At 41.2% G+C, this 136,969-nt stretch overlaps 2 protein-coding genes and 1 long non-coding RNA gene across 3 annotated transcripts; 2 read left to right on the plus strand and 1 right to left on the minus strand.

Moving 5' to 3' along the window:
* The first annotated feature begins 13,370 nt into the window (after positions 1 to 13,370).
* LOC110165729 (histone deacetylase 7-like) lies at positions 13,371 to 81,336 on the plus strand. The gene is given in 25 exon segments (XM_055160556.1): positions 13,371 to 13,591; positions 30,233 to 30,404; positions 30,759 to 30,822; positions 31,264 to 31,354; positions 32,382 to 32,449; positions 34,014 to 34,130; positions 35,510 to 35,595; positions 37,197 to 37,332; positions 38,039 to 38,189; positions 38,191 to 38,299; positions 38,775 to 38,984; positions 40,804 to 40,945; positions 41,871 to 42,004; positions 46,722 to 46,842; positions 51,010 to 51,059; positions 52,092 to 52,199; positions 53,514 to 53,569; positions 55,901 to 55,988; positions 57,673 to 57,792; positions 65,257 to 65,354; positions 72,938 to 73,056; positions 73,976 to 74,109; positions 74,361 to 74,445; positions 75,666 to 75,813; positions 77,337 to 81,336. Coding segments are annotated over 24 exon segments (2,595 nt in total). The 5' UTR covers positions 13,371 to 13,591; positions 30,233 to 30,275; the 3' UTR covers positions 77,368 to 81,336.
* A 5,895-nt stretch (positions 81,337 to 87,231) lies between these two features.
* Positions 87,232 to 87,625, plus strand: LOC129411079 (uncharacterized). The gene is made up of 3 exons (XR_008633143.1): positions 87,232 to 87,306; positions 87,353 to 87,428; positions 87,519 to 87,625. It is a non-coding gene; the product is annotated as an uncharacterized LOC129411079 (long non-coding RNA).
* Positions 87,626 to 95,934: 8,309 nt separating this feature from the next.
* Positions 95,935 to 104,210, minus strand: LOC110165710 (twist-related protein 2-like). Its single transcript, XM_020930896.2, has 2 exons — positions 103,819 to 104,210; positions 95,935 to 96,928 (listed from the first exon to the last, which is right to left on the minus strand). The coding sequence occupies exons 1-2, from the start codon at positions 104,060 to 104,062 to the stop codon at positions 96,618 to 96,620; spliced, it is 555 nt and encodes a 184-aa protein (XP_020786555.1). The 5' UTR covers positions 104,063 to 104,210; the 3' UTR covers positions 95,935 to 96,617.
* Positions 104,211 to 136,969: the final 32,759 nt, after the last annotated feature.

Below are 136,969 nucleotides of genomic sequence, written 5' to 3' on the forward strand. Positions count from 1 at the left end.
CATGGCCTGAGGATCAAAGTTGGGAACTTTGGTTTGTGAGGCAGGACATTAACTCTCCTGTTTAACTCTGTGCTGCCCAAATCCAGCAGGTAAGAAGTTGATTTTTATTTGTACACTTTTGGTTAAGCAGGAAGTCCCAGAGATTCAGAGTCGTGTTTACATCACACTTGAGAGAAATGGTCAAATAAAAGTCAAGAGAGTCTGAACTGAAACATCGTGACACAACAACAGTGAAACAGTTTCTACAGCTCACTCATGTCTCATGCATCATGTTGCTTTATGTGTGGAAGTCCACCAGAGGGCAGTGTCCCCCCTCTCTGGCCTTGATTGACCCCGTGACCTTTTCATTTCTACTTTCAGACTACTTTCAGACTACTTACTTACTAAACAAGAACTAAACCAGAACAAACAAGAACTAAACAAGAACTAAACCAGGACAAAACAACAACTAAACCAGAACTAAACAAGAACTAAGCCAGGACTAAACAACTACTAAACCAGAACTAAACAAGAACTAAACCAGAACTAAACAAGAACTAAACCAGAACAAACAAGAACTAAACAAGAACTAAACCAGAACAAACAAAAACTAAACAAGAACTAAACCAGGACTAAACCAGGACTAAACAACAACTAAACCAGAACTAAACAACAACTAAACCAGAACAAACAAGAACTAAACCAGAACTAAACAAGAACTAAACAAGAACTAAACCAGGACTAAACAAGAACTAAACTAGAACAAACAAGAACCAAACCAGAATAAACCAGAACTAAACAAGGAACAAACAAGAATTAAACCAGGACTAAACAACAACTAAACCAGAACTAAACAAGAACTAAACCAGGACTAAACAACAACTAAACCAGAACTAAACAAGAACTAAACCAGAACTAAACCAGGACTAAACCAAAACAAACCAAGTCAGGACCAATAATGTAGAGAATTTTTTTTTTTTTTTAATGGCATAATTAGCGTTAAAACAATTTTTTGCAATAATTCTGATGCTCCAGGGGTGCCTCTCCACAGATCTGACCTGTAAATTGGTCATCCACGTAACGCAATAGCATCTCCACAGAGCCAAGCAGGTGATGGACACCAGAAATGTTCCACAGTGGGCCAAAGTAAGTAAAATACATAAGTACTTATAAAGTAAGTAAGTCTCTACTACCCACCTATGACCAAAGACTAAACCAGAACTGAACCAGGACTGAATCAGGACTAAACCAGAATTGAACCAGGATTAAACCAGGACTAAACCAGTACTTAACCAGGACTAAATGAGCCTAAACCAGGACCATAGAAGAAGGACTGAACCAGGACTGAACCAAGTCTGAAGCAGGTCTGAAGCCGGTGTAGCCCGGGCCTGCAGCAGGTCTGTGAGCCTCTCTATCTGTCCACATGTGTCCTGCTGGAGTCTGCTCTCTCCAGATTTTCTCCTCTTTTCTCTGGACGTGAGATAAGTTTGTGATGCTCGTCTGTGAGTTCGCTGTCGTGGTTTTTATCAGACAGATCCAGGGCTCAGGCAGTTACCCAGCAGCCCTGAGCCAACAGCTCCCCCACAGATAACAGCTCACGCAAGCAGAGCACGAGCCACCATCCAGAAGCACAACTCTGACCTGACTGACCCGACTCACACCACCATCCAGAGGCACAGCTCTGACCCGACTGACCCGACTCACATCATCACACCTCTGCTGAATGTGCACTTCAAATGACACTGTTCTTTGAATTCTGTTCTAATGTCATTTTCTCATCACACACACATACACATACACACAAACACACACACGCACACACACACACACACACACGCACAACACACACACACACACACACACGCACACACACACACACACACACGCACGTGCACACACGCACACACCTGGAGTTTTTGTGTTTGTTTCATTCACATGTTTGACTCACAAACCTGCACATTTACACTGAGTTTTTCTTTCAAACTGAAAACGCTCTGTTCCACCTTGTGATGTCATGTGGTAATTAGGGGTGTGCAAAAATATCAAAATATTGATACATTGTTTATTGTGATGACAGTATTGATATCATGGGCTGCTGTATCGATATATCGGCGAGAGTATTTTTTTGGTGTGTTTGACTAAATTATTTAGTTACTCTACAGTTTTGTTGTTTGTTTAAGGAAACTCGTTTATGCGACACATCGGAGGCAGAACCAAGTCATTGTTTTGCAAGTCTCAAGTACGTCTCAAGTTTTTGACCTCAAGTCCAAGACAAGTCCCAAGTCAAATACAGGCAAGTCCAAGTCAAGTCCAAGTCGTCTGCTTTGAGCTTCAAGTCATTTATATGCATTTTAAAGTAAATTATTATTAAAAAGTCCAAGTATATTTATAACTGAGTATTTATATAAGAAATGCTTTTTTTTTTCTTTTTTCTCTTAGATCTTAGTGTGAATCATTACAGTAAAAACAGAAATAATTCAGATTTAAAAGTGCTAAATAACTGTTATTTTGTCATGAAGGATCAGGTTCTCTGTAGTTCTTTGTTTTACTGCATATTACAAACTGAAGTGGGAGGGATGTTCTAATTTGTTCTTATAAAATTAAGCACCACATTTTTCAGTTGTAAAGAGAAAAATATTTTCTAAAAAAACATATTTTTTTAGGAGAAGCATCACGGCTCTCAAGTCACAGGCCTCAAGTCCAAGTTAAGTCCCAAGTCCTAAAAATCTCAAGTCGGACTCGAGTCCCAGTCACGACTCACAAGTTCCACCTCTGCAACACGTAAATAAAGAAAACCCAAAGGAAACTTGTTTATGTAACACATTTGATATTTTCAAAGTTTTGGTGATTAAAGTGTTTGTGTTTCATATGAACTTTGCTCAAGATGTGGTTTAACAAAGACTTTTAGTGTCACTCACATGATTTAGACTTTATTCTTATTGAAACGTATCAAATCGATTTGAAATATATTTGAAATATATTTGAAATTTGAAATAAATAGTAACTTCTTAATGATGCCCAGCTCTAGTGGTAATACAGGAAGTGCTCCCATATATTGTTAATTATCTCCATACACACCACACATCTTCACATTTGTATCATCAGCGTGGTTTTGCCAGTCTCTATTGAACTCAAGGGAAAAGGAGCTTCATGACATCACAAGGTGGAACAGAGCATTTGGAGTTTTGGACATGCAGACAGAATAATAATAAACAATTAAACTCAAACCTGTGTGAAATAAAACTCAAGTCCAGGTCTGATTTTAAGGAGGGCACAGGCGTGGTTCAAAACTCACAGGAGTCCATTTTGTGAAGAACGTTCTGTACTTTGACAGAGTCCTGTGGAACTCCTGCTGGAGGTAAATAGAAATAATAATAATAATAATAATAATAATAATAATAATAATAATAATACAAACAAATGTCAGAATGATCACATCCACTTTCACACAATTTGAACTACAATCACTAAAGTACAATTACACCAGGACTGAGGTCAGAACCAGACCTGGACTATACAGAGACTTAACCACTAGACCTAGTCTAGACCAGGACTAAATCAGGACTCACGAGTCCAGAAATAAACCAGAATTAAACTGGGACTAACCCCGAACTAGATTAGTTTTGGTCAGTTGTGATTCCCACAGTAAACCAGACCAGGAATAGATCTGATATTTGGTTTGTTTTAACATTCTGGTGTTGTTTCTTTATTGATTCTTTGCAGTGACAACACAGTGGGGGTGCTCTACATGTATCTATGGTGGAATGTTCAGCATGTCCTTGGTGACACAATGTAAAACAGGCTGATGTGTTGTCAGAAAGAGCACGTGTTCAGGAGGCTGTGATCAGGACGAGCTCGTCATCTGAGAGGGACGTGGTTCACAGCACAGACCCACTCACCTGCGGTTCAGAGAAATCAGTTCTTTGTCAAACAGCTCAGATTATAACAAAGCCTCAGACAGAGCAGTGCCTACAGTTAGCATCACTGACATCAACTGCAAAATCTATGACTTAATACTGAATCAAGTTGGAAGTGTTTGTGTCATGACTGCACATAATAATATACACAATAATCCTGTATCTCCATGGAGACCAGAGGCTGCTCCTCCACCTGAAAAGTTCCTGAGTGCATCTTTAAATCCAGGCATATGTGCAGCGCTGGGGTCTCTTAGGGACATCTTCTGAGGTGCAGGACTTTGGTTTTGGGTGCGGCTTGAATCTTGGAGCAGATAAGGAGCAGGTCTCGCCCGGGTCTCAGGGTGGTCCCAGGACTCTGAGGGTATTTTGGTCTGACGCGGGCGGGACCGTCTCTGTCACTGATACTGGTTTAGTTCTGGGTTAGTCCTGATAAACTCACTCTTTTGTTTGGTGTTTGTTATTGGGTGAAGGTCTGCACAGTTATGAACACTGAAACTCACACTGGAATTTAAACTGCTGCAAAAATCAACTACTAATTATTTAGATATTATAATGTCCTTTTTGAGAACTAAATATCCCCGTGTGTCAGATGCCCTCCCCGTGTCTTATCATGTGTATTCATTTAAAGTTTACATTTGGGTTTGGCTCCTGGACGAGTTCAAAATGTGAGCTGAATATGATTTTTATTTGTTTTATATGAATAATTCTCATCACCAACGCTCAAAGTTCGTCTAGTTTAGTTCTTTGACAAATACAATATTTATATTTGTCTTTCGCTAACTCTTGTCTTTCTCTCTCCTCCACTCCCTCTCCCCTCATTCCTCTCCTCCCCCCGTCTTTCTTTCGTCATGCCCCCTCTCTCCCCTACATGTTTCTCTCTCTCCTCCCTCTCCTCCACTTTCCCTTTCTCCCTCTTTCCCTGTCTTTCCTTCCTCTCTCTTCTCCTCTCAACTCTCTATCTCTCCCCCTCTCCCCCACTCTCTGTCTCTCCTCTCTCTCCTCCCTCTCTCTCTTTTCCTCTCAACCCCCCCTCCCTCTCTCCCCCTTTCACCCCTTCTCTCTCTTGCTCTCTCTCTCTCTCTCTCTCCTCCTCTCGCTCTCTCGTCTCTTTCTCCCCCTTTCACTCCTTCTCTCTCTCTCCTCCCTCTCTTTCTCTCTCCTTCTCCTCTCCCTCTCTCTCTCCCCCTTTCACTCCTTCTCTCTCTCCTCCCTCTCTCCCTACTCCCTCTTTCTGTCCTCCTCTCCTCTTTCCTCCTTTCACTCCTTCTCTTTCTCTCTCTCTCCCTCTCTCCTCCCACTCTCCCCCTTTCACTCCTTCTCTCTCTCTCTCTCTCTCTCTCTCCCTCCTCCTCTCCCTCTCTCTGTCTCTCCCTCCTCTCCCTCCTCCTCTCACTCTCTCCTCTTCTCTCCCTCTATCCTCTCTCTGCCTCCTCCTCCTCTCTCTCCTCCTCTCTCTGTCTCTCTCCCTCCTCCCTCTGTCCATCAGTCTGAAGTCTTTATTTGGAGGAAGTCTTGGTGGAAACTCTGTGAGACAAACATTTCCTCAGTTTCCTCCAGGAACAGAATCAAACCTTCAAGTTTCCCTCTTTTCACTGCACACTCAGGTCGGTCCTGTAAAACTACGAAACACTGAAACTCGTCCTGATGTGAAACAAACGACCTGCGCCATGACCCACAGTCTGTCCGTAAAATCAAGACGAGTGATAATCAAGTCCACAAACGTGTGCTTCCTGTTTATGTGGAATTAAAATAATATGTTTTATTTTTATGCTTATTATGTCAGTATACAGCCTCCTCTTTCCCTCCTGTGCTCTTTTATAATCTCTACACCACCAGTGTTAACGACTCTAGTGGACACTTTTATCCACACTAGAGAGTGTTGTTTTTAACACTATAAGAGTTAAGTAAATAGGTCAATGTAAAATACTTTATAGATTGAAAAGTCAATGTAAGACTAAAAAGAGTGAATGGATTAAACACGGTCCGAGTGTTCGAGGCTCAGAAATATTCTGACCTCTGCTCCACAGATGTTGACCTTCAGTTTGTCTGAGGTGCTCATATTCTCTTGAAGTTCGGTGTGTTTGCTTGTGGAGTGGCTCAGCTCGTGTGTCTCCACAGAAGGTCGACAGCAGACTCGGCTCTGGGGCTTGAGGTGAACGTTCAGGAAACCACAGTGTTTAGTGTGACATTTAGAACAGAGCTCTGACTCCTACACTGTCTCTGTGTGCAGCTCTCACCGCTCTGTGTGCGGGGGAAACGCCACGGCAACAGGGAGGCCACTAAAGAGGCCCTGTGGAACTTTCCTGGTGCTTGTCTCCATGGAGATGTTACGTTCCACATATGACATAAACCTTCATGATCTTTCATATGTTCAGTTACCAAAATTGTCCGGGTCGTCTGTGCACAGATCTGACTTGTAACTTAGTGACATCACCTGCTTGTCTACATGGAGATAGATGCCTTAATCACACTGGGGGTGTTCTACATGTATCTCTATGGTGGAATGTTCAACAGTGCACATTTGCAAAAACAGCCAAAAAAGTTTTAAGACCGTTTAAACTGAAAAAAAAAAAATAAATAAATGGAGTGGATTTAAAGAGCACATCATCAGGAGCCTGTGATCGTCTGAGTGTTCGTCTGTTTTCAACTGGTTTGGTAATGCAAGTTTGAGACTGTGATGTGATTTAAGAGGGACTTGTTTAACAGCACAAATCCTCACTTGTTGCAGTTCCAACTAAATCAGCTCTTTGTGATCAGACTGTGCTCAAATAAAGCTCAGATGAAAGTCTAATAGAGCTACTGACTGTGCAGTGCCTTCAGTTAGCATCGCAGCCCCAGAGAACCGACACGACCTCAGTTGTGAAGTTTCAGTTGCAGAACATTCCAGGCAAAGCAATAACATGTCCATGGAGACAAGCAGGTGGCCGACACTCCCCCGGGAAAAAGCTCCACACACTTTACACTTTGACTCACATTTTCAGATGTAATCACAGATAAATATTGTGCGTGAGAGGAACAGGCTGACAGGCATTCACAGTGTATGCAGAAACATCACATGAGTAAGAGTTGCGCATCCTCTTCCCACTGTGAGTCTAAAGTCAGGCTTTGTCCTTTAAATTACATTGACTTTGTTACATCCCAACAGTTCTTTTTTAATTCACTCTTAAATTACTCTTACTCAAGTCACTGTATACCATTCCTTTGTCTTCTACTTGAGTAATACCTGAAAGTCTTAAATCAGACCGATTCTACAAAATGGACTTTTCAGATCTTTTAACCATGTCATAGTAGTTTCTTCTCACTGATCTTCTGAAGTTGTATTTGCAGTGATTCGTGCATGTTTGAGGAATCTTTAATCACTTATTTTCAAGACGCCATTTTGTTGCTCTACCTTTGTTTTCAGCTCCACTGGTACAATGTGACGTACACACTTCCTTCTCCAGTGTCTTAATCTGTGATCCGTGGAGGATTGGACAGTCTTGCGTCGTCATTTTGGTCCTTTAAAATAACTTAGTGTGATGCAGCTCTCCATAGGACGGCCCACAGTCAAATTAGTTTTAGATCAATACTGTGATTTGTGCTCATGTGCAGGTGAAGTGGTGTCATAGATTGTAAGTACAGAGCAAACACAAGCACAATCTGTGTGTTTTAGAGTCTTACATGAGTCCAGTTTTTGCCTCTTCTGCAGGTTCAAACACTTGGGCTGAGTGGAGAGCTTGTTTCACACAGACTGTTGTGCGGAGGAGACCTGCCTGTGTCTGAGTCTTGGGGCATTTCTGAGTAAAACCGCAGAGTTTCACAGCTGAACAGGGGACACCTGCTGCGGCCGACCTACTTCAAAACATACACTACTATAGAACTGCTGCAATACATGTAATATACCTCCCCGACCACCTACACTCACACGACACCTCATATTAGGCAATGTGAGTGAAGAGTCTTGCCTGAGGACACAATGGCACAACGACTACACCATGTACCCAAAACCAACAATCATCATTGAAATAACTTGACACTGAGAAAAACAACAATAAATTAAAAAAATTACTGAAAATTGTCCAACAAAAATCAAACATTGTTTTTCACCTGTGGTTCAACAGAATTATTAGAAAAAACAAACTGGCCTGGACAAAAATTATGGTACCTAAACTTTATATTTTGTTGCACAAGTTTTGAGGCAAACTCGGCAAACAAATGATTTCTGTAACTGTCAATGAGACTTCTGCTCTGGTCAACAGGTATTTTGACCCATTTCTTGTGCGCAAAATGCGCTAGTTGTCTCAGGTTTGAAGAGTTCCTTCTCCAGAAGCATGTTTCAGCTCATTTCACAGATGTTCAGTAGAATTGAGATCTGGACTCACAGAAGAACACTCCAGAACAGTCCAATGTTTTGTTCTTAGTCATTCTTGTGTGTTTTAGCTGTGTATGTTTTGGGTCATTATCCTGTTGGAAAACCCATGACCTACGACTGAGACTGAGCTTTCTGACACTAGGCAACACATTTCATTCCAAAATACCTTGATAGTTTTGAGACTTTGTTGTACCTTGCACAGATTCAAGACACCCTGTGTCAGATGCAGCAAAACAGCCCCAGATCAAAACCAAACCTCCTCCGTGCTTCACAGTAGGGACAGTGTTCTTTTCTTGGTCTGCTTCATTTTTGTGTCTGTGAACATAGAGCTGATGTGTCTTACCAAATAGAGACACACCTAAGTTTAACATGTCCCTATTGTCCAGTTATTTACAATTTTTTCAAGGGGAACCATTATTTTTGTCCAGGCCAGTTTCATTAGTTTGTTTTTCTTAATAATTCTGTTGAACAACAATTAAAAAACAGTGTCTGATTTTCATTGATTATTATTCAGAAAATGTTTATTTATTATTGCTTTTCTCAGTTTTAAGTTAATTCAGTGACCATTTCTGGTTTTTCTTTCATTACCAGAAGGGTACCAACTATTTTGTCCATGTCTGTATGAATGAGCATAGGTAATGCACTAGGAGTGGTTGCACTTGACACCCACCTCCCCTTTCTCTGTAACTGCTGTGTCAGACTCCTCATTTTGGTCATAAAATGTTGGTCTGGATCCACTCTAAACGGTCCTGGGGGTTTTATTTTGATATTTTGTCTGTAAATCAAGATATGAACATATCAGTGTGAGCAGGAAGTAGGGTTACCTTCAACAGTCTTGCTTCTGATTGGTTCTTTGGTTTTGCTCTCAGATTTCCAAATGGTCCCTGGTGGCAGATTAGTTGCTATGACTGCTGACCGCGATGAGCTTCATCTGGTTGGAGCTGAACACTGTGAGTGATGTCCACTTTGTTATACAGTCTGGACTCTAAACTGTAGAGAGAATTGGGATCCCACTGCTCCTGATATTCCCAGCGGTCTCCTGTCCAAACCCTGAGGCCCAGTCCAATCTCCAAATTTACATTTTTATCAAAGACATTAGAGAAAGTTGTGTACAATCAACTCCAGTCTTATCTTGACTTTATATACCTCACTTATGCCCACAGTACTCCCCTTTAATCAAAATATATGAGTTAAAATTACTCAAAAAGAAGAACATGTTACTTGACACAGTTAAGTTTTAATTAAGGATAATTCGTAAAACTTTTAGTCTACACAACTTCTTCTATTTAATTACTTTGAACGTTCGGGTTTACAGTGTGGCATTGGGAAGAAATTTCAGTCTGGTTTAAAATCTTTTAATGTCCTGCTTTTAGCTGTTGATTGTGGTAAAGCTGCAGTTCTTGTTCTTGTACTTTTAGATGTCACAGCAGTTTTAGATCCGGTGGAGCAGGGCTTTTCTCACGTCTGGAGCAGTGTGAGGGCATCGGAGGCAGCCAAACCGCCCTGGCTAATAGAAAGATGGAGAGTTACTGGGCCCCTTAGAACTTAGTGCAGTGTCCACGTAAAACAATTTTAAAAAACATGATTGGTGTGATTTTTGATTCTTTGTTCAACTTTGCTAAACAAATTGGAGGTGTTGAAGGCGAGCTATCTCCACCCGAGACCCTTATCTTTTAAACCCAAGCTTCCCTTTTATTTAGAGGTTTTTATTACATCGAGGTTGGACTCTCAGCTCTCTTTCTGTAGGCCTAGATCAACGTTGTCTTCGGCGCCTGCAGGAGTCCAAAATGCTGCAACTGGCCGACTGACAGTCACAGAGAACATGTAAACTCCACACAGACCCACAGGACCCAGGAACTGAACCAGGGACCTTGTGGTGTGAGGTAGTATGTTTCAACATGGATTTGTTTTCTTTTTCATCCTGTCGCATAGAGCTGTGCTTCTCCAACTGTACTACATGTACTACTCTGTACTACATGTACTACTCTGTGTTACTACATGTACTACTCTGTGTTACCACATGTACTACTCTGTACTACTACATGTACTACTCTGTGTTACATGTACTACTTTGTGCTACTACATGTATTACTCTGTGGTACCCGTACTTCTCTGTGGTACATGTATTACTCTGTAGTACATGCATTCCTCTGTAGTACATGTATTTCTCTGTAGTACGTGTATTACTCTGTAGTACATGTATTTTTCTGTAGTACGTGTATTTTTCTGTAGTACATGTACTCCTCTGTTGTACGTGTATTTTTCTGTAGTACATGTACTCCTCTGTAGTACATGTATTTTTCTGTAGTACCTGTATTTTTCTGTAGTACGTGTATTTTTCTGTAGTACGTGTATTACTCGTCATAAGTTCCAGTGAAAGGTCCAGACCACATCTGTACTTCTGTGTTCGACCTGGTTTACACCTGCTGGTTCTAGGAAGGTCAAGTATTCTTAGTGTTTTGCTCAGTGACACAAAAGCAGCATGTTTTCAGGTCTGGAGGTTTGAACCGGTTTCCCTCCCGTCTGTGACTCATATTTGCTGCCCCCTCCCCTCGGGGTCAGGCAATGTGGAGCTCTGGGAAAGTGACTGTAACACCCGAGTACAGCTGTGTGAGGCGGTGTACCTCTGTGTAGTCGTTGTTGTAATAGTCGTAGTAATAGTAGTAGTATTTGTGTAGTTCTGGTTTGTGGTATTGACAGGTGCTTCTTGTCTTCTGCGTCTCTGAAAAATTTCAAAAGCGAAAAACAGCGAGGGAAGAGGCGGAGACGGAGAGATAGAGAGATTAGAGAGAGAAGGGATGAGAGACAGAGCTAGAAAAAAGAGAAAGGAGATAGAAGTAAGGATGAAGGAGGAGACACACACACACATACACCAGTGTACGCAGACACTGGGGGCGAGGTGGGTTAAGTGTCTTGCCCAAGGACACAACAGCAGCGTTCATCTGTGAGAGCTGGAATCGAACCACCAACCTGTGGCTCAGTGGATCTGAGCACTCAAGCCAATGATGTTTTTATGGTGAGACCCGAGAGAAGAGAGAAAAGAGAGCAGAGAAAGAGAGGAAGAGAGACGGGGGAGAGAGTGAAAAGAGTAAAAACAGAAAAGGAGAGAGAGACAGAAGAAAGGATCAGAGGAAGACATGAGAGAGAGAGAGAGGGGTGGAGAGAGAGGGGGTGTGGGTGTGGAAAAAGCAGAGGAAGGGGTGCAGGCTTTAACACTTCTTCCTTCCTTTAGTAAATATACAAAAAGTGGAATTAAGACAAATATATTAAAATTAAATTGTATTATTAAAATACAACATTCAAACTGTGTGGACATATGACTGTTGGAAAGTTTCTCTAACGTCATCACCATCATCATCATCATCATCATCATCACCATCACCATGTGAGGGGATCATCTCTGTGTTCTCAGGTGTTCTCCTTAAATTGGTTCATTGTTCCAGAATGAGACACAGTCAGGAGGATTGAACACAGAGTGAGAGTGACATGACGTGTACATGATGGCGGCGCTGGGCAGGGTCCTGTCAGGAAACACAGAGACGGCTCTCCGTACATGACCTGGTCCATTCATTTGTGTCCTTTATAACATCCAGTTAACCAGTTTATCTTTTTGTGTTTTGAAATAGACTCTTAATGGGGGCACTAGGTTCCTCTGCCTAAATAGTGCTGGGAAAAAAGGGAGTGTAAAAACTTTTTAAGGCAAGCACAGGAGCTCGTCAGAGATGTTGATCATCATAAAAATTGTTCTTGTTAGGTTGTTAACTTCACGTGAATTTAACACAAAAATGTCCCTGGTGTCCATTACAGACAACATGTTACAAATTATAATGAGCAGAATCTAAATGTTCATGTGTTCATTTACCTCCAAAGAGATAGAAAATCACTATATACATATATATGTATATAGGAGGAGGATAAGGCAGGAGTTTCCGTGCGGGCTGGTATCTGGTGTAAGACATGTAAATGCAGAATTGTGTGGCAGTGTGGTCAGAAGTATTGTGTGTGTGTGGTGTTGTGATGTGGGCACAGTGTGGCAGGTGGAGAGTGCTGCACATGCATCATCACTGCAGAGTCTGGAGATACTTCAGCAGAGCGTGACCTGCAGCACACATCAGCTCTGAGCACAACTCCAGCCCAGATCTAACACAGGCCTTGGAAATGTGCAGGAGAAGTTCAGTCCTTAGTTTAAAGTTTTCTCAGCACAAACATCTCCAAAACCTGACGGCTTTGCACACGTCACACTCAAACTGTTTTCATTTTGTGCAGGACTATAATGACTTTGTACATTTTCAGCTCCTCTGCTTCAGGTTGGACCCATCATGATTTGTGAGCGGACAAAAGCCCACAGTGCCAGCAGAGGGCGCACGGCCTCAACATGTACGTGTCTATAAAAGTCAAGCGCTTCAAATCAGACTTTCAACAATAACTGCAAACTTGAGATGTATTTTAGTCATTTGAACTTCTAAACCTGAACTCTGATTGTCTTGTTTCTTTCTTAAAGGCTCAAAATTATATTAAATTCTTTTCTGATCTAAGATATAATGATATATGTAGTTTCACATCACAAACAGACCTAGAGTTGTGTTTTGTCACAAACTGCAGATTTCGGCTCAGTTCTTTTCTCAAACAGAAAACACTCATGAAAAAACTTGTCATGTCATAATACAGGAAGTGCTCCACTGTGTTTTTAAACTCAACACACCTTCACTAGAATCATTTGGATCATTTCAGTCCTGGAATTGGAAATCTCTACTGAACTAAAGGTAAAAGGATAATAAAGAGTTACTCAAACATGTGTGAATGAAACAACTCCAGGTCTGTAACATTGTAACATGGCTTAAAGCTCAAAAGAGGACATTTTGTATAATATTGGACCTTTAATATTTTTACATTTTTATTTTGAGTTCCATTTATTTTTTTGCTTCAACAGAAACCCTTGACAAAATAATCAGAAAAAGCCTGAAACTTTGAGAGAACAAATCAAAGTCTGAACTATATTTGAATCTGATGGTCTTGTTTTTTACAGTGCAACTTTCGGTCCGCTGCACAACTTTCTTTTTCACTTTTGTTTGAGCTTTACTTCCTGTCTTTGTCTCTCTCTCTCGCTCTCTCTCTCTCTCTGCTCCCCCTTTTTCTCTCTCTCTTTCTCACACTCCCCTCTCTCTCTGTCTCTCTGTCTGTCTCTTAAAGTAGCACACTGCAGGAGTAGACGAGCAGTGAGAGTGAGAGTGTGTGTTTGACTCTGAGCCTCTCGGTGTGTCTCTGTCTCTGCTCCTTTGTCAAAATAAACCCGGATATTTAAAGGTTTTCTCACCATTTTGGACACAGACTTTCACTCAAAAAGGTAAGAGGAACTGTTAATGTTTTTGGAAAAATAGTTCAGAGCATTACTGATTATGGTTTGTGTGGAAATAGTAGGATGTTTTTGTTCAAAGTTCACTTTTCAGACATGTCATGGAGCATTTATATTTGAGAGAAAACTGAAATCAAGACGTGTATTTGAGAACAGGAGTTGTGAGGACAGTGGGTTGTGTATGGGACTCACACTGCAGCTTTTTGTTGTTGCATATCACATCTGAGCACACACCGGACACTGGACAGTTATCGTGTTGTTGTCTTATTGTGCTGTTGTGTGTGTTATGGGACCTGGTTTGCACTGTTTGGATGTTGCTGCAGGTCTGATGACTCTGTTTGTACATAGTGTTTGCCATAATCGTGGTGCTGAGCTGCCCTGGGGCACACTGACTGTGCATGTGGCTGTACCTGTATGATCTTTGACGTGAGACCTTTTCACATGAGTATAAATATGTGAGGGGTTGTCATGTCTCTGGAGTGTGCGCTTTAGTTTGTCTGTGTGAGAAAGGCTCACAGGAGTCAGGACTTCAAATATAAACTGAAAATTAAAAACATTCAGTTGAAGCACATGTGGTGGAAATGACTGAAATCTGTGCTCACAGTTACAAATCTATTCATCAAATAGCTCAGCTGATTCACCTATAATCACCTCAGTGTTGAAATGAAGATGAATGAATCAAATTCAAGCTCTACTGCTACTGCTGACCCGGAGGGAAAATGTTTTTGTTACAGACAAACAGCTGACCTGCACAAAGAACCCTGATGACACTCTTTACTGATCAATGTTCTACTGTTGTTTCCTCGTCACAAACACACACACATGTTTAAAACACAAACCCTGCAAACAGAAAACACTCACATGTAATATTACAGGAAGTGCTCCACTCTGTTTTCAAACTCCATACACCTTCATTAGGATCATGTGAATCATTTCAGACCTGGCATTAATCTCTGCTGAACTAAAAGGAAAAGAGCTGTTCACTGAAAAACTACCACTACATGACATCACAAGGTGGAACAGACCCTTCTGAGCTTTGGAGATGTACACAGACTAATAATAAAGAGTTAATCAAACATGTGTGAATGAAACAAAACACAACTCCAGGTCTGTTTTTGACGAGGGAACATTAGAACATTAGGAACGTTCAGATGGTTGGTATAAATAAAATGATAATGTGATAATATTTGCCTTATTCTCATTTTCAAGCACAGTTTTCTGTATTTTAGCTAAACAAATGACAACATACTCCCCTTTTACTTGTCAGAGATCAAACTGTGGTCTAAAATAGGGACACCAGCATGTCTTGTGTAAAACTGGGACAAATCAGTGGTTTTGTATAAATCTGCTGGGACAGAGGACAGAGGACACAGGGCTCAGCGCTGGGACTGTCCCGGGTTAGAGATGTCTGGTCACACTAGACTTGTGAAGAAACTCACCTTTCTGCTCTGGAAAAGTTGAACATTTTCTCCTTCAGTTTTGTCTTTACCATGAGTTTGTCTTGTTTGTGTAATGTCCTTGTCCAAACCTGCACAGACATGGACAGTCAGAAATCAGATTACTCTCATCAGGTTTTTAATGAGCGCGTGAACATGATTGAAATGTCTGTTTCCACTGCACATCTGTAATACTTCTTTAATACTCAGCAGGGGGCGCCCTGTCTCCACCTCCAGCCCCGGTCCTCCTCTCTCCCTCCCCGGGCTCAGAGCTCCTTTTCCCCGCTGTGCACCTCTCTCTGTCTCGGTGTCTGTGCTCATAGGCGCGTGTCTGTGCCGGTGTCGCGCTGCTCTGCTCCTCCAATCAGAACACAGGAGCGCGCGGTTTACCTGCGTGACGCGCGTATTACGTCCGCACTCTGTTATCTTTGTTTTCGGAGTGGAGTTTAGTTTGAGTCTGACCGAGTCACGAACATGACAGACCCGAGGGACACTTGAACTGCAACTTCACCAGGTAAGACCTGTGTACTGCTGCTACTGTTTCTGATACTGCAAATAATACTACCTCTAACTACTGCTACTACTGCTACTACTCTTGTTACCATTGTGTACATCATTAATATCTTTATCTCTATTTCGACTACTATAATGTTATGACAGTCACTACTGCTTCAACTACTGCTGAAGCAGTAGTTGTTGTAGTATTAGTAGTACTAATACTAATACTGCTACTAGATTTACTCTCGTGGTATTTGTATATGATTGTATAGCAGTATTTCTGTACTTTTAGCCCTACATTATGGTGCTAATACTACCTCTGCTGCTTTTGCTACCACTAGAATACTTTTATTACTATTACTTTTATTTATGTAGTTAATGAGACAGGGACAGTGCACAATTTTAACATGAACCTTAACAGGAGAGATGTTTGTACATCAGGTTATAGCTCCAGTGTTCATCCACCTGTCGTCCCTGGACAGGTTCATTGGTTGATTGAATTTAATTGACCGTAACAATCAACTGTTCTTCCTGGAGCATGTTTTTATCACCATTGTTTACATTTTTCTCTAGACATTTGTCTTTGTCAACTAGTACTTCTTTCTCAATTAGTACTATAGTTACTATACAGTAGTAGTATAGCAGTATAGTATAGGAGAATAGTACTACTAGTATAGTAGTATAGTAGTATAGTAGTAGTATAGTACTATTATATAGTAGTATAGTATATTAGTAGTATAGTAGTGTAGTACTATAGTACAACTTTTACTGCCTGTACTATTGCTACTACAACTACTACTTCTACTTCTACTACTACTACTACTACTACTACTGCTACTACCGCTGCCGCTGCTGCTGCTACTACTACTATTACTACTACTTTTGATGTGTAAATTTGCCTTTACCAACTACTACCACTAGTACCTTTGTGTCTACTCTGTGACTAAGGTACTACTACTCTGAATGAAGTTCTAGATAAGTACTTTCTAATGTGTAGTCAGTGTAGTGTTTGATGTGGTGTGTCTCTCTGTCAACTGAACAGTCAGAGCTTTTACAGTGTGCTGACAGTGCTCATGTCACGTCAGACTTTTCCTTTTGCATTTTGTCATTTAAATGATCTTAAATCAGACCTGTTGTGTAAAATGGACTTTTTAGAGCTTTTAGCCATGTTATCGTAGTTTCTTCTCACTGATCCTGAAGTTGTATTTGGAGTGATTCGTGTATGTTTGAGGAATCTTTAATCTCTTATTTTCAAGACCCCATTTTGTTGATCTATCCCTATTTTCATCTCCACCAGTGCACGCCCACTGTGATGTACGCACCTCCTTCTCCAGTTTGATTTTCTGCACATAGGATTGGGCAGGGTTGTGTAGTCATTTTGGTACAAATGAAAAAAATGCTGATTGTGGCCAATATGTGCTATCAGCCCCTCCCACCACTAACACACACCACGTTCATACTAGGCAATGTGGATGAAGTGCCTTGCCCAAGAACACAACAGTTTATGCTATTGGCACCCCACTGTGGCTCGTGGTGTTCTCAGTGGTCTCCCGTCCAAGTCTTGACCAGACCCAGCTCTGCTTAGCAAAAGTACATCTGTCTTTGATAAGGAGGTGGACTCACATGCCTTCTGCATTCTGAGCATCTGAATTCAGAACTTTCAGAGACCAACAACTAGCATGCTAACATGGACTTTCTGATTATCAGGCAGTAAAACACTTTATAATGAAATGCAGACACCAGTGCACCACTGATACTTACTGTTTTTTTTTTTTTTTTTTTTTTTCCACAAGAGTCACACTGGAAGAGTAAAATCAAGAGGAGAGCCACTTACACCAATATACACCAACACACTAAGTCACCTCTGCAAATATGCATTTTTATGTCCCACAAAAAAGAAACACAGCCAATACATCTTCAGTTAAAACCATATTTACCTTAATACTGGGAATGAGCAGAAGCTGGCATGCATTATTACTATTACTAATCTGAATAAATAAACTCAACTTTACAACATATAAACCATAATGACTCTAGAGCCACATCAGCCCCTTTGACATTACCATGTGTTTAATGCAGCTTTTACACAAACTCAACTTAAAAGCACATGGTTCATTTGCATTAATTGTAAGCTCTTTCCTTGTGCGTTGATGCGTCAGCTTCTGTCGGACTAAAGGACATGACTCACTGGAATATGAGTGTTCTCTCTGTGATGATGATGATGATGATGATGATGATGATGATCTGTTCTGTGTGTGTCGCATTGGAGATGGTTCATGCTTTCAGAGAACATATGAGTGCAGGTCATATGAGTGCAATTCGTACGAGTGCAGTACATGCTCTAGTTTAGCACAGCTCTTCCAGTCATTTCACTCACTTTATTTATGTTGGTCACTTTATTTATGTTGGTCAATTTAATTATGTCGGTCACTTTATTTATGTTGGTCACTTTATTTCGATGATGTTAATCAAGAACATGTTCTACTTTTTAAAATGCGGGTCAGGCAGTGGGTCGGGTACAATATTTTCAAATATTTTTTGTGGTCGGATATGGGTCATTTATACATGGACCCCCGTGTCACTGGTTGCTGGTGTCATGGCACCCCATTTAGGAAACACTATTAATTAAGCCTTGATTAATACTTAGTGCAGAACTTTGTGTTGCAATGTTCACTATATGTTTATCTGCACATTTAAACAAATATATTGGCTGTGTTACTAGTTTTGGTATAGGCCACCAGTGGCTCATGAGCCGTACAGTGAGTATCCCTGCAGAACACAGTGGACTTATTTTGACCTCATGAGCTGCTTATACAGTAGATCTGTACTGGGGAAAGACACATATTGCACAAATACATGGAAACATCTAGTGCAGCCCCTGTAGGTCCCCAGACCCTCTGCAGCAGTCCTCTGGTCAGTGCAGGTTTTCTAGTACTATAAAGTTACTACATGTGTGAATTATCTGTAGTTCTATGAAGTCTAAAGTTACTGCATGTATGAAATGCTGTATCTGTAGTATTCTGTTGTAGTGAAACCTCCTGAGGCTCAGACCCCAAAAACACAGTGAGTCCAATGTGTGGATCTGTAACACGAGACCAGACTTCAATCTAAATACATCAAGTCATCTGCATGTCCAACTATTACAGGATTTAGTCCTGGTTTAGTCCTGGTTTAGACCTGGTTTACACCTGGTTTATACCTGGTTTAGTTCTGGTTTAGACCTGGTTTATTCCTGGTTTAGACCTGGTTTAGACCTGGTTTAGTCCTGGTTTAGATCTGGTTTAGTTCTGGTTTAGACCTGGTTTAGACCTGGTTTAGTTCTGGTTTAGTTCTAGTTTAGACCTGGTTTAGACCTGGATTAGTTCTAGTTTAGACCTGGTTTAAACCTGGTTTAGACCTGGTTTAGACCTGGTTTCCTGGTTTAGTCCTGGTTTAGTCCTGGTTTAGTCCTGACTGGTTTCACCCTGTTTAGTCTTGGTTAAATTCTAGCCTAGATAAGTACTGATTTTATTTTTGTTAAGTCCAAGGTTAGTCTCTAAAGTTTAGGCTTGATCCATTCTAGTTTAGTCCTGGTTTAGACCTGATTTAGTCCTGGTTTATGTCTGGACATGTGCTGTTAGGTCATGGGTTAGTAATTTGATTTGATCCTAGTGTTGGTTTAGTTTTACTTATTTCCTGGTTTCATCCTTGTTTACTTGTGCTTTAGTCCTGCTTTAGTCTGGTTTAGTCCTGGATTATATTTGCAATGAATAGATTAGATTTTCTGGTATCCATGGTAACTAAAATAAACAATTTAACACTATTGTCCCCTCTGCCCTCTGGTCGTCTGCTCCTGTTTCAGACATTCACTGTAAAATTACCCCTTGGACTCTGCTATCACTTTTACTCCTGTCACTGTAGTACTGTTGTGTACTATTGTGTAGTTTTACCACAAAAACGCAGTACATTTACACAGAAGTGACACTTTCTCACAGCAAATCTAAGTGAAAACAGTTCAGTAGGTATTTCATCAAAATAGTTTAGTCACAATGTAAAAATGTCAAACTCGACTTCCATACGAAGGAACTAAGGCTGAGACTAAATACTCAACACTGATTCAGATTGCACAATGATCATAAAGGTGTGAAAACACCTCGCGACTGAAGCAGGAGCTGTGTCGACTGTGGGAGGAGGAGCTGTCAAAGATCTCTGTCCAACATGCCAGTCAAAACCAGCTCCAGTCAGACCTCGAGCATAAAGAGGAAGAGACTGTGAGATTGAAGTCTCAGTTAAAGAGAGAGAGAAACCACAATCTCAGACTTCTCCAGGACCTCGAGAAGAACAGTCAGATCAACTTTGCACTGAATGAACAGCTGAAGTCCACAAAGCTCAGAAGTTCAGAAAGAGACTGAGCTCTCTGAGTCGAAACACTGATGCAGCACCTCAGTGAGAAACAGGTGCAGTGTCTGGAGGCGTCTCTCCAGGGGGCGCTATAGCAGAACAAGATACTGCACAATGAGGTTATCCAACCAGAAGAGAAGATTTTCAAAGATGTCATGGGACTTAAAGCCAGCTTTGATGAAAACATGGAGCTATTATTGGCAAAGAGCTGTGACAATGTCTGATATGGGGGAGAGATAGACAGGAGACTGAGAAGCTCATCAAGGACCTGACCGAGGTTCTGTACCTAAACATGAATCTTCACAACCAACAGCAAAGTAAAAACCAGCACGCTGTTGGAAGTTGTGAACAGAATGAAGAAAAACAACCAGGAAATGACAGGAGATGTTCCTCAAAACCTGGAGCAGATGGAGGAGATAGAAAGCTCCATTCAGGACTCACCAATCTATGTTCCACTGAACTGTCACCTGTGGTCATAAAGGACCTCCTAAACAATGATGGAGACCTTAAGAACCAGGCAAATGAGAAAATAGACTGGGGAGAGAAGAGATGGAAATCTCCCTCCATGATTCTCAGCTTGGGCAAACAATGAAATGGTTGTCTGCCAACCCAGAGGACCCTAACAGTGATAACAGCGATGTTGATGCGTTTGATAAAGATCTCACTCGAACAACATGCCAAAGGAGACCATGAAAATGCTCTGGACCTCTGTCAGCTTAAAGGACCTCCTCAACAATTCTGAAGACAGTGATGATGATTTGGATGAAGACCCTATGGAGAAGAACATGCCAGAGGAGACCATGGACCTGGAGGAGGATTGGAAAATTCCCTGGACAGCCATCAATATAAAGGAACTCCTGAACAAAGATGAGGACTACAGGGAGAAGAACTGGGGTGATGATACATGGAGCTGGACGAGGAGGGTTCTCTGCAGGGCTCAACAGTTCGCTGGGCGGTCGTCAACTTAAAGGACCTGGTTTAGGCCTGGGTTAGACTAGATTTAAACCTGGTTTAGACCTGGTTCAAAGAGGACAATCTGCACTATGATGTAATGCAGTGTCCTTTCATTAAAATAGAATAAAATAAACGTCTATAAAAGAATGATCTTTTTGTAATTTGTGCTTTATATTTGCATTATTCTGTTATACCTTAAGCCAGGGATGTCCAAACTTTTTTCATCTAGGGCCACATATCTAAACACAGACGAAGCAGAGGACCGATCGAGAGCCGTAGACTGATGCTCAGTTCAGGGAATAATTGAAATATGTGCATGTTTAACATGTTAGAATAAGCCATCAGTCTTTATTCATGCTAAGATCTTTAAAAACACACTAAATATGAAATATTAGCTTTATCAAGATAGAGTTTCAAAAAACTTGCAGTAAAAAATATTTTTTAATTGATGCAAGGCCAATTTGGGCCAATTTTCCTGGAAATCTCAGGACCAAGAAAAATTTGTCTGAGGGGGGCATTTGACCCCCGGGCCATAGTTTGGACATGCCTGCCTTAAGCTGTCTAATTAAACAAAATAGTGTAACTTAAGTGAGCATTGTAGACTGTGTACTGTAATATTGTAGAGCTGTAGAATCTGATTCAAGTGCCATACCAGCCTTTTTCTGATCTATGTTCTAATGTTTCCTCATCACAAACACACCTGGAAAAAAACACCTTGTGTTTTGTTTCATTCACATGTTTAAAACACAAACCTGCACATTTAGACTGAGTTCTTCTCTCAAACAGAAAACACTCTCTTCCACCTTGTGATGTCATGTGGTGATACAGGAAGTGCTCCACTGTGTTTTTAAATATATATTTTGAATAATGTAGACAGACTAATAATAAAGTGTTACTCAAACATATGTGAATGTAACAAAACACAACTCTGGTTGTGTTCTTGAAGAGGGAACAACATTCTAACATGACTCAGGACCTTTAAGAATCAATTCAAAACATCAAAGTCAGATAATGAGTCAAAAAATGATATTATGATGATCACATGTGAAAGTGTGATCTGTCATCACTGAACTTTAAACAGCACAGTTTGGTAAACTCTTTTGAACAGGTTTAGACTACAACTCAAACCTGAGGCTGATGGAACAAACCAGAGTGATGGTGCGTTCAGGTGTCCTCCTAGGTGGGACTATCCGAGTTCCAACTGGAACTGGAGCCAGGTTTTATATCAGGAATAGGATTTTTTAAACAGGCAAGATAGTGAAATACAAACCCCAGGATCATGTGTTGCAGGTTAATACAGACATTTTAAGACCAAAAAGACGAGGCTCACAGCAGCAGGTACAGAGAGAGGAGCCACAATATTCCAATGGAAGTCAATGGGAGCCAGAGTCAGAAGGAGCCGGAAGGGCCGCGAGTGAACTTTTATCTGGAACACGCGTTAGCTATGTATACACTCTATGATTCCAACTTGTAAATTTAAACTTTCTTACTTCTTGGAATTTCCTACTTGGAAATTTGGACAATATTTTAGGAAACCGTCCAAGTGTTCCCATCTCAAATCAGGGCCCTGATCTCAAACCAGGCCACGAGCGTAGTGGAAAAACTATAGTGTTAAATCATCAGCTGGGTAAAAGGTAAAAGTCTTTCCTTGGGCAGATAAGAACTCACCTGTCGATCACACGAGGCACATCTCTCAAACAGATGAAACCTGTTTTACTGAAATTTTTCTCCACATTTTACTGACATTTTTTCAAACCTCAAAGCAGCGTGACAGTAACAGTCTGAACGTTCACATGACCCATAACCACATATCACAGTTTTTCTCCTCATATCAGTACTTGCACTGAAACCATGCTGGAGGTGCTCTACATGTATGTCTATGGTGGAATGGTCAGCTGTTACCATGGTGACACAATGATCATAATAGTAAACACTGCCTGATATGTTTGTAGATGTCTGAAAACAGTCAGAGCGTCCATGATCCTGTTTAGGAGTTTGATTTTCAACTAACAAACTGACAAATGTGTAACTCAGTTAAAATCTAACTTGAGTAACAGCTTCAGACAGAACAGTGCCTGCAGTTAGCATCACACCCCCATGGAATGAGGGGCCGGTGCATTTAACCCACAGTCTCATGTCTGTTCCATGGATTGAGATGAATTAGGTTTGTTTCATCTGGTTTATTTATTGCTCGTTCGTCAAGTTTCACTTCCTTCTTTCTCTGGTTGTGTTTTTGCACACACAAAGTAAATTTAGGTATTGAAAGAGACTGAGCTAAAATAGAACGTACTAATACAGCTACCATTACTACTACTTCTAGTACTACCATAATTACTACAACTACCAGGACTACTATTACTTTTTTTTTTTTTTCTTTTTTTAGGATTATAGTCTAGAGTAGAGCAGGGGTGCTCAGACTTTTTCAGCATGCGAGCTACTTACAAAATGACCAAATCATCATCAAATGATCTAGCTAATACAAAGCCAAGCAAACTGCACTGAAACACTCTGTGCCCCTTTTTTGGACCCTCGCCCACAGTTTGAGAACCCCTTCTTTCAGAGAACTTCCTCTGGCACTTTACACAACTACAACTGTGAAAAAAGTGAAGGAAGATTTTTAAACCTGTTTTTTAAAGTTCCAAACTGGAGTTGCATTCTTTTCTGGTTTTGCAGTGATATTTACCAGCCTCTGCACATTTACCAAACCAAACGCACATCGTGACAAACACAGATGCATTTGTGCACTTTTGTTAGGCAAACTTCAGCCAAATGTGGCAGTAGGTCTTTTCTGTAGATCTGCTCTCTGCTGTAGGCCTGTTTTGTGCCAACACTGTAACACAAATTTAGACTCGTTTTTGCTTCACGTTTCGTCTTGCTCTTCTAATCAGTGCGCAGTGTGGAAGGAGCTTGTGTTTGCTGTACGCAGGAAGGTGAGAGCGTGAAAAGGCAAGGGGCGGCGTTCAGACGTGAGGCAGATGGACAGGTAGGATGTTTAGGAAGTTTAACCTGCTCTGTGATGCACGCTGGTACACGAGGGCACACGCTGTTGCAGACGACCCGTGCATAGGGAGTGTGTGTATTTGTGATGTGCCGTAGAGTCTCCTGAGACGCCCCACACGCTCCTGCACCCTGGTATAAGTTTATTACCAACAGCAGCAGCCGTAATGAAATATGATCGCACTTGTTGAGTGTCAGACCTTGAGTCAGAGACAAGACCGAATCCAAACACAATCGAGTCCGAGACGAGACACGGCGATCTACCCATACGACCTTGGCAATCGACTGGTAGATCGGGATCGACGTATTGCGCACCCCTGCTCTAGAGTAACCCAGAGAGAGAAAAAAAAGCTGTACACCACGGTTAACTCCAGCATGATGTTATTCACTACTACTACTACTACTACTACTGCTACTGCTACTACTACTGCTACTGCTACTGCTACTACTACAACTACTATTACTACAACAACTACTACTACTAGCTTGACAGCTCTAACTATGAACCTACAGACACAGGGAGAACATGCAAACCCTGAACAGAGCAGGGACCTTCTTGCTGTGAGGTGATGTTAACAGACTTTTGATCACAATGAATGGTGCAGCTGAATACCTGACTGTATCTCCTGACACAGACCCGGGGACCCTCTCGCTGTGAGGCGCTGCTGACTAACTCCTGACCGAGGAACACGAGCCAAAGTGAGACTTTCCCTCTGAGCGGCTGTGTCTGCATCACATGAGGAATAACAGACCTTTATTTGATTTATTTTTTATGTAATCACATTCATCTTTTCCAAAAATGCAAACTTGTGATCAGACTCAAAAACACTGCTGTGGCCACATTTTGAACTCAACTAAAAGTCCTGTTGTTTTAAAATAATCAGTGGTGGAACTTTTCCCTTTACTTCACTGCATTTGAGAGCAAGTAACTGTACTTTCTATTGCAGTACATTTCTTCTATGTTCTACATTGTTTCCTTTCACCATTTCCTCAAGTTGTATTTACAGCAGGGGGACCAGATTTTCAAAATCAAAAAACTGGACACCCCCAGTTTGTGGTGGTTGGTAATAATAAAATTGTGAATTGACTGTGGAATTAAGGGAAATTGTTCTACACTCGGCTCTAACATGAGTCAGTATATGAGTCAGTCACATTTTCTTTGTGTTTTAGTCGTTTTTAAGCAACTTTTTTTGTATTGTACCTAAACAAATGACAGTTTATGTCTCTCTTTACTGTTGGCAGGATCAGATTGGTCAAAAATAAGGACACCTGGGACATTTCTTGTATAAAACTGGGACAAATCAGTGGTTTTGTATAAATCTGCTGGGGCAGGGGACACAGATTCAAACCTGGGACTGTCCCGGGTAAACAGGGACATCTGAACACTCTGATTTGGAGTGATTCGTGCATGTTTGAGTTATCTTAATTCGCTTATGTTCAAGACGCCATTTTGTCGATCTACCACCATTTTCGGCTCCACTGGTGCACGCCCGCTGTAAAGTACTCACTTCCTTCTCCAGTTTTATGTTTGAATCGGTGATTCACGTTGGATTCGGTAGAGTTGTGCAGTCATGTGACACTTCGCTGTCATGACGTTTAAGACTGCGTCAGCTCCCACTGGACACCACAGTTTTCTAACGCAGAAGTCAGCGCACTTGTTTCTTTTCTTAAGTGGTTTTAGATTAATATCGATATAAAATGTCCAAATGATAACATCCTGAGAGGATCAGAGGTTTGAAGTACACAGCAGACACACACAAAGAGTATAGATCTGATTTAAATACAGTTTTGATCTGCCCATGAAACAGTGAGGGACTCAGAACCTTTAGCACCAACACATGTGGGGCCAGCTGCTGATGCTATTCTTACTCACAGGCTCTAGAGCGCCCCCCGGAGGATTCTATAAATACTGAACATGTGTGTGAACATGTGTGTGGACAGGTGGAGTTTAAATATGACACAAAGAATACACTGTCCTGGTCCATACACAAGGACGGAGCCGAGGGGGAGGGGCCGACAGCTGTGGAGAGGACACCACAATGAGCTGTGTGTGCAGGCAGGGCATCTGACACAACTGCACCAAGGACACAGAGAGGAAATGGCTTTTGAACCTTTTACATTTCGATATCCTACATTAGGCTGAGGCCACATGACAAAAAAGAATCCATGCCGCCATGTTGACTGATTCTGATTGGCTGATTGGCTCCATTAAAGTGATTGTATGTCTCATACAATTTTAGGTTTTCGAGTGGCATCACGTGAACTTCTACCTGAAGTAATAATTATGTGTGCTTCTGATGTAACATGTAGTTCAGTTAAATCTGAAATTGACTTTTTAGATCTTTTAACCAGTAGTAGTTTCTTCTCACTGACCTCTGAAGTTGTATTTGCAGTGATTCGTGCATGTTTGAGGAATCTTTAAGTGCTTATTTTCAAGACGCCATTTTGCCTATCTACCTCTGTTTTCAGCTCCACTCGTACACGCCCACTGAGACGTACACACTTCCTTCTCCAGTTTGATGTTCTTCATGGGTGATACTCATAGGAATGAGCAATGTCGCATCTTCATTTTGGTCCAAATGTAAAAAAATAAATAAAAATTCTGCTCTAGTGTGATGTGCAGCTCTCCACAGGAAGGGCCTACAGTCTGGTTTAGTCCTGGTTTGGTTCTGTCCTTAGGAGGGGTCCATGCGGCGCTTTGTTGTCATGACGTTTGCAGCCACGTCAGCTCTCACTGGACACCAGTTTTCTAAAGCAGAAGTCAGTGGACCTGTTTCATTTATAAGCAGTAACATTTTGATGGAAATGTTACTGTTTTGCCTGAAATATTCCACAGTATGGCATTTAGGCCAGCCCTAAATGCAACTAAATAAATGCAACATACACTCAGGAGGTTTAATGCCATATAGTGGAACATTCCAGGAAAAAAAAAAAAAAAAATCACATCTCTATGTAGACAAGTGAGAAGAATTGACGCAAGAATTGTGCGTGTGTGTCTGTGTGTGTGTGTGTGTGTGTGTGTGTATAGAGGAAGTGTGCTGTGATTTTGCACAAGAGCAGAAGTGTTTCTATTTTTAGTTTTCTTCTAAATCTGTCTCTGATGTTGATCAGCTGTTCCACGTCTCTGTTTACCAGCCTGATTTACAGCATATTTCACTGTGACATCCACTGGCAGGCTAATGTGCATCTGCTGTTTCCCGCTGTGCCAGATGCCCTCGCAAGTTTGTTTGTAGAGCACAATTCATACAAGTGTTGAAAGAAACACAATCACCTCACACACAAACCAATCAAACACAATCATCCTAAATGTAACAGAGAAGAGTGCAGGACTAAACCAGGACTAACCCAGGACTAAACCAGGACTAACCCAGGACTAAACCAGGACTAAACCAGGACAAACAGAGTTTAAGTTTTAGTCAGAACCGGAGCCACAGCATCCTCCCATTCTCCTGTATCCCTGTGTGTCAGATGCCCTCCCAGATGTTGTGATGTGGTTTGATCAATACCCTGTCACTGATAAGATTGATCAGGGAAAAACAAACAAACAAACTAACTAAAACATTTCTATATTTTATATTCTAGTATTGATACTCAGTACTGATTGTGATACCATTATGATAATAAGAACACTCCTTCTTTAAACAGTATACTGTGATTTTCCACATTAAATGGTAGAACTTTCTTTTCTATTCTACGTGTGTTATATGTGTGTAATGGTCAGTGGTGCAGTAGGTTCGTGTTGGTCCATGTGTGTATACTAGTCTATGTGCTCTGACATTTGTTCTGATACATCTCAACATCATTCTAAAGACATTCAGGAAAGGTTCATTTCTGTCCTGTCAATGGGACTTTTTTATTATTATGGGTACCTTCTCAAATGAGTATCTAGTTTCAATACTAGTTTTAGTATCGGTTAATATCAGATTTTCGATACTTTTGACAGCCCTGAAAATACCAGAGAATGACACAAACACAGCCTGTGCCCCACACGTTTTGTCTGGATCTATTGATCACAGTTAGATTCATGTCTCTTCTTACACAAAAGCCACACTACGGTTTGTTTTTCCCACGCTGTGTCTTTACAGTGAAACCACAGTGTTGTTGCCGTAGGCAACGGACCCCAGTGAGTCATGTGGCCTGGGGCTGGGATGATCATGTGACGTGGAGACGCTGCGTCACGTTTGAGTTCGGAGGGTTTTGGTCTCAGGCTCAGTTCGGAGGTTGTGGGTTAGACTCCTGATTTGACACTGAAAGACTGGACTTAATCAGGACGTTTCTAATGCCATTTACAAACCCAGTCCCAGACTAAACCAGGACCAGGACTAAAACCAAACTAACTCATCATTAAACCAGAAACGTTCCAATAACTGAAATATCCTGATATCGTATTGTAAAGTCTCACAATATTATCAAGAGCCATCACAATATAGTGACAGTATAGTTACAACTTCAACAAATTCATTGTTATTATGCAGTGAGCACTAAAAACACAGGGAACTACATAGACCATGATCCTTTGCTGTTTCACTGCAGACTGCATGAAGAAATAAATGAAGCACTTTTATGATATTATGACTGAACCAAAGTCTTATCAAGGTATTTAAAAAAAAAAAAAAAAAAAAAAAAAAAGCTGCATATTCACAGTTCTGGACTTAATCAAGCTGGAGCTGGACTGAACCAGGACAAAAGCCAAAGAAACTCAGACTAAACCAGTATTAAATCAGGACTTACTGTGATCAAGACTAAACCAAGAACAAACCTCTTACCCACCCTCATCTACTCCAGATGCCCTCCCTGTACATGAGTCAGTATTTTTCCAGCGTGTCCCTCAGGTTCAGCTCTGTGTCTTTTGTCTCTTTTGTCTCTTTGGACGTTCTTCAGACAGTTTCAGCGTGTAGAGTTTCATTTGAATCGCGCTCATGTTCACAAATGCCGCAGCTTTGTCCCCAAACAAAACAAACAAAACCAAACAAACTGTGGAAAGTTTTCAGTGTGTGACCCACTTTTACTGTCCCTTACACGTCACGATGACCCAGGACCTAAAGGTGCACTGTGGAACTTTTCTGCTGAGGGTCTCCATGGAGATGTAAATGTTTGCCACTGTACATCAATGCATGTTTCTTCAGACAAACAGCTGGCGTCAAAAGGCCAAGTTACATATTAGATCTGTGGAGAGGTGAGCCCACCCACTGTAAATACATCTGTAACAGGGCTGGGCCATTTTGTCATTTTTGAAAGAGAGAGAGAGAGAGAGAGAGAGAGAGAGAGAGAGAGAGATTTGATGCTCACAGAAACCTGGTTAAATGTAGTTGTGTACTGTAAATAGAAAAGGCCTAAGCTCAGTATAAAGCTAAAAGCAGCTCAAGTGTCTGATGTTACTTGTAGAGTTGGGGAAGTGCTCATATTGAACCCATGGGCCACTGGGGAAATCTGTCTTTATTTTATGAATGAGATAAAACAATCTCACCCTAACATTGCTGGGGCATGTCACATTTTCACTGATTTCAGATCAGTCTGAGTCGTGCTTTGCTGAACTCTTTTGTGTGAGGCACATGGAGGAAGAGCACCTTCAAACTCTGCTCCTGGGACTGCAGTGAGCAGATACATTTTTTCCAAGGCCTAATTTCTAATAACATACATTTACACATGTACACATGTACACATGTACACATGTACATGTACACACATACACATGTACACATGTACACATGTACACATGTACATGTACACACATACACATGTACACATGTACACATGTACATGTACACACATACACATGTACACATGTACACATGTACATGTACACACATACACATGTACACATGTACATGTACACACGTACACATGTACACATGTACACATACACATGTACACATGTACATGTACACATACACATGTACACATGTACACATGTACACATGTACACATGTACACATGTACACATGTACACATGTACACATGTACACATGTACATGTACACACATACACATGTACACATGTACACATGTACACATGTACATGTACACACTTACACATGTACACATACACATGTACACATGTACACATGTACACACACATGTACACATGTACACATGTACACACGTACACATGTACACATGTACACACGTACACACGTACACATGTACACATGTACACATACACACGTACACATATACACATGTACACATGTACACATGTACACATGTACACATATACACATGACACACGTACACATATACACATGTACACATTCACACGTACACATATACACATGAACACATGTACACATGTACACATATACACATGTACACATGTACACATGTGTAAAGTTCAAATACAGAATGATGCTGAGTCTTTGCTCTCATAGATGCAGTCTTAGCTGAGCTCCGCTGGACGGTCTGGACAGGCCCATGGACCTGCGAGTGTCCCCCAGATCAGTGCAGTGTAATCGGGGAGTGAACATGCACTCTCCCCCTGCCCCCTCTGTGCTGCTGGGACACTTGAGCACACACTGCCCCCTCAAGCAGCAACACCTGAAGGTAACAGGGGCGTGTTAAAGGCGCTCTGCCTCATTTGTAGTGACTTAAAAACTCATACAGTGCTTTTTCATCTCCAAGGCTCAAAGCTCTTCACATGAATCAACCACTCTCCCATTCACACACGCACATACACACATTCGCACATTCACACACCACTGTACACACACTAGTTGACATTTGGCACTTTATCGCTAAAAATGAAAAATACTAAACATATTCAGACAGTGTTGAGGCAGTCCATCTGAAATGTGCTGCAGCGTGTGTTTAGATGGAGCTGTACACTGAGTGTGTCTTGAGTCATCTCTGTTAGTGACTGTTCCCTACACACACAAACTGTGTATTTGATCATTTCAGTTCAACTCAGAAATGGAGCCCGACACAACAGATGAGATCCTGCGCAGAAACAGAAGCGAGCAGAGTAAGTCAAGCTTAAAGCTACACTGGAGCTTTTTTGAAGAATTTGTTGGGATAACACCTGTTGGAAATAAAAAATATTGTTGTACATCAACCAAGAAGCAGTTTGTGAAAAAAAATGAAAATGTATTAGACATTTTTAGAGAGTCCCACACTGACGACATCACACTGGGAAAATTCTGTCCAAAAGTTTGGTACAATTTATACAAGACTTTAAACATGATTTCAACAAATAAAGGTGTTATTATTTTATTTGTAATATAATCATTTCTAAAATAATAAGGAGTTTTGACTAGGTAACGGTTAGTGTGATATCATGAAGTAAAGTTTGAAATCTAAAAAATGGCCAAACAGAGAAAACCTGTTTTTGTAAAATCTTAAAATGATGTTGAAGTGTGTTTAAGAAAAATGGTAAAATAGACCAGCCTGTGTTTGGTTTGTGCAGGTGCAGATGTGAAGAAGATCCTGAGGGAGCACATCATGAGCCGACACCCCCCACAGGAGAGAGCACCCCCTGTGGCCAGCGCAGGCTTCAGGTGAAAAAATTCATTCACTGCAAGGACACTGTACTTTTGAGTCCTGGGGCATTCCTGTGTGGAGTTTGCATGTTCTCCCTGTGTTGTTGAATGGCTATTAAAGGTGCTATAACTGTTTTTTACTGCATTAAAAACTCGAAAAACAGAACTAGTTCATTTTAAACAGTTTGCAGTGGTCCAGGAGCATCCTAATTATTCACCACGATGAGTTTATAAAAGTTTTTTACAGCTCTCAGACCAGTACCACTGCTAACAACAACTAGCATCCTAACAGCATAGCAGCATTACTTCCTGGTTCACAGACGATAAGGATGTGTTGTAATTAGATGCAGACACTACGCAGAGAGAAAAACATCCTCCAGCTATGTACTCGAGCTGAATTCTTTGCAGCTGTAATTACAATTAGATTTGTAATTCTTCTGTAATCATAATAACAGGATTCTGTTCAAAGTTCACATTTTAAACACGTCCAGGAGAATTGACAAAAAGACTGAAATCTGAATTGACAAACTAATACAAGAATCACATTTCAGAACATGTTCATGCAGAGCTAAACTACAGTGGTGTTTTTTATGCAGAATAAGACAGGAGATTTAGTTGTTTGTGGAGGAAATGATGGTGCTTCAGAGTATGCAGCCTTTGTTTGCGTGTCCATTCAAAGAAAGATTTTGATTCAATGGCACTTCATCTTGCAGATCTACTAGATCCCCCCTGGTCAGGATCCTGGCGAAGCTCTGCTCTGGGTTACAAAAAAACATTTGTTGTACCTAAAATTATTTGTCCTTTGCATTTGATCCATCCTTTAGTGATGGGGTTAAATCTGTCAGAAGCAGTGGACCCAGAGAATCTAGTTGGAGGATTACACTGGTTGATAGAGAAAAATACACAAAGTCATAGGGAGAACATGCAAACTTGACTGGGAATAAACCTTCATGCTGTGAGGGGAGAGGGCCAACTCTGCAACCTTAACTCAAGCAGGAGTCTTGTGTAAAAGAGAAATGACATAGTTTAATATTGCTGTGTGCAGAGTGCCAATGTCAGAGGCTCTGTCTCCTCAAACCTCCACTGACTCCAAGAAGGCGCTGCGCAGAACAGGTGAGTGTGGCCAGTCAACACTACACACAAGACTTTAAAAGGCCTAAGGTCTGGAACTGTAACCACAAATTCTGATGGTCTTTGCTGACAGGTGGATTAACCAATCAGAGAATTGCACAGTCCATTTGTGGTACAAATGTAGGGGTATCAACAGTACTGAAAATCAGATACTAAAACATAGTATCAAAACTATTTTATTATCATTGTGATATTGTAATCGGTATTGAGGATATTTCTTGGTATCAAAATTGAGTTAGAAATTTTAGTATCTTGACAATCTTGATTCTTTACAGTGAAAAAAGGTTGAACATTTTTGGAATTTTAGAAGCTGCCAGTGACTGAAAAGGACTAAACACAAAGTGAGTTACATAATTGTGAATGAGCCTTGTCTGCAGCTGTTTCACAAACTCAAACCTGTTCTACATAGACACGCCTGCTTCTGTTTATATAAGCACATTTTTCATTCATCTCATTTTAAAACCGAGGATCAACCAAAGGACCTGAACTAACAAGAGCACTATGGATTTATTACAATGATAACTTTCTATTCTTCTGTCTGTAATGCATCAGAAGTCTCCGGTGAGCTACTTTGACAAAACCAAAGAGCCTGAGAGCCATTGGTGGAGTGAGAAAATTGGGGGCCCTAGATGAACTTAAGTTTGGGGCCCTCACTATAATTTTTTAAAATATATATTCATTGTCTGTTTTTCCCCATTGTTCGTGAGATATACACATCTCTGTTTATTTGAATTATAGTGGATTGGAAAATTGTCAAAAATTACATTTTTGTTTACGTCCATTATTATTATTATTATTATTATTATTATTATTATTATTATTATTATTATCATTTTTCTTATGTTTATTGTTTAAAAGCAAACTACTCTCATTTAATATCATTTTGAGGGAAAATTGCTCTGAGACCTTGGTCATTAGTGGCACTGAGGGAAATTGCATGGGGCCCCTCCAGGTTTGGGGGCCCTAGGTAGCTGCCTTCTTTTGCCTAATGGTAGCGCTGCCTCTGCTGAGAGCAAGGCTAGAGTAAATATAAGAGCCACATCCAGATGGGTACAGTTAGATGTCTGCAGTCAGGCATCAACATGACACATTTACAGAGGAAATTAAAGCATCTCCTGAGCTACAAGCCGGAGACCCCTGTTCTGTTTTAGAAGCTCTGAACTGTAATAACCTTTTACATACACTACCGCCTGACCATGTTTGTGGTGGAGATTGCCATCAATAAAAAGTCTCCTCAAAGAACTTTTCTTAGTAGTTACTCCAGGGCAGCAGTGGCTAATGTGTCCTCTGCATTTGACCTGCCCTTCAGTTTCTCTGGGTTAAACCTGTGAGGAGCAGTGGGCCCACCTCCAGATCTTGAGCGAGTCTCGGTCAGGACTCCCTCAGCTGGAGCATTTAACCTGTGGTGCGTGTTTTGGGTTGATGGTGGGACCTCTGAGCCCCTGTGCCCTGGCCTCATGTTCATTCAGTCTTTTGTGCTGACACAGTCCTCTTATTTTGAATGAATGGGTCATTTGTTGTTTGTTTGTTTGTTTTGTGTGTTCAGTGTCGGAGCCCACTCTGAAGTGGAAGCCGAGGAAGATGATGGGAGCTCGGCCCAACCCTCTGCAGAGGAAGATCAGTGCGCCCCCTGATGTCAGACATCGGAGTGACACAGGAGCAGGTGCATCACAACAATACACTTTAGTCTGAACTATCAGTAATAATAATAATAATAATAATAATACTAATACTACTACTACTACTAATAATAATAATAATAATAATAATAATAATAATGATAATAATAATAATAATGTATTGGATTTATATTGAAGCTGAAATCTCTAGTGTGATGCTAACTGTAGGCATACTCTGTCTGAGATTTTGTTAGACTGAACTTTATTTGAACTTTATCCCACCATAAAGAACTGAATGAGTTGAAAGTAGAGCAGGTGAGCTGATTTGTGCTCTTCATCAAGCTCATGGCACCTTTTCGTTGGAAGTCAAACTTCAAAACAGGACCTTGGATGCTCTGATGAATCACTTCTGAAAACGTGTTGTTTAAATCCATTTTGTATTTTTTCTTGAGTTTTCAGATCTTAAAGCTTTTGGCCATGTGTGAATTGTGTTACTGTGGTAATTGCTGAACATTCTGGCTTAAACATACATGTAGAACACCTCCAGCGGGATGTCACTGTAAAGTATCAGTAGCACCTTTCAAGACACCCACTGTACTTTGTACTATTCCTTCACTCCACACTCTGTGGTGGTAAGATCCTATTGTAGCCACAGCTGCCCTGGGGCAGACTGACAGAAATGAGGCTGCCAATCTGCACCATTGACCCCTCCGACCATCAACAGAGGGGTTAATGGTTCATGGCATTGTAAGTGAAGTGTCTTGCCTAAAAGAACAAAATAACAAAACTTGGTCTGAGTGGGAATCGCTCCTCTAACCACTGTTGCCGTATTGTGAGCATAATCTTTGTAAACAAGTGGACTGAGTGAGTGTGACGTCACCCACAGTGTTCAGCTCCACTCAGATGAAGCTCGTGATGTTCAAATCAGGGCTGGGTAATTTTTTTTTTTTTCATGGGGTCACATGAGAAACAGAAAATATTGTGGAGGGCAAAAATGCTTAGCTCAATTCTGTATAATATTCTTTGTACGCACACATCTTGATTTACATGTTGCGTCATTTTGTACGTGAATAAAAAACACAAAATAAAAGCAAATGCAGCTTAAGTCCATGCATAAGGTAAAATTATAAAATATGTTTATTTTATCATTCCAAATGATCTTAAACGGGCCAGTCAGAGTCAACCAAAGGGCCGAATGCTGGACAATACCTAGGTCTGCTCTGTATTATTTTGAGTATGATTTTTTAAATGGACAAAATAGAGAAATAAAAGCCCCAGAATCAGGTAGAGCAGGTTAATATGAAATTCAACTGTACAGAGACGGTAGAGTGTATAAAGATGATAGACACATCAGTTACATCCACATGACAGTGTGGACAGTCTTCTACTGTTTCATATTTACACACATATCTCCTCTGTCCAGACTCTCCCTGTAGCAGCGCTCCAGTGTCTGAGAGCAGCTCATGTGACAGCCTCCTGACTGACAGCGCCACCTCTCTGATACAGGAGGTACTGCACCATCATCCTCACACCCACACACCCACACACACACACGCACACACACACACACACACACACACACACACACACACACACACACACACACACACCCTGCTCAGGTCAGTACTGCTGAATATACTGTGTACTACTATTATTACTATACCACTACAGTGCTACTACTACTACTGCCACTTCTACTACAGCTGCTACCTACCCTGAAACTAGTCCAGGACTAAATCAAGACTAAACCAGAACTAAATCAGGACCAAACAGGACTAAACCAGGACCCAGCCTCAGACCTGTGTTTAGTGTGTGTGAGGACTTTCATTTCCTCTATCCTTGTTGCGTCCTCACATTTTGTCTGTGGTATAACACATGATATTTCTGACACTTCTGCAAAATACATATATAAAACTTAGAATGTTGCCAACCCCATGTGACCTGCTTTAGATCAGGTTTACACATTCAAAGATTTAAAAATAAACCAAGTCTAATACAGGCCTACATCCAGGGCCGGCTCTAGCCCATTGTCCGCCCTAGGTGAGTTTGAAGTCCCCCCCCCTTTCACTGTAGTTCAGTACCGTAGCTCCCCATTACACTCACTATGCAAAAATCACGTTAAAAAGTTTTAATAAAATATGTTGTTTACACACAAAACTATCTCTGAATCTTCAGGCCACATGTCCAAATGTACCACATGCAGCGGCATGAGGGGCTCTAGGGTAGGGGTGTGTAAAACGCACCTTTGCAAATATTACTCCCGGTATATGAGCCATTGGACCAGAGATTCATTGTATAAAATAAACAGATTATTTGTCTGTCAACACAGCAGATGCACTGCAAACTGCCGTCTGCCACTGTCTGCTGAACATGCACACAAAAATCCACATAACCAACTTTTTTATTAAAGAAAAAAAAAAAGTATTTCGACTATTTTAGTGCAAATTATGTGATTATTTTCAAATTTTTAATAATACTTGACAAAATTAAAATACTGTATCGACTTATAAACTTTATAACTGCAATGCTTCATGGGAAAGTGTTTTTCAGGACTAGCTAGTGACAGGAGTTATTTTCGGTCAGTGGATTAGGACCATGAGTGAGGCAGAAGTGTTTGAGACATAAGGCTGCACTGTTTCTCTTTACCATGGTGCTTGGTAAAGCTGAAAGGTGCGTGAACCTGATGTAACAAAGCCTTTGTACAGTGTCATACTGTGTCATGGAGCAGTTTTTTTTTTTTTTTTGGGGGGGTTGGGCTTGTTAACATTTGGGTGAGCCCAGGCTCGTACAAGTGGGTGTTACAAATGCACAAATGCACATTTCGGGTCAGTGGAAGATGAAGAGTGCGGGTGGGTGCTGCCTTGGTTGTACAGATTGGCGTTCCAGGTTATGTGTTACATTATGTTTAAGCAAATTCTAGTTTAGGTAGGTAGGCTAAAGAAAATATGGTGATGCCCACTAATAGATGGCGCCCCAGACACATGTGGCGAGCCCCTTATCTGCCTGTATGAAGCACTGGGCCTGCCTACATCCAGAATAAATTAGGTCTAAACCAGGACTAGTCTAGGCCTAAACCAGGCTAAACCAGGTCCATGTGTTCTCTTTTCCAGACTGGACCCCCCTCTCTCCCTCACTTCTCTCCCCTGTTCAGGCCTCTGGACCTGGGTACAGCTCTGAGCCAGCGCCTGCAGCCGGTCCTGGTCCTGGATCAAAGCACTGGACTCCTCCATCACCAGCTTATGGCCTGTGAGTACTGCAAGGACAATGAATATATCCAGCTTTAAATACAGCAACTAATACTTTTACTAGTACTAGTACTACCAATGACAGTTGTAGTTGTTAGATTAGTAGTAGTAATAGTAGTAGTAGTAGTAGTAGTTTCTACTACTGTTTATTGTGTGTTGATACCACCTTGAGAATGTCTGGTCTCAGTTGAGCTCAGAAGCTCTGTCGGACTGGGGCTGGGTAGTACTTCGATGGGAGACCACTGGGAATATCAGGTGCCACTGTTGTTGTGTCCTTAAGCAAGACTCTTCACCCATATTGCCTAGTATGAATGTGGTGTGTGAACTGATGTTGGTTTGAGGGGTCGATGGTGCAGATGTCTGCCTCGTGTCCTCCAGTCTGTCCCTGGGCAGCTGTGGCTACACATGTAGCTTGGAGTGCATGAATAATGCAGTGTTTAAAACTTTGGGTGTCTTGAAGGATTCTATATAATCCCAAAGTATTATACACATACCTTATCTTTATAGAATGAAACCACAGTAATACTTATATACTGATTATGTCTCATCAGGATTACTAGTACTAGATCCCCCTCTAGTGGCTAAAGCTTGAACATGGCCAAAATCACCTGTTAAGAAAATATGATTTAGGAGGAATTCTTCACCATTATTGATTATTATTATTATTTTCATTGTGAGTTTCTGTGCTCTTTTCCTTTTCTCTGCAGTACCAGACCTGAGCTCGGTGCCTGTGCCTCCACAGCGCCCCCTGTCTGCTCTCAGAGGCAGAGATGGTGTTACACTGGGCTCCCACAGACCTGTAAAGAGAACCCGATCTGAGCCCACACCATACTCCCCCTCCCCTCTACTCCTCCCCCCTCTCTCACCCACACTCCCCCCTCCTCCTCCCCCCTGGACCCGCCCCATCCCAGAACCTCTGGACCAGGTCTGGACTGGACCGATATAAGTCCAACACTCCACTCAGCAAGGTGAGTCCTAACTTATTGTTCATATGTGTTATTGTTTTTGGTCAGTATTTATCGTAGGTACTTTTTCTGTGTACTAGTTTATGTTACATTTTTGTATGAAAAGTGCTTTATAAATAATGTTTGATTTGATTTGATTACATAGACTGTGTAGACTATCCATGGACTGGATGGACAAAGCTAGCATGCTATCTGCGACCTTGATGAGCTTCACTTGGCTGGAGCTGATCAAAGTACAATACTATAACAGTTGTTTAAATATGGAACATATTCATCACATTAAAATGATAAAGAATAATATCCATAACATGTTGAATCATTATCCTGACAATGGTTCATCACAGTTATTTTGGCCATGATGATGTGAGAGCAGATTTCAGATGTGCATTCTCTTTTGGACACACTGTTTCTAGCTGCTGAGAATTCACCTCATCCTTCACAACCAAGACCTCTCACTCTGTTTTCTGTCTCTGCTCAGATCCCTTCAGAGGACTCAGACTTGGATGAGACCAGATCTCGGTCTAGCTCTGGTCCTGGCTCAGACCCTGGTTTAGACCCTGGTTCGGTCTATGGGCCAGTCTGTGGGTCAGACCAGAGGCGTAGACCCAGTGTAGACTCAGTCTATGGCTCAGAGTCCAACGCCTCATCCAGAGAGAGTCTACTGGACACTCCCCCCGCCCTCAGCCAGGTGAGCTCAGGGCCAGGACACAGTTAAAGATACACTTTGGAACTTTTCTGGTGGAGGGTCTGCCACTTACTCTAATGCATTCTTACTATGAGTGGGGTCGCCTCTCTGCAGATGTGACCTGTTACTGGATATGTTTAATGCCATACTGTGGACATGTGCAACATAATCTGAATTCAACATCTTTATCTTGGGACGCTGTAACTGCAAAGGGCCTTTTCTCTAAATGCATTTCCCCCACGGCTACAGAATTAATCAAAATAAATAAATGAATAAATAAAAATAAAAAGGTGAAATTTGAATAGGCAAAATTTCAGTCAGATCTATTTAGTAAATAACATATCCACAATCCTCTCTTTATATTTTAGTATCCAATACTGCAACAAAAGGGAGTTTGGTAGTTTTTATACATAAAATGCCATATTTTTATTCGAAAACATCACCTAATGAAAAAAAAAGTAATACATTTTTTTTCACATTTATGTGAGTAAACTACAGGAGAAGTTTCAAATTTAGGATTTCTCTCTTCTCACCTGCAGTGTCTCTCCTTAAAATACTAGTAAAATGTCAAATAGATTTGATCTATTGAGCAGTGGTTCTCAAACTGGGGTACCTGTACCACTGGTGGTGTTCCTCTTAGATCCCTCTGCAGTTCAACTATTCTCTGAAGTCAGGTAAAGCCAGTTTAATGCACATGTTTGTCCTCTTTGGGCCAGTCCTCTTTAGAACCAAACTATCCAATTTAGCCCTAGTTTAGACCTATACTAGTCATGGTTTAGACCTGTTTTAGACCTGGTTTAGACCTGGTTTAGATCTAGTGGTATTCCTTAGGCCAAATATTTTCATAGGTAGTACTTGGTGTCATGTGTTGGTGGAGGCACTAGGGGGCAGTATTGTGCTGTGTAGTCCAGTTAGGGCAGACATGACCTGAGACCCAGGAAATCTTTAAACTTACTCTAAATGTAATTATACTTTTACAATTGGATATTCAAGATTTTTCTCATTCCTGCTTCACACCTGTCAGTCTGTCTCAGTCTGAAAGATGCTGTTTTCAAAGTTAAAGTTGCTTCACATTCCTTCACTTTCCACTTCCTGTTATATGCAACATTTTCACAACTTTTTCCATTCAAAAGGTTCATGTGTTGTTTTAAACTGTTCATTAGACCTGTCCCCATAATGACTGTATCCACTTAGTGTTCAGCATGTGCTACATGAATATATTTTATATGAATATATTTTATATGAATATATGCTATATGATATGTATACTATATGAATATATATGATATGATATATATGCTATGCGATATATTGTTTTTTCAGGCTTCATATTTCTCCTTGGGGTCTTTTCTTGGCACTAGTGGGGACACTGCTCCAAAACTCCACTAAAGTATTATGTGACTAATGGAATTATAAGAAAACACCTGTCATTTTGTTGAAACAATGTTTAAAACACTGTGTGCTTCCTATCATTTTCCAATTTTTTTTTTTATTTTCCTCACAAACTGCCTCAAGTGGTGTAAAAATAGAATTAATTTTTTTAGCACGTATAGTAGAAATGAGAGAATCATCCAACATGCACTTTAATATGAGTGACTTAGGAAAGGTTTTTACTGTGATGCTTTTGCTTTATGGTTATTGTGACAGTGTGATCAGTTCATTTCAACAGAATTGTTTATCGAGATATTTTTGGATGAAATATATCGCACTTCAAAATGTGTTCTGGTCACAGGCCTATTGTTAATCTCTATGGTAACAGTCTTCATTTTTCATCATTGTGACAGCCCTGGATAAATATATTTGTGTATGTTTGTGTGTGCAGAGGCTCCAGAGGCCCATCGCTCCCCAGGACTGTCCTCGAGCCTCGGCCCCGCTCTGGGCTCACCTCCCCCTGGGCAGAACACGCTCACTACCTGCCCCTACCTCCATAAGCCCACATACTACTCCACTCAGATTTACTACAGGTACTACTACTACTACTACTACTACTACTACTACTACTACTACTACTGCTACTACTGCTACTACTACTTCTACTACTACTACTACTACTACTACTACTACTACTGCTACTACTGCTACTACTACTACTGCTACTACTTCTACTTCTACTACTACTACTACTACTACTACTACTGCTACTACTGCTACTACTGCTACTACTACTTCTACTACTACTACTACTACTACTACTACTACTACTACTACTGCTACTACTGCTACTACTACTTCTACTACTACTACTACTACTACTACTACTACTACTGCTACTACTGCTACTACTACTACTGCTACTACTTCTACTTCTACTACTACTACTACTACTACTACTACTGCTACTACTGCTACTACTGCTACTACTACTACTACTACTACTACTACTACTACTACTACTACTACTACTACTTCTACTACTGCTACTACTACTACTGCTACTACTACTTCTACTACTACTACTACTACTACTGCTACTACTGCTACTACTACTACTGCTACTACTACTACTACTACTACTACTACTACTGCTACTACTACTACTACTACTGCTACTACTACTACTACTACTGCTACTACTACTACTACTACTACTACTACTACTACTACTACTACTACTACTACTACTATTCCTACTACTACTACTACTACTATTACTACTATTGCTACTACTACTACTACTACTACTACTACTACTACTACTACTACTACTACTACTACTAAATATCTCAATAAACAATTCTGTTGAAATGAACTACTACTACTATTACTACTACTACTGGTTATCTTCTCTCATCAGGAAGTTGTGGGTTAGACTCCTGATCTCTGGGGTGTGCATGTTCTGTCTGTATTAGTGTGGCAGAGGTTGTGGGTTAGACTCCCTGTGTGTTGCAGGTCTGGTGTACGACGCTCAGATGCAGAGACATGAGTGCAGCTGTGGGGACTGGACTCGTCATCATGAACATCCAGGTCGCACCGAGTCTATCTGGACCCGCCTCACGCAAAGCGGCCTCCGGGGGCACTGTGAGGTACTGCAGCTCTTTTCTACCACCTTTTTCTCTTCTTCTTTCTCTTCTTTTCTTATTCTGTGTCTACTGTCACAATACGAACATATAATAGTAATAATAATAAATAAATAAGACACAGAGGACCACACTACTCACGTGGTGTTAAAAGCCAGAGAGTAAAAGTGCGTCTTAAGACTTAAAACTCTCCTCTGTGGGGTCTGTTTAGACGTGGGGGGGCAGAGAAGACCTTGTCCCCCGTGGTTTTAAGTCTCGTCTTAGGCCCCACGAGCTGAAGCTGGCCTTTGGACCTCGATGCAAGCAGAGGGGGTGTAAATTTGGAGGAGGTCCGAGATGTAACGTGGGGCCAGAACATTCAAAGCTTTAAAAACAAACAATAAAATCTTAAAATCAATTCTAACTCAAACAGAAAGCCAGTGCAAAGATACAAAGTGCGTTTTGAGAGAGTCTGTGTAAAATGTGTTTGGAGAGATGCCCGTGTAAGATGCGTTTTGAGAGATGCCTGTGTAAAATGCATTTTGAGAGATGTCCGTGTAAAGTGCGTTTTGAGAGATGCCCGTGCAAAGTGTGTTTTGAGAGATGTTCGTGTAAAGTGCATTTTGAGAGATGCCCGTGTAAAATGCTTTTTGAGAGATGTCCGTGTAAAGTGCGTTTTGAGAGATGTCCGTGTAAAGTGCGTTTTGAGAGATGTTCGTGTAAAGTGCGTTTTGAGAGATGTCTGTGTAAAGTGCATTTTGAGAGATGCCCATGTAAAGTGCTTTTTGAGAGATGCCCGTGTAAAGTGCTTTTTGAGAGATGTCTGTGTAAAGTACGTTTTGAGAGATGTCTGTGTAAAATGCGTTTTGAGAGATGTTCATGTAAAGTGCGCTTTGAGAGATGTTCATGTAAAGTGCTTTTTGAGAAATGTCTGTGTAAAGTACGTTTTGAGAGATGTCCGTGTAAAATGCGTTTTGAGAGATGTCTGTGTAAAATGCTTTTTGAGAGATGCCTGTGTAAAATGCATTTTGAGAGATGTCTGTGTAAAGTGCGTTTTGAGAGATGCCCGTGCAAAGTGTGTTTTGAGAGATGTCTGTGTAAAGTGCGTTTTGAGAGATGCCCGTGTAAAGTGCATTTTGAGAGATGCCTGTGTAAAATGTGTTTTGAGAGATGCCCGTGTAAGATGCGTTTTGAGAGATACCTGTGTAAAATGCATTTTGAGAGATGTCCATGTAAAGTGCGTTTTGAGAAATGTCCGTGTAAAGTGCGTTTTGAGAGATGTTCGTGTAAAGTGCGTTTTGAGAGATGCCTGTGTAAAGTGCTTTTTGAGAGATGTCCGTGTAAAGTGCGTTTTGAGAGATGCCCGTGCAAAGTGCGTTTTGAGAGATGTTCGTGTAAAGTGCATTTTGAGAGATGTCTGTGTAAAGTGCATTTTGAGAAATGCCCGTGTAAAATGCTTTTTGAGAGATGTCCGTGTAAAGTGCGTTTTGAGAGATGTCCGTGTAAAGTGCGTTTTGAGAGATGTTCGTGTAAAGTGCGTTTTGAGAGATGTTCGTGTAAAGTGCGTTTTGAGAGATGTCTGTGTAAAGTGCGTTTTGAGAGATGTTCGTGTAAAGTGCGTTTTGAGAGATGTTCGTGTAAAGTGCGTTTTGAGAGATGTCTGTGTAAAGTGCGTTTTGAGAGATGTCTGTGTAAAGTACGTTTTGAGAGATGTCTGTGTAAAATGCGTTTTGAGAGATGCCTGTGTAAAATGCGTTTTGAGAGATGTCTGTGTAAAATGCGTTTTGAGAGATGTTCATGTAAAGTGCGCTTTGAGAGCTGTCCGTGTAAAATGCATTTTGAGAGATGTCTGTGTAAAATGCGTTTTGAGAGATGTCCGTGTAAAATGCGTTTTGAGAGATGCCTGTGTAAAATGCATTTTGAGAGATGTCCGTGTAAAGTGCGTTTTGAGAGATGCCTGTGTAAAATGCGTTTTGAGAGATGCCTGTGTAAAATGCGTTTTGAGAGATGTCTGTGTAAAATGCGTTTTGAGAGATGTCTGTGTAAAGTGCGTTTGAAGATGAGATGTTCTGTAAAGTGCGCTTTGAGAGCTGTCCGTGTAAAATGCGTTTTGAGAGATGTCTGTGTAAAATGCGTTTTGAGAGATGTCCGTGTAAAATGCGTTTTGAGAGATGCCTGTGTAAAATGCATTTTGAGAGATGTCCGTGTAAAGTGCGTTTTGAGAGATGCCCGTGCAAAGTGTGTTTTGAGAGATGTCTGTGTAAAGTGTGTTTTGAGAGATGTCTGTGTAAAATGCATTTTGAGAGATGTCCATGTAAAGTGCGTTTTGAGAAATGTCCGTGTAAAGTGCGTTTTGAGAGATGTTCGTGTAAAGTGCATTTTGAGAGATGTCTGTGTAAAGTGCGTTTTGAGAGATGTCTGTGTAAAGTACGTTTTGAGAGATGTCTGTGTAAAATGCGTTTTGAGAGATGTCCGTTTAAAGTGCGTTTTGAGAGATGTCCGTGTAAAGTGCATTTTGAGAGATGTCTGTGTAAAATGCATTTTGAGAGATGTTCGTGTAAAGTGCGTTTTGAGAGATGTCCATGTAAAGTGCATTTTGAGAGATGTCCATGTAAAGTGCATTTTGAGAGATGTCCGTGTAAAATGCGTTTTGAGAGATGTTCGTGTAAAGTGCGTTTTGAGAGATGTTCGTGTAAAGTGCGTTGCAGTAGTCCAGACGTTATGAAATAAAAGTGTGCACGACTTGTTCAAAAAGATTAAAAGGTAAAAACTTTATACACTAAACCTTATATAATACTACTACTATACTACTATGTTAGATACATACAGAAGATCAAATATATGAAGCAAACTGTATAGAATTATGTAGTAAAGAAAAAAAGTGAAATAAGTCAAAGTTATTTTGAATTTAAGTCCTAAAAGTCTCCTGAAATGGTTTTCTCTTCACAGCTGTGCTGTGTCAGGGTCAAGAAATGCCAAAGTGCAAAGAAAGCAGTGATCAAAGTAAAGGGTGTCTATTTTTAAAAATCTAAAATCTGAAACAAGTCTGGAGTTGTTTTGAGGGTATTTTTTCCTTAATACATTCCACATGTGGCCATTCATAGTTTTCAGTTTCAGTGAGAATCTACAGTGTGGTGTAGGTTGCAGATATTTTCACACAAGGCTCAGAATAATCACACATCAAAGTCATGTAGGGCTTTTTGGACGCTCACAGACCCCTTACAAACAAATCCTCCAGAATGTTTGAAACGTCCATCGTTGTTTATTAAAATGGTGCTTTGATGTTATCATATAAATATAAGATAAACACAATCCTCCGTCTCATAAACATATGTTACTCTCATCCAAACAGCTCCTCCACCTGCTCGTCTCCTGTTACAGCTCAGTCTGGAATGTTCCACAGTGCAGCATTTGGCTGTTGGTCTATCTCTGTTCAGTTAAAGGTGTTCTTATTGCTAAAAGCCTCTTTAAAAACATGGATGCTTTTCTCCACAGATCTGACAGGTTTAATGTCATTCTGTGGAACATTCTAGACAAAGCGATAACATCTTCATAGAGACAAGTGAAGTTACATTGTGCTTCCTTCAACGTTATTTATCCCGGTCAATTGAAGACATGGTCTCGAGAGGCGTCAGTGTCTTTGGACCTATCCATGGGTTTCTGAGTGATGATATACAAGTACTGTTGCCATAGCAATTAACAAATCAAAACAAAATATTATATCTTTTGAGAAGTAAGGAGTCCTCAAAATTACATATTACAGGAAGCTGAAAGCCATGAATAGCAGCAGATCATGTTTGTAAAAACTAAACATGTGTGAGTGTCAGTTTGTGCTCAAAGAGGTTTTTGAGAGTTATGTTTTAATAACAAGATTCTCTTCAAAGTTCACATTTTCAACACATCCAGAAGAATCAACAAATCTGAACTGACAAACTTACTCAAGAATCACATTTCAGAACATGTTTGTACAGATCTAAACTCCAGGCTTAGCGGCTTTTATCACAGTAAGACAGGAGATGTTGTTTTGGAGGAAATTATGGTTCAAATATGACTATGATGAAGTAATTGCTAATTGAGTTCATTCAAATTGGCCTTTGGGTTGGATTGTGGTGGATCTAGCAGCTCGAGTGTGAGAGTCAGTTTGGTAGTGAACAGAGAGGCCACTGGCACAGATCTGCTCTCCTCTGTCAGTCTGCCCAGGGCGGCTCTGGCTGCTGCAGAAGCTCAGTCTTTGCGATTTAAATAACGGTATTATATTCAGAGGTCCTTTTCAGAGTATGTTCTAGCAGCATACTTTTACTTCTACTTGAATAATATTTTTAGTGAAGTAACAGTACTCTGACTTGAGTAAAAGCTGTGCTTCCTCTTCCCACTGTGACTAAGTCTAAAGTGACAAAAGCTTTAAGTGACAATCTGAAATGATGTGAACATTTGTGTTTCTTGTGCCACTATGATTTATTTTGTCAAATTTTTTCCTTATTTTTGTGTCTGTTCAAACAAATTTTGAGCATTTTATCTTTCACATTAAATTAACTTCAAATTATATCAGATTCTGCTGCCTGACAATTACTCTTTAAGTTACTCTTACTTGAGTAGTACATTTTTCTTCTTACTTGAGTCATTTCATGGACCACTACTTTGCACTTGTACTTGAGTAGTATTAGTCTGAAGTGACATTAGTTGTAGTTGAGTGGAAAGTTTGCCTCCTCTTCGTCCTCTGATGAGACTGTGTTTGTGTTTGCAGCTCGTCCCCAGCAGAAAGGCCAGTGTGCGGGAGCTGCAGTCGGTCCATTCACAAGACTATGTGCTCATGTACACCACTGACCCCGCGCACCAGGACGAGACCGGAGCGCGCCAACCCACCGGTAACACTCACATCAACACACCAGAGTCAAAACATGAGAGTCAAAACTGCAGCGTAAAACATGAGATTCAAAACTGTAGAGTAAAACATGAGATCAAAAGAGTAACATGAGGTCAAAACATGAGAGTCAAAAACTAGAGTAAAACATGAGATCAAAACTATAGAGTCAAAACTATAGAAAAACATAGAGTCAAAACTGTAGAGTAAAACATGAGAGTCAAAACTGTAGAGTAAAACATGAGAGTCAAAACTATAGAGTAAAACATGAGAGTCAAAACTGCAGAGTAAAACATGAGAGTCAAAACTGTAGAGTAAAACATGAGAGTCAAAACTATAGAGTAAAACATGAGAGTCAAAACTGTAGAGTAAAACATGAGAGTCAAAACTGTAGAGTCAAAACATGAGAGTCAAAACTGTAGAGTAAAATATGAGAGTCAAAACTGTAGAGTAAAACATGAGAGTCAAAACTGTAGAGTCAAAACATGAGAGTCAAAACTGTAGAGTAAAATATGAGAGTCAAAACTACAAAGTAAAACATGAGAGTCAAAACTGTAGAGTAAAACATGAGAGTCAAAACTGCAAAGTAAAACATGAGAGTCAAAACTGTAGAGTAAAACATGAGAGTCAAAACTGCAAAGTAAAACATGAGAGTCAAAACTATAGGGTCAAAACATGAGAGTCAAAACTGTAGAGTAAAACATGAGAGTAAAAACTGTAGAGTAAAACACGAGAGTCAAAACTATAGAATAAAACATGAGAGTCAAATCTGTAGAGTAAAACATGAGAGTCAAAACTGTAGAGTAAAACATGAGAGTCAAAACTATAGAGTAAAACATGAGAGTCAAAACTGTAGAGTAAAACATGAGAGCAAACTGTAAAACATGAGAGTCAAAACTATAGAGTAAAACATGAGATTCAAAACTATAGAGTCAAAACATGAGAGTCAAAACTGTAGAGTAAAACATGAGAGTCAAAACTGTAGAGTAAAACACGAGAGTCAAAACTATAAAGAGAGTAAAACAGAGTAAACATGAGAGTCAAAACTGTAGAGTAAAACATGAAGTCAAAACTGTAGAGTAAAACATGAGAGTCAAAAGTAAACATGTAGTCAAAACTGTAGAGAAAAACATGAGAGTCAAAACTATAGAGTAAAACATGAGAGTCAAAACTGTAGAGTAAAACATGAGAATCAAAACTGTAGAGTCAAAACATGAGAGTCAAAACTGTAGAGTAAAATATGAGAGTCAAAACTGTAGAGTAAAACATGAGGGTCAAAACTGTAGAGTCAAAACATGAGAGTCAAAACTGTAGAGTAAAATATGAGAGTCAAAACTACAAAGTAAAACATGAGAGTCAAAACTGTAGAGTAAAACATGAGAGTCAAAACTGAAAGTAAAACATGAGAGTCAAAACTGTAGAGTAAAACATGAGAGTCAAAACTGCAAAGTAAAACATGAGAGTCAAAACTATAGGAGTCAAAACATGAGAGTCAAAACTGTAGAGTAAAAACATGAGAGTAAAACTAGAGTAGAGTAAAACATGAGAGTCAAAACTATAGAGTAAAACATGAGAGTCAAAACTGTAGAGTAAAAACATGAGAGTCAAAACTGTAGAGTAAAACATGAGAGTCAAAACTATAGAGTAAAAACATGAGAGTCAAAACTGCATGAGTAAAACATGAGAGTCAAAACTGAGTCAAAACATGAGAATCAAAACTGTAGAGTAAAAACATGAGAGTCAAAACTGAGTAAAACATGAGAGTCAAAACTGTAGAGTGAAAACATGAGAGTCAAAACTGTAGAGTCAAAACATGAGAATCAAAACTGAGAGTCAAAACATGAGAGTCAAAAACTGAGAGTAAAAAAATGAGAGTCAAAACTACAAAGTAAAACATGAGAGTCAAAACTGTAGAGTAAAACATGAGAGTCAAAACTGCAAAGTAAAACATGAGAGTCAAAAACTGTAGAGTAAAACATGAGAGTCAAAACTGAAGTAAAACATGAGAGTCAAAACTGCAAAGTAAAACATGAGAGTCAAAACTGTAGAGTAAAACATGAGAAAAAAGTCAAAAGAGTAAACATGAGAAAACAAAACATGAGAGTCAAAACTGTAGAGTAAAACATGAGAGTCAAAACTATAGAGTAAAGAGAGTCAAAACTATAGAAAACATGAGAGTCAAAACTGTAGAGTAAAACATGAGAGTCAAAAACTGTAGAGTAAAACAAGAGTCAAAACTGAGAGAAAACATGAAACTAAAGAGTAAAACATGAGAGTCAAAACTGCAGAGTAAAACATGAGAGTCAAAACTGTAGAGTAAAACATGAGAGTCAAAACTATAGAGTAAAACATGAGAGTCAAAACTGTAGAGTAAAACATGAGGGTCAAAACTGTAGAGTCAAAACACGAGAGTCAAAACTATAGAATAAAACATGAGAATCAAAACTGTAGAGTCAAAACATGAGAGTCAAAACTGTAGAGAGTAAAATATGAGAGAGTCAAAACTGCAAAGTAAAACATGAGAGTCAAAACTGTAGAGTAAAACATGAAAGTCAAAACTGCAAAGTAAAACATGAGAGTCAAAACTGTAGAGTCAAAACATGAGAATCAAAACTGTATAGAGTAAAACATGAGAGTCAAAACTGCATAGAGTAAAACATGAGAGTCAAAACTGTAGAGTAAAACATGAGAGTAAAACATGAGAGTCAAAACGTAGAGTAAACATGAGAGTAAAACTGAGAGTCAAACTGAAAACATGAGAGTCAAAACTGTAGAGTAAAACATGAGAGTCAAAACTGTAGAGTAAAACATGAAGTCAAAACTGTAGAGTAAAAACATGAGAGTCAAAACTGCAAAGTAAAAACATGAGAGTCAAAACTGCAGAGTAAAACATGAGAGTCAAAACTGTAAAGTAAAACATGAGAGTCAAAACTATAGAGTAAAACATGAGATTCAAAACTATAGAGTCAAAACATGAGAGTCAAAACTGTAGAGTAAAACATGAGAGTAAAAACTGTAGAGTAAAACACGAGAGTCAAAACTATAGAATAAAACATGAGAGTAAAAACTGTAGAGTAAAACATGAGAGTCAAAACTGTAGAGTAAAACATGAGAGTCAAAACTGTAGAGTAAAACATGAGAGTCAAAACTGTAGAGTAAAACATGAGTCAAAACTGTAGAGTCAAAACATGAGAGTCAAAACTGTAGAGTAAAACATGAGAGTCAAAACTGTAGAGTAAAACATGAGAGTCAAAACTGTAGAGTAAAACATGAGAGTCAAAACTGTAGAGTAAAATATGAGAGTCAAAACTGCAAAGTAAAACATGAGAGTCAAAACTGTAGAGTAAAACATGAGAGTCAAAACTGCAAAGTAAAACATGAGAGTCAAAACTGTAGAGTCAAAACATGAGAATCAAAACTATAGAGTAAAACATGAGAGTCAAAACTGCAGAGTAAAAGATTAGATTAAAAACTGAGCAGAATTAGATTAAAAACAGAATACAACATTAGATTAAAAACTGAGTAAAGTATTAGATTAAGATAAAAAATATAAGAGTAAGAGTTAAAAATATAGTAACTCACACTGACAAATCAACATTGGAGTAAAATGGGAAAAACAGAGTAAAGTCTGACGTTTTACTCAAACAAAACAACAACACCGGATTAAAACATTACAGTATCAACAGTGAGAGTAAAAACATCTGAGTAAAACAAGAGTAAAAACAATAGACTTTAGAAAAATAGGTACAGAAGTATTACAGTAACACAATGATTAAAAGTAGAGTAAAAAGAGTAGAGTAAAATATAAGAGTAAAGTATTACAGCAAAAAGAAATGTAAGTAAAAAATATTAGGTTAGTTTTAGAATAAAAACATTAGAGGAAAAACAGGACAGTGAATTAAAAAGATTTCAACAAAAACATTAAAGTAGTAGTTTATCTTAGCTTCAGAACAATGATTGCAGTATTGTCCCTTTGTCCATATATTGCCCACACCTCTTCATCTGTATATTCGATCTGTAAATATGAATAACGGGAAATTATATCTAGACTAAAAACTTTACATTATAAACATATATAAAACATAACATATAAAAATGATTAAGGACATTAAAACATTAGATTCAAAATATAAGATTTAACCTAAAAGAGTGACGCGTGATTCCTCTGCAGAGATCCTGCCCAGAAGGCTCATGGTGCGGCTGCCGTGCGGAGGCTTCGGGGTGAGTTTGGCTAGTCTGGTTTAGTCCTGGTTTAGTCCTGGTTTAGTCCTACTTTAGTCCTGCTTTAGTCCTGGTTTAGTCCAGATTTTTTTCAGATTTTGACCTGGTTTAGTCCTGGTTCAGTCCTGATTTAGTCCAAGGTTAGTCCTGGTTTGGTCCTGATTTAGTCCAAGGTTAGTCCTGGTTTAGTCTTGAGTTAAGTCCTTGTTTAGTGTAGTTTTTGACCTAGTTTAGACCTGGTTTGGTTATGATTCAGTCTTGGTTCAGTGCTGGTTTAGTCCTGGTTCAGTCCTGATTTAGTCCAAGGTTAGTCCTGGTTTAGTCCTGAGTTAAGTCCTGATTGAGTCCTTGTTTAGTTCTCATTTAGTCCTGGTTTACTTTTGCTTTAGTCTGATGATGCACTTTTCTAATATACAATATATTTCTGCTACTACTACTCCTACTATTACTATTTCTACTACTACTACTACTACACAATCACCAAAGCATATTATCAAAAGTCATTGTTTTAATTCAGATGTTTATGATCATTGGAATTGAGTTAATGAAGCATATGTGTCCGTTTGGTAAGTGATGGTTGTAAAAATGGGACTAAATGTGTTCCAGAGAGTGTAGTATGGATTATTAATATCTTTGGAATGATAAAAGTCCAAATAAAAAGAAGAAAGGAGTCCAGATTTGTACATAAATCTGTTTGGACATCACGCACTGAGACAAAAGATTCAGTCTGAAAATGGACTGAAGTCAAGCCAAAAGAACAAAGGAACGAAAGAAGACAAGAACGCAGGCTCTGAACTAAAGAAAGAAGAACATGTGGAGGAGAGGACAGAGAGAGAGAGAGAAGGAAGGAAGGGAGGGAGAGAGAGGAAGAGATGGAGTGAGGGTGAGAGGGAGAAAGAAGGAGACAGACAGAGAGGGGAAGGAAAGAGAGAGGGAGGTGGAGGAGAGAGAGCGTAAAGAATAATAATAGAATATTCTGTATGATAATGTTTTGAGTTTAAGCTAAAGTGAGCAGAGGGTGCTGTTGTTCAGGTGGACATAGACACAGTGTGGAGAGAGCTGCACACGTCTGCTGCCTCCAGGATCGCTGCCGGCTGCGTTATAGACCTCGCCCTGAAGGTGGCACAAGGACAACTCAAGGTCTGGACCAAACCTGTGTACAAATCATATATATAATATATAATAAAATAAAAAAAAAAAAAATATATAATATATATATATATATATATATATATATATATATATATATACATATATATATATATATATATATATATATATATATATATATATATATATATGTATTAGTGTGTGTGTGTGTGTGTGTGTGTGTGTGTGTAGTATCCAGTTGAATTGAGAAGGCCAGAACTGATGATGAAATATCTTTTAAGCTCTGTCATAGAACCTAGAGAACTAAAAAACAGAAATTATTATAAACCAGGGTTCCCATAGTCATGTTATTTTCCATGCCTGGAAAACTCATGGTATTTTGTAAATTCAATGACAGTTTTAGAAAAGTCATGGAATTTAGTATCTCTTTCACACAACTCCAGTGTTCTGTTAAGTTCTCATGAGGCTCTTCTCATTATTTCTGAACGTCTGCACCTTTTGTTAAAAGAGACGACAATAAATGCACTGACAGGATTTAGAATGTTCAAAAACTATAATCCCAAACCATAAGGTGAGCAGAAAGAGTTAACAGTTCATATTTAGACCTAAAAGTCTGATCAATTCTACACATGTAGGTGCTGTAAAGTCATGGAAAATTCACTTTAGGTCATGAAAAAGTCATGGAAAAGTTTAGAAATTTTGTCAGTGAAAAAGAGTGGGAACCCCGATAAACTCACATGATCACTGGCTCATTACATTGTTTAACTGTTATTCATATTTGAACATTCATTCAGGACAAATTACAAGTTGCTCAGACTTACATTCACAAATAAAACCCCTGTGGACTGTTGCAGTCTTTAGGTTTTTTATATAATTATTATTTTTGTTATTATAATAATAATATTTTTACATTTGTTTGTGTTTTTCACTGTTGCCGTCTTTACTTTGTGTCTGCGTCACTTTCGCTCACACAGGGAGTCACCAAAATAAAGCGTAACTTTACTGTTAAATGCCATGCCTCCCACTAGCATTAGCAACAGGTTTGATTGACATTGTTGCTAAGCGCCTGCTCCCTGTTAAACCAGGGATACGTACAGTTGGAGAAGTTTACCTCAACAGCGTCACACCGGATTGGCTCTTAGGTTGCTATGATACTTGCGATCCGAATTCCCAATATGGAACTTGGCTCCAAATTTGCCACTATAACTGCTGACCTTGCGAGCTTCATTTGACTGGGGCTGAGCGCTGTGGGTCACACTCACTTAGTCCTCTTCTTTATACAGTCTATGGTACAAATATTTACATGTGTGTTCTTCTTGTTTTTATGGTGATGTTTTCTTTCAGAATGGTTTCGCTGTGGTCAGACCTCCAGGACACCACGCCACACACTCCTCTCCTCTGTGAGTGCCTCAACACTTTTAAAGCACCACTACGGCACTTTTCTGTCACTTGCTTGTCCCCACTGTGATGTCTATTTGTCTGTAAAGTTCCCCGGTAATAGCATTCAGTTATCTATCTAGCCTGTAGCAATCACAAATATTTTTCTTGCTCAAATGGACGCCTCTCCACAGATATATCTATCTATATCTATCTATCTATCTATCTATCTATCTATATATATATATGTATCTATATATAAATATAAATATCTATATATATATATATATATATATATATATATATATATATATATATATATATATATATATATATATATATATATATATATATATATATATATATATATATATATATATATATATATATATTGTTGACTAGAGCTAGAGCTAAGAACTCAGAACTCAGAAGGTTTCTTGATAAGTTGAATATCATACTGTGAAACATTCCAGGCAAAGCAATAACATCTCCATGGAGACAAGTAGATGACACATACTGCATGTAGGGTGACCACATATCACATATCCCTGTTTACCCAGGGCAGTCCCAGGTTTGAGTCCCAGTGGATTTATCCAAAACCACTGATTTGTTTTATACAAGAAATGTCCCAGGTCTTCCTATTTTTGACCCATTTGATTCCTGCCAACAGAGGCATATATAATTACAATTTGTTTAGATAAAAGACAGAAAAGCTGCTTAAAAATGACCAAAACACAAAGAAAAAGTGACTATACTGACTCATGTGTTCGTCACACATTCGTCATGGTCTCTGCAGAACAGTTTTCCTTCATTTCGCACTTGTTTCACAATTTTATTATTACCAACCACCAAAAAAAAAAAAAAAAAAACAGGAATGTTCCAGTTTTTTATTTTGAAATTCTGGTCCTCACTGCACGTTTAAATGTTCATCATCATCAGCTGCAGAGTGAGACTGAACACTAAGTCCTATCCAAAGCCTTATAAATCTTGTTTATTATTAGTGGTGTACAGGTCGGTGCTGCCTGCACATTTTCTTGGTCTGTGTCCCCATGTTAAAGAGGTTAGCGACGTTAGCGAGGTTAGCGACAGTGCTAGCTCAGCGCCCTGTCCGTGTGATTTATGCATGTGATTGTAAAGTCATTAGCCTCTGTCAGCCCGGTCTCTGCTCCGGGTTAAAACCTGCTGACTGTTCTCACATTCCACGCTCTGCTGTAGACTCAAACCTCTCACTTTATCACAATCACATGTCAATAATCTACAAATATATATGTGTGTGTGGGTGGGCTCAGATCTGCTCACCTTCAACTGTTTAAAGGTGCACTGTGTCACTTTTCTGCTAGAGGATCTGCCAGATGCTTGTTTCAATGGAGATGTTATTGCTTTGCCTGCAATGTTACAAAGTCCATCCATCCATTTTCTTCCACTTACTCCTGGCCCCCTCCTCGTGGGACTTGAACACCTCGACAGGGAGACGCCCAGGAGGCATCAGAACAGATGAACTCCCCTCAGCTGCTCCTCACGACCTGGAGGAGCAGTGGCTCTACTCCAAGCTCCTCCCGTGTGGCTGAGCTCCTCACTCTATCTCTAAGGGAGCACCCAGCCATTCTGTGGCGGAAACTTATTTCATCCCCTTGTAACGGTGATCTGGTCCTTTCGATCATTACCCAGAGTTCATGACCATAGGTGAGGAGAGGAACATTGACTGAGAGGTAAATTGGGAGCTTTGCTATTCTCTCGACTCTCTCAACACTTAAATGTCCATAGAGAGAAAATGCCAAAATGCATGTTTCTGAGTAATAAAAACATCCATAATAGCATAAAGACGTCTTATATAAGATTAATGCCATGTTGTGGAACATTACAGCATGGTGACAGATCCACAACCTGAAAAGTTACACAGTGCACCTTTAAATGTGTAAGAGATTGTATATCTTGAGAGTAGTTGTTAGACCTCCAGCAGTGACTTGAGTAAATGTTGTGCTTCCTCTTCCCACTGTGAGTACAGTTTTATGTGACAATCTGAAATGATGTGAACATTTGTGTTTTTTGCAGTTCCTTCACATCTGATTTAGTTTCTCTCATTTTAGTCTCTGTCCTTTGAAAATACCAGATTTTATGACTTATTTCATGTTCTGTCCTTAACATTACATACATTTATAATTCATTTGTAACAGTTCTTATTTGTGTGTAGTGTACTTTTTACTCACTATTTTGTACTTCTGTTTGAGCAAAATTAGATTGAAGGAATGTTACTTTTACTTGAGTACAGGTATTGGTTTCTCTTCATTGTGAAGTTTTTCAAATAAATGTATTTTCATAAATACTTTGTTCACGCAGTACTGTGTGTGTTCCAGAGGCTTCTGTTACTTTAACTCTGTGGCCATCGCCGCCAAACAACTTCTACAGAGACTCAATCTCAACAAGATACTCATCCTGGACTGGGTAACTACTACTACTGCTACTACTATTACTACTACTACTACTACTGCTGCGGCTGCTACTACTATTACTACTACTACTACTGCTGCTACTACTACTACTACTACTGCTACTACTACTACTAATACTACTACTACTGCTACTGCTAGTACTACTACTATTCTCACAAACACCTCTGTACTTCAACACTGGAGGTAAAGTGGGTGACATGTCTTGCCTAAGGACACAACAAGAGTCTGCATTAGAGCCACTAGTGTCCCACTGTGGGACCTGCTCCCAACAGTGTCACGTCCAACTCCTGAGCAGTGTTATTACATTTTGTGCTGAAAATGTGTCCGTATTATATTATACTGTTCATCTGATCTGTTCTAATGTTGTTTCCTCATCACACACACGCACACACACACACGCGCACACGCGCACACACACACACAACACACACACGCACACACACACACACACACACACACAGCACACACACACACACGCACACACACACACACACACACACACACACACACACACACACACACACTGAGTTCTTCCCTCACACAGAAAACACTCTGTTCCACCTTGTGATGTCATGTGGTAATACAGTGTTTTCTGTGTTTTCAAACTCCATACACCTTCACTAGAATCATCTGGATGATTTCAGTCCTGGAATTATCAACCTCGACTGAAATAACAGTAAAAGGTAACCTTGAAGTAGTTTTCAAAGTTAACTTGATACAAGCTCAAGACGGACCAGAGCATTTAGAGGATTTAAGATGGAAAAGCTCACAAGAGTCATTTTTGTGTGCTATAGGACCTTTAAAGGAAACTAAACCAGTCTAATCCCTTAAAAACAATACTTAAAGACAATTCAGTCATTCATTTCTTTGTAGATAAACTTGTAAATGTAACATATAATTAGGATTAATAGCTCAGCATTGTGTTGCTCTGGTGCTCCATGTCCCATTAAAAACGTCTGACTTGTATTATGCAGATGTAGAAACTGTCCTGTGTGCTGCAGCTGGGAACACTTAGACAGATAACACTCTTGTTTACGACCAAACACTGGGCCCTGAACGCATCACACTTACAAAAGGCTCATGAGGCCACGTGTGCACCAAACATGAACACTCCAGTGTACTAATACTGTCTGTAATACTGCTCATGCTAACTGTTAACCACTGACATTTCCACTTGTTTACTCTGCTAATTGTAAACTAACTGTGTTTGAAGCAGATCTGTTGTGCTTGTGTGTGCTCTAGAGTTATACTCTATGACACCCATTATTGTCATATAATTTGGACATGTTAAGTCACATATTGATCTAAAATGAAGTGCTCTGACTTGTGCTTTAGAAAACATAATCACAACAAAGCACCACAGGCCCTTGGATAGCTGCACATCACTCTAGAGCAAAGCGTTTTTTACATTTGGACCAAAATGAGGCACTCACTGGAGGCAGCACCCAAGCATTTAAACACCATATACACAAAAAGACTTAAACAAACTTGACTGATCCACAAAGGTAATTACAAGGACAAAACGGTGACCCTCCAACAGAAACATTACACATTGAACCTTTAAATATTGAGCTGGAGGCAAATCTTTAATGAACTGTTTACTCCCACAGTCTAAATGCAGATGTGTGTCTGTGTGTTTCATGTGATATTTGACTTTTGCCTGTGTCTCTGTGTAGGACGTTCACCATGGTAACGGGACCCAGGACGCCTTCTACAGTGACCCCAGGGTGCTCTACATCTCTCTGCATCGCTATGACAACGGAACCTTTTTTCCCGGCAGCGGACACCCTGATGAAGTAATACTATTTCTGATAGTGCGACTGCTACTGCTACTGCTACTACTACTACTACTACTACAGCTATTATTACTCTATCACTACTACTACTACTAATAATAATAATAATAATACCTGTACAATTAAAGTTCTAATGTGTATCTTTTGTGGTGGAGGTTTCTGCCACCTGTTTGCTTGTCCTTGGTTTTCCTGTAATGTTCCACAGTATGGCATTAAACTTGTGCATTTCCATGGAGAAACATGTCCAAATTACAGGTTTAGATCTGTGGAGTGGTGAGAATGCATGTTTTTCATGATCCTTTGTGCAATACAAGTGTGCCCCCACACACCAACGGAAGCTAGATGGATGTGTTTAATGCCATACTGTGGAACATTCCAGGTACCATTCCTGTTTTCCTGGAGACACACAGGTGGGCGATCCTTCCCCAGAAACGTTACATCAGGGGTCTTCAACCAGTAGATGTGCACTCCCTTCAGAGGAGCTCAGCAAGGGATTTCTGCATCATACATCCTGTGCTGAATAACTCAAATTTGATTCAATGAAATGCAGATTATGATACTTCATTTCCTGCGACCAAAAGTAAAATGAGCAGCTCTGTGGCATTTTTGTTTGTAAAGGAGCTCACCAGAGGAAAAAGGCTGGAGACCCCTAAGTTATATAGTGCATCTTTAAAGTACTACCACAAACACATATGGCATACTTTTTTCTCTCTGTTCTTTAAATCTCCTCCATGTTTATTCCGTGCATTCCTCACAGTGTCCTCCTGTTCTTTTGTTTGTCCGTTTTGAGTTTATTTCCGAATACCTACATGTGGTCAAAGTTACATTTTCATAACAGGATGTGAAATGTCTACTCATTTATTGAAATACACAGGAAATGACTCTGGTCTCACCCAAATGCCCCCCTCCTCCTCCTCCCCCCCTCCTTTTCCCCAGCAGTAATGATGGGAGGATAGAGAGTACTTTCCCATAAAACACAGTACCTTTGGATGTGGTGAGCCCGGGTCTGGTGTGGTAAACCTCCATTAAAACCAGCAGGGGGCAGCGGTGACGTCAGAGGGGCAATAAAAGACTCCGAGGTGGCACTCACAGTTAGTAAATGTGCCCTAGTGTGGCATTACAGACACAAAGTCTATTGTAACAGAGCATTCCTCCATCCTCCTGTGTGTGGAACTGTTTCACTGCTCCACCCGTCCCCATGGAAACGACTGATACACAAAAACTATACAACTCATAGAGGGGGGTTCTACATGTATGTCTATGGTGGAATGTTCACCGGTTACCATGGTGACACAACACACACATTAGCAAACACAGTCAAATGTATTTTAAGACAGTCTGAACACTACAGAAAAAAAATAAAATAAAAAGGATTTAAACAGCACATTCTCAGGAGCCTGTGATCAGTGTTTATGGTCCTGTTGAGTTGAACACAAAGGATGAGTGTGATGGAGTCATCGAGATGTCATTTGTGCATGTTTGAGTAATTTAGTGATCTCTCCAGGGCCCTATTCAAACCCTCGTTAAAGTTAGCTGTAAGATTCTACACAGTTCTCTGCCCACGTCCGTCGCCCATGCTCCTACACCACAAAACAGATCTCACTGTGAAAAAACAAATCTGTTGGATGTCTGTATAAATATGGACAGACCATATCTGCTCCTTTGTGCAAGGAGGAATATGTTGAGCACTACCTGTGGCCTACAGAATGACCTCCAGGTCAATGTGATGTGGTGTGAATGTCTCTGCCCAAACAGTTACAAAGAGCCTCATGAGGGCGGTTTGAGGACACCCCGTCCTCTAGTGGACCCTGTGCTCACCACCAGCACCATGGAGCTCCACTGGCATTTGCTAGACGACACCAGAATTGGCAAGTCCCCAGTGGCGGGGCATCAGGGCCTGCAAGTCCTTCTCTGCTGGCCTAAAAAAAACATCTGAATCACAGACTGATGTTAAGGGCCTTCTAGCAGCATACAGCGTCACTGGATTCAGACCTGCTGATTGGACAGTCAGAGAGCGAACCAGCCAAAGCAGCAAACTGCAGCTGTAGCAGAACCAAGACTAAACCAGGTCTAAACAGAGTCTAAACCAGATCTAAACCTGGACTAATCTTGGACTTGAGAGACAGTGAGAGAGAGAACAAGACAGCTACACTGAGCCCCATGCAGTGTGGAGCCCAGTGCAGTGTGGAGCACCAGCCCCAGCTCTGTCCTTTCGTCTGTGGTCACCCAATAGTCTACGCGGGTGCACCTTTGGGCCAGTCCCGACAAACAATCCTGGTTTAGTTCTGGTTTAGTCCTGGTTTAGCACCCCAGTGCTCCTCACTTCTTCTCCATGCACCATGCACCCCCCTCTCCTCACTTCTCTGTGCACAGAATCTCCATGCCTCTTTATACTGTGTATAGAGTAACCATAGAATAGTTTTTGAGGAGTGGATTGTTTCAGACGGAGCACTACTGAAGGCCTACTTGTGAAATGCACTGCAAGTCCCCAATGGTCCCCTGTGCTTTTCACAGATGAGACCAGGTTCACCCTGAACACCTGTGATAGACGTGATACAGTCTTGAGAAGACACAGAGAACACTCTGCTGCCTGCAACATGGTTCAGCATGAGTGGTTTGGTGGTGGGTCAGTGATGGTCTGGGGAGGGACACACAGACCTCTACAGGTTAGAAAATGACTGCCATTAGGTATCAGGATGAATTACTTGAACCCACTGTCAGACCGTACGCTGGTGCAGTAGGACCTGGGTTCCTCCTGATGCATGATAATGTGACAAGAGTCTGTGGGCAGAACCTGAAGGATGATGGGATTGATACAACTGAATGGTCCTCACGATCACCTGACTTAAACCTGATAGAACACTCTGGGACATTATGTTTGGGTGCATCAGACGCTGGCTGGTTGCTCCTCAGACTCTACAGGAGCTGAGTGATGCCCTTACACAGATCAGGGAGAACATCCTACAAAACACCATTGTCGTCTCATTAGGAGCGAGACACGTCGTTGTCAAACATTCACACAAACATGTGGGGCTACACAAGAGACTGAGAAGCATTTTGATTTGCAAAAATTAAATTTTGGCAGAGTGGACCAGCCTGTCAGATCATCATTTCTGTATGATTTTAGCGTGTCTATAAAATGAAGCCCTCTGTAGGCTCCAGATATTATTTCCATGAATTGCCCTGTCCAGATTTGTATAAATATCCAACACATTAGTTTTTTCACATAGAGATCTGATGTGTTTTCAAAGTGTTCCTTTAATTTTGAGCAGTCTATGAACCATATACAGTTTGATGATAGCAGATGGACGCTGATTGTGTTGTGGTCTCGCTCTGAAAGGGGAGTGATTTAGCCTGGGGAGACTCAGAGGACCCCAGACCCCTGATTGGGAAACACTGCAGAGGCTCAGACTCATGTGCTTTCAGTTTGTTGCTCATACATGTGTCCACAGACAAATATGCCCCATGATCCTCTGCTCCTTCACCCCTCACTCTCACTTCCTCCGTCTCTTTCTCCCGTCCTTCACCCCTCACTTCTGCTTCTCCCGCTCTCCTCGTCGCCCTGCCTCTCTCTTCCCTTCTTTTTATCCTCCCCTCTCTCTTTAACCCCTCTTTCCTTCTCTCTCCACTATTCCTCCTCTCTCTTCTTTCCCCCTTTCTCTCTCCTTTTTCTTACTCATCCATCTTTCTTTCTCCCCCATTTCTCCTCTTTTTTCCCTCTCTGTCCCTTTCCTCTGTCCTCCTCCCTCCCTTCTTTTTCACTCCTCTTCTCTCACTCTTCTTCCCTCCAGTTCTTCCTAAATTCTCTCTCTTTTCACTCCCCTCTTCTTTGTCTCTCATCTCTCTCCACCTCCTCCCTCCCTCCCTCGCTCTCCCTCTCACATCCTTCCGTCTCTCCCCTGCCAGCACCTGTCAGTCAAACCCTCAGTGAACCCTGCTCCTGACAGTGTGAGTGATGGAGGGGCGGGGCCTGACACAACTACAAAGAGACCGGCCGAGATCCAGAACTTCGGCCGGTCCAAGATCCCGACTCGCACGGGGAGGTGTGGGCCAAAAAGAGAAGAGGAGCAGGGCGATAGAGAGATAGAGAGAGAGAAAGAAAGAGGGAAGAGAGAAATTACCAGATCTGAGACAATGAAACGTTTAAAATTCTTACATTACACAAAACTGACTCCCGTGAGCTTTAAACCACGTATAATGTTGTTATCATGTCCTAAACAGACCTGGAGATGTGTTTTGTTTCATTCACACATGTTTAACTCTTTATTATTACCGTATTTTCCGGGCTATAGGGTGCACTCTTAAACCTCCAACCTCATCAAAAAACAACTGTGCGCCCCACAATCCAGAGCGCCTTATACACCAATCCATAAACTACAAAGCCGCACCTTCTGTAGCGCACGCAAACACACACGGAGCAGACAGCAACTGCACAGCGAAACACACCCACAGACACACTCATCACTCCACGTCAACGAGGAAAGGAACGGAGGAACGAACTGAAAAAGCGAGTGCAATGTGCCACTTCTAGACACAACTGAACAACTGAGTCACTGCGAACACGCCAACAATCCAGCGGTCCCAGACAGCACCCTCCCTACACGCCACAACTGAACAAAGCCCAGAGTCACTGTGAACGCCACAAACAAACCAAACTACTGACCCATCACACTGTTGTGTTTCCTTTAAAGTCCCATTTAATGACAGTGCGCCTTATAATCCAGAGCGACTAATAATGTGGAAAATACGGTAATCTGTTTACATCTCCAAAGCTCAAAATGCTCTGTTCCACCTTGTGATGTCACAAAGTGGTACTTTTCAGTTTAACAGCTATTTTTTTTTTCTAGAGCTGAACTGATCCAAATGATTCTAGTGAAGGTGTGTGGAGTTTAAAAAACACAGTCTGTATTACTTTGTGTGACTAAATAGAATAAACAGAACATACAGTCGATCAGAACATAGTGTCATGGACAGTTGACAGCAGTTTTATTCTTTAAACATAAAGCTGCTGTGATTCTCTGGTTTGTTTGACGCTCTTTGATTCTTGACTCTTGGTTCTTGGTGATAATCACACACTCGTGTTCACACACACACACACACACACAGGATGTAAACTGAAGTAAATTGGTTTGGGGTATTTAGCATTGTTTAATTATTTAAAGGTGCATTGTATAACTTTTCTGGTGGAGGGTCCACTGGGGAAAGGCAAGAGTGAGGACCGGGGTGCGGCAGTCATAGTTTTGTGTCTGGCCTAACCATAAAGCGCTGCAGTACACACTGCTTTTAGTTCTTTTTTTTCTTAAATGCTCTTTGTATTTGAGCTGCTTCTGGGTAGAAGCAGAACCAGAGATCAGAACGTGGTGGAACATCTCCACCTCTCACGTCACACGTACATGTGTATTTTCTTCTGAAAAGGCTAAACAACATTTTGAACACGTATGACCCAGAATCTGAATTTACAAATCTTAGTATACAAACAGAAAAGAAGGCAGGGACAGGGGGTGGACTTCTGAGCACTCAAGCCTCAAATACAGAACAATAGAGGAAACATGCAGCAAATAATCCAAATACTCTGAGTAAGATCAGGAGGAGTCTGTGCCCTTTAAACATGATTTCATTTGTTAAATGTAATCAAAATAAATGTGCTCCTCGCCCTGTGACCTCCTCCTCGCCCTGTGACCTCCTCGCCCTGTGACCTCCCCCTCACCCTGTGACCTCCTCTCCCTGTGACCTTCTCGCCCTGTGACCTCCTCCTCGCCCTGTGACCTCCTCTCCCTGTGACCCCCTCACCCTGTGACCCCCTCACCCTGTGACCTCCTCTCCCTGTGACCTTCTCACCCTGTGACCCCCTCACCCTGTGACCTCCTCTCCCTGTGACCTTCTCGCCCTGTGACCCCCTCACCCTGTGACCTCCTCTCCCTGTGACCTCCTCCTCGCCCTGTGACCCCCTCACCCTGTGACCTCCTCTCCCTGTGACCTTCTCGCCCTGTGACCTCCTCCTCGCCCTGTGACCTCCTCTCCCTGTGACCCCCTCACCCTGTGACCTCCTCTCCCTGTGACCTTCTCGCCCTGTGACCCCCTCACCTGTGACCTTCTCGCCCTGTGACCCCCTCGCCCTGTGACCTCCTTCCCGCCCTGTGACCTTCTCACCCTGTGATCTCCTTCTCGCCCTGTGACCTTCTCACCCTGTGACCCCCTCACCCTGTGACCCCCTCACCCTGTGACCCCCTCGCCCTGTGACCGCGCGCCTCAGGTTGAGAAACACTGGACTCTGGGGATATATGGGTTTGTTTCAGTTTAAGTGTGATTTATGAGAGAAAGACAGAGACACAGAGACACACAGAGCGACAGAGAGAGAGAGAGAGACAGAGAGACATGCAGAGAGAGGAAAGGGGGGTGAGGGTAAACAGGGAGAGTGTGAGAGAGAGAAGCGATAGGGAGTGAGAGAGCGAGAGAGAGATTTATGATCAGATCTTTGACAGATGATTGAGAGTGTGGGGTTGATAATGTCATCTTTCCTTCATTAAAACCATAAACCCGGACTGAGGAGGGCTGACGGGTCGATGAGGGGGGCTGACGGGGGGCTGACGGGGGGATGAGGGGGGCTGACGGGGGCTGATGGGGGCTGACGGGGGGCTGATGGGGGGTGAGGGGGGGATGAGGGGGCCAAGAGCTTCTCAACTGTCTCTCTGAGGATTAGAGTTAAAGCACATCTCACAGGTTTTCGTGTTTGTCTCAGAACCTGTGGTGAATATTCATAGTTTTGCATCAGTAAAGTGACAGTTTGTGAAGAAAAAGAGAAAAATACAGGACGTGTGTGAGTGATAAAACTGAATCCCTCTGCCTATGTCATCAACAGGAAAACTCTATCAAATACAGAGACAGTTCACGCACATGGAAGGACTTTTTCTGACAGTTTTCACCTTCATTTAACTAAATAAAAGTATTTTGGTTTATTTTTATGAGTCTAATCAGAAGTGTTGTATCATTGTTTACACTGTGGTTGCTAGGTAAGAGTTATGTCATATCTGCTGCCTGTGACCAACCAGGAAGTAAAATGATAAATACTGAAATGTGCAAACTAGAGAAAATTAGGCAAGATTTAAAAAAAATAAAATAACAAATCTAATGTTGAGTCAAACATGTCACCAAATGCTCTCACAGGAACTAAAAATGTGAAAGATGTCCTCTTTTTTACACTAAAACTAACTCTGACATGAAGTTTATCCTGAAGAAACCAGGACTAAACAAGGACTAAACAAGGACTAAACCAGGACTGAACCAGGACTAATCCAGACTTAAACTAGGACCAAATCAGGACCAAAACAGGATTAAACCAGGACAAACCAAGACTAACTGAGAGCTAAACCAGGACTAAACCAGGACTAAACCAAGACTAAACCAGGAATAAAGCAGGACTAAACCAGGACTAAACAGGACTAAGTGTGTGTATACTGTGTGCAGGTGGGGGCAGGAGCAGGAGAGGGCTTTAATGTGAACGTGGCCTGGAATGGAGGACTGGAGCCCCCTATGGGTGACGCAGAGTACCTCGCTGCTTTCAGGTAACACACATACACTCACCTAAAGCTGCACTCTGGAACTTTGGTCTGGAGCGATCTTTTTTGCGTTTATTCCATTACAGGCATTTAGAAAACATGGAGACTTACTGAACAGATCTGTTAAATCCACAGAGATAGATATGTTTAATGTCATACTGAGGAACATTCCAGACAGTGTAAATACATCTCCAAGTCACACAATGCACCTTTAAAAGAACTGGAGTGGAGGTTGGATGTTCTCCCTGTGTCTGAGGGGGTTTCCTCCAATTTGTACTAAACTAGGACTATACCAGGACTGAACCCAGACTAGACCCAGACTAGACTAGGACGTTTTAATTTTCTCATCAGAGCTCGCAAGTTTAAATGAGGATAAAACAATGAGCTGCTAGAGTTACAGTTGGTTAGAATAACAACAGCAGTCTCAGGACAGAGATGTCAGGACGGAGATGTCAGGACGGAGATGTCAGGACGGAGATGTCAGGATGGAGATGTCAGGACAGAGGTGTAAGGACAGAGATGGCAGGACGGAGCCAGGACAGAGATGTCAGGATGGAGATGTCAGGATGGAGATGTCAGGATGGAGATGTCAGGACAGAGTCAGGATGGCGTTAGGACGGAGATGTGATAAAAGTGATCTTTGTCAGACTGAGCGTCGCTGCTCTGAGCCGCGTTCGCTCTGTTCTAGCAGCTCTCACTCTGATTGGTCCAAACGCTTCACGCGTTGCACTTTACAGACGTCACACGAGTGGGAGGAGCTCACCCAGTCTGAGGAAGTAAATGTGGAAGATAGAATTATTTTTGGGCCCATGAGCTGATGAGCAAAGGCCCCTGAAAACAACACCACGCGTCTTGGCTTCATCTTCACATCTGATTAGAGTTCTATGGCCCGAGCTGCAGTACCTGGAACGGCCACTAGTCGATTTCACTTGACAGAAGGGGAGTGTATAGACCATGTCTCTCTCCCTCCTCTCCTCTTGTTCTCTCTCTGTCTCTCTCTCTCTTTGTCTTCCTCTTTCTTTCTTTTTCTCCTCTGTATAAGTTCCTTGTTCTCCTCTGGCTCTGCTCCACTGGATTAGTCTCTCATCCCTCCATGACGGTGGACCTCAGTGGGTGGGCCTCACACTAACACACACACATGCTAACACACACACACTAACGATGCTAATGTAAGGAAAAAAAAAAAAAAAGAAAAGCCTTGGGAAAAGCTCAGCCTTGTGTTTACTCCAGTGATGAACCAACCAGATTCACTTACCTCTCCTCCTCTGCTCCTCTGCTCATCTGTTCCTCTCCTTTTCTGCTCCTCTGCTCATCTGTTCCTCTCCTCCTCTCCTCTCCTCCTCCTCTCTTTGTCTGTTTGCTGTGAGCTGGAGTCTGTGTTGTCAGATAAGTGTCACATTCAGGTGTTCAGATGTTCTAACACGCTACACGACAATGATGAGCAGTTCCTTTGAGGCTCTGTGTTCTGGACCATCCACACGTTCATGTCATTTTGCTCTCTTGGTGTTTCATGTTTCATAACTTCCATCCAGTATGAGCAGAGGTGAGCTGTCTGTCCATCTTGTGTCTGTAATGTGATTTGGAGGGAGCACAGATTCTCTCACCTGTTGGACTTCACATACATCAGCTCTTTCTGCTCAGATTGTGTTGAAACAAAGCTCAGATTCAAGTCTAACGGAGCTTCAGACAGAGCAGTGCCTTCAGTTAGCACCAGACCTGTTTTTAGAGTCCAAAGACACCTTGAAGAATTCTTAACGTGAGCAGGGTCGCCTCTCCACAGATCTGACCTGTCACTTGGCCTACGTACCTGCTGGTCTTCATGTAGATCAATAACAGTGGGTGTAATGCCATATTGTGTGACATTGAAGACAAAGCAGAATCATCTCCATGGAGACAGCTGACAGGCCATCCATAAATAGAAATAGTGGCATTAAAGTCTCAGTGTTGTTTTGTGTGTTGAGTTGAGAGTTTTTTGATGCAGTTGTGAAACGTGCTGCAGTGTGATAAATGTGCTCTGATGACACACTCGAGGATCATGCCAGTTTTGTAATTGACTTAAAAAGATTTACTGTCTGAAAGTTTGGTTGTGGTGAGACTTTTCAAGAATGTGTTGAAGTGAAGAAGTACTTACCTCAGTCTGTTTGAGAAACTAAATAATCGTTAGTTATTGGATTGTTGGCAGTTTCCAGTTTGTTGAGCTATTTTTGGATGCCTGAGTCTTGTTATCTCAACATTAAAGTGGACCTTTTCTGCAACTAGACTTTTCACCATGTTGGAGTAGTTTCCCCTCACCTTTACTCATCCTAAATTGTATTTGGAGTGATTTTGTGCATGTTTCTTCTTTAATCGCTTATTTTCGAGATGCCATTTTGCCGATCTACCCCCATTTCTGCCTCCACCGGTACACCCCCACTGTTAGGTTTTGTTTCTGTAAGACATAAACAGATTTGCTCAAAGCTGCATTAAAAACCTTATAATGTCAAACGATGTGGCTTTAGAGTGGTGATGGTTTATCTGTTGTAAAGTTGAGTTTATTATTGCAGATGACTTTATTGAATAATCTGCTTCAGTGTAGAACTTGTACAATAGTGTTGGGAAACGTGGATCTGTGCAGTGGATTGTGGGATACCTCACAGTTCCACACGTTGGTTTGAACCTCCAGAACTTCCGACACTAAAGGAGCTCACGGTTGTTTGTATTTTCCTGGTTTATTAAATATATAATTTTTACACATGTGCATAATTTGTAAGATTATGTCTAGAACCCGGGATAAAGATGTGCACGTAAACACACTCAGAGAAGCAATGATGATAATTGTAACACTAGTTAAAAAATTAACAATTACTAAGATGAATAAAATGAAAGTGCTGAATATTGATCTCTGTTTCCCACTTTGCTCATTGTTGATAATGATTGTGAGAAATCATTCACATGATCAGTGTCTTCACACAGATGATTATCATGAACCATTATTAATAATGTAGAACTAAAGACAAGCTGAGCACATGTCTTATTTGAGAAGAGTGTATCAAACTGTTGCCCTTCATGACTCTGTGCTCATGAAGCAGCTCTCAGTTTCAAAAAGGTTGGTGCCCCTGATTTAAAGCAACTGAATGTAGCCAGTTCTACAGTCACATCTGAGCCTGTCTCCAGAGCTTTAACCTGCAGATAGACACACAACTAAGTGTCTCATTTTCAGTTTCTGGACAGACCAGGCCTCATGTGAAGCTCAGAACCTCCAGAATTTACTCCCTGAGCTGCAGAGGCTGCACTAGCACTGACTCATGACTGCTGCAGGTGCTGGGCTTTAGGGAGAGACTGTTCAGATCAGTCATGTGAGACTCATTCTGTTTTCTGATTGGAGAATCGTCTGGGACCAAAACACCAAATAAACACAACATCATCTCCACAGTTGTTGTAATTAAGAATAAATTGGCATTAGAATCATGTTTACCTCGTATCTGCGGGCACAGGTTAAGTCTATGGAATTCATCCATCCATCCATCCATGTTCTTCCGTTTATCCGGGGCCGGGTCTCGGGGGCAGCAGTCTAAGCAGGGACTCCCAGACTTCCTTCACCCCAGACACTTCCTCCAGTTCCTCAGGGGGGACCCCAAGGTGTTCCCTGCCGGGCCCCGTGGGGGAAGGCCCGGCCTCCAGACGCTCGCCATCGAGCACCCACCCCAGGCCTGGCTCCAGGGTGGGGCCCTGGTAACTCCATTCCGGGCGAAATATCTGGCCTCGTTGGTGCACTCGATATAGAGACTCATTCATTCATTTAAAAATATTGTGCACTTTAACAAAAGAAAAAGCTTAAATGAAGTGTGAAGAAATAAAACTTTTTACTCCCACCCCCAGTACACGCTTTATTACATGTTTTTTTTTTTTTTTTTTTTGCATATTTACAAAATTTTTGTACTTCGTAGTTGTATAAGTACTGATAAATCAAATATATTTATATGTACTATAAATAATCATGATGATAATACAATAACAATATTTTATATTGAATATTTAGCTTTGAATTCCTTCCATACACACACACACACACATGCACACACACGCACACACACACACACACACCCTTAGAGCCTGTGGTTTTACTGCTTGTCTCCATGGAAGTTAGATAATAATGCCACACTGTGGAACATTCCAAGCAAGAACATCTCCATGGAAACACGCTGTACAAACACTTTTACCTAGAGCATCTGTAAACCTCCCTCTACTCATACCTGATCTAAACCAGGACTAAACCTGATCTAAACCAGGACTAAACCTGATCTAAACCAGAATTAAACCAGAATGAAACCAGGACTAAACCAGAATTAAACCAGGACTGAACCAGAATTAAACCAGGACTAAACCAGAATTAAACCAGGACTAAACCGGGACTAAACCAGAATTAAACCAGGACTAAACCAGGACTAAACCAGAATTAAACCAGGACTAAACCAGAATTAAACCAGGACTAAACCAGGACTAAACCAGAATTAAACCAGGACTAAACTAGAATTAAACCAGGACTAAACCGGGACTAAACCAGAATTAAACCAGGACTACACCAGAATTAAACCAGGACTAAACCGGGACTAAATAAGGATTAAACCGGAACTAAACTAGGACTAAATCAGGACTAAACCAGGACTAAACATGTCTGATTTTTGTGCTGATATTTTGTGTTTTTGCTTTTCGGCGCAGTTCAAAGCGCTGGTCCCGTCTGGTTTCAGTTACTTGCTCGTCTCTCTTCTCACGTCACTGACACGAGCATCTGGGACCTATTCTGTCTAATTACCCAGCAGCCTTAGAACCCCCCATCTCCCCCTCCTCACCCCTCTCTTCACCCCTCTCCTCTCTCACTTTCCCTCCCCCTCCCTCTCTCCCGCTCTTGTTCGAGATTCCTCTTTTACGCAGAGCCACGTGGAGTTTGGACTGAGGAGCAAACACATAAAGACAAAGTGATGTATAGAGACGCTTCCAATGTGAACAAAAAAAAAAAAACCTGTTCTGGACCAGGTTTGGACCGGAGCAAAATGTCAGAGAGATCCATTAGACTATAAAAAAAAACTAAACTATATCAGACAGTGGAACAAGTCGATAAGATGCTGAACCAGGACTAAAACAGGACTGAACCAAGACTAAACCAGGACTGAACCAGGACTACAGGACTACACCAGGACTAAACAGGACTAAAACAGGACTAAACCAGGACTAAAACAGGACTAAAACAGGACTAAACCAGGATTAAAACAGGACTAAACCAGGATTAAAACAGGACTAAAACAGGACTAAAATAGGACTAAAGAAGGACTAAACCAGGACTAAAACAGGACTACACCAGGACTAAACCAGGACTAAAACAGGACTAAACCAGGACTACACCAGGACTAAACCAGGACTAAAACAGGACTAAAACAAGGACTAAACAGGACTAAACCAGGACTAAAACCAGGACTAACCAGGACTAAACCAGGACTAAAACAGGACTAAACCAGGACTAAAACAGGACTAAAGGACTAAAACAGGACTAAACCAGGACTAAAACAGGACTAAACCAGGACTAAAACAGGACTAAACCAGGATTAAAACAGGATTAAAATAGGACTGAACCAGGACTGAACCAGGACTAAAACAGGACTAAACCAGAACTAAGCAAGGACTAAACCAGGACTAAAACAGGACTAAACCAGGATTAAAACAGGATTAAAATAGGACTAAACCAGGACTGAACCAGGACTAAACCAGGACTGAACCAGGACTAAACCAAAACTAAGCAAGGACTAAACTAGGTCTAAACCAGGACTAGACCAGAACTAAACCAGGGTTAAACCAGGACTACATCAGGACTAAACCAGGGTTAAAACAGGTCTAAAACAGGAATAAAGCAGGACAAAAAACTGCAGGTTCACCACTTATGCATTTCTCCTTCTGTAGTACAATACTTTAGAATATTTATCTTTCTATAGGTTGAATACTTTAGTAATCTAGTATGTACCATATTGTTATACACAGCTGCAAACAGAAGAACAATACACACAGATCATACAAAGAGTCTTTCATTGATCATTTCAGTTTTTATATAAATTGATAACATGTCATTCGTTTGTTTGTTTGGAAGCTTTTCTAAAGATTTGAAATATATATATATTTTTAGATTGCATTTGAATTAAAAGATATTAGGATTGGCATTATTCCATTTACAGCAATGAATCAAATGATCAAATAGAACATATATACAGTGTGTCTTTTTATTCATATTATTATCAAAATAATAAACAAAATGTCCCTTTTCCCTTATTTCCCACAGCACACAAAGGTTTTAAACAATGTTCAGTTTCACATCAAAAAGAGTTGACATATTTACAGGCAAACGAGCTGGTATTGGAAATAAGCAAAATTCACTGGTGTCACCGTCAGTTGACCTCTTACCCCGAAAGTTCCACAGCGCGCCTTTAAATCTGTGTTACATAAATAAATGGAGCGCGCAGCACATGATCAGGCCTGTCACACACTTCACATTCATCTGGAGCAGGATCAAATCAAATCTTTTGTTTTGTCATTGTTTTTATTTATTGACTCTCCGTGGGCCATGTTGGACGTGCACCTCTCATAAACAATAATATGATTGAAACATGTGAGCGGTGCACAGTCTTCTGCTCATATGGAGCACACAGTTGTTGATGTTCTAATGAAACACAGACTTCAGTTCGGCTCCAATCACTTCAAATATGGATCTTTGCCGACTTATTTTCAGGAAAATCGGATATATTTAGGCGTCCACCAACCGAATCTGAAACACTTCCTCTCTCTGTCAGAAAAACTCAAATTATTAACACCTGTTCAATCATGTCTTAACTTTTATTTGACCAAAGAAGACCACAGGCATTCAGAGAGATCAGGAGTCAAACCCACAACCTCCTTACTCAGTGGAGACAGGCTAACCACTCTGCCACACTCACACAGGGAGAACATGCACACTCATAGAGATCAGGAGTGGAACCATAGGCTATATATATATATATATAAATGGACAAAGCTCACCTGTGAGCCGCTGTGTGAGCACAGACACACAGGAAGTGAGCACAGACGCACTTCCGGTTCCATCGACTCCAGTTCAGTTTGTATTGAAAATCCGTCGCTCCTCTCTCTGTACCTGCTGCTGTGGCCTCGTCATTTTGGTTTTAAAATGTTTGTATTAACCCAAGACACATGATCCTGAGGTTTTATTTCATCTGTAAATCATGATAGGAACATTAAAACAGACAAGATCACTCACACTAGTGTTAGCAACAGGTTTGATTGACAGCACTGCTAAGCTCCCGCCTCCAGCCAGAGGTGTTGCAGGAAGGGCCTCTCGTGATTGGCTCTTACAATGTTACAATGATACTCACAGTCGGAATTCCAACTATGGAACTGTGTTCTGCTCCGGAGAGGCTTTTATAACTTCAGCCTCGATGAGCTTCATTTGACTGGACTGAACACTGTGGTGATGTCACCCTCACATAGTCCACTTCTTTATACAGTCTGAGTCTAACCCACAACCGCCTCAGTGAGAGGAGGAGAGGCTAACCACTCTGCCGCGGTGTGTGCAGGGCTGTGGTGATGCCCATCGCTCATGAGTTCGGTCCAGACCTGGTCCTGGTCTCCGCCGGCTTCGACGCTGTGGAGGGAAACCCAGACGAGCTCGGAGGATATAAAGTCACTGCCAAATGTGAGTACAGTGTGAGACACTGAACACACAAGTGTGTTTTATAAAGGCCAGTCACAGTAACACACTTTAGTGTGTTTCATACAAAAATATTATAATAAAAATATGCATTTATACTTTCACAAGAATCACACTAATCTCTTTACTCAGTGATCCATGTTAAAGTCCATATGTCTCTATTTTCTGTCCTATGTTCTAAAGTCGTTTCCTCATCGCACACACACCTGGAGTTGTGTTTTGTTTCATTCACACATGTATGACACACAAACCTGCACATTTAGCCTGAGTTCTGCTCTCCACCTTGTGATGTCATGTGGTTATACATCATGTGCTCCGCAGCATTTTGATTCAGCCAATCTCTACTAAACAAAAGGTGAAGATATCTATTAACCTGAAAACTCCCGCTTCATGATGATGATGAAGGTGGAACAGAGCATTTGGAGCTTTGGAAATATAGACAGACTAATAATAAAAGATTATTCAAACATGTAAATGACACAAAACAAAGGAGGAGGTAACAAGATTCCCTCATGGCTTAAAGCTCACACAAGTCCATTTTGTGTCATATAGAATCTGTAAACATAATGTGTCATCTGCCGTGGCACTGAAGAGAAAACTATTACTAAACTAAAAACTGTGTGTGTTTGTTGTTTACATGTGCACGTAGAGTTTGTTTAAATCTCTATTATTCATTTGAACATTGTGGAGAGACATAAGTGAGCTAAAGCACACACACATGTGAAGTGTTCAGTCTGTCATGTGTGTGGCACACTCCACTCTCTCTGTGTGGAGTTTGCATGTTTTCTGTGGAGCTGTTCCCACTGCTCCTGACACGTTTAACCCAGAGACACTGAAGCACAGGTCAAATGCAGAGGATGGAAATACTTTACTCCTCTCTTACTCTGTCTCTTCTGTCCTGTAGGTTTTGGGTTCCTGACTCGACAGCTCATGTCTCTGGCTGGAGGCAGAGTGGTCCTGGTCCTGGAGGGAGGCCACCAGCTCACAGCCCTGAGCCACTCTGCAGAGGAGTGTGTGAAGGCACTGCTAGGGAGAGAGGCAAGAACCAGACTAAACCAGGACTAAACCAGGACTGAACCAGGATTGAACAAGGACTAAAACAGGACTGAACCAGGACTGAACCAGGACTAAACCAGGACTAAACCAGGACTGAACCAGGACTGAACCAGGACTGAACCAGGACTGTCTGAGAGCTGAAGGCTGGTTAGAACTCAGCCAGGACTATAACTAGACTAATGAAGATGTCTGACCTGTTTGGTCCACGTGGTCATACCCGCTGTGTCCTGTAGGTGGAGCCACTGTCCCCCAGTGTCCTAGAGCAGAGGCCGTGTGCACATGCCATCCAGACTCTGCACACCGTCCTACAGGTGCAAGGTCAGAGGCACATGCACATCTGTGTGTCAGGGTCTGTGTGTGTGTTGTGAGGGTTGTGTGTGTGTGTGTGTGTGTGTGTGTGTGTTGTGAATGATGCACTGATGTTGTGGTGGAGGTCTGTTCGTTCAGTCATCTCTCCCTCTCTCTCTCTCTCTCTCCTCACTCCTCTGTCGTTCTTCCAGGTGAACACTGGCGTAGCTTAAAGTTCTCCTCCTCCTCCTCTCCCCTCACTCTCTCTTCTCTGCTCCTCTTCACCCTCTCCTCTCACTTTCTTTCTCTCTCTTCTTCTCTACTGGTGTAGTTTGCAGGACTCCTCCTCCTCTCTCCTCTCTTCTCCTCACAGTCTCCTTTTTTCTCCTCTCCTCACCCTCTCCCTCACTCTCTTTCCTTTCTCTCTTTGTTTCTCTCTCCTTTCCCTCTCTTCTAGGTAAATACTGGTGTAGGTCTCTCTCTCTCTCTCTCTCTCTCTCTCTTTTCCAGGTGAATACTGGCATCATTTACATCACTCCCTCATCTCCCTGCTCCTCTCTTCTCCTCTCCTCGTCACACTCTCCTTTTTTGTCTCTCTCTCTTCCATGTGAATACTGGGATAGTTTACAGAATTCCTCCTCTCCCTCCCTCTCTATCTCCTCTCCTCCTCACCCTCTCCTCTCCTCTCTCTCTCTCTATCTCCTCTCCTCCTCACCCTCTCCTCTCTCATCTCTCTCTCTATCTCCTCTCCTCCTCACCCTCTCCTCTCTCATCTCTCTCTCTATCTCCTCTCCTCCTCACCCTCTCCTCTCTCATCTCTCTCTCTATCTCCTCTCCTCCTCACCCTCTCCCTCCCTCTCTTCCAGGTGAATATTGGTGTAGTTTATGGGACTCTCCCTCGCTCATCTCTCTCTTTCTTTCTCTCTGCTCTCCCTCTCTTCCAGGTGAATGCTGGCATAGTTTGCGGGACTCTCACTCTCTCTTCTCCTTTCCTCCTCACCCTCTCCCTCCCTCTCTCTTTCTCTCTCTCTCTCCTCCTCCCCCTCTCCCATCCTCTCTCCCTCCCTCTCTCTCTCTCTCTCTCTCTCTCTCTCTCTCTCTCTCTCTCTCCTCCTCCTCCCTCTCCCTCCCTCTCTCTCTCTCTCTCCTCCTCCTCCCCTCCCCCCTCTCTCTCTCTCTCTCTCTCTCTCTCTCTCTCTCTCTCTCTCTCTCTCTCTCTCCTCCTCACCCTCTCCCTCCCTCTCTTCCAGGTGAATACTGGCGTAGTTTGCAGGACTCCTTCCTCTCCCTCCCGCTCTCGTACTCAGAGGCTCAGAGGTCCAGACTTCGCAGAGACTTGGATTCGGACACGGTGAGAGGCATCGCCGCTCTGTCCGTGACCCCGCTGCACTCCCGAAGGTAACACTGTTTGACAACCAACAACAAACAACAAACAACAAACACATCTCACTAAATCCATTTCACTCACATCCACTTTTCAGAATATGATACAGAGAGAATTTAAAGAGGACATATTCTTCAACTTTTAAGAGCTTCAAATCACTTTATAACAGTGGACCCTCATAATGATCTTTTTAATTATATTATAAATTTAATTTTGATTGATTAACCCCTTATAACCCCACAGCAGGGTCCACAAACATGACACATCCAGTCCAGTGCACATCAGGGATGCAATTGTACAGTTTTCCCATGATTCCATACGTATCACCATACACGGGTCACAATATCGATATCGATGGGTCGATTTTGATACTTTTTAAGACATGAACAAAAATCCAGTGTATTTTTTTCAACTACTGTGCAGCTGGAGTTTATGTGTCAAGTGTTTAGTTCAATTTGGTTCAGTGATTGACAGCTCAGAATCTGTATTCAGTGAAAATAAGAACAGAGTTTCTTAGGCTATTTTATATTTTATTATATATTTATATATTTGATGATGATTTGATGATTTCTTTTCCTCGTGAGTTCTCTCATGCACATGTCTCACGCCTTTGTCCACACTGCTCTCACACAGACAGTACGTAGCTCCTCACACTGCGCTGCTTCAGTCTGTGACACACTGCGTCTCCCGTCCTCTTTCTGGACTCAAACTCTGTTCTATCACATACAAATGTCCCACAGACGTTTTCTGAGTAAAACAGATGAGTCAGTGTGAGAAAAAGATCGTGTTTATCATGAGCGGCGTCGCGGGGCTGAATACGAGCGCATTTGATTAAAGCCGATGTGAAGCCAAAAGTGATTCTAAAGTAATTAAAAGTGAATCTCTTTGTCGTCCTGGGTCTAAAATCAAAAAGACCAAACCCTGGTCTGTTAGAATATTTCAGCTGTAAGTCCCTATGGAGCAGTTTTCTGTTGCATTTGAAGAGGACGCTGTGATAAATGACAACACAGAGCGCCTGGAGGGACACGTGCATATCGTCCGAACACGTGTATCGAATCGTGACTCCGGTATCAAATGATTTGATATTATATTAAATATTGTTGCATTTCTAGTACATATACTTTTTGGTGCATTCTGCCCTGTCATTATGTCATCAAAAACCTGCCTGAAGAGCTTTTAGACATCATCCATGCAAATTTGAATAATCTAGGGATCTCTCCTGTTCACTCTGTACAAGGTTTGAATAATCCCTGAAGTCTACGTCCCTCATGCTCCAACACAACAACACTCCATAAATATACAAAAACATGATACAAAACTGTACGGACGGATGCACGCTGATTTTGTGATAGTGCTCTGAAGGGGCAGTGATTTAGCGTGGAGAGCGAAGGGAGGGAGAATGTTAAAACAATATATGTGATGTGTTAGCAGAAGTCAAATAACTCCTCTTTTTCTTTAAGACTGGAAAAAGCATCATATGTTTTCTAAATATTTAGATCATGAGTGTGCGTTTGTGTTTGCGTGTGTGTGTTTTTAGGAGACACGACTCAGGAGAAGAGTCCATGTGAAGGATGTTTCTACGACCTCTGATCTCTGAGCTCACTGTAAAAAAAACAAAAAAAACAACAACTGTATTTTCTTGGATAAAACTGTATTTTTGAAGGACATTTTTTTTTTTTTTTTACATCACAACTGAAGCACTTATTTGATGAAGCACAGACAGTCATCTCTCAGCCAATCAGTCACAAGCAGCCTTGAAGAGGTCAAAGTTCACAGAGCACAAGAGCAAACGTATCCGGCGCTGACGGATCCGGCGTCTAGGTTTGATGATGTCATCTCTGTGCACCTAAGCAGGATCTGTGAAGGATATGACCCTGTGATCTGTTAAGCAAGTGTCTACAACATGTCAGGGAAATAAGAGGACTAAACCAGGTGTAAACCGGGACTAAACCAGGACTATACTAGGTCTATACCAGGCCTGAACCAGACCTGAATGAGGACTAAACAAGGACTAAACCAGATCTAAACCAGGACTAAACAAGGACTAAACCAGATCTAAACCACGACTAAACCAGGACTAAACCAGACCTAAACCAGGACTAAACCAGATCTAAACTAGGACCAAACCAGGACTAAACAAGGACTAAACCAGGACTAAACCAGAACTAAACCAGGACTAAACCAGGACTAAACCAGGTCTTGGTCACACGGGACATGTCTTTGTGATGGCCTTGTCCCGGTTTAAACTTTCTTCATTTACATTCATATTTCTGGTGAGATTCTCACAATAGTTGAAACCTTACGGCGTGTTAATATCACCCAGCTCTGTTTGATTCTGCTGCATGACTTCAGTGATCCAGAGGATCAAAACATCTTAAAAGGATTCAGGAAATATGGCGGCGTTCAAAAATATACAAAACATATGTAAGTGCAGCGACTTCAAACCCCGTCTGAGCATCACACAGATTAAAAATGACTTTGTTCTGAACAACTTGGAGCAGGAACAAAGCAGCTGTGGCAGAGTGGTTAGCCTTCCAGTGGCGTTTGCATGTTCTGCCTGTGCCTGGGTCAACCTAAAGCATTCACAACAGGTCACATACTCCAGCTGAGTCCTGACCAAGACTAGCTCAAGATCTGGAGATGGTCCCACTGCTCCTGACAGGTTTGACCCAGAGACACTGAAGGGCGGTCAAATCTAGAGGATTACATAACTCTGCATACCACAATGTTCTCTGAGGCCTGAGATAGACCTGGTTTAGACCTGGTTTAGACCTGGTTTAGTATTGATCTTGTTCTGGTTTAGTCCTTGTTTAGTTCTGGTTTTGTCCTGGTTTAGCCCTTTTTTAGACCATGTTTAGACCTGGTTCAGTCCTGGTTTAGTCCTGAGTTAGAAATGTTTTTAGACCTAGTTAAGTCCTGTTTTGGTCCTGGTTCAGTCCTGGTTTAGTCCTGATTTAGACTTTGTGAATAGAACAATAGCGTGTTATTGATGCTCCACACATGGACCCGGGTTTAGTCCAGACTTGATCAGGACCACATGGGACTCCCGGACTGGCACAAAGTGGACTCACTCCTGGTTGAGACCTAGTTTAGTACTGGTTCAGTCCTGGTTTAATTCTAGTAAAGTCCTGGTTTAGCCCTGGTCTAGCCCGGTTTTAGTCCTGGTTCAGTCCTGGTTTAGTCCTGGTTTAATCCTGGTTTAGTCCTGGTTCCATCCTAGATTAGTCCTAGTTTAGTCCTGGTTCAGTCCGGGTTTCGACCTGGTTTAGTCCTGCTTTAGACTTTGTGAATAGAACAATAGCGTGTTATTGATGCTCCACACATGGGCCCGGGTTTAGTCCGGACTTGATCAGGACCACATGGGACTCCCGGACTGGCACAGACTGGACTCGGACTTCAAAGATCCTGGAAAAGTCTGGATCCTTTTGGGTCTGGTCCGGACCGAGTCTTGGACCCAGGGCGGCACACGGCTCCTTTGAACTGCTCTTTCATGTTGGGGCCTTCGTCACGGTGCTAAAGATGATTTTTATAATTCGATTTGTTACATTTCTTTCTTGTGTTGAGACGATGCAGCGGATTCTCTATTTTTGTGAAGAAGTGAAAGTCCTGGTTTAGTCCTGGTTTAGTTCTTGTCTGCTGATTTTTATAATTAATTTCTTTCTTGTGCTGCAGCAGAATCTGTTATTGTGAAAATGTGAACGCAGATGTAGCAGGACTTTGAGCTCACGGTTTTAAAGCGCCCAGATTACACTATTTTATTTCTGTGTTCTAATGTGATTTACTCATCACACACACACCTGGAGTTGTGTTTGTTTCATTCACATGTTTAACACACAAACCTACATATTTACGATGAGTTCTTCTCTCAAACAGAAAACACTCTGCTCCACCTTATGATGTCATGAAGTGCCCCATTGTGTTTTTAAACTCCACACACCTTCACCAGAATCATTTGGATCATTTCAGCCTTGGAATTTCAAAGCTCTTCTGAACTAAGGTAAACGGAGCTGTTCACTTGAAAACTACCACTTCATGACATCACAAGGTGGAACAGAGCCTTTGGAGATGTAAACAGACTAATAATAATAATGCAGAGTTACTCAAACATGTGTGAATGAAACAAAACACAACTCCAGCTGTGTTTTTGAGGAGGGAACATTAAAACATGTCTTAAATCTCACAAGAGTTCATTTTGTGTAATATAGGACCTTTCATTTTGGGGTTTTACTTCAATTAATTATTTTACTGTTTTATTTTTGTAGTTTGGAGAAACTGAATGTAAAAAGACCAAATAATGAGCCATAAGCCTTGAATGTGCTAATGACAAACCTGTATGAAGGAGCAAACCTAGAATGTACTTCATGTAATGTACTTCATGAATGTACTTGATGGAACATTGTAAGCAAAGCAATCACATCGATATGGAGACGAGCAGGTAGCGAACTCTCCATAGAAAAAGTTACATAGTGCACTTTTAAGTCATATTACAGATACAGAATGTCTATGACCCTGGATTCGAAATACAGTGAAACCAAAAGTGATATCAGAACAATATTGAAATGTATAAGATGTGACTCAGAGTACACAAAGATTGAATGTAGAGGTTGTGGTGAATATCAGGAGCTCTGATGTGTAAATCTGCTGTGAGGAAGCAGAAGAGGCACCACACGTCACACGTTTGCTCACTGCCTTTTCTCTGTCTTTGTTTTTTGTTTAACACTTTCTACATTTTAGATCCACACACAAGACATCAAATATACAGAATTATGTACAAAAGAAAAACAGTGAAATAACTCAAGTAAATATTTTTATATATTTGAGGTTCAAATGCCGCTGTTTGCTTTGTGGACAGCTGCAAACCTTTGGCCTTCTCTGATTGAGCTTCATGATGACGTCCCTGACATGGTCTTCACTTCACAGCTGTGCCACGTCAGGGTCAAGAAATTATGAGTGAAAGAGGCGAAGTTTAGAGTTATTTAGAGTGTATTTTCTGTTTACTATATTCACAGTGTAAATGATCATGGAAATAGAGAAGAAACGTTCATGAAAAAGTGCACCCAAACCTTTGACTGGTCCTGGGGATGGAAAAAATCGATAGACTCTTGATATACATATAAGAATATAGAGTGGATCTTCTGTGATTAAAGCCATTAAAAACGAGACATGAAAAAGAACCGTCCAGTGCACACTCACACACACGTGCACACTCACACACGTGCACACTCACACACGTACACACTCACCGCTCCTCGGGGTGCTCTGACAGGACACTCATGTTTGTGCTCAACTTGAACCTGAACCACATTTACAGGCTCGTGTGTCGTCTCATTATTAAGATTAAGGTTTTCACTTTTGTCACTGTCGACCTCCCCTGTAATCCTCTACTTTTACCCCATAAAAATACACTCCATGATTGATGCATTTGGCACTTACTGAATTAAACCCCCAAGCACACAGAGCTCTACACACATCTGTGCTGTGTGTGTGTGCGTGCATGTGGTCATAGCCTAAAGACGTGTGTGGTGTGTGTGTGTGTGTGTGTGTGTGTGTGTGTGTGTGTGTGTGTGTGTGTGTGTGTGTGTGTGTGTGTGTGTGTGTGTGTGTGTGTGTGTGTGTGTGTGTGTGCTGAGCCTTATGGAGCAGGTCCCATTGAAAAGTGCACTTAAACTGAAACTGGATTTTGACGTTGACTTTATGAAGATTTTTTGGTAGAACTGACTCATTGTTTTGTAATGAAATGTTGTTGTTTTTTCATGACTGTGCCTTAATAAAGAACTGCATTTTTCATTTAAATGTGTATCTCATTTATTTATTTATTTATTTTTCCGTCTGTTTGGCCCAAAATGTGACTAAAGCTCATGTTTATCTATCATACATTTTTGTCTTCTTCTGTAATTGTTGCAACACTAAAAATCACAACAGTGGCACAAATAAATGCTCTCATATCATTTAGATGGACAGATCCACTTATTTATCAATTCAAATGATCACATGACACTGTTTTCTGATCTGTTCACACACGCGCGCGCACACACACACACACACACACACCTGGGGTTGTATTTTGTTTCATTCACATGTTTAACACAAACTCTGCACATTTAGGCTGAGTTCTTCCTTCAAACAGAAAACTCTGTTCCATCTAAAGCAGGAAGTGCTCCACTGTGTTTTTAACTAGATAGAGGTAGATCATTATTTATTTATTTATATTTAAGGAAATTCATTCCAATTTGCATCCTGCAGTCCCTGCTCTGAAATACTGAGAATCCAAAAGTGATATCGAAACAATATTGAAATGTCTAAGTCCAATTATAAGAATGTGACACAGCTTTTGGACACAACTGCTTTTTCACTGTTTTTGTTCTTTCTATATTTTAGATATTTTAGATCCACACAGAAATCCACACACAAATATATGAAACATGAAACAAGAAATATGCAATTATGTAATAATGTGTAAAATAAGTCTACTAAATATTTTTATATACTTTAAAGGTGCACACTGTAACTTTTATAGTAGAGTCATGAAGAAATTACTGCTTAATATTCCACAATATGGCATTTATCAAGTTACATAGTGAATCTTTAATTCATATAAAAACTAATAAAACATCTATAAAAGCAGTTTTTAATAGATGTTTTTAGGGCTGTGTCTCTGGGCTGGTCTGGGAACACCTCGGAGTCACCGCAGAAGAGCTGGAGGAAGTGTCCAAAGTGAAGGAAGTCTGAGAGTCCCTGCTTAGACTGGTGTCCCCGCGACCCGGCCCCAGAGAAGAGGAAGATTATTATTATTATTACAAAAAATGAAAAATACAGTGAATTTTGATTGCAGTGTTGGTGAATGTGATTTTAGATGAAGCACAGATTAATACACAAAATGGATTTAAACAGCACGATCAGGAGCCTGTGGTCAGTCTGAGTGTCCATGATCCTGTTTACAAGTTTGACATTCAACAAAAAGGTGAAAGTGACTCGCTGAAAAACCGTTAGCTAATTCTAGTTAATGTGTGACTTGTGTAACAGCACAAACCAGCTCAGCTGTTGTAGTTCTGATCTTTATAGTCAGATTGTGTTGAAACAAAACTCAGACTGAAGTCTAACAAAACTTCAGACAGAGCATGCCTACAGATAGTATGTGTGTGTGTGTCTCTCTCTGTGTGTTCGTGTGTGTGTGTGTGCGTGTGCGTGTGTGTGTGTGTGTGTGTGTGTGTGTGTGTGTGTGTGTGAGACAGAGAGATAAATGAAAATAAGAGTGAAAAGCTGCACAGAAAAGCGTTTATTGTCCACAGGAGCCGACAGTCCAGATCATTCAAATGTATGAACACACAATATGAACACACAATATGAACACACAATATGAACACACAATATGAACACACAATATGAACACACAATATGAACACAGAACACAATACGTCTCTATGTTGCTATGTACAGGAGCAAGGCTGATCTGACAGTGGCCACTTTATTAGGTATAAGTCAAATACTTCTGAAAGTAAAACTCAGCCAATCAAATGAAACGAAACCCTCCTTCAATTTAACAGACCAAGTGTACTACAAAACATGTTCACTGTCACACAACTGTGTCACTGTCACGCGAGTGTGTCGCTGTCACGCGAGTGTGTCGCTGTCACGCGACGCGTGTCACGAGTGTGTCGCTGTCACAGAACCGTGTCACTGTCACACGACCGTGTCACTGTCACACGAGTGTGTCACTGTCACACGAGTGTGTCACTGTCACGAGTGTGTCACTGTCACGCAAGTGTGTCACTGTCACACAACTGTGTCACTGTCACACGAGTGTGTCACTGTCACACAACTGTGTCACTGTCACACGAGTGTGTCACTGTGTGTCACTGTCACACAATGTGTGTCACTGTCACACTGTGTCACAGTGTGTTACTGTCACACAATGTGTCACTGTCACACGAGTGTGTCACTGTGTCACTGTCACACAAGTGTGTAACTGTCTAACAAGTGTGTTAGTGTAGTGTAATTAATGTGTGTGTTAGTGTGTAGTGTAGTAAGGTGTGTGTTAGTGTGTAGTGTGTGTTAGTGTGTGTGTGTAGTGTAGTGTAGTGTGTGTGTGTAGTGTAATAGGTGTGTGTTAGTGTAGTAGGTGTAGTGTAGTGTGTGTAGTGTAAGGTAGTGTGTGTTAGTGTAAGTGTGTGTGTGTAGTGTAGTGTAGTAGTGTGAGTGTGTGTGTGTAGTGTGTGTTAATAGTGTGTGTTAGTGTAGTGTGTGTAGTGTAAGGTGTGTGTTAGTGTAGTGTGTTAGTGTAGTAGGTGTGTGTTGTGTAGTGTGTGTTAGTGTAGTGTGTGTTAGTGTAGTGTAGTGTAGTGTGTGTGTTAGTGTAGTGTAGGTGTAGTGTGTGTGTTAGTGTAGTGTGTGTGTGTAATAGTGTAGTGTAGTAGTAGTGTGTAGTGTGTGTTAGTGTAATAGTGTGTGTAGTGTAGTGTGTGTGTTAGTGTGTGTGTTAGTGTAGTAGGTGTGTGTGTAGTGTAGTGTTAGTGTGTGTAGTGTTAGTGTGTAGTGGTGTTAGTGTAAGTAGTGTAGTGTGTGTGTTAGTGTAATAGGTGTGTGTTAGTGTGTGTGTTAGGTGTGTGTGTAGTGTAGTAGGTGTGTGTGTTAGTGTAATAGGTGTGTGTTAGTGTGTAGTGTATAGGTGTGTTAGTGTGGTAGTGTGTAGGTGTGTGTTAGTGTAGTAGTGTGTGTTAATAGGTGTGTGTTAGTGTATAGTGTGGTTGGAGTTGGTTTGTTGAGTAAGTGTGTAGTAGGATGTGTTTAGAGTGGTACGTGTGTATGTAATAGTGTGTTGTAGTGTAATAGTGTCTTGTTGGGTGTAGTAGGTGTGTGTTAGTGTAATAGGTGTGTGTTAGTGTAATAGGTTGTGTGTGTGAGATACTGTTTAGTGTAGTAGGTGTTGTGTGTGTGTTATGGTTGATTGAATAGTGTGTGTGTGTGTTTGGTCTGTGTAATTAGGTGTTGTGTGTGTGTAATAGGTGTGTGTGTTTAGGTGTAGATAGGTTGTGGTAGTGTAATAGTGTCGTGTAGTGTAGTACGGGTGTGTGTTAGTGTAGTAGGCTGTGATGTTATGTGTATAGGTGTGTGTTAGTGTAATAGGTGTGTGTTAGTGTAGTAGGTGTGTGTTATGTGTAATGGTGTGTGTTAGTGTAGTATGGTGTGTGTATGTTTTAATTGTCATGTGTTTAGATGTAGTAGGTGTGTTGTTAGTGGTAAGCTTAGGTGTGTGTTAGGTCGTTGTATGGGGTGTGTCTGTGTGGTTGTGGGTGTGCAATCTAGTGTGTGTTAGGTGTTGTAATATGTGGTGGTTGGTTAGTTTGTACTGTAGGTGTGTGTTGAGTGTAATTTTGTGTGTAGGTTGAGGTTTGTAGTATGTGTGTGGTTAGTGTAGGATATGTGTTTGTGTGGGTTAGTGTAGTAGGCTTGTGTGTAGTGTTGTTAGTGTATGGTGTAGTGTAGTAGTGGTAGTTAGTTGTATTAATGTTGTTTAGTGTAATAGGTGTGTGTTAGTGTAATAGGTGGTGTTAGTGTAGTGGTGTGTTGGTGATAGGTGTAGTAGGGGTTGTGTGTGTAGTGGTAAGGAAATGGTGTTCTGTAGTGTAATAGGTTGTGTGTTGTAGGTGTGTAAGTTAGGTGTGGTTGGTAGTAGTTGGTGTTTGTGGAGTGGTGTGGTGTTGTTTAAGGGTGTGGTGGATTAGAGTTGGGTTTAGTGTGTCTTGTGGGGTGTGTGTATAGTGGGTGGGTTGAATTGGTGTTTGTTTATTTGTATAGATTCAGGTGTGTGTTAGTGTAATAGGTTTTGGTGTTAGTGTAATTACGGTGTTGTATGTGTATAGTGTTTGTTATTAGTGTGTGTATTTAGTAGTATAGGTGTTGTGTGGTGTATATTTTTATGGTAGTTTGGTTAGAGTGTTTAGTGTTGTGTGTGTTAGTGTGTTGTTTTGTCCTAGTTTGTTATGGTTTGTTGGTTTATGTGTGAGTAGGTAGTTGTTGTTTAGTGTGTAGTATGGTGTTAGGTGGTGGTTTAGTTATTGTTGATTGTTGTTGTTGAGTTATTAGGTATATAGGTGTGTGGTTTGATTGTGTTAGGTAGGGGTTCGATGTTGGTTGTTGTTTACGTGTATTTAATTCGGTTTGGGATATAGGTGTATGTTGAGGTGTTCGGGTTCGTGTTATGTAATAGGTGCTGGTTAGTGTAGTAGGTGTGTGTGATGTTAATAGAAGTTATGTAGTTGGGTGTGTGTATGTATTTATTGTGTTTTAGTTGTAAGGTGGTTTGTGAGTGTGTTAGTGTAATAGGGTGTGTGTTCAGTTGAGTATGGTAGGTGTGTGTACAGTGGTAATAGGGTGGTGTGTGTTTAAGTGCTATAATAGGTAGTGGTGTTAGTTAGTGATGGTTATGTGTTGTGTGTGTTTGTTGGTATAGGTATCGTGTTGTTGTACAGCTTTAGGACTGTGTTGCTTGGTGGTAATAGGTGTCGTTGTGTAGGTGTAAATTGTGTGTGTGTTTGTAGTATTGTAGGGTGTTGTTTGTTTAGGTTGATCAGGTGGTGTCTGGTTGAAGGTTGTTAATGTTTATTGGTTTTTCTGGTGTTAGTGTAGTAAGTGTGTGTTAGTTAGTAGTGTGTTTGTGTTTTGGTGTTAGTGTAGTATATGTAATGAGTGTAGTGTAATATAATTGTGTGTTGTTGTGTTGTGTTAGTTATTAGGTGTGTTAGTGTAGTATGCGTGTTCTGTTATGGTAGGTGGTAGGATGTTGTGTTATAGATGTATTAATTGTAGTGTTAGTGTGGTAGATATAGTGTGTGTCGGATGTGTTAGTGTGTGTAAGTGAAGTGTGATTGTGTGTGATAGTTGTTGTGTCTAAGCCATGTTGTAGTAGAGTGTATGTGTGTGTTAGTGTAATACGGCATAGGTTGTTGTTTAGTGCTGTAGGTGTGTTTTAGTGTGTATCGGGTGTGGTGGTTAGTGTAAATGAGGTGGTGTGTTAGTGTCCTAGGTGTGTGTTAGTGTAATAGTGTGTGTTAGTGTAGTAGGTGTGTGTTGTTGGTTGAGTAGGTGTTGTTTGTTTTGTGTAATAGGTTGGTGGTATGTGTTTAGTTGTAATATGGGTTGTGTGTTGTGTGTTGTAAGGTGGTGCAGTAAGTGTGTGTTAGTGTAGTAGGTGTGTGTTAGTGTGTAGTTGTTTAGTAGTAATAGTGTTGTTGGTGATGTAGATAGGTGTGGTTGTTTAGTGTAATAGGTGTGTGTTAGTGTAATAGGTGTGTGTTAGTGTAATGTGTGTAGGTAATGTGTGTGTAGTGTAGTAGTGTGTTAGTGTGTGTGTGTAATAGGTGTGTGTTAGTGTAATAGGTGTGTGTTAGTGTAGTAGGTGTGTGTTAGTGTAATAGGTGTGTGTGTGTAATAGGTGTGTGTTAGTGTAGTAGGTGTGTGTTAGTGTAGTAGGTGTGTGTTAGTGTAATAGGTGTGTGTTAGTGTAGTAGGTGTGTGTTAGTGTAATAGGTGTGTGTTAGTGTGTGTTAGTGATAGGTGTGTGTTAGTGTAATAGGTGTGTGTTAGTGTAATAGGTGTGTGTTAGTGTAGTAGGTGTGTGTTAGTGTAGTAGGTGTGTGTAGTGTAGTAGTGTGGTGTAGTGTGGTGTGTGTTAGTGTAATAGGTGTGTGTTAGTGTAGTAGTGTGTGTGTTAGTGTAATAGGTGTGTGTTAGTGTAATAGGTGTGTGTTAGTGTAATAAAAGTGTGTTAGTGTAACAAATGTATGTCGATTATTTCCACTGCTTTTGGTGTTTGTTTTTTTGTTTTTTTTAATAAAGCTTTACCAGTTTTAAATCAAGCATGTGTTCATTCATTTAAAAAAGAATTTATGTATTTAAGAAGTTACAGAATACTGAATACCTGAATGGAAACATATTCCCGTACATACTTAAAATACTGTTAACACTGAGTTGCATTGAAACATGAATTTTGTCTTCTTATGTACATTGACTTTTTGGTTTCTTTTTAAAGACAGTGCAGTAGGAGGTGTTTTACCTGCTTGACATGTTTCGGCTGCTCGTCCTACTGCATTGTCTTGAAGAAGAAGCTAGTGCATTGGATTTAAATGAAGAGCTTCATGTTGCTTGCAGCATTTGTTGTGTTTTTCTTTATCACTGCAGAAGACAAGGCTGAACATGCTCTCACCACCTGTCCTGTGTTTCCTGTCTTTCTCTCTAAACTATGATAATGTCCTGCCATGTATGCCTTTGAGTTTCAGTAATCGATGACTCAGGATTGATTCGATTAATCGGTGTGCTGATAGTACTGAGCGATATGTGGTATACGAGCTGCCTGATAAAGTGGCCATAGGAGTATATACATGTACCTACAGCAGATGCTTAGATCAACACACTACACTGATAAAGATTTACATCATTTGTAAATAAACATTTGAATGATACAAGAGAAAAGCAACACCATTCTCAACTGCTAAAAGTGTTTTGCCAAAAGGTTACATTTAAAGCCCCACTGTGGTGCATTTCTGGTGGTGGACATAGACACAGACTTCTTTTTTTTTCTTTTTATGTTTAATTCCATACTGCGGGACATTTCCATGGAGAAAAATACAAGGACAAATCAGGTCTGTGGAGAGGCCAGTCCACTTAAAATAATGAAATCAGTACTCTTATTTTAGCCTGCTGTTTGACTGAAATGCTACACAGTGGAGCTTTAAATTGATTATATTAAAAGTATATTTTTTCTTATCAATGATATGAAATTAAAATGATAAAAATCTGTACATTTGTCAAGAAGTGGTTAGAATATTTCAGAAAACCATGGCAGCGGTTGAGATGTAGACTGGGACATTATGTGACAGTGTACACAACCAAATTCACAGATGACAATTGCAGGCGAGACGCTACAGGTCAGACGTGCTCTTTCCTCTACATTTCACATTTATATTATATTCAATCCAAACAACTTTATAGCCATCATTTCTGTCTCTGTCATGAAGTTGCACCATACACAAGAAAGGCTAAGTGTCTTGCTCAAGGACTACACAACAGTATTATGCAATAGTGCCAATGTGCATCAAACCAACAGCCTCTGTGAGGTGTCATCAGAATGAAACGGACCATGGAGTACTTTTGTGTTCACATTGTTCAAACTGAACCATCAGTGTCCATTGACTTTTCACTCTTGGTGTAGAAGTGTACACACAGACCTCCCTCTCCCCAGACGCTTCTTCCTCTTGTTCCTCTTGTCTGTCTTGTTCTATATTTGACTTAGTGGTCGGTCAGACTGGTGTATCCTGAGCTCTGCAGATGGAGACACATCCAAGTGTGTCTCATTCTCAGTTTCTGGACAGACCAGGCCTCATGGGAAAACTCAGACCCTCCAGAATTCTGTTCCTGAGCTGCAGAGGCTGCACTAGCACTGACTCAGGATCAGCTGTAGGTGCTGGTGTTTACGGAGAGACCATTCAGATCAGAGAGACATTTTAGGTTTAAACACGCTGGAGTCAACATGAAGAGAACATGAGAAATGAAATGGTTGAATGTATCTATAACCAGATAAACATGTTCAGATCAAATATACTTTTATGGAAAACACCTGTAATGCTGATTTAGTCTTAATTACAAAACCACTGATAGCCAAGTAATTTGTGTTACAATAGTCTCTATTCACGCTTCCGTCACAAACCAGGAAGACGTTTGGAAACATGTGATGAAACTTCTGGTGTAGTTCCCGACACTGGACTCACCGACCAACTGTGATCAAACCCACTGAAGTGAAATGAAGACTGCAGATGTATGTGCTGTTTGGAATCATCTGGAATTTAGTCCCTCATCTCTTTTAATCACATGTACCAGTGCACTCAGAGTTGTGTGTCAGTGGGGAAATGATGAAAACTGAGGGATGGTTGGAATTGTTGATGAGTTGAACATAACGGAACACTACAATGACATGGAGATGAAGAAAACTGGGCCTGGGAAGTTGTCATGTTTCCAAACGTCTTCCTGGTTTGTGACGGAAGCGTGAATAGTGCCTGTTTGGGGGTTTGGTTCGATTATCCAATCAGAAAACAGCATTTGGGTTGCCAGTTTCAATGCTGAAATCCAGCACTCGCCCCAGTAGCGTCTCGCCTTTTTCCAAAACACAAAACAAATATCGTCCAAATAAACTCACTGTATTTTCTGGCTCTTTCCCACAGAGCCTCTATATGTTTAGCTTATTAGCATGTTAACTGTAAACACGTGACGCCGCGCCGGATCCGTGTCGTGTGCGCATCTTGGCAGCCATTTTGTTTTGTCCTCTCCAGACCAGCTGTGCATCTATGAGCTCGACTTTTCAACTGTCCAATCAGAGTTTTACTTTAGAGTCAAGCAAAAATATCAAAATAAACATTGTCCAGACTTGGTCCAGTTCAAATAATAAAAAGAAAAAAAAAAAAGAAAGAAGAAAAAAGTCCAGCTTGGGAATATTTGGGAAAATCTATAAGAGAACAAAAAATAAAGTTAGAATTACATGATTTTTTTTTTTTTTAACTAAACTGTTTAGTCCTGGTTTAGTCCATGTTTAGTCCAGGTTTAGTCCAGGTTTAGTCCGGGTTTAGTCCTGGTTTAGTGCTGTTTTATTCCTGGTTTAGTCTTGCTTTAGACCTGGTTTAAATCTGGTTAAGTCCTTGTTTAGTACTACTTTAGTCCTGGTTTATGCTTGAATGATAAATCCGAGTCAGTTCTCCCGACATCCATTATAAATGCATTTCATTGCAACATTTGGGAAAATATGGATGTCTGAGAAAGTTTAATGTCCAACTTACTCAGTCTGCACCGAAACTGACCGAGTTTGTGTTTCAGAACCATGATCTGATTGGCCGTTCCTTTGCACTTTGTCCAGGTGGAGGCTGTTTTCCCCAAATTCCGAGCACAAGAGAATAACAATAGTCCCGGTAGACCTGGTTTGGTCCTGGAGAAATATACTGCACAGTGTAACAGTACTCTTACTTGAGTAATACATAGTACAGTGTAACAGTACTCTTACTTGAGTAATACATAGTACAGTGTAACAGTACTCTTACTTGAGTAATACATAGTACAGTGTAACAGTACTCTTACTTGAGTAATACATAGTACAGTGTAACAGTACTCTTACTTGAGTAAAAGTCGTGCTTCCTCTTCCCACTGTGAGTGAGTCTAAAGTAACAAACTTTTTATGTGAACATTTGAACATTTGTGTTTCTTGCAGCTCTTTCACATATCACTTAGTTTTTTGTTTTGTTTTTGTTTTTTTACTCATTTTGTGTCTGTCCTTTTGAAATAGCAGATTGTGTGATTTATTGCATGCTTTGTCGTTACTTAAATCCTTTTTGAACTATTTCTTTGTACTTCTATTTAAATAATATTGTTTTGACGGAACAGTATAAAGTAGCTGTAATGACTTCAAAATGTCCTCTGTGAAACCCTCGCTCGTGTCCCACTGCTGTTCGTCTGTTCCTGGTTTTGTTGCGTGTGAAGCTGAAGTTTCTCACATCTCCGCCTCCTGCTGAGGTCAGATCTGAACCCGGACTATAACCAGACCACAGGGGGCTCTTTGTGATAGACCCGGACTATAACTGGACTAATGTTGTCACAATACTATATTTCAAACCTGATTTCCATTCGAAGGCATAGACTCAACACTCTATACTGATTCTGACACCACAATGAGCATAAAAAACCCTCTTGTTTTAGACAATAGAATGTCTAAACACAGAGTACTGTACTTTCTTTTTTATTCCCGTGTGTTTTATATGTATGTGTGCGAGCATCAGTGGTGCAGTAGGTTCATGTTGGTCCATGTGTGTATACTAGTCTATGTGCTCTGACACTTGTTCTGATACAACTCAACATCATTAATTTCTTTCTAGAATAGGTTCTGCTCTGTCCAATTAGATATTTTTAGTATCGATATTGTTCAAATGAGTATCGATTGTAGTTTCGATACTAGTTTGAGTATAGTATTAGTATCTGATTTTCAATACTTTTGACAGCCCTAAACCAGACTAGGGAAACTGTGTGATGGACCTGGACTTTAACCAGACCACAGGAGGGTCTTTGTGATAGACCCAGACTATAACCAGACTTCGGGGGGACTCTGTGATAGACCCTCTCTGGTTTCAAGGCCTGCATGGTGTTGGAGGACTGGACACCTGCGGGAGCGGCCGTCTGGACTCTGTCATGTCTCTGTGTTCTGCTCAATGACATCACTGAGGGACCATGAAGCTGGTCAGGAAACAGAGAACTTCTACACAGCCCTGATGTTCTGACCTTCTTATTGAGGCCCCTTTAAGACCTTCTTGACCCTGGTTTAGTCCTGGTTTAGTCCTGGTTTAGTTCTGGTTTAGTCCTGGCTTAGTCCTGGTTTAGTCTTGGTTTAGTCCTGGTTTAGTCCCGGTTTAGTCCTGGTTTAGTCCTTGTTTATTGCTGGTTTAGTCTTGGTTTAGTCCTGGTTTAGTACTGGTTTTAGTCCTGGTTTGGTCCTGGTTTAGTCCTGGTTTAGTCCTGGTTTAGTCCCGGTTTAGTCCTGGTTTAGTCCTGGTTTAGTCCTCATTTATTGCTGGTTTAGTCCTGGTTTAGTCTTGGTTTAGTCCTGGTTTAGTACTGGTTTAGTCCTAGTTTAGTCCTGGTTTAGTTCTGGTTTGATTCTGGTTTAGTTCTGGTTTGATTCTGGTTTAGTCCTTGTTAGTCCTGGTTTAGTCCTGGTGTAGTCCTGGTGTAGTCCTGGTTTAGTCCTGGTTTAGTACTGGTGTAGTCCTGGTTTAGTCCTGGTTTAGTCCTCATTTATTGCTGGTTTAGTCTTGGGTTAGTCCTGGTTTAGTACTGGTTTAGTCCTAGTTTAGTCCTGGTTTAGTTCTGGTTTGATTCTGGTTTAGTCCTTGTTAGTCCTGGTTTAGTCCTGGTGTAGTCCTGGTGTAGTCCTGGTTTAGTCCTGGTTTAGTCCTAGTTTAGTCCTGGTTTAGTCCCAGTTTAGTCCCGGTTTAGTCCTGGTTTAGTCCTCATTTATTGCTGGTTTAGTCCTGGTTTAGTACTGGTTTAGTCCTAGTTTAGTCCTGGTTTAGTCCTAGTTTAGTCCTGGTTTAGTTCTGGTTTGATTCTGGTTTAGTCCTAGTTTAGTCCTGGTTTAGTCCTGGTGTAGTCCTGGTTTAGTCCTGGTTTAGTCCTGGTTCTCCTGCAGGACTGAGCTGGGCCACATCCACAAAAACAGGAGGTTCTTTTTCATTTCCTCACATGTTTGACTTGCACATGAGGAAGAGTGAGCGAGCACAGTGAGCAGAAGACTCTGATCTGTCCTTAGACGTGACGTCCATGGACATTCAAATACAATCATTGAAACTGGTTTATTTGGATATTTGGGATGTTTTATTTCTCTTTACTTAAAGATACATTCACTTGTAACTTTTCTAGATGAGGTTCTGTGACCTGCTTGTATCCATCCAGCATCATTGTTGTTTTGGTTGGAATGTTCCACAGCATGGCATTATACATCTATATCTCAGTTTAAAGTAACAGGTCAGATGTGGGGGAGGTGACCGAACTCACAGCAAGAATACATGTTTGAGCAATAAAAACACACTGAAATGATTTAATGCAAGATGATTTCGCCATATTAATGCCATATTGTGAAACATTTCTAGCAGAGCAATAATATGTCTATGGAGACAAGCAGGTGACAGACCCTCAACCAGAAAAGCTGCATAGTACATCTTTAATCAAGTGGAGAAAATCTTGTTGTGGTGTAATATTAGAAGTGTGCACATGAACACAAGTGCAGTTGTTTGTCTGGTAATTGTCAGTGACTTTAAAGCACAGACACAATAGTGAAAAGATGTTTTACACGTATTTGTGTCTGAATATATCCAAGTTAAACATGTATAATTGTATAATTGTATAATATATCATTCTGTGTTTGTCGTGGCTTTAATGAGAGCTTCACAAACAAAAAGCAGGTGGTGTTTTTCATGGTGATGTTTGTTGGTTAGACTTTAAACCAAAGCTCAGATCAGAAGAGAGTGAGAGACATGAAGAACAGGCTCACATTAGAAACATTTAGTGTCTGTGGTCAAAGGTTTTATTTCAAATCTCTGGAAAATCTTGAATTTTGTTTATAACCTTGTTTATAACCTTCACTTGAAATTTATTTGAAAACATTTGATCATAAAATACTTTGAAATTATATCCACAATTATGTTTTTTTCACAATAATGATTTTGTTAGTGAGGCTACAACTTTAAGAGCCAATCATCAGTTAATTTAAGGTTATGTTATTGATACTTTGCACTGACATCACGCTGGGGCTGCCCTCCATTTATATTCATAGCGAAATGCTCAGCAGTTACCATGGTGACAAAATGCACATTCGCAAACACTGACAAAAAACGTTCAAAGATCCTCTGAAAATGGATTTAAACAACACATTTTCAGGAGTCACGTTTTCAACAAAAAAATTATTTCAGTCAGTTGTTTCTGGTCAGATTGTGTAAAAAGATAAAGCTCAGATTAAAGTCTAACTCGAGTAACAGAACTTCAGACAGAGCAGTGCCTACAGTTAGCTTCACACCCCGGAATACTGACGAAGCTGAGTCATTTTTCTCGAGGTGCTCATGTTGAGTTGAAGTTGTCCTGGTTTGTTGAGTGATTGTGATGAGTGACACTGGGGCCGTGTTCAAATGTGGACACGGGTTTGACTCATCACTTCTTTCTACGTTTGTCAAAAGTATCAATACCCACATATAAATCAATATCAGTACTTTAAATAAGTACTAATATGAATCAAATACATAAAGAGGAGCCAGTTTTTGTCTAGTTTTCTATATATGAACTAGTATAACTCACTCACAAACAACTTCAAAACTAAGACTAAACCAGGACTAAACCAGGACTAAGTCAAGACTAAACCAAGACTAAACCAGGACTGAACTAGGACCAAACCAGGACTTGACCAGGAGTTGACCAGGACTTGACCAGGACTGAACTAGGACTAGAACAGAATCAAACCAGGTCTTCATCATGACTAAAGTGAGGCCAAACTCTAGAATCAAAGGAGCCTTTCCAGTTTTCACTGCTGGTCTTAAACATTAAAGTGACTCTTCTGTCTGTGATAAAATATAAGAGAATGTTTCTCACCTGATCTGACGCAGACGAGCTCCTCCAAAAACTATGGGTCCAATTTAGGACAAAAAGTGAAAAAGCAAAGGATAAAGCAGCTCAAAGCCAGATTTTCAAAGGACAGAGGCAGAGAATGCAAATCTGGAACAGGTTTAAGAGTAAGGTAACCGGATGAGGTCAAAGGTCAAGGGGTGAGAGGTTATAAGAGGTCAGGGGGTGAGGAAACAGGAAGTAGGTGGTAATGTTTAGTGGACTTAACCTAGGAGGCAAAAGCACAGAAATATCTGTAGTATAAGATGTAGAAGAAGTGATATCAAGTGTTTGTGTCATGGCTGTGGGGGAAGAGGACGCTCAGGTGTCCACAGCTGTTACCTGGCAACCATACTGTAAACACCAACACATGTTGAACTAACACAAAGACACAGTTATGATTAGACTCAGAAAAAGAGTGTCTAAAGTGTGACAGAGCCACCAAACCTTTAATCAGGTCTGGGAAATGAATATTAGACGTGTATCACTATGTGACTGAGGATTTAGTGGTAGAATTACTTCAGTATGCTGCTGTCAAAATGACGCCTGTGATCAAATGGACCATTTCAGGAGAAGAATTTCTGAAGGTCTGAGGGCTGTAGTTTAGTCACCACTGATCTAAACTGTCAGACAAAGTCCTTCCTTTGGTGTAAACGGTCTCTGTTTGTTGGATCCTGTTGATGACACAGGCACAGGGATTCTGTTTACAACTCAGCACTACTTCCTGTATTTTTGTACTTTTATTCTCAGCTTTTTTCCACAAACTGTTACTTAACTGATGTAAAACTGATGATACATACTGACCACAGGTATTATCCTCTAAACCAAGTCAGAATTAGAAACACATGGAAACCTGTGAGATGCTCTTTCAGGATGCTTGGCAGTGGCGATAAAAGTGGTTTAATAATGGTTCAAATGCAACAAAACAAACTTTAAAACAGAGGCATCGTTAGCCCCTCAGCTCAGAACACACAGCACACCCAGCACACACACAGCACACACAGCACACACAGCACTGGCTTTAAAACTCCGCTCAATCTGCTGTTTGTACTTCCACATTTCCATTAGGAATTAGGAGATAGGAAGTGTCCCTCCTCTAGTGAACAGTGAACATGAGCCCAGTGCTAAAGGCAGAAACTGTTTAGATACACCAGTAACATGTATAAGGGTTCAAGGGTCATAAGGAAAGACATAGGACACATAGAGGTTAAGAAATAGGAAGCAAATCGGCCTTAAGCATCCTTCCAACTGGACTAGTCCAATTCACCAATATTAAATCAGTGTCATCTGTAAATATGGAAGGTGCCATATGGGCTTTAGGACGTGGGGAGGCGTCTTTAGGGTCTAGAGTGGCTGTAGTGAACATGGGACATTTTGATGCATTTGAACCAGAGTAGATAAAAAGGTCAGAGTTCAAGAGGAAGGATGTAGGGAGCAATGTGTCTTTAAGGATTCTTCCTATAGTGAACATTGGGTAAGTTAAACGGTCAAAGTTCAAGTACATGAGGGTTAGGGAAATGTGGAAATATTTGGATGTAACGAATTGAAATGAGCAAAGATGAGGGGTCAAAGTTCAGGGGGAAGTGCATAGGACACATAGAGTTAAGGAAGTAGGAAGTGAGTGAGTCTTTGGTTAGCGTCCTCAGTGGCTGGCGGACATGGCCCACGCCCCCTCCATCCTCCACACGGAGAAGGCGTAGCTTAGCCGCTCGTGGGCTAGGTAGTTGCAGCTGGCGAGCTTAGCGTCCATCTCGTCGCTCTGGAGGACCTGGTAGAGGAAGTCGATGTATCTGGAGGCCAGTTTGAGGATCTGGATCTTGCTGAGTTTGTCCGAAGGCAGCGTGGGGATGATTTTACGCAGAGAGGCGAAGGCGTCGTTCAGACTCTGAGTGCGCTGACGCTCGCGCACGTTAGCAATCACACGCTGAGAGTGAAGGTCCTCGAAGCTCTCCACTGCAACACAACAGATACATACACATATATAGATATAGATATAGATACACATACACATATACATATACATATACATATGGGTCCGGTAAAGTGGTAACGGAGGGAAACGGGCAGATTTTTTACATTCAAATAGCTCTTATTCAGAAACTAGAGGGACTATTGAAATAAGTAAAGTATTAGAATGTAGGAAAGAGTTAACACTCCAACAGGGTAAAGTTAAACCTCTATTTATTTTATATATTTATATTCTTTCAAGTTGTTGACAAAAATTTTTTTTAAATCTTATCTCGGTATCGGAGGGAATGAAATATGCAGCACTTTTTGGGCAATAAATACAAACAGTGATAACTAGCGGTTCTCACTTACATATCCTTAACAAACTGGTTTGAATATTTGTTTCATATAGTTTTCTACCATATGGTACAAGATTAGGTTGAAAAACCTCTTACTTTATGAGTAATGAGATTTTTTATTAAGAAAGGTCATGGTAATGGAGGGAAAAGTAACGGAGGGAAAATTGTGCAAGAAAGTAGAAGGTGCATGATTTTGCATAATTTGTCAACTTTTTTCTTCTGAATACTTTAATATTACTTCAAAATGAAAGGTAACTATTTCTATAAAATATGTCAGTCCTTCCAAGCAAAATTTTATCATTTTAAATAAATTTTTTTTGAAAAATCATGTACCTTCATCAACAGTTCAAAGATGGAATAACACAAGATATGATGAAATACATCCATTTATTTACATGATTTGCAGGTCTTTGAAATGTGGGAAATAATGTTTGTTCCATGTTTCATACATGCTCTGTTTTAAACGTATGTAACTTTAGAACCAAAAATGGTACAGAAAAAAGGTAAACCGTTTCATAAACTACAGTACATATGCTATCTGTTGAATACATTTTTATATCAGATGCATTAACTTGAATTTTTGGCCTTGCTGTTTACTTCTGCTTGACCGGACCCATATACATATGCACTGTAATACAACATAGCACTCTTGTACTTAGTATACATTTTGACATCTGTACTTTACTTTAAAGTGGATACTTTTTACTTTTACTTCACTACATTTGAGAGCAGTTATCTGTACTTTCCACTGCACCACTACATTTTTAACTAGACTGAAAAGTAAAAATATTTCTTATAATAATTATCTGAGACTGAAAAGGCTGAGGGATTATTTGATCACATTTGTAGTTTGAGCAAACACAAATATGGGTTATGGTTAGTTACATGTTTGTCCAGACAGGAGCTATAACTTCAGTTGTTTCTGTTGAACAAAATTCAGCACAAATCTTCAGAATCACATTTGAATCTTTATTAGATCTAAAATTCGATGCAAAATACTTTAAATTTTTACTCTTAAGTACATTTTTAAACAGGTACTTTAATATTTTTACTTAAATCGATTTTTCTATGTGATACTTTTACTTTTACTTGGGTTTTTTTCTGCTCCAGTATGTGTACTTTTACTTAAGTAACAAGAGTGAGTAGTTGTTCCAGCAGTGGCTCTGTGTTTTCTGCGTGAGTTTGTTGTGCAGGGACAGAGTCTGTGGCCTCTTCACATATTTACATCATCACCATGCTCCCTTTTATTGTTTTAAAAATGCTTTTCTTTCAAAACAACCTATTAACATGCTTTATACATTTTTGTTTAATTTTTGGTTTTGTTTTTGACGTGCTAAGTCACTCCCCCTTCAGAGCGATCTCACAACACGTCAGTGTGCATCTCACTAATGAATCTCCTGCACGTCTCATCAGGTTTGTAAAGCTGCTGTGTACAGTTTTGTGTCATATTTTTGTGTGTTTGTGGAGAATTGTCACGTGGGAGCATGGATGACGCAGGTTTGTGGGCGGAGCCTTGAACAAGATCTTACAGCTCACCATTTAGTTGGGTTTGATGGCCCAGGAGAGATCACTGTATTACTCAAACATGCATTGATGACATGTAAAGCGTGTTTTGTGTTTTTGATATTAGACCGTGTGAGAAAACTAAAATAAAGTGGATTTTTCACAGCCCATCTTTAACCAGTGTCCCAGGGAACACCTTGAGGGATTGCCAGATGTGCCTTGAAAATCTGTTCAATTTGAGTTAAGAGATCCACACATGGATTTAATTACATACTCCACCAATTTGGAGCAAACTTCTGATCCAGAGGATGTCACAACACTCATCAGCTCCAAATTTAATGGAGCACTGGAACATTTTAGTAAAAACACAAATAAAAGCATGTTTTTTGAGGTATTTTTGGATGTTTTAACTGCACTGAAAATCATGTGTCGTTACTGTGAGCGGGCTCGCTTTTCCACAAACCTCACTCTACTTTGACCTGCAAGAGAGCCTTCCTTTAGATATAATCTTCTACAGTATGGCATAAAATGTGTCTGTTTCTGAAGAATGTCCAAAGTATGGTTTCAACTTTCTGCTTCCGTAGAATCATGCAGACATGCCACTTCCAGAAAGTTCCACAGTGTAGCTTTAAGACACTCACAGCGGCATGCAGGCTGAGAAGTGACATGTTTCATTGTATAGTGCTCAGTTATTTGATTTTTTCAGCCAGAGAAGATCCGTAACACAGCTCCAGCAGCAGCAGCTCCACATGAATGTCCCTCCTGCTCTTCACCCCCCAATCACATACACACACAGTTTGTCACACACACACTTCAGTCTGTCACACACACATTTCAGTCTATCACACACAGACACAGTCTGTCCTCACTGTCCAACTGGACTCTCCATGTCACACAGTACGACTTTAATGTGCTTCACTCATTATAGATTATAGACAGATTTCACTTTTGCACACACAGTATCCCCTATGATTCTCCCAGTACTCCTACTCTATATCTTATCTTCATTAAGTCCTTGTTTAGTCTTGGTTTAGTCCTGCTTTAGTCCTGGTTTAGTTCGATTTTGGTCTTGATTTAGTCCTGGTTTAATCCTTGTTTAGTCCTGGTTTAGTTGTTGTTTAGTCCTGGTTTAGTCCTGGTGTAGTCTTTGCTTAGTTCTGCTTTAGTCCAATTTTGGTCTTGGTTTAGTTCTGGTTTAGTTGTTGTTTAGTTCTGGTTTATTGCTGGTTTAGTCCTGATTTAGTCCTGCTTAGTCCGATTTTGGTCTTGGTTTAGTCCTTGTTTATTCCTTGTTTAGTTGTTGTTTAGTACTGGTTTAGTCCGATTTTGGTCTTGGTTTAATTCTGGTTTAGTCCTGGTTTAGTCCGCTCCCTGTAAACATATTATAAAATATATGTTTTTCTATTTCTTTATTACATTAATGAATGGTTGAAAACATGAAAAACACGACTTGGTCTTAATTAGGAGGTTTGGATCATTTTCAAAGAGACCATCCCTAAACATAATCTGGAACACGTGTTTTGAACATACAAACGTGACCAGGATTTTTAGCTCTTTCGCCTTAAAGATTCACTGTGTAACTTTCTGTCCTTCACAGACACGTGATTGCTTTGTCTAGAATGTCCCGCAGTATGGCATTAAACGTATCTATATCTATTTCCATGGAGAGTTTTTTTTTTTTTTTTTTTCAGTCGTAATAGAGACACTGGAACAGAAACAGATGCCAGCAGCATGTTACAAAAGTGAATGCTATTACACAATAAGTTTCGATTTGTGTGTGTGTGTATATGTGTGTGTGCGTACATCTGTGTGTACGATTATTAATCTCATTTTAATACAACTCAGTCCTGGTTTAGTCCTTAGTTTAGATCAGTTTAGTTCAGTTCAGGCTTTGTTCTAGTTTAGACCTGGTTTAGACCTGGTTTAGTCCTGGTTTAGACCTTTTTCCGTCCTGGTTTAGTCCTGGTTTAGACCTGGTTTAGACCTGGTTTAGTCCTGTTTTAATCCTAGTTTAGACCTTTGTTAGTCCTGGTTCAGTTTTTCATTCACAGTAAACATATCAGAAAATAAAAGAGTGCTGACAGTTTGCGTTTCTATATTTTATTTAATGATTGAAAACCTGAAAAGCCCGTGTTTTTTTCTTAATGATGAGGTTTACATGATGTGGGTTTCACTTTTAACTTTACGATTCAGTGGAATTGAACCTGTGGCTGGTTTCAGCACAGTTTTTTCTGACCTCGCTAAGATAAGACAGAATAACTCCTAAATGTGTTGCTAGATCATATTTTTTTCTGGAATAGGGTAAAAAAAAAAAAATAAATATATATATATATATATATATATATATATATATATATATATATATATATATATATATATATATATATATATATATATATATATATATATATATATATATATATATATATATATATATATATATATATATATATATATATATATATATATATATATATATATATATATATATATATATATATATATATATATATATATGTATGTATGTATATGATAATCTGTGTAAGCCCGAGAAACAAAGCCAGGCACAGACAAAATCTCATTATTGTGAGTTTAAAAGCACTGAATTTAGATTTAAAATTCTGAAGAGTACTGACATTTTGTTCAACTCAGTCACAGGCAAATATTCTTTGACTTTACTTTTATACGTTTAGGCAGCAGAGCTCATTTTTCATTGTTTGAGGGCACTTTTCCTACTTGACTCTAGCAATTCATTTCATTCAAAATAAAAATGTATTAAAACCAGAAACTGCAAAGCGAAAAAAAAGTTTAGTACAATTCTGAATTTCATTTTATCTCACGGAAAATACGGCGCTGCAGTTTGGAGCTGGGAACACTGATTTCAGTTCAGTAGTTTGGAGTGATTGTTGTAAGGGATGTCCACCTGATTTCTGACCATTTTTCACCTGATTCCAGTTGAGTTTTTAAGCAGCAGAAAACTTGAGACAAACATTTTTTTGCAAGAAGAAAATATTCGTATAGGTCTCAGTAAATCTCTTCTGACTAAAACAAAACTCAGATTTCTAGTCACTTTTCACTCCCTTTTTGGCAGTGAAATTTTTTTTTTATTTCTGTCAAATTTTGGAGGAACACTGGATTTCAAATAGTAACAAAAACTCTCCTCTACTTCTGGATAATTGTGGAGACTCGTCTGAAAAGATCTGAACAAACACATAAAACCACAACTCAGAAAAAAACTCCAAAATCCATTCAAACTCAGATTTATCAAACCAAAATTTTGAATTCTCGTAATTTTTTTTTCCTGTCACATTTGCTTTGTGGAAGTGAATATTTTTCTACAAATCTTTCTATGAATCTTTTCTACAAAATGTATAGGCTGCATTTGAAACTGAAAATACTGAAACTCCTCCAACAAATGATGAAGACAGCAGCTCAAAACATCTGCTGAAACACTCCGAACTTCATCTGAACCACAACTGCTCAAATCAAGTCAAACATTTTAGGCCTCAATAAAGCTATTCTCACCAAGATTATTCCGACCAAAAAAGTTATTCTAACGCTTGTCTAGTTTGCTTTTGTGGAAGTGAAGCATTTTCATATTTCAATACAATTTATGAAGATCTAGAAAAAAGCTTCTACTCCTCGAGCAGATTATTCAACATAGTCAATTGACCACATTTGAACCACAACGGCTCATATCACATTTCTGAATTCTGGTCATTTGAACTCATGTCCATTTCTCTTTTGGTAGTGAATTTATATGTTTCAAATTTCCATCCAAAATTGCACCAAAAATAAGCACAGCATGTCCTCTTGGTTTGGCTCATGATTGAAAAGTTCAAATCTCCAATGAAATTCTGTCATCACAAAAGTTATTCTTACACTTCAGTTTATGTGAAGAAAAACACTCAAATCTAAATTCTGAATTCATTTTTATCTCCTGTACATTTTCTTTTACGGAAATGAATATATTGTTTCAAATATATATGAGATATTTAAAAATACACTTTTCAAAATCACAATAATCTTACTTATCTGGCGGCTCATTGAACATATGCTCAAATGTTTCTATTTACTGAGCTTTATTTCTTTATTTCTGCAGCACAGGCCACTCAGGTGAGACTGGGCTTTTCACAGCACTCTGGGCCCCAGAGGGCCCTGTCCTACACAAGAAACTTTCACAGACACAGGGAAAACATGCAAACTCCACACACACCACACACACACACACACACACACACACACAGGCCCTGAACCGCAACAGAATCAAACCCACGACCTCCTGTCTGTGAGGCAAGAACTTTAACAACTGATTAAATAAACTTAACTCTCTTCTATTCATTCACTCACTTCATTTTAACTCCTGTCTTTGTGGAAGTGAAAATATTTTTCAAATTTCAATCAAACTGACAAAAGGAGAAAGAAAAGCACTCTTTTGTCACAGGTAATTGTACAGTTGAAAATATCTTGTAACTCGTCAAATCAAATCCTGTGAACATTAAAGTCAACTTTAAAAGTGCTACACCTGCTCACTTCATCATGTGAACTCTGTCCGTTTTCTTTTGGCAGGAAATATAGTTTTCACATTTCAGCATCAGATCAGATGTACTCATGTTACATACCAGATGAAAATATCTTGCAACTATTCCATTTAAATAATGAAATGCTCAAATTAAAATTCTGAATTCTACTCATTTGAACTGTTCATTTTCCTTTTTGGCAAATACATTTTTGACATTTCAATAAAATTTTTATACTTTTAGTAGATAACAAAAATTCCCCAGTTCAAAATATCAGACAACCAGTCCAATTAAAAGTTGAAAATGTAAACTTAATTTCATCTGAAACAGAACTAGACTCACAAATGAAACGTCCTCATCATTTAAACGCTCCTCTCATTTCTAGCAAATAATTATAAATACGAGGGAACAAATTCCTTGAAAACATTATAATTTAAATTTAGTTTGAAGCAGAACTGCTCAAATCTGACACGTCCTGCTCATTTGAAGATTCCACTGGAGTGAGTGTCCTCACCTCTGTCAGGTCGGGCAGAGAGCGCGGCCGGGGCCAGGGACACGATACTGGATGAAGGGCTCTTCTTGATGCGTTTGGATGGGAGGGCATCTGACATATCGCTCTCCTCCGTCATGGTTTCTTTTTTGGGGTACGGCGTTCTCTTGCGTCCCTGTACGCCTCTCTTCCCTACGCGCTCCAGCTCCTCTTCACTGGCGCCCATGCCTCCTTCTGGGGACTTAGTGCACGCTACCTCCTCCCTCATCACCACAAAACACTTTTTAAGTCCCAAAATTTCAGAAATTTTGAAATGCAAAATCAAAATTTTTTGTCAGAAATGTGTCAAATCCATGTGGTCAAAAATTTACTAATTTGTTTTTTGTTTTTTTGCAAATGTTCTTCTTCAGCTTCTCTCAAACATCAACAAATCCTGTGACAAGCACCTCCAGCTCTCCGTCCTTTATACAGAGTCGGGTTCGAGGGGCGTTCTGATTGGATGCAGGGGTGCAGAAAGGGGTGTGGTCAGTGGTAAAAGCAGGAAGTGAGTGATGTGAGGGCGGGTGAGGAGTGAGAGGAGCTATGGGCCAATAAAAAAACAGAAGAAAGCCTTTTTTTTCCCCTCTCTCTCCGTTTTGGAGCAGATTGGAACCAGATTTGAGGGTTGGGGGTCTGGGCTTCGTCACAGAGCGCAGTCGTTTGGGTAATGATGCCTCCTTTAATCTTAAATTGTTTGGAAATGTTCGTTTTGGAGCTAGCATCACAGCGTTCTTTTAGCGTTAGCACCTCCGGAGGACATGGAGGACCATCGGATCGCTTACGAAATCAGACGAAATCATTGCAAAAAAGAGCAAAAACATGAGGTAAAACAACTACACCAAACTGAAGAGAAGATGTTACACAAAATAGATTTTGTGGAGCTTTCCACCATGTTCTAACATTGTGTCCTCAACAAAAACCCGAAACCTGCCTGAAGAGCTTTAGACATCATCCAGGCATGTTTGAGTCATCTAGTGATCTCTACTGGGCTCTGTTTGAAACCCTTCTCTTTTTAAAATTATTATTATTGTCTTGTTTTTTGTGTTTTTGTTTGTATGAGTAAGGTACATTACAAACATAAGCATATGTATATTTTCATGTTTGGGATGTTCTGGTGCTCAACTGGAGGATGAAGTTTTAAAAATTTATCGCCTTACGCCTTACTCTTTACGTCATATTTACAGACAGTAGGTCGGCCTAATGGCATTTTGCATCACATTCTACCTACTAGTGATGGGTATTCCAGTTCTTTTTAGAGAACCGGCTCTTTTGGCTCGGCTCACTAAAAGCAGCTGTCTCTTTCTTTCCCAAGCGACTCTTTAGATTGTTTTGTTGCAAGCAGGACTCAAGCATGTCTAAACCAGGACTGAAAAAGGACTAAACCAGGACTAAAACAGATCTAAACCAAGTCTAAAGCAAGACTAAACCAAAACTGAACCAGGACTGAGTGTCGGGACTTGGTCTCTATCTCTCTCCGTCTCTCAAGACCAAGATTAGTCCTGGTTTATTTATTTTATGCTGAACTACAGCCAAACATGCATTTTTCTCTCCTATACACACGCAGATTTCTGAAAGTTTCGTTTTGAGCCGCTGCCGCTGTCAAACTACCACGAGTCTGCACACAGCGTGAAGAGAAAAAAAGTGAGAGAAAGAGAAAACACGGCTCCCAATAAGGAGCCGGCTCCCGTCGTTCGCTTCAAAGAGCCGGCTCTAAGAGCCGCTTCGTTCATGACTGACCCATCACTACTAGCTAGTAAAGAAACTAGCGCTATTAGCCTTTAGCCGTAAATACGTGCGCGCCGCGGTAATTAATTATATGCGCAAGTATCATCATTCACACCTCTATTCACAGCTCATTTACATATAAATGTAGGTCCAGTAACAAATATACGGCCAATGTAGTCAATTTACAGTAGGCCAATAGAAAACAGCCTGTTTATGTGTGGGAGCTACAGCAGCTAATCGCTAAACAATAATCAAAACTAGCTTCAAAGTCGACATATTTCCAACACTCACCGCTCACACAGGCTCCTCCTCACATCACAAGTCTGCACTAATAAATGTCCTTTTAATCCAGACTCAAACCGATTGTCCATAAAAAGAATATAATCTCAGTATTGCAAGTGGATCTATGTCTGCGGGTGTAAACAAACACACGTGAGTGATGTGACGTGAGTGACGTGTGTTCAGGGACAGTACGGCCACACACCCAAACAAATGACAGATAAATAGTGATGTGGAGCCACATATGAGGACATTTATCTGTAATGTAGAGAGTTTAAGATTTATAATGAGGTATAACATGCCCACGTGAAATATCGGCCAATATCAGCAAACATATCAGCCAATATGTCTCAAGGTGTCCATATCAGCCGATAATATCGGCCAAACAATATATCGGCCGGGCTCTAACATACATACATGCACATATATATTTTCATTTGTGGTTGTACAAAATAATAATGATATAATAATGATTTATATAATAAATAATGATAAAATGAATGATGGTGATGAAATAATGATAAAGAAGGCACAAATGTTTATCGTTTATGATTGTAGCAAAAATGAGAATGAAGAATGTCTGGATTTTTTTTTGTTTTCCTTTATGGTCATACAAACTAATAATAATGATAAAGAAGGTGCAAAATGTATCCTTTAAGATCATATCAAATTAAAATGTCATGTTAAAGAAAATGTTAAAGAAAAGCGTGTGTTTATTTGATTTTAATGTTGTTTTTTGAAGAGCACCAAGTCTTTACAATTAGTTGTAAGGTTCTGTCCAAGGCTCTGCCCACAAGCCTACCCCCCCCCCCCCCCCCCATGAAACATGATGATCTAAATCTGTGAAGAGTTACAGAGAATAGCTCACAGAAGTGTAAGAGCCCCTCTTTAAACATCTTCAGAGTCATTTGGCCTAGATTATATTCCTTCATTTACACACTGGGCCTAATTAGACTTTTTTCAGCATATTTTCCACCACACCTTACTTTTTTTTAATTTTTATCAAAATTATGTTAAAACTCAGAAATGTTGCGTAACAAAATACACTAAATAAATACCAATAAATCTACATGACTTAAAAGTTCATTATGGCACTTTTCTAAATCTGGCACCTGCTTGTCTTCATGTTTTGCCCGGAATGCTCCACAGTATGGCATTAAACTTCATCGTGACAGACAACGTCACCATGCCAAGTTACACTTCAGATCTGTGGAGAGGCGACCCCACTCACAGTAAGAGTTTTCTGAGCAACAAAAACACCCACAATGACAGCACTGCTTTAGATTAGGTTTAATGCCATAATGTGGAACATACTAATCAAAATAATGACATCTCCATGGAGACAAGCAGGTGGTGGACCCTCAACTAGAATGTTACATAGTGCACTTTTAAATCACTAATATAATATGTACAATTTGAATTGGAGGTTAAAATCATCTCTTTTTATTTCTGACAGTGATTTTCCAACTAAACTTTTAGAGGAAAATGTAAATAAAATGCCACTGTTAATGATTTGAATATGTGTAAACTTTTACAATATTGTTACAGTATTAGTATTCAACTAATCAGTCATCAGGCAGAATGTGGACATCCTGTTTCTCTCACCCTCCCCGTCTGACCCCTGCGTGACCCCTGTCTGACCTTTGCCCCTGGCATAGAGGTGAGAGGTGACGGATCAGGTTAGCTTCACGTTAGCTTCAGTCAGCGCTCACATGTGTTTGTTATGGAGCTGACACCAAGTCTGCAGAGAGTGAGAGCTTCAACAGCAGGACGAGCTAAACACGCCTCATTATCATTCTCATTCTGATTCTCATTCTGATTCTCATTCTGATTGTTCATCAGGATTTGTATCGTGTAGTGGAGGGTTATAATGTAGGATTATAGTGTGAGTTATACTGTAGCATTATTGAGAGAAAAAAAGAAAAATTACAGTTATACACAATTACTGATTACTGAATTACTAACATGTCTGGGATTCCAGATGTGGTAAAGTACAGAAAAATCTTCTCCAGTGAGACCAAATTTACCTCAAAATAATATTACTCAAATAGAAGTACTGGTTCAAGAAATTACTCAAGTAAAAGTAAAAAAAAAAAAAAAAAAAAAAGTCCTACTCAAGTAACAGTAACTTGAAGAGTACAATGGTAGAGTATAACATCTGATTCAAAATTTGAACTTGTAATTTGATGACAAGAACAAAATCTGTCATTTTCAAACAGACACAAAAATGAGACTAACTCAATGAAGTGAAGGAACTACAAGAAACACTAATGTTCAAATCAATTCAGATTGTCACATAAAACGTTTGTCACTTTTAGACTCACTCACAGTGGGAAGAGGAAGCATAACTTTTACTCAAGTAAGAGTACTGTTACACTGTTCAATACAGAAAGTAAGAATACTGTTACTCCAATAAAAAATATTACTGAAGTAGGAGTAAAAGAATGCTACTCAAAAGTAAATGTTAAGTCCTGCCCACCTCTGCTGGGATCAGACACACACACTTTCATATTTTCTGAAGGTGTGAGTCTGGTCACCGGTGAATTTCCCAAAGTTCAGATGGGCATGATTGACAGGTTGATAAGCCAATCAGGAACGTACACACTCTGTCCGTATCAAAACTGAAATATGACAGAGATCTGAAAAACAATCAATGAGCAAAACACTAAAGCCTGTCCATGTGAGGAGAGACGTGTGAGAGGGTGTGTCTGAAGTAAACACGTGTGATTGGACGATCGTGTGTGGTTGTGGCTGGAGACAGAGGGAGAGGAGACCAGACCATGTCTCTGTATGAACCAAAAAGTCCAGTAAAAGTGACACACTCAGACTGATGAGAAAAACTTATATTTATGTTCATGTTTTTAGTGAACTGACATTTTGCAGCTGATGATTCACTGGGGGTGGGATGCTACAGGAGGCACTGCTTTGTCTACGGATTTGTTTGGACTTGCTGTTAAACAAATCCCTCTCAAATGACATTACAGTCAAAACAAAACATTACAGCACTGGCCAACAGTTTTTCACTTTTAGTTGAAAATCAAGCTCCTGAACAGGACCATGGACACTTGTATTGATCACAGACTCCTGAAAATGCAACTGTTTTATTTGCAGACCATCTTTTTGAAACTGCTTGCTCATCATTATAAGTCACTGTGAGTAATAGTTTCCCATAATCCTCTGTGCCTCAGTGAGTCACTTTTTGACTCATCACTGACTAAACCCGAGTTTGACAAATCCTGGACTTTCTCAACAGTCGCGTTACAACACTGACAACAACATGGATTTTTCATTCACACTTTTAGATTTTCATATCAAAGGGATTTTTCCTGCCTTAAAAACATCAAAAACAGAACTGGTTCATTTGAAAGTTTGCAGTTCTTCCTCACTTACCTTGTGCATTCTGAGCATCTGAATTATTCACCACCATGAGTTTAAGAACATTCTGCACAACTCTCACAGAGCACAGATTCATTCATTCAGACACAGACTGAGCACTGGCCCCTCCTCACCTCCAGAACAGACGCACGAGCTTCAGCTGCTCCTATTGATGTGGAGGAGCAGCAGCTCTACTGCGAGCTCCTCTGTCTCTGTGGGAGCACACCCACACAGAGGAGGACACTCATTTAGACCATTTACATATGTGGTTTTGTTCTTTTAGTCATGACCAGGAATAAAACAGCTGATCAGTCCAGTGTGTGTCTGTGTGTGTCTACACTGAAGATCCCACATGAGCAGCTCTGATGCAGACCTGACCTATAACCTCTACATCACTGTAAAACATCTGTAAAGACTCCATTCAACAATTGCAATCTAAATGTCTCTTTATTGGGAGTGATCACACGGTGACTCATGTGACTGAACCTTTTTATTTATTTATTTATTTTTACTTGATGAGACAGGGACAGTGCACAATATTTAGATGAACCTTAACAGGAGAGGTGTTTGTACATCAGGTTGTAGCACCAGTGCTCATTTCCACCTGTCATCCCTGGGCAGATATTTAACTGAACCCTGAAGAAGGACTCGACTCCAAACATCACAATTCGGTGTCACTGAAATAAAACATTGGGAGCTTCAAAGAAGTGCAGTGTGGATCTCTTTCTTCTTTTGTACAGTTTGTGACTTTGGACTCAACATAGAGGCCATTTTTGTTGGATGTGCATGTCTCTATGAACCAGGACCAAAACAGGACATAAACCAGAGAGAAGGAACATAGATCTAAACCAGAACCGAACCAGGACTGTGTCAGGACTAAACCGAGACCAGGCTTAACACTAGACTGATAAAACTGAGTGTTACACATTTCTGGATGTTACACATTCAGAGAAATACTTCACTCTGATTGGCTGAACATCAGTGAGACAAGACCAAAAATCTAACTTGGGTTAAACTGAGTTGAGAGAAAAGTTCAGACATCTTCCCTCCACAAATGCACAAAGGCCATGCCGCCATGTTTGTTTTGGTTCATTTCAGAACTTCATCTTTGGCTCCGCCCACACCGCACGCTGTGATTGGTCAGAATAGGTCAGGGACATAAACAGGAAGTCACTGATTCAGGTGACGGCATAGAGTTTATCAAACACCACATGATAAAGAGAGAGGGGGATAAGAGAGAGAAGAGAGGGGGAAACGAGAGACAAATAGAAAGAAAGCAGAAAGCACAAAGAGGAGAGGTGAAGGGGAAGTCAGAGGGAGAAGAAGACAGAGTGATGGGAGAAAGGGAAGGAGAGAAGAGGAGGAGGCAGCAGAGCATGAGAGAATGAGGTAGGAGAGGGTGAAAGAGGGATGAAGGAGGAGAGAGGCAGGGAGAGAGAGAGAGACAGATAGAGGAGAGAGACAGAGAGAGAGAGAAAGAGAGAGAGAGAGACAGAGAGGGAGAAAGAGGGAGAGAGAAGAGAGAGAGACAGAGAGAGAGAGACAGAGAGAAAGAGAGAGAGAAAGAGAGAGAGAGGAAAGAGAAACACAAAGAGAGAGAGAGAGAAAGAGAGGAAAGAGAGACAGAGAGAGAGGGAGACAGAGAGATAAAGAGAGAGACAGAGAGAGGAGTGAGAGAGAGAGAGAGAGAGAAGGAGAAAAACAGAGGAGAGAGAGGAGAGGAGAGAGAGAATGGCGTGGTGGGTAAGCGTCCCCAGATGTTCACATGTTCCGCTCTGTGTTTGATCTTGAAGGATTTCGGCCGCTGCACTTTTCATTTCCTCGTCACATTTTTGACACAATCTTTCCCCAAACCAAACTTAACCCTTCAGGACCAAGACTGGGACTAGACCAGGATCTGGATCAAGACCAGGACTAGACAAGGACCTGAGACCAGGACCTGAGATCAGAGACCAGAGACTAGAGACCAGACCAGAGACCAGAGACCAGAGACAAGACCAGAGACCAGACCAGAGACCAGACCAGAGACCAGACCAGAGACCAGACCAGACCAGAGACCAGAGACCGGAGACCAGAGAGCAGACCAGAGACCAGAGACCAGAGACCAGAGACCAGAGGCCAGAGACCAGACCAGAGACCAGAGACCAGAGACCAGAGACCAGAGACCAGAGACAAGACCAGAGACCAGAGACCAGAGACCAGACCAGAGACCAGACCAGAGAGACCCGGAGACCAGAGACCAGAGACCGGAGACCAGAGACCAGACCAGAGGCCAGAGACCAGAGGCCAGAGACCAGAGGCCAGAGACCAGAGACCAGAGACCAGAGACCAGACCAGACCAGAGACCAGAGACCAGAGACCAGACCAAAGGCCAGAGACCGGAGAGACCAGAGACCAAGACCAGAGACCAGAGACCAGACCAGACCAGAGACCAGAGACCAGACCAGAGGCCAGAGAGCCAGAGACCAGAGACCAGAGACCAGAGACCAGAGAGACCAGAGACCAGAGACCAGAGACCAGACCAGAGACCAGAGACCAGAGAGAGACCAGAGACCAGAGACCAGAGACCAGAGACCAGACCAGACCAGAGACCAGAGACCAGAGACCAGAGACCAGAGACCGCCAGAGACCAGAGACCAGAGACCAGAGACCAGAGACCAGAGACCAGAGACCAGAGACCAGAGACCAGAGACCAGAGACCAGAGACCAGACCAGAGACCAGACCAGAGACCAGACCAGACCAGAGACCAGAGACCAGACCAGAGACCAGAGACCAGAGACCAGAGACCAGAGACCAGAGACCAGAGACCAGAGACCAGAGACAGAGACCAGAGACCAGAGACCAGAGACCAGAGACCAGAGACCAGAGACCAGAGACCAGAGACCAGAGACCAGAGACCAGAGACCAGAGACCAAAGACCAGAGACCAGAGACCAGAGACCAGAGACCAGAGACCAGAGACCAGAGACCAGAGACCAGAGACCAGAGACCAGAGACCAGAGACCAGAGACCAGAGACCAGAGACCAGAGACCAGAGACCAGAGACCAGAGACCAGACCAGAGACCAGAGACCAGAGACCAGAGACCAGAGACCAGAGACCAGAGACCAGAGACCAGAGACCAGAGACCAGAGACCAGAGACCAGAGACCAGAGACCAGAGACCAGAGACCAGAGAGACCAGAGAGACCACAGTCCAGAGACCAGAGACCAGAGACCAGAGACCAGAGACCAGAGACCAGAGACCAGAGACCAGAGACCAGAGACCAGAGACCAGAGACCAGAGACCAGAGACCAGAGACCAGAGACCAGAGACCAGAGACCAGAGACCAGAGACCAGAGACCAGAGACCAGAGACCAGAGACCAGAGACCAGAGACAAGACAGAGACCAGAGACCAGAGTCCAGAGACAAGACCAGAGACAAGAGACAAGACCAGAGACCAGAGACCAGACTAGAGACCAGAGACAAGACCAGAGACCAGAGACCAGACCAGAGACCAGAGACAAGACCAGAGACCAGACCAGAGATCAGAGACCAGACCAGAGACCAGAGACAAGGCCAGAGACCAGAGACAAGACCAGAGACCAGAGACCAGAGACCAGACCAGAGACCAGAGACCAGAGACCAGACCAGAGACCAGACCAGAGGCCAGAGACCAGAGACAAGACCAGAGACAAGAGACAAGACCAGAGACCAGAGACCAGAGACCAGAGACCAGAGACCAGACCAGAGGCCAGAGGCCAGACTAGAGACCAGAGACCAGAGACAAGACCAGAGACCAGAGACAAGACCAGAGACCAGAGACCAGAGACCAGAGACCAGAGACCAGAGACAAGACCAGAGACCAGAGACCAGAGACCAGAGACCAGAGACAAGACCAGAGACCAGACCAGAGACCAGACCAGAGATCAGAGACCAGACCAGAGACCAGAGACCAGACCAGAGACCAGAGACAAGGCCAGAGACCAGAGACAAGACCAGAGACCAGACCAGAGACCTGAGACAAGACCAGAGACAGAGACCAGAGACCAGACCAGAGACCAGAGACCAGAGACAAGACCAGAGACCAGACCAGAGACAAGGTCAGAGACCAGATCAGAGACCAGAGACAAGACCAGAGACCAGAGACCAGAGACCAGACCAGAGACCAGAGACAAGGCCAGAGACCAGAGACAAGACCAGAGACCAGAGACCAGACCAGAGACCTGAGACAAGACCAGAGACAAGACCAGAGACCAGACCAGAGACCAGAGACCTGAGACAAGACCAGAGACCAGAGACAAGACCAGGGAGGGTTCATGAGTGTGTCTCGTGTTTCAAAGCGTGTGTTGTGACTGGGCTGCCATGTTGGGTGTCTGAAGTCTCTGGAGGAAGAGGAGGAGGAGGTAATTCAGTTAGAGCAGAGTTAGCAAATGTTTGTGTATGGTGGTGCCAGGCTTTAGAGAGCACACGACTACACTTCCTCATCACTTTCATTCAGAGGAGAGAGGAGGAGGGGGAGGAGGGAAAGACAGAGTGACAGGATGAAGAGCAAAGGTGAGGATAAAAAGCAGGACTGGAGGAAAAAGAGACAGAGAAAAACATGAGAGGAGAGAGAGAGAGAGAAAGAAAGAGAGGAGATAGTGAGAGAGGAAGGAGTGCGGATGCTCCAAAAGTTACACTGAACAAAAAAGCTTATACACAAAATACACATATTAATACTTCATTAAGTACATTTGAATCCTTCACTGTGCACATGCAGTGTTCTTGGGAGCAGCGCAGACGTTCTCCTGGATTTTACATTCAGACAAGAACACAAGCTCCAGAAGTGACTTTGAGGAGAACATCTGACTTCAAACTGTCATAGATCGTTTAAGAGCCTTCCAGACGTGACATGTTTAGAACAACTGTGACATGGTACAGTCTCAGCTTTGAATCTCAGCTATAGGACACAAAATGAAAAGCTGAATTTAGATTTTTTTTTTTTTTTTATGTTCTTATAAAGTGACTTGGTAAGTGGTCAAACTTTTATACAGCACTTTTCCTCCTTCAAAACTCCAACCTCTTTACAACAAGAACTATTCACTTATTTACACACACGCTCACACACCAGTGTACGCAGACACTGGAGGCGAGGGGCTTAAGTGTCTTGCCCAAGGACACAACGGCAGCATTTATCTGTGGGAGCTGGAATCGCACTGCCAACCTTTGTATCAGTGGACAAACCCTTTACAAACTGAGCTACTGTTGCCCATTATACATAGAGAACTGGGCAGTGTCGCCGAGTCATTTTGGTCCAAATGTAAAAAAATGTTCTGCTCTAGTGTGAGGTACAGCTCTTCACAGGAGGGGCCCACAGCCTGTTCAGTCCTGGTTTAGTCCTGGTTTAGTCCTGGTTCAGTCCTAGTTTAGTCCTGGTTCAGTCCTGGTTCAGTCCTGGTTCAGTCCTGGTTTAGTCCTGGTTTAGTCCTGGTTTAGTCCTGGTTCAGTCCTGGTTTAGTCCTGGTTTAGTCCTGGTTTAGTCCTGGTTCAGTCCTGGTTTAGTCCTGGTTTAGTCCTGGTTTAGTCCTGGTTCAGTCCTAGTTTAGTCCTGGTTTAGTCCAGTGACTAAGCGAAGACACCACATTTCTCTAAGTCGTCGCACTTGTTTCTTTTAGTCTGGGTTCAGACTGCAGGGCTTCATTCACATTTCCAGTTAAATGTGACTTGTGATCTCCAGTGTGAAATTAAGACACCACAAAAGTGTCCTGCTTGAGCATTGGAGGACACGACGACATCACACACAGCGAGCGTGCTCTGTGTTTACGGTGCCTAAAAAGTCACCTAAACATGGACGCAGCATCGAGCACCTGGAGATTGTAAAACTGCTGTTGTACCGGACCCAGAACACGTACAGATGATTTGTTTTTAGGAGGAGATTGAGAAGGAGAAGGATGAGGGTTTTGGCCATGGTGTTTTGTGGGGCAGTGGCAGCAACATCCATAGAAATGAACGTATGGGTGTGGAGTCACAGGGTGGAGGGACTGATCTGTGCTTCACTACGTCACTCACACAGAGTTCAGAAGTTTTCGTCTGACGAGAAGAACGTTTGTGTACATTTGTGACGTGTAGGTGGGATGAATGTGACCTGGACGTTCAGACTGAAGTCGCGTGTAAAATATGTTTGGGTTTTAGGAGCACATATCCACGTGCCCTGGGTCATATTTGAAAAAATCGGATCTGTGTTTTTCACACTGTCATTAAAAGATCAGTTACAGGTCACATAAGTGGCTGTAGAGCAATGGTTTAAAATATGTAAATTATAACAATCCAAAGGGTCATAGATTAGAAGTACAGAGCAAACACAAGTAAATATGTCTGACTTAAAAGGTAAAGGAACTTGTGCTTTCCCTCACTGAGAGTGGAATACTGTTGAGAAGGTCACAGCATGATATGACTGGACGTTTTAGGAGAAAAGTCTTTTCCTGAATGGAAGTCCTCATCACCTCTCTGAACCTCCAAACCAAACTAAACCTGCTGTGGTCTGTTGTGTCATTGGGCCATTATTGTCCAGTGTTACAATTAAAGCTCAAACATAAAGAGCCATTAGATCATTTTGGAGAAGAACCGGAGACTCTGCACATCAGTGTTGCAATGATGGGACGAGGGGGAACTCTCCGGTAAACTGTAAACACTTAGTTTACCAAATGTGGCAGCTCTGCTCTTCTGTTGTGCAACCTCTTTAACACCATCACAGCTGAAAAATGTGTTCGTAAATGAGTTCTGTCTGCAGCAAAGGGAGCCAATCTTTAACCCCCCTCCCCCCTCGCTCTGGTCTGTGCTGGGGTTTACTCACATGTATAAACTTGGCTGCGTTCCTCCAGAGTGGCACAAAGGCCCACATCTGGGAGCCATTTCCCCCAGAGAAGCCCTTCCTGTGGGGTATCCACTTAGAGCGGTGCAGGGGGGTCCTGGAGGGCTGCGGGGCTGTGGTTTAGAGCCAGAGAGCAGAGAGGGAGAAGGTGAGGGGAGGAAGAGAGAGAGACGATGGGAGAGGAGAGGAGAGAAAGGGAAAGAGGAGAGGGAGGTGACGGCAGACTTACAATGAGTGTGAGGCGTTTGGTGATAGAGCTCCATAAATAATGCACAGGACGGGCTCCATTAGGCTGAACTCACGTGACTTCACAAAGTGGTGCCATTATTCAAGCCACTTAAAAGAGCTTTAAGACATAAGATTAATCTGACACGTTTGTGGAGCTGATTTCAAACGAAGAACGAGAAGGAGAAACATTTGTGTATCTGAAGTTTGGAGATTTCTTTCAAAAACAGTAAATCTCCCACAGCTCCCTGCACGACACCTGAAACTATGACAACATGAAACAATTCATCTTTTCTGTGTGTGTTGTTGTTGTGCAGTGTTTGTGCAGAAACATCTGTCCATGTGCACATCAAATTCTGACAAATACAAACAGGAGCAGACCCACCTCCAGATCTTGAGCTGGTCTTGGTCAGCTTCAGGTCACCTGGAGGATTTGACATACGCAGGTTTTATGTTGATGATGGAAAACCAGGACTAAACCAGAACTAAACCAGGACTAACCCAGAACTAAACCAGGTCTAAACCAGGACTAAACCAGAACTAAACCAGACTTAAACCAGGACTAAACCAGGTCTAAACCAAGACTAAACCAAACATAAACCAGGATTAAACCAGGTCTAAACCAGGTCTAAACCTGGACTAAACCAGGGCTAAACCAGACATAAACCAGGACTAAACCAGGTCTAAACCAGGACTAAACTAGACATAAACCAGGACTAAACCAGGTCTAAACCTGGACTAAACCAGGTCTAAACCAGGACTAAACCAGACATAAACCAGGACTAAACCAGGTCTAAACCTGGACTAAACCAGGAAACCAGGACTAAACCAGACATAAACCAGGACTAAACCAGGACTAAACCAGGTCTAAACCAGGTCTAAACCAGGACTAAACCAGGACTAAACCAGGTCTAAACCAGGACTAAACGAGACATAAACCAGGACTAAACCAGGTCTAAACCAGGACTAAACCAGGTCTAAACCAGGTCTAACCCAGGACTAAACCAGGACTAAACCAGACATAAACCAGGACTAAACCAGGTCTAAACGAGGACTAAACCAGGACTAAACCAGACATAAACCAGGACTAAACCAGGTCTAAACCAAGACTAAACCAGGACTAAACCAGGTCTAAACCAGACATAAACCAGGACTAAACCAGGTCTAAACCAGGACTAAACCAGGTCTAAATCAGGACTAAACTAGGAGTAAACCAGGTCTAAACTAAGACTAAACCAGGTCTAAACCAGGACTAAACCAGGAGTAAATCACGTCTAAACCAGGTCTAAACCAGGTCTAAACCAGGACTAAACCAGGTCTAAACCAGGACTAAACCAGGACTAAATCAAATCTAAACCCGGACTAAGCTAGGCCTGCTGTTGGCTGCGAGCTGTACCATGTGACTTCCTGTTTACAGAGAGACAGGACGCTTGAGTTAAACTTGTGAATGCTTCTTTCTTTGCTCAGATCAGAGCCCGGAGAGCAGCAGCACCGAGGGACACAACCTCACACTCACTTTTGATTCTTCTTCTTCAAGTGTTTTGGACCCACTTTATTGAGTTGGCAAAACAACATTATTAGTGTTGAATGGTCTTCTTTCCAGAGTGATTTGATACAAACAGAGACTGCATGTGTGACAGTTTGTGTTACTGGCCTCATGCACCAATACTGATACCGATACCTGTGGAGAATATCAGCACCGATACTGAAAAATCCACTGGTTTAGTTTTGGGTTTCATTCCACCTGTTTGTTTCCGTTGGTGTACTGTTATTGATTTGCCTATGTTCCACAGCAGCATTAAACTCATCACCGTGACAACAAGTGACCCCAGCAGGCACAGTTACAGGTCAGATCTGTGGAGTATCAATATGAAAGCTCTAATTGAATAAATACTATACCATACCTCACCAACTTTATTTATAAAGCACTTTAAAAACTTTAACTGGACAAAGTGCTGTACACAAACACAGGACAGACAAGGACAACATAACACAAACACAACACAAACACAACACAACACACACATAAACACAAACACAACACAAACACAAACACATAAACAACACAAACACAACACAAACAACACAAACACAACACAAACACAACACAAACACAACACAAACACATAAACAACACAAACACAACACAAACACAAACAAACACAAACAACACAAACACAAACACAAACACAACACACACAACACAAACAACACAAACACAACACAAACACAACACAAACACAACACAAACACAAACAAACACAAACACATAAACAACACAACACAAACACAAACACAACACAAACACAAACACAACACAACACAAACACAAACACAACACAAACAACATAAACAACACAACACAAACACAACACAAACAACACAAACACAACACAAACACAAACAAACACAACACAAACACAACACAAACACAACACAAACACAAACAAACACAACACAAACACAACACAAACACAACACAAATACAACACAACACAAGGGAGGGAGGGGGTCGAGAGCGCTGACAGGGGCGGTGTTGTCGGGATGGCTGTATAAATGGGCTTGTGGGTAATTGAAGGTGTGGTGAGATGAGCTGTGGTTGACTGGAGAGGAGGCTGAGGTGTGGTCCAGCTCCTGAATCTCAGTTAATCACATGAACTCCACATAAAATCATTTTAAAGTTGACTGTAAAAGACATTGGGAGCCAAAAGAGAGAGACTAAAACAGGTGAGACGCTCTCGTTTTTCCAGGTTCCAGTTAAAAGTCGAGCCGCTGAGTTTTGGACCCGCTGCAAACTGCCAAGTGCATTTTGGCTGACACCAACATGAAATGCATTGCAATAATCCAATCTGGTGTCACAGACGCATGTATGACGGTTTGGAAGTGTTCTGCCGACAAAATGGGCTTCATTTTGGCCGGTGTGAGATAGTATTTTGACCCCTATAGTATATTGACCCTGGGGTCAACATACCACTATAATAAAGTGACCCCCCCCCCATAGGATTTAGACTCCCCTTACTTTTTTCTTTATTTCTCATGTCATTTACTTTTATTATATATTACTACATATTCACTTTCTTTTAAGGTATTTTAAGGAATGTTTTGATGGAGAACGACTTGGTATTTTGTGTAAATGTCTTGTTAAAATTGCATATACACAGAATTCTTGTCACTTTTTATACTGTATTTTACATTGTTGTGATTTTAGTTTGCTCTGTTCAGAGAATCCTTAATCATAATGTCAATTTAGGCAATGGTTTGTGAGAATAATGACCTTGAATTTAGTCATGTTGTGTTATAATAAACATATAGGTGGGTCATATTAATATAGTCATAGGATTTTCACCTTTTTTATATATAATAGATCACTGTCAATATTCAACTAACATGACTTCTTACTTTACATCATCATAATTATAATAAACATATTGGGGGTCAGATTACTATTGTCTTAGGTATCTCCTATTTAACAAATCAATTGATCAGCCTTGTCTATTTTAATAACATTCCAAATCATTATACATCACTTTGATTAACTAATTTAACTAACACTTTTAAATATGTCAGTATGTTTTAATTTGCAGATGTAGTATTATTATTCAAAGTTTTTCCATAAAATTCAAGTTCTTGATTAATAAAATATAGATTTTCATAGGGGGGGGGGGTCAATATTTTATGGGGGGTCAACATACCAGAATAGGATTCTGACCTCAATGTGGGGTCAAAATCCCACACCACACCTGTTGTGTGTGTGTGGGGGGGGGGGGGGTATATTGGATTGTGTTTTGCAGTATTGTGTATGTGTATACTAAAAGAATTAGGGACATTTCCTTTCCTGCTCTCATAAAAGAGAAGTTTTGTGTTGTTTTCTGTAAATAGTTCTGCATCTTGTATCCTGTTCTATATGTTAATAGGGTTTGGCAAAACAAGTGTTACACTTCAGCCTAAACCCATTTGGTTGATAGAATAATCTTATTGATCTGCATTAACTGTATAATTTGTTTTTTTGTTAAATCATTGCTATATGATGTATGATTATGTTAATTGTGAAATGTTACTTTTTTGTTGGGGGCAGGACACAGGACAGACTCCATGGTTACTGTTGGCAGGAATGTCCCAGAGTAAAGCACAACATCTCAGCACTGGTGTTTTTATACATGGAGAAACTGTGAGTGCTCCCCTCTCCACAGATCTGACCTGTAAGTTGGGCTGCTGGTGCTTCCAACTCATCTCAATGGCGATAGATGAGATGAATTCCTCAGTGTGGAACATTGTGAGCTTGTTTTGCAGGGCGGTTTGACTTTCAGATGGTGCAGTGTTACGTGTCACTGAAGCATTCTTCTGTTTCCTCTCTTTCACTTTTCTCTTTTATCATCAACATCTCGCTCCAGTCACCCCTCCCTCCTTCCCTCCCTCCCTCCTCCTCCCTCCCTCCATCCTTCTCTCTCTCTCTCTGTCTCCCTCCTCGTCCTCTGTACTCCTCTCTTTGTCCTTTTTCTCTCCCTTCCTGTCTCTCTTCTCTCCCTGTCTCTCCCTTCATCTCTTTCTCCTTCTGCCCCTCACCCTTTTTCTTTTCATCCTCTTTCCTTTTCTCTCTCTCCCTCTCCCCTCCTCTCTCTTCACTTCTTCTCCCTTGCTTTCTCTCTCCACCACTCCTCTCTCTCTTTCTCCTCTCCATACTCTCTCACTCTCTCCCCTTTTCTCTCTTTCTCCATCTTGCTCTCCCCTCCTTCCTCTTCTCATCCTCCCCTTCTCTCTCTCTCTCTCTCTCTCTCTCTCTCTCTCTCTCTCTCTCTCTCTCTCTCTCTCTGTTTCATGTGTCTTTGGGCCTCTCTGGTTCTGATTACAGAGCTCTAGATTTCAGCTCCATTTGAGTCTTCATTCCCCCTTCTCTTCTTCTCTTTTCTCCTCTCTCCCCCGCTGTCCCCTCTTCCCTCTCTCTCCTCTCTATTCGCTCTGCTCCTCTTACTCTTCTCTCTTCCTCCTCCTCTCCCTCCAGCTCCCCTTCTCTCCCTCCTCTTCCTCCCTCTCTCCCCTTCTCTCTCTCTGACAGAGGACACAGAGGAGACAGAGGACAAAGAGGACACAGATGACACAGAGACAGAGGACACAGAGGACACAGAGGAGACAGAGGACACAGAGGACACAGACGACACAGAGACAGAGCACAGAGACAGAGGACACAGAGGACACAGAGGACACAGAGACAGAGGAGACAGAGGACACAGAGACAGAGGAGACAGAGGACAGAGGAGACAGAGGAGACAGAGGACAAAGAGGAGACAGAGGACAAAGAGGACACAGAGGACAAAGAGCACACAGAGGACACAGAGGACAAAGAGGACACAGAGGACACAGAGGACACAGAGGAGACAGAAACAGAGGACACAGAGGACACAGAGACAGAGGACACAGAGGACAGAAACACAGAGGACACAGAGACAGAGGACACAGAGGAGACAGATGACACTGAGGACACTGAGGACACACTTACATATTCCTCTGTGTTCTGGTCTCAGTGATGTGTTCAGGGACAGTGGGAGATCAGAGAACAGTGAGTGGCCACTTTTCCAATGATGTTTTTAAATTCCGATTTAATAAATTAAATAATTTGGAATTAAATTATTCTCCTTTGAGTTTACATGGAAATAATAATTCTGAATTAAGGTTTACAATGAAACATGTTCAATCGTTTTTATTTAATTCCGCTCAGTGTCTGGCGGTGGGGAAGGTTCTGATTGGACAGAGACACCAACAGATTTACGTCAACCAGAAGAAAACACACACTTCAGCTGCTACCGGCTTTTTTGTCCACCAGATGTCTTTCCCTGAGAACTGAAATGATGTTTTGGGGACAGTTCTAGAGTAAAGAGTCAACACGACTCTGTGTGTGTGTGTGTTGTGTGTGTGTGTGTTTGTGCGTGTGTGTGTGTGTGTGTACGTCTCTGTAGAGACAGTTCCTCTGCACATGTGTCCCACATGTGAGACAGTTTTCTGTATTTAGATCAGGCACATCTCACACATGAAGTGTCCTCTGCACATGCTCCACACACGTCCTGTTACTGTTACACACTTACACTCACACACAGACAAACTTTACACTATATCATAGAATAACAAAAAGCAAAAATGTAAATGGTAATAATAAATACTAAATAAGTCAAATAAAACATAATATAAATGTAAATGTACAAGTCAAAATAAAATATTAAAATAAGTCATAAAATATAAAATCTCACTTTTATACAAGAGGTTACAGGAAGAACAAGCAACAATGATCTGATGATTGACAGGACATACAGTTATCTGTTACATAAGAGTGAGTTGTTGTACAATTGTAGGGAGTATTATCTGTCTCTCTATAGTCTGGTGCAGTGGGTGAGCAGGAGTGTCCATGATGGAGACCAGTTTGTCCAGTGTTCTCCTGTGAGAAATGTCTCCAGCTCACAGTTGATCATGTGAGCAGCTTTACGGATCAATCGGCCCAATGTTCTGGAGCTGCTCTCCAGCAGAGAACAGCCAAGTTCAGGGCAATGGCCTCCACAGACTGGGAGAAAATCTCCAGTGACTTGCTACGCACACTGAAAGACCTGAGCTTTCTCAGGAAGTCGAGTTTCCTCCTGCTCTTCTTGTACACAGCATTACTGTTGTCCCGCCAGTCCAGCCTTTTGTTCACCTGGAAGCCAAGGGACTTGTAGTGGTGGACTATTTCCACCTCATGGCCCTGGATGGTGATGGGCTCCACTGGTGTCCTCTTCCTCCTGAAGTCAATCACAAGTTCCTTGATCTTGTCAAAGTTCAGGAGCCACTCCTGCCTGGGACCACTCCACAAAGTGGAGCTGTACTGGAAATCAGAGATGTACAGACCGAACAGAAACAGAGACAGGACTGTACCCTGGGGAGCTCCTTACATTACTGACCACAGTATCAGACAGGGTGCCCCCTGTCACACATACTGAGGCCTGCCTGACAGGTAGTCAGTGATCCAGGAGACAATGGAGGAGTTGACACCATCCTGAGCAGCTTGTCAATCATCAGAAAGAGCTGGATTGTGTTAAAGGCACTGGAGAAATCGAAAAACAATACCCTCACAGAGCCCTTAACATCATCCATGTGTGAGTGAGCCCACTGCACAAGATAGATTAGTGCATCTTCTACACCTAAACAGCTACTGTACCCAGCTGCCACACTCTCAGACGCTCAGGACATGAAAAGAAAATTATACTGACATTGACAGCTCCATTTCAGTACTAAAGGATGGACTCAAAACTCATTACTGATTCTGATAACACTCTTCTTTTAGACAGTCGAATGTGATTTTCCACATTAAATGGTAGAACTTTCTTTTCTATTCCATGTGTGTTATATGTGTGTAATGGTCAGTGGTGCAGTAGGTTCATGTTGGTCCATGTGTGTATACTAGTCTATGTGCTCTGACACTTGTTCTGATACAACTCAACATCATTCTAAACACATTCAGGAAAGGCTCATGTAACCCAGGTATTTTTCTGTCCCTGGCCCATCTCTACCTTATATTTTGACCACGGTTGCTCTCAACTCTCGCGAGACTTCGTGCACGTATCGCGAGACTTAGTGCGTCAAGCATGGCCGTGCGCACTACCATTCAGTGGTGTGTTGTGTTGGTCCCGGGTGTGACTGAGCTGCTGCAGATGCCTCTTGCCTTCATGATGAAGTGCTGTCGTGAGCCTATGTGATTTAACTAAGTGGACCTGGCCAGGTTCCAGAAACTGGATGCTCCAGACACTGGATGGCAAGCTAAGGCCTAGAGCACGAACCAAATTCAGAGTGCAAGCATCTGCCGGTACAGTAGGAGGCGTAGCAACCGCTCAACCACACACACACACTTGCACACCCACTGCCCCCTGCTGTGGGCACTGGGCCCTTATTGAACTTTGCTGGGAATTACCCACCTTACCATAACAATCTCTGGAACTCTTTAGTGCCTTTTTGCGTGACCCCGTGTGGATTATATGAACTTTTGTTGCGGCTCATCTGCGCTCACACTAAGAACTGTAATGTGTTGAACTCGTTGACCATTGACTCTGAACTCAATCATATGAAAGTGCACATCTGTAAATGTTGTAAATAATGTCTGTCTGTACACTGTAAATAACACCACAACTAAACACTACAAGCCTGTGTGGTTGTCTCATTAAACACCCCACTTCCTCTGAGTCGAACCCTAGTCTTCTCAACTAGCCTATTGCTACTATTACTATTGCTATTGCTACTATTACTATTGCTACTACTACTACTACTACTACTATAGTTCCTGTCTGTTCTAATCCCTATTGTAGCATTGTACAATTGTCACACTCATTTCTGTCTTGTCAATGCGACTTTAGTATCGAATACAGGTGAAAAATGAGGATTTAGTTTTGATTCTTTTAGAACTGATTAGTGTCTGATTTTCAATATTTCAATAGAAGATCAAGGAGAAGTGGCATAAATAAAGTAGTCTGAAACCTTCTTGTACATAAACACATCTGTGTAATTATATATATATATATATATATATATATATATATATATATATATATATATATATATATATATATATATATATATATATATTATATATATTAGAGCCCGACGGTTGGCCGATATTATCAGCTGATATGGGCACCTGGAGGCATATCGGCTATCGGCCGATATGCTTGCTGATAGGGGCCGATATTTCACGTGGGCATGTGATACATCGTTAAAAATTTTAGACTCTCTACATTCTGTTCATTTAATCCAATTTACAGACAGATAAATGTCCTAATATTTGGCTCCGCATCAGTATTTATCTACGGAGTCATTTTGTCTGTGTGTGTCCATACTGTCCCTGAACACACCACAGAGTCGCGTCATTCACGTGCGTTTGTTTACACCCGCAGCGGTGCGCAACACTGAGATTATATTCTTTTTACGGACAATCGGTTTGAGTCTGGATTAAAAGGACATTTATTAGTGCAGATTTGTGATGTGAGGAGGAGCCTGTATGAGCGGTGAGTGTTGGAAATATGTCGACTTTGAAGCTAGTTTTTGTCATTTGTATGGGTTAGCTGCTGTAGCTCCCGCACATAAACAGGCTGTTTTCTCTATTGGCATATTGTAAAGTGACTGTATTGGCCGTATATTTGTTACTGGACCTGCATTGATATGTAAATGAGCTGTGAATAGAGGTGTAAATTATGACATTTGCGCATATAATTAATTACCGCGGCGCGCACGTATTTACGGCTAAAGGCTAATAGCGATTGTTTCTTTACTAGTTATGGGTCCGTCGCGAACGAAATGACTCTTAGAGCCGACTCTTTGAAGCGAACGACGGGAGCCTGATCCTTATTGGGAGCCGTGTTTTTCTTTTCTCTCACTTTTTTTCTCTTCACGCCTCGTGCAGACTCGTGGTAGTTTGACAGCAGCAGCGGCTGAAAACGAAACTTTGAGAAATTTGCGTGTGCATAGGATAAAAAAAGGAGCATATTTGGCTGTAGTTTTAGCATAAAAATAAATAAGTCCCGGTTTAGTCCTTTTTCAGTCCTGGTTTAGACCTGGTTCAGTCCTACTTTTAGAAGTGCTTTAGACCTGCTTGCAACAAAAACAATCTGAAGAGTCGCTTGGGAACCAAAAGAACCAGCAGCTTTTAGTGAGCCGAGCCAAAGAGCCGGTTCTCTAAAAAGAACTGGAATACCCATCACGAGTGTCTAGAATGTGATGCAAAAATTGCCATTAAACCAACCTACTGTCTGTAAATATGATGTAAAGAGGCAGAATAACAATAAATGTTGCCTAAATAAACCCAATTTAAAATCCACCAGAGCCAAACCTAAGTTTTTTTAAACAATTCAACATTTACAGTGAATTTTTACATCACTAAATATATCGGCGATTATATCGGCTATCGGCATATATATATATATATATGTGTGTATATATATATATATATATATATATATATATATATATATTGTGTGTGTGTGTGTGTGTGTGTCTATATATATACATATATATATACACACACACAATATATATATATATATAATATATATATATATATATATATATATATATATATATATATATATATATATAAAAGTGTTTCTCACCTTCCACGGTGGTTGGTCTCTCTCACCCTCATTGAGCTCGGGTCCTCTACCAGAGGCCTGGGAGCTTGAGAGTTCTGCGCAGTATCTTTGCTGTTTCCCAGTACTGCACTTTTCTGGACTGAGATGTCCGTTGTTTTTCCCGGTATCTGTTGTAGCCACTCTTCCAGTTTGGGGGTTACAGCCCCGAGTGCTCCGATCACCACAGGCACCACTGATGCCTTCACTTTCCAGGCTCTCTCCAGCTCCTCCTTGAGCCCCTGGTATTTCTCTAGCTTCTCATGTTCCTTTTTCCTGATATTACCATCTCTTGGTATTGCGATGTCAACCACCACGGCTCTGCTCTGTTTCTTATCCACAACCAGTATGTCTGGTTGGTTCGCCATCACCATTCTGTCAGTCTGTATCTGGAAGTCCCACAGGATCTTGGCTCAGTCATTCTCCACAACCTTTGGAGGTGTTTCCCACCTTGATCCTGGGGTTTCCAGCCCGTACTCTGCACAGATGTTTCTGTACACTATGCCCGCCACTTGGTTATGTCGCTCCATGTATGCTTTCCCTGCCAGCATCTTACACCCCGCAGTTATGTGCTGGACTGTCTCAGGAGCCTCTTTGCACAGTCTACACCGTGGGTCTTGTCTGGTGTGGTAGATCTGGGCCTCTATTGCTCGAGTGCCCAGGGCCTGCTCCTGAGCAGCCAGGATCAGTGCCTCTGTGCTGTCCTTCAGACCAGCCCTCTCAAGCCATTGGTAGGATTTCTTGATATCAGCCACTTCAGTTATGTTCCGGTGGTACGCCCCATGTAGGGGTTTGTCCTGCCATGATGGTCCCTCCAGCACCTCTTCCTCTGGACCCCACTGTCTGAGACATTCTCTGAGCACCTCATCTGCCGGGGCCTTGTCCTTGATGTACTCAAGGAGCTTGGATGTTTCATCCTGGACAGTGGTTCCCACACTCACTAGTCCTCGGCCCCCTTCCTTCCGGCCTGCGTACAGTCTCAAGGGTGCTGGATTTGGGATGGAACCCTCCATGCATGGTCAGGAGCTTTCGTGTCTTAACATCTGTGGTCTGTATCTCCTCCTTTGGCCAGCTTACAATCCCTGCAGGGTATCTGATCACTGGCAGGGCGTAGCTGTTGATTGCCTGCACCTTGTTCTTGCCATTGAGCTGGCTTCTCAAGGACTTGCCTCACTCTTTGCAGGTATTTGGCCGTAGCCGCTTTCCTTGTTGCCTCTTCGAGGTTGCCATTTGCTTGTGGGATACCAAGGTACTTGTAACTGTCCTCAACGTCTGCTATTGTTCCCTCTGGGAGTGACACCCCCTCTGTGTGGACTACCTTCCCTCTCTTTGTCACCATCCTGCTACATTTCTCAAGCCCGAATGACATCCCAATGTCTGTACTGTAGATCCTTGTGGTGTGGATCAGTGAGTCGATGTCTCGCTCACTCTTAGCGTACAGCTTGATGTCATCCATGTAGAGGAGGTGACTGATGGTGGCCCCGTTTCTGAGTCGGTATCCATAGCCAGTGCGGTCGATTATTTGGCTGAGAGGGTTCAGGCCTATGCAGAACAGTAGTGGGGACAGTGAGTCTCCTTGGTATATGCCACATTTGATGGACACATGTGCAAGTGGCTTCCCCTTGGCTTCAAGGGTGGTTTTCCACAACCGCATCGAGTTCGCAATGAACGCCCTTAGAGTCCTGTTGATATTGTACAGCTTCAAGCACTCAGTGATCCATGTGTGTGGCATTGAGTCATAGGCTTTCTTGTAATCAATCCAGGCAGTGCACAGGTTGGTCTTACGGGTTCTGCAGTCGCGGGCGACTGTTCGGTCAACCAGGAGTTGGTGTTTGGCTCCCCTGGTGTTTCTTGCCGATACCCTTCTGTGCTGCACTCATGTATTGATTCATGTGCCCACTTATCTTAGCCGCAATGATGCCTGACATGAGCTTCCATGTTGTGGAGAGACAGGTTATTGGCCGATAGTTGGATGGGACTGCACCCTTTGAGGGATCCTTTAGGATCAGGATCGTACGCCCTTGGGTTAACCATTCAGGGTGAGTCCCATCCCTTAGCAGCTGGTTCATTTGTGCTGCCAGGCGCTCGTGGAGGGCAGTGAGCTTCTTTAGCCAGTACGCATGGATCATGTCAGGGCCCGGTGCGGTCCAGTTTTTCATACCTGAGACTCTTCCCTGGATGTCTGCCACTGTGATGGTGACTGGATTCTGTTCAGGGAGGTTGCTGTTATATATGTATATATATATATATAATATATATATTATATATATAGACACACATATTGTGATATAAATACAAGAAAAATACAGTGTGATCAATAGGGAAATCTGTCTCTGTCCCCATCTGGGAGTATGACATCATCACATTGCCACATATTTTAAAGTCTCTGCACCTGATTAAAAAAAGAAGAAGAAGAAAGCATCCTTCTTCTAAGCATCCTAACCACAATTAATTTATAAACACTTTTCACAACTCTCAGAGACCAGAAACGGGTTTTACCATCACAGTAAAGCTAACAACTAGCATGCTAATAACAATTACAAAACAATTTCTGATTATCAGCCAATTGGAGACTGATGCAGACAGTACACAGTGGATTTACTTTGACCTTTGACTTTGAAGTGCTGCTTATACAATATATTTGTACTGGGCCTCAAATCCACGAGAGTCAATAATCCTAATAATCCTTTAAAACTCAATATGCAAAGGTGAAGTCAAGTGTGGTTCAAGAGCTGTTGGTTTTAAAAGTGCTGTTGGTTTTAAAAAGTGCTGTGGTTCAAGTGTTGTTGGTTTAAAAAGTGCTTTGGTTCAAGTGCTGTTGGTTTAAAAAGTGCTTTGGTTCAAGTGCTGTTGGTTTAAAAAAGTGCTGTGGTTCAAGAGCTTCACACTGTGAAGAACTCTTGGTCAGTGGTTACATTTTTATACAGCGCTTTTCCGCCTTCATTGACTCAAAGCACTTTACATCAAGATACCACACACCTTCACACACACCTTCACACACACATTAACACACACATCCATGCACACATTCACGCACACTCAGTGTTCACAGACACTGGAGGCAAGGTAAGTGTATTTAGTGTCTTGCCCAAGGACACAACAGCATCATTCATCTGTGGGAGCTTTGGGTCTGCCCACTCTTCCAATGATGTTTATGTTGAGAGCGGGATTCGAACCACTAACCTCCAGATCAGCGGACAAACACAGCACCAACTCACTCTTGTTAAAGCGGAGACTAAAGAGCACGCTCCGAAACTCTGGAATGATTTTGTGCGGTGAAAAAGTTCTCTGCTCGGTCACCACTTCCTCTTCATGACAGCCTTTAAACGCTTACATCACTGAAGGAAATGCCTCTTTTCTCTCTCCGTCTCCGCCTTTCAATCCCTCATTCTCTCTTTCACGCTTTCTTTCACTCTACTAATTCCTATCTCTCTCTCTCTCTGCCCTCTCTCCTTCCTCTTTTCCCCCTCCATCTTCCCATTTCAATCGCACATTCTCTCTTTCACTGTCTCTCTCTTCTCTGCCCTCTCTCCTTCTCTCCCTCTTTAACTCTCTCTCTGTCTATCTCTCTATCTCCCAATCTCTCTTTCATCTCTTATTCTCTGTCTGTGCCTCCCATCTCCTTCCTTCTCCCTATCTCTTCTCATTCTCTTCCTCCTCCCTCTCTCATCTCTCTTCCCCTCCTTCACTCTTTCTCTCTCCTCCCTCTCTCTCTCCATACCACACATTCATTTGAAGTTAACAGCACATATTTAGACCTCCTCCCTCTTTGCTCACTCCCCCTTCTCCACCTTCTCTCTCTTCCTCTCCTCCCTGTCTCTCCCTCCATCCTCTTTTCCCCTCTCCTCACTCTCTCCTCTCGCTCTCTCCCTCCTTTCCCTTTTTTCTCACCTTACTCTTCCCCTTCTCTCTCATCTTTCTCTCTCTTCTCTTTCCCCCTCTCTCCTCACTCTCTTCTCTTGCTCCATCGCTCCTTTCTCCTTTCTCCCCCTCTTTGTCTTTCGCCTTTCTCTGTCCTCCTCACCTCTCTCTCCCTCCTTTCTTCGCTTCTTCCTCCTTCGTCTTTCCCCCTCTCTCTCACCTTCCTCTCTCCTCTTCTCCACTCTCCCTCCCTCTTTTCTTTTTTTCTCCCTTCTCCTTCTCTCTCACCTTCCTCTCCTCTCCTTTCTCCCTCTCCTTCTCTCTCTCCCTCCTCCCTCTCTCCCTCTCGCCTCCTTCTCTCTCACATTTATACTTCCTCTCGTTCTGTTTGTTTTTCACTTTTTAATGTCAAATTTTACAGCTTTGAAGTTAAAACAACTGCTGCGAGACCACAACATCCCGATTACCTGATGCAGTGAGGATTAAGCAGTTAGGAGAAAAGAGAAAGAAGAAAGGAAAAGGAGAGGGGGAGAGAGAGCGTAGAGAAAGGGAGGAAGAGAATGTGAGAAAAAGAGGAGGAGGCAAGAGAGGGAGACAGAAGGAATGAAGACGGAAGAGAGAAAAGGGGTGTAGTGGAACTCAACCATTATCAAGCTCTTAAGATCAAAACCAATAAGGAAAAAGAGTGTAGAGAAGAGGAGAAAGAAGAGAGAGCAAGAGAGGAGAGGGGAGGAAAAGAAGAAAGAGAGACAGAGAGAGTGGGGTATATATGAAGGATAGAGGACTCCTAAAGCACTTGAGCGTAAGTGTGTTTAAAGAGGCCCTTGGACTTTTACGGGGCTTTAACTGTTACATCACATATTTACGTCTCCATGTTGAAAGAAAATATTCACAAGTTTGATCTGTTTCATTGTGGTGTTTGGCGCTCTGAGACTCCCCCGTGTGAATCGTCACAGCTTTTTTTCCAATCAGAGATGTTGTTAGATGAGAACCACGTGGAATCATCGTTCTACAGAACAGTATTGTCATGAATCACGATACTCAGATTTCAAACTCGATGTCCATACAAAGGAGTGGACGCTGTTAGTACAGCCTTCAATGCAATACTCAATACCGATTCTGATGCCATGGTGATAATAAAACACTCTTTATTTAGACAATAGAATGTGATTTTCAACATTTGTTTTTCAGAGGGAATGAACACAAGGGACTGTTGGATTGTGTAAAATTAACTCTTTGTTTTTCTCATATCCACAGAGATTCTGTAAGAGGCTAGCTAAGGAGCTAGCTATGGACATTCGAGATGTTACAGGCTTTTTACACCATATATGGCAACATATGTGGCAGAAGACCTTCCAGAGGAAACACTTTGAGGGAATGGATCATTTCATCTACAATCAAAACACCAGAGTGGAGAAAAAGTGAGGCCTTTCCTGTTGTGTTCACCTGGCGCCCCCTGCACACTGCTGTGATGCTCTGGACTCAGAGGAGGTACACTTTTGTCTCTTCCACAGGATCTGCTGACCCTCTCTGACCAGTGCTCCTCTTAAACTCACCTGAGACCTTTGACTGACACACAAAGAACACTGAGACGAGCAGTGGAAATGTTGCAGCAGCATCAACTGCAACAGTTTGCTGCAGCAAAACTTGAATTTCCCTTGAGATCAATAAAGTATCTGTCTGTCTAAATGGGAGTACTTTCTTTTCTATTCCATGTGTGTTATATGTGTGTAATGGTCAGTGATGCAGTAGGTTCATGTTGGTCCATGTGTGTATACTAGTCTATGTGCCCGTATACTTCTGATACAACTCAACATCATTCTAAACAATCAGGAAAAGTGCATTTGTGTCCTGTTAATGAGACACGTTCAAGCTTCTGTATATGTTTGACCTTGAGTGTGACTGATAGTGTGAGTGAAAGTGATAGTCCAAGTGATAGTGTGATAGTGACACTGTGGGTGTGAGTGACAGTGTGAGTGATAGTATATGTGATAGTGATAGTGTGAATGATAGAGATAGTGATAGTGTGAGAGATAGTGACAGTGATAGTCTGAGTGAGAGTGATAGTGTGAGTAACAGTGATAGTGTGAGTGTGAGTGATAGTGATAGTGTGAGTGGTAGTGTGATTGTGAGAGTGAGAGTGAGTGATAGTGTGAGTGAGAGTGAGAGTGTGAGTGGTGAGTGTGAGTGATAGTGAGCGTGATAGTGTGAGTGAGAGTGACAGTGTGAGTGAGAGTGATAGTGTGAGTGGTAGTGTGAGTGTGAGTGAGAGTGTGAGTGATAGTGTGAGTGGTAGTGATAGTGTGAGAGTGATAGTGTGAGTGATAGTGTGAGTGGTAGTGATAGTGTGAGTGATAGTGATAGTGTGAGAAATAGTGATAGTGAGAGTGATAGTGTGAGTGTGAGTGAGATAGAGATAGTGTGTGAGTGATAGTGATAGTGTGAGTGATAGTGATAGTGTGAGAGATAGTGTGAGTGATAGTGTGAGTGATAGTGATAGTGTGAGTGGTAGTGTGATTGTGAGTGATAGTGTGAGTGGTAGTGATAGTGTGAGAGTGTGTGAGTGTGATAGTGTAGTGATAGTGTGAGTGGTAGTGATAGTGTGAGAGATAGTGTGAGTGGTAGTGATAGTGTGAGAGATAGTGTGAGTGATAGTGTGAGTGATAGTGATAGTGTGAGAAATAGTGATAGTGTGAGTGTGAGAGATAGAGATAGTGTGTGAGTGATAGTGATAGTGCGAGTGATAGTGATAGTGTGAGTGGTAGTGTGATTGTGAGTGAGAGTGTGAGTGATAGTGTGAGTGGTAGTGATAGTGTGAGAAATAGTGATAGTGAGAGTGATAGTGTGAGTGTGAGAGATAGAGATAGTGTGTGAGTGATAGTGATAGTGTGAGAAATAGTGATAGTGTGAGTGTGAGTGAGAGTGCTGCTGGAGGCTGTTGATTCTTCATAAACCTGGATCAGACCAAGTGCACGCAGCTTAACGTTTAAACCCTGTAACGCTCCTCTAATGCTCCTCACAGACCCTCACAGACCCTCTGACCCGGATCAGACTGGACCAAGACTTCAAAGTACTTCCAGATATCTTCAAAAGAGAGATCTGAAAATAAGCTCAAGGTATAGGAGGAAATACAGCAGGCATATAAGGTGTTCTTTGTGAGGAATCAGTAGTAATAGCAGAGGCCGTGATAGTACTAGTAGTAGTGGTAGTAATAGTAGTAGTAGTAACACTAGTTATGACAGTTAGCATAATAGTATTCAAAGGTACGCATGTAAGATTTTAATGCACTGCAGTACAGTTGAAAGGTGTTTTGATCCTGCAGGTTTGAGATCTCTTCAGCTAAATACATCTGTTAATACACTTCAGTGTGTGTGGAATTAAACCTGTCGGGGTGATGGGACAAATAAATGACTAATGTTTTTCAGTCATTAACTAATCACATTTTTTATTCAAAACTAATACAAATGACTTTCATTATTTATTAATAAAAGTTTTTTGTTTTTTTTTAACTTATATTTTTTTCCTGAACATAACACAGCCTTTTAATCATTGCAATTCAACACAAAAATAGTCTTATGTCTTTTCCTCAAAGACCATTGGTTGTAGAGCTCTTCATTAAAAGTGATCACTGATTCACTGCTCCGAATCAAGTGAAATGAATCAGAGGTTTTCAGATTCTAGAATGTGCTGGTGTTCCTCTCAGATGGGGGGAGAGACAGTTCTATTAATGATGTTGTACTTTACCATGAAATCTCCAAAAGGTAAAGTCACACAAATGTTGAACCTGATCATTTCTATGAGTGACAAGACCCAAGAACTCGCTGTATTACAACAAAAATCTGCATTTGAACAAGATTCATTTGAGTTGCCCCAATCTGTGTTGAAACAGCAGTATCCCACTACAGAACACTCGTCCTGGTGAAACACGGGAAAACATCTCTCCACTTGTGAGTAAACTTCATCATTCACATTTAATCATAAGATACACAGTGTCATGATTCAAATGAGAAACACACATTTTAAATTTACTATCACATACTCATCATTGGCTTTTTAACATTAGACAGACTTAACATGTAGAACTCCATTCTCACATGAAACAAGACCAGAGTTTGGGCCTTAATAAAGCTTCATTCTGTAACATTTTGACAAATGTAATTAAAGTGCCTATGACAGGTTAGACCACTCATTTTACCAGAACAGAGTTAAAATCATTAGTTTTTTTTGTTGTTTTTTTTCCAATTTTGGTGAAGTTTATAATGATACTTCCTGGTTGAACAGAATGTGACATGCGTTGGTAATTCCATAACTGTTACCTAGCAACTATAACGTAAATACTGCCAAAACATGTTTAAATACATAATAGTTCTGATTAGAGTCATATAAATAATGACAACACGTCTGTTTAGTGAAATGAAGGTTTAAAGTATCAGAAAAAGTCCTTCTTTGTGCATAAACAGTCTGTGCATTTTGGATGGAGTTTCTGTGTTGATGACGTGGACAGAGGGATTCTGTTTTACATCTCTGCACTCCTTCCTGTATTTTTTTACTTTTCTTCCCAAACCAGTTAACCACTTAACTGATGTAAACCTATGAAAAATACTGACCACAGGTACTATCCCACCAAACCAAAGTCAAAATTAAAAACACATGAAAACCTGTCATATGCACTTAATAACAGAATCATAAAATAGAATTTTATTTTTATAATGCCACAAAATATTATAATATACTTTGGTAAAAGTGAAACTACTGAAAAAATAGATGTAAAGAGGCCCAGTGACAGATAATCTCAGGTTCTGAAGTATGGTAGAGGAAGAGCTCCCTCTTGTGGACACAGGAGAAGACGAGCTGTACTGCAGTTTAGTTCTAAAGCAGGACTGTTCCTGCGGTTCCACTGAGGAACATCTTAAAACCCATTTGAAGCTGGAAGCAGAGCACTGGTGGATCACTCAGATGCTTTAACATCATTTTGAGATACAGTGATACAATAAAAAAATCTTTGGATGAATGAAAAACATGAATTCACTTTTCTGCTCGTCTCCATGAGATGTTATTGCTCTGCCTGGAATGCCCCACAGTATGGCATTAAATGTATCAGTCTTACATTTCTTCAATTATAGGTGTTTTATTGCACAAACATAGCTCAAAAAACACATTCTTTCTGGGAGTAGGCTCACCTCTCCACAGCTCTGACCTGTAACTTGGCCTGGTAGCTTCACCTCCTTGTTTCCATGGAGAGGGATAAGTTAATGCTACAGTGTGGGATATTCCAGGCAAAACAATAACATCTCCATAGAGTCAAGCACGTGGTGGACCCTCCAGTAGAAAAGTTACATGGTATACATTTAAATGATCTGAATTTGTATTTTTTTCCTCTTATTTAGAATATGCAAATGATGCTTTATTTCACAATAATTTGTAAAAAAAAAATGCTGGGATCAAATGTCATACTGGGAAACAAAAAAATGCTGCAATGAGCTTCAACCATGTGACAGACGAGTATTTAGTGCGATTTAAGATTTGATTTGTAGAACGGGAACTCTCCCTTAAACGGTCCTTCATTCTTCAGTCAGTATCATGTTTCTGTGCACATCCATGACTCCAGAGATTTTAATTTTTTTCTGTAGCTCAGGTTCTATACAACGTCACTGGGTCATTTCCCTCTGTATCCAGGCAACGAAAAGCACCATCATGTAATGTAGTAATTAGGATACAAGTTCGAGCTTCTTTTGTGAGAACCTCATGCAGCCTGCAGTTATAGAAAGACAAAGATAGGGGGCGCTCTCAGGGCTTAGTCTAAGCATTGGATAAGTATTAAATGTATTTGTGGGTGCATACAAAGTCCATTATAATAATTATCTCCTTTAAAAATAATCTATGGTGACTTTGTGTTTAAGTTTTGTAGATTTTCTGACCCCAAGACAAAACTGGATTCATGGGTCTAAACCAGGTCTAAACCAGGTCTAAACCAGGTCTAAACCAGGTCTAAACCAGGTCTAAACCAGGTCTAAACCAGGTCTATCCGTGATCCCTGTACTGTTGGGTCAAAGTCACTGAGCTCCTGTCTGTAATAATGAGATGTAAAAGACAGGGGGTGCTTTAGGCAGTGATACTCTGTCACTGAGGAGGCTGTTGTAATGTTGTAATGACAGGCTCACACTCTTGGCAGTGGTACTATTCCATGTATTTCTGTTTGGGTTATAAGTCACGATGTATGCAAATATGTCCTGTCTGTAGTGGCAGCATCACACGGACAGGGGGCGCTCTTTCACAGTCCGGTGTGTACAGACCGAAGCAGCACAGTGGCCCCAAGCGCCTCTTCATGGGGCATTTGGATTTAAGGACAGATGCTTGAAACTCGATGTCGTGCTGCAAATTTGACAAAAGTTCAGATGTTTCAGCTCAGAGTCGATGCTGCAGTCCTGTCTGTAATCGTAGGACGACACAGACAGGGGGCGCTCTTCCATAGATGTTGTTCTGGTTAGAAGTCACTGAGGATGCTGATGTCGGCGAACTCTTTGCGGTAGCGGTGAGAGGAGAGCGAGAGGAGGAAGGCCCACTTGAGACTCATGAGGCTCCAGACCGCAGACAGGTACAGACTGTGAGGGTCTGTCAAAGCTGGGGACACACACACGACAGTTATGAGCAGGGACACTCACAAACGGACAATGTTCTTTTAATTTCAAGTCTGTTTTCTAAGAGTTAC

Source organism: Boleophthalmus pectinirostris, unplaced genomic scaffold (assembly GCF_026225935.1).
Source record: "Boleophthalmus pectinirostris isolate CB_2022bp ecotype Guang Dong unplaced genomic scaffold, ASM2622593v1 HiC_scaffold_3, whole genome shotgun sequence".
Taxonomy (NCBI): Eukaryota; Metazoa; Chordata; class Actinopteri; order Gobiiformes; family Gobiidae; genus Boleophthalmus; species Boleophthalmus pectinirostris.

What these genes read in the sequence shown, in the direction of transcription:
- LOC110165710 (XM_020930896.2), bottom strand. Translation starts at nt 104,062, where the DNA reads ATGAGGGAGGAGGTAGCGTGCACTAAGTCCCCAGAAGGAGGCATGGGC. An exon ending in CTCTGCCCGACCTGACAGAG is followed by an intron (nt 96,929 to 103,818) that starts GTGAGGACACTC and finishes GTTGTGTTGCAG; the next exon opens with TGGAGAGCTTCGAGGACCTT.